General features: G+C 47.4%; 5 protein-coding genes and 1 long non-coding RNA gene across 17 annotated transcripts in view; 3 read left to right on the plus strand and 3 right to left on the minus strand.

Annotated features, from left to right (window-relative positions):
* The first annotated feature begins 7,994 nt into the window (after positions 1–7,994).
* Positions 7,995–44,924, plus strand: PIK3IP1 (phosphoinositide-3-kinase interacting protein 1). 4 transcript variants are annotated; one of them, XM_034638586.1, is made up of 6 exons: positions 7,995–8,249; positions 9,230–9,346; positions 9,442–9,561; positions 10,495–10,695; positions 10,794–10,872; positions 44,843–44,924. In XM_034638586.1, exons 1-6 carry the CDS (start codon positions 8,165–8,167, stop codon positions 44,844–44,846), a joined length of 606 nt encoding a protein of 201 aa, XP_034494477.1. In that variant the 5' UTR covers positions 7,995–8,164; the 3' UTR covers positions 44,847–44,924. The 4 variants fall into 4 exon arrangements, with proteins under 4 accessions (XP_034494477.1, XP_019651204.1, XP_019651203.1 ...); XM_019795644.2 differs by lacking the exon at positions 44,843–44,924 and adding an exon at positions 17,417–19,142 and having other exon boundaries at positions 7,997–8,249; positions 10,519–10,695; XM_002915552.4 differs by lacking the exon at positions 44,843–44,924 and adding an exon at positions 17,417–19,142 and having other exon boundaries at positions 7,999–8,249.
* Positions 18,040–74,752, minus strand: LIMK2 (LIM domain kinase 2). Of its 2 annotated transcripts, XM_011220152.2 has the most exons (16): positions 74,551–74,752; positions 63,151–63,250; positions 35,984–36,119; positions 35,210–35,319; positions 34,429–34,617; positions 33,122–33,227; positions 32,566–32,762; positions 30,693–30,879; positions 29,769–29,855; positions 28,957–29,088; positions 28,739–28,795; positions 26,592–26,657; positions 25,466–25,640; positions 24,669–24,724; positions 23,562–23,719; positions 18,040–22,113 (listed from the first exon to the last, which is right to left on the minus strand). In XM_011220152.2, the coding sequence occupies exons 1-16, from the start codon at positions 74,564–74,566 to the stop codon at positions 21,969–21,971; spliced, it is 1,917 nt and encodes a 638-aa protein (XP_011218454.1). In that variant the 5' UTR covers positions 74,567–74,752; the 3' UTR covers positions 18,040–21,968. The 2 variants fall into 2 exon arrangements, with proteins under 2 accessions (XP_011218454.1, XP_002915599.1); XM_002915553.4 differs by lacking the exons at positions 63,151–63,250; positions 74,551–74,752 and adding an exon at positions 44,774–44,909.
* On the plus strand, positions 51,676–63,909 carry LOC117795180. Its single transcript, XR_004619032.1, has 3 exons — positions 51,676–51,776; positions 55,995–56,125; positions 63,090–63,909. It is a non-coding gene; the product is annotated as an uncharacterized LOC117795180 (long non-coding RNA).
* A 4,276-nt stretch (positions 74,753–79,028) lies between the features above and the next one.
* On the minus strand, positions 79,029–114,170 carry RNF185 (ring finger protein 185). Of its 3 annotated transcripts, XM_019795646.2 has the most exons (8): positions 114,016–114,170; positions 113,344–113,486; positions 93,455–93,677; positions 90,824–90,842; positions 88,779–88,891; positions 87,300–87,354; positions 83,674–83,791; positions 79,029–81,511 (listed from the first exon to the last, which is right to left on the minus strand). In XM_019795646.2, the coding sequence occupies exons 3-8, from the start codon at positions 93,628–93,630 to the stop codon at positions 81,414–81,416; spliced, it is 579 nt and encodes a 192-aa protein (XP_019651205.1). In that variant the 5' UTR covers positions 93,631–93,677; positions 113,344–113,486; positions 114,016–114,170; the 3' UTR covers positions 79,029–81,413. The 3 variants fall into 3 exon arrangements, with proteins under 3 accessions (XP_019651205.1, XP_011218464.1, XP_002915600.1); XM_011220162.3 differs by lacking the exon at positions 113,344–113,486 and having other exon boundaries at positions 114,020–114,170; XM_002915554.4 differs by lacking the exon at positions 113,344–113,486.
* A 12,100-nt stretch (positions 114,171–126,270) lies between these two features.
* On the plus strand, positions 126,271–132,168 carry PLA2G3 (phospholipase A2 group III). Of its 2 annotated transcripts, none has more exons than XM_019795648.2 (7): positions 126,271–126,925; positions 127,944–128,076; positions 128,321–128,455; positions 128,747–129,054; positions 129,690–129,883; positions 129,992–130,108; positions 130,748–132,168. In XM_019795648.2, exons 1-7 carry the CDS (start codon positions 126,412–126,414, stop codon positions 130,841–130,843), a joined length of 1,497 nt encoding a protein of 498 aa, XP_019651207.1. In that variant the 5' UTR covers positions 126,271–126,411; the 3' UTR covers positions 130,844–132,168. The 2 variants fall into 2 exon arrangements, with proteins under 2 accessions (XP_019651207.1, XP_002915601.2); XM_002915555.4 differs by having other exon boundaries at positions 129,754–129,883.
* Positions 132,169–132,185: 17 nt separating this feature from the next.
* INPP5J (inositol polyphosphate-5-phosphatase J) overlaps positions 132,186–140,686 on the minus strand; it is a 10,486-nt gene continuing 1,985 nt past the window's right edge. The window contains exons 1-13 of one of the 5 annotated variants that reach the window (XM_034638658.1): positions 140,639–140,686; positions 137,844–139,009; positions 137,367–137,483; positions 137,126–137,234; positions 136,801–136,917; positions 136,289–136,464; positions 135,748–135,859; positions 135,498–135,607; positions 135,170–135,353; positions 133,394–133,531; positions 133,158–133,235; positions 132,929–133,033; positions 132,186–132,721 (exon numbers count right to left, since the gene is read on the minus strand). The exon at positions 140,639–140,686 is cut by the window's right edge and continues 63 nt beyond it. In XM_034638658.1, the coding sequence (XP_034494549.1) occupies positions 132,212–132,721; positions 132,929–133,033; positions 133,158–133,235; positions 133,394–133,531; positions 135,170–135,353; positions 135,498–135,607; positions 135,748–135,859; positions 136,289–136,464; positions 136,801–136,917; positions 137,126–137,234; positions 137,367–137,483; positions 137,844–139,009; positions 140,639–140,686 (2,970 nt within the window). In that variant the 3' untranslated portion in view covers positions 132,186–132,211. Of the gene's footprint in view, positions 132,722–132,877; positions 133,532–135,169; positions 135,354–135,497; positions 135,608–135,747; positions 135,860–136,288; positions 136,465–136,800; positions 136,918–137,125; positions 137,235–137,366; positions 137,484–137,843; positions 139,010–140,638 lie in introns of those variants that run through there. The other 4 variants (XM_019795647.2, XM_011220163.3, XM_034638660.1 and 1 more) reach the window with 4 other exon arrangements.

The raw sequence follows: 140,686 nt of genomic DNA on the forward strand, positions 1-140,686 counted from the left end.
ATTGCATCAGGCCCCCTGCTCAGTGGGGAGTCTGCTTCTCCCTCTTCCTCTGCCCCTCCCCCCCCCATGCTCTCTCTCTGGCTCACTCTCTCTGTCAAGTAAATAAATAAAATTTTAATAAAAAATGCTTAGAACAGTATCTGGCACATACTAAGTGCTCAATAAATTTTAGTTATGCTTTTATTACTGTCCCACGTTGAGCTACTGTTTGGTAAATACTGGATGACTGGATAAAATGTACATCATTTTAGGCAGAGATTGCTGGATTATCCAACTCACTGGCAAGTGAGTACTACAGTCTCTTAGGAATCCAGAGAGGAGGGGCGCCCTGGTGGCTCAGGCAGTTGGGTGTCCACCTTTGGCTCAGGTCGTGATCCTGGGGTCCTGGGATCAAGTCCCACATCGGGCCCTCTGCTCAGTGGCGAGCCTGCTTCTCCCTCTCACTCTTCCTCTGTGCTTTTCCTTTCTCTCTCTCTCTCTCAAATATATAGATAGGATCTTAAAAAAAAAAAAAAAAGGAACCCAGAGATGAGCTGTTAAAGCTCTAATAAATAAAAATACTAACGTGATAATACTTTGACCTTTTTAAGATTCTTTGAGCTGACAATGACTATAAAAAGGAGTAAACCAAATATTTTCAACTCCATTTCCAGATAATTTGGACTTGCTTAAACTATCCAGCATAACAGGAGCAAAATCAGAGGTTCAGCTAGGTTCTAGCTTCTGATCCTAGATGGTGGCAGTAACAACAACAACAACAGCAGCATGAATAATAGCAGAAGTTCTTAATATGTGAGGTACTCTTCTAAATGCTTTACATATATTAACAATTTAATGTTTATTGGAGCAGATTTCCCTACTATATCCAAAAGAGCAGACGCTCAGAGCAAAAAGCACGTTACTGGCCTGATGGCAGAGCTATTATAGGGATGGGAGGCTTTCTCATAAATCTCATGACTTATGAAGGGGACAAAAGGTTAGGCCACTCTGTTGGAGAGGACAAGATCCTAGAAAGTAGAAATGTTCCACCACTGCCTTGGTATCAACGGCCTGGCTGCAACTGGGCAGAATTTCTATTTTTAATGTGAGGATAATAAGGAAGTTGCTGCCAATACTTGCATAAAACTCAAGACACTTAGCAGTGATGGCTGACTTCCAACTGAGCCATTAAGGTAAATGTAAAAGAAAGCTCCAGGTAGAAATATCATTAGGAACTCAGAGAACACACTGAGTGTTTGAAACTGGTACTTAACCTTCTATTATTGAACTCAGGGTCTTGCCATGCTGGGGCCAATCTGAGTCCACTTATGACACTCTCTTGTGCCTATAATACTGCTCATTTCTGTTATCTGGGCTTCGCAGAGGTAATTAGGGCAGCAATCTCTTATGGCTGGACCACAGAGTACTAAGATGTTGATTTCTCCTGTCCTTGCATTTCCTTCCAGCCACAATCGTTCATTCTATGATCTTGTTTGGGATTCCTTTTTTCTTTTTTCCATTTCACTCTAAGAGAGTCTGAAGAATATATAACATATATTAGTATTACCTGACATACAAATCCTTTAAAGGATCTCTCTTTAGAGGATATAGGATGGAGCCAACCATGAGAAAAGATAGATGAAGAAAGTTTCGAAGACAGTAGTTCATGTGACAGTCCAAAATGATAGAGACACCCAGGAGGGAATGAGATAGATGATAAAAGGAAAAGCAGTGCCTGACACAGAAGATACTCAAGAGCTGTTTGGGGACTGAGAGAATAAATAGTAACAGGAGAATGAGATACCAGGATTCTAAAGGTGAACAGATGTATTTTCCCAGCTACCTTGTTATTCCCAGACCCAGCATATATTTAATAGATAAACATCTGATTTACATATTGTTTATGTAAATACAAACACTAACTACAACCCTGAATGATAAATTAAAAGTAATTCATGGCAAACACCACAGTCCAGGGCTTGGCACACCTGAAATACACAGATGAATGGTTTTGTTTGTTTGTTTGTTTGTTTACATTTTGAAGACAGAGCAAAGATTAGGACAAAAGTGTTACCTTCCTAAAGTTTACCCATACAGCCTATGCCACATAGGTCTAGCCAGACCTAGACTAGGCCTGGTATTCAGCCAAGGTCAATCACTCCAACTCCAGACTCAGGACTTTCCTTTCCTGCTCCCTCTCCCTGAGAGCTTAGAATTCCTGGGCTCCATCTCTGAGCAACTCTGTTTATTGCAAATGCTCTTGATAAGCAATGAAGTCTGGATATGAGGTTTGGTTTCTCACTTCCACTTTGAGACCCATTTCCCACCCACCAGCTCCTGCCTTCATGGAGTTCACACATTCTCATTATGCTCTTGAGTTCTAAGGCTAGATCCAGAGTTCCTTTGTGCCTTCTTCCCAGCCTACTTTTGTTCTGATACCTCCTTAGTTCATTCCCACTCACCTGCGTCTTATTCTGATTTTTCTCTCCATTAGTCCCATATCAAACTGCTTGCTGGGCATTTCTACATGCATATGTCAAATTCAAAACCACTGAGGACAAATCCATTATTTATCCCCGATCAGCTCCCCTTCTCAACCTTCCTGGCATGGCTATGGGTCAGTTTGAATGGATGCACAACCACTCAGAATCTACCTGCCAGTAGGCCAAATCAGTGTATTGGGTCGAATGTCAGCCTTGCCCATAATCCTTCCAGCCACTTCCAGTCCGACTCAGCTAAACTTCTTTAGACGACAGTTGTCCATTCTCACATTCTCCCTTCATCATCTCCTTTTCCTTCCATTATCTGTACATTTAGCTCCCCCAAACCACCCCACCAACCAAAATTCCTCCTGACAAAGTCACTACTGGCTTTCTTGTTGCTAAAACCAATGGATTCTTTTCAGCTTTCATCTTAAGTGACCCTCTAGAAGCATTTAACAATGTTGACCACTCCCTCCTTCGTGCAACACTTTCTTTAGCTTCTCTAACACCACACTCTCCTGATTGCAATCTACCATCTTTGCTTTCTCTCAGCCTCTCCCAAACATGCTTTTCCTCTAGTTCTTTATCTCAGTGAATGGCACCACCATCTCCTAAGCTTCTAAACCAGAAACCAATTTCCTTGGCTTCTCCTACTTGCTCCTGACATCCGTCAGTCATGGAGTCTTACTTATTCTTCTTCCTAGTTTGCCTCTCTTCAGCCTCATTACCTATATTTGTAGAGTACTTACTATGTGCCAGACAGGAGTGTTCTAAGTGCTTTAATCCTCACAGCAAGCCTCTAAGGTAAATTTTATTATCATCTCCAATTTTCAGATTAGGAAGAAACCTAGGATGGTTAAGTAACTTCCATAAGGTCACATAGCTATTAAGCAGCAGAGCGAGATTCAAACCCAGGTGGCCTGACTTAATTCTGGGTCCAAGTCCACCACATTTACCTATATTAGTCCGATGGCCTCCTTGCTGGTCTTCCAGCTTTTTGTCTTGGCTTCTTCTGATCCTCTACCCTGCAGCCTGAGTGATCTTGCTAAAACATGTCACTCTCTTGCTTAAAACTTTTACTAACTCCTCACTGCCTTCAGGATAAAGTCTACACTCAGGAACCTCAATAACCTGGTCAGCAAGTATTCACCTCTTTAGCTGCATGTTTTTTGGCCTCATTTTAATTGCCACCCTGAATGCCCCACTGGCATAGTGATAGCCTACATTTCCAGGCTTCTGCACATTGTCTGACCTGCCAAGAACACTAACTCCTTTCCCATTCAGATTTTACTTTTTCTGATAAGCCTTTTGTAACCTCCTAAAACTAGGCCATAAGCCCCCCTGTGCATTCCCACAACCCCCTGTACTAATCTCCACTGTAGCATTTATTTCACTGTTGTTTTGCCTACTAGTATCTGCCCTATCACAAAATTATGAGCTTCTTGAGAACAAGGACCTTGTAGAGTTCACTGTTGTATCCTTGGTACTCAGATTAGTGCCTGCCTGGTATGCAGCGGATCACTCAATTAATAAGCCTTTATTGTCTGTATCACACCCTTTAACACCTGCTTATAAATGCCGTAGAATATTTTCATTTTCATATGTGTTAGCCTGATCTTTATAACGAGATTCTAAGTTTCTGGAAGATAGTATATATTCTCAGTACTTCGAAGTTAGAGATTACTGACACAAAGACTGATACAGTATTTATTCAGGGCTGAATGAACATCAACAATCCAATGGTGTAGGTACTATTTTTATCTCTCTCAACCTCCATTTGAGGAAACTGAGTCAGAGAATTTAGTAGCTTCCCTAAGATGACATAGCTAGTAAGTGACAGAGCTGGGATTTGAATTCTGACATTGGTACCTGTACTCTTAACCACGATAAGAACAGGCTGAGGAAACTGAGAGTTACAGATGCTAAGTAATTTACCCAAGACCATACTGTAGTGCTGAGACTGGAACCCAGGTCTTTCCAAAGCCTAAACTTTTAATTATTTGGCATACTGCTTCTCTTGCTTTAAATGTCAGCACTAAATCTCATACTGGGTGTTGATAAATTTTAAAAGCTGCAGCTCTGGTTTACTGAGATTGAAGAATATTGCATTCCTTTCCAAAAGAGGCATCATTGTAGCTTATTGGGTTAATTTACCTTAAATATCCACAGCCTGATCTTTGAAGTCAGTTAAGTTTATATAGTCTCTAGTGTTATCCCTACAACACCGAAGACTGTGTTTTCCTCAATGTCAAAACCCATGTTTTCTAAGACTGGCCTCTAAGTAAAAATCTACTCTCATTCACAAATTTACTCTTCCCTTTATTTCTCAAAACCAGTTATGTGATATTCCCAAGTTCTCTGCTTTTGCGGCTCCTCAGTTCCTAGGTGTAGAAAGTCTTGTTTCTGAAAGTAACCTATGATCCACAAGCCCTCTTGGCTGTTTTATGGTTTACCCTGAAAAATTACTATTCTCTGAAGGCTTATTAAACTCTCTGTCTTTATGTGGTACTCTGCTTTTCCTCTTTATCTCAAACATTTATTGGACACTTAACTGTGTCTCAAAATGCAAATAACCTAACTCATTGAAGGCCCTACTTTCAAAGAAAACGGCCTTGGGGTTTAGATATTGGAATATTATTTCCTTAACAAGTTTCATAAAGTCATCCTCTGCTCAGTTTGCAATTATACACCCAAATATCTTTCAGCAAAATCTCAGTAGCTACTTCTACAGCACATTATACGAAGAGAATAGCTGGAGCCAACTCATTAGATCTTACTCCAAAGATTTTTACCAACGCGTTAGCCCTCTTTTGCTGACAAAAAAGATTCTTAAGTCTTTTAACAGCTTTATGGCTTCCTTATTAGAGCTCTTCCACTAACATTCCCTGTTATCAAAATGAACTGCTCATCTTTCTTGGGAAACGCTCTGGAGGTTATTTCCTGAGTTAACAGTATGGCTTTGTCTCTCTGGATCAGTAATGATTTAATATAAAACTGAGAGTCAAACATCCCTGAAATATTTTTAGTAAAACATGAGTATTATATTTCACAATGTTGTCTTCAGGGATATATACAATCCAAAATGAGTACATGAGTGGTGCTGTATCATAATATTATTGCAGTAATATTTCCAGAAGAAATATGGATTTGGAGTAACTATAGGCCGTGAAATATGGCCATATTGCACCAATACATGAAGCAAAGTTCAAAACTAGATCATAAGAAAAAGACATCATCAATGATGATGAAAGGCACATCTCTGAACTAAATCTGATATCCTTGAGGAAGGAAGGTACTGAACCTATTATAATAGAACACGCCTTTGAAGGACTGAGAAACAAGCCTGTCATTCTAGAAAAAAATCAAATCACGCAGATAAATGTCTTACAGGCAAGAAAAAGCAGAGATGACTAAGCTGAAAAAAAAAATCTCCTCTAGCCTGTCTTATATCTTTTCTAGGTAGTGCTGTTTCTGATACGACACATGGCACAAAATATGGTTTCTCTGTATATCAAGGTAAGTTACAGAAGATAGCAGTTTTCTGAATAGAAAACTTAGATAACAGCAACAGGTAATGAAGTTTGGGATTCTGAGGAAGAAATACCGGCACCCCTACATGGGCACAGTAGATAATCCGAAAATGGTACAAATGCTGGCCTGTGTATAGCCTGTATCTATTATAATCAGAGGGGAAAGTATTATAATCTGGCAGAAGTAGCCCTTCAGAGTCTGAGGAGTATTTCATCAGATAATAACCAAATACTCACTGCATACAAAGGCAATAGATTAATGATGAGGAATCAATCCAAAAGAACTCCCTGCTACTCTGAAATTAAAAACTGCATTCTCATTTTCTCAAGTCTATATATTTTAAGTAATGAAACAAAACGTACATCATATTTCTTTTGCAGTGGTGTAAGAGTATTTAGGGTCCTCAAGGAAAATTGTGCAAAGAACGCTTCCCCTTCAGCCTTCTGCCTATAGAAATACCCTATTGATTCCCTGCAAATAATGTAAGATTTCTTTAGCAAATGAAATACACCCCGTTGCTCTCTCCCTGACCATTTCACTTTTGTTTTTCATAACACTTGACACTTTACATATTTATCATTTATCTTTCCCAACTAGAATATAAGCTCCAAAAGGGCAGAGATTTCAAGTATTTTGTTCACAGATACATTCTCAGTATCTGGAACTGTATCTAGTATGTGGTAAGTTCTCAAAAATTGTAAAATTAATAAAAGTGTTTTTAAAAGACCCCTAAATACTATGATTATTAAATTATAAAATTTTGGTATATCTGCATATATGTATATGTGAGTAAATTTACGGATTCTGTGTAATATCCAGCATATGCCAAGTCAGGAGTCAGAGGATCAGAAGCTTGTGCGGGGAGACAGAAGCATGATTGCAAAAACAAAGCAATATGTTTTATTAAATGGACTGAAGGAATCAAAGACAGTCAGCAAACTTCTGTAAAAGTAAACTAAATGTATCTCTGTCCTTTCCATGTCTGAAATCTGACTGTAGTAAATTCAAATTCACTTCAGATTGGTTGGATTGACATTAGCTTTCTTCCTTGATAAAGCTTTTGAAACTTAGTGAAGTTTTTTTTCTTCTCCCTAAATTACTGCCTAAAGATACAAGCCCTCAGATCGAAAGTTTCCTATTTCTATTTTGAGATTTGCCTGAGTCACAAGGTAGTCTTGGAGAATCACTGCGCTCTCTCCCTCCATTTACTGAGGCTGCCTGGGAACTCAAACTGTCAGCCAAACAGGAAGAGGACCCTTCTGCCTAACTCCAAAAGGCCTAAGTCATATGAATGTGGTGAGGTTTAATGATGGATATAAATCACTGTGAATGGATTTCCCACAGGGTGGAGGAAAAAAAAAGCAAACATTTGGCTTAACTTCCTCTATATGAATTCACGGCTGGTAGAAAGGGTAGACTATTAAATATAGCTGAGCAAACGTCCCAATGTTAGCATAACATGTGTTTTCAACTAAAGAGACCCCTTCGTATTCCTACTATATATGACACCCCCAAAACCCAAATATAAACAAAGTAAAGTGACTGATCCGATCCTGGCAAAGTTATAGTTAAAAAAAAAAAAAAAAAAGTCAGTGTTCATAAAAGTGTAAAAACCACAAAGGCCCTTTTTCTTTTTCAGGAATGGATATAAAGTGTTCCTTCCACCTGGATACTCTTATTTGAGCCCCCTATGTGGTCGTGAGCTCCTCCTGCTTGTAGAGTTAGCATGTCCTAAGTTGTTCTGCCTTTGTGACTATAATTTCAAACCTTCCTCTTCACAATAATGCTTCTTGACAAGAGTTACTCTTTCTGTACTCACACAAAGTGAAACAGAAGAGATGAAAAGCCCTGGGGATGCAGTCAGTGTAGGTCTCAAACTGATCGCCTGCTAAGCACAACCTGAACTTCCCTGCCTCTCTCTTCTCTGGGCGGAGCTCCTCTCTCGGCTTAGTGATCTTGCATGGCATAGGAGGCTTAGGACCCAGGGGGCGCCTTTCAGCTGAAAAAACACCTCGCTGCAGCAAGCTAGCTGGGAAGCTCCCAGTTCTAAAGAGAGGCTGTTTACCAGAAGAGCATAACAAGGGCAGGTCTGACTGCAAGGGTGGGACTGGGAGGCAGAGCCCACACCAAGGGGACCCCGGTTGGATACTGGTTGGTCAATCACCTGCAAGATGAAGGAGGTGAGGATGCTCTTAGCCTGGGTGCAAACATTGCTCATCAGCAACATGCTCCTAGCAGAAGCCGATGGATCTGGAGGTGAGATTACAATCTTTCCTTCCTGCAGCAACTTAATGAAGTAGAAAGGGTAAAGCTCTCTATTTCCCAAGCGTGGCCAGGCTAGACAGGAAGATCATTGGAAATGAAGCTTTTAGCTGGTTTCTCTTGTCCCATGAAAGCTGCTGCTGCTTTTTTTTTTTTTTTTTTCCCCTTTCTTCTTCTTTCTCCTTTCCCTGTCAGGGGCTTGCAGCTCCATATTTGCCATTAAGAACAAAGGCAAGTAGCCACTTTCTCTGTTCTTTTCCTTGCCTGTGGCTCATGAGTGGCTGGAATTTGGGGTTCATCTCCCCTACTCCCTAAGGGCTGTTCTTTTCAGGGGCTTTGCATGGTGCGGTTAGGGCACAGGCCCTCCTTCCCCAGGCTTTCCTCCTGAGAGGAATGGGAGTTTGGAGTTACATCCAAACAGCGATGAGGCAGGTTCCCTCCGTTTGAGGCTCTCTTTTGCCTGACTGAATCAAGGCTTTTGTAGAATCCTCTTGGGAGGGAGTGTTGCCAGTGCAAGTGTGGCCATATCCGTGAAAGGAATATCCCAGTTTATGTAACATGAAATTACAACACAGGGATGAATTTCAGGTCTGGTCGCCCACCGACCCAAAACTTTCAACATCTCCAAAACGGTACTCGAACCCAGATTCCCCGACACGCTCCTCCAAAGTGGCCACAAGTTCCAGAGTAACAACCCCTTGCACTTGTGCAGAGCTTTCCAGCTTAGAAAAAGAAAAGCAAAGCTAACATTCTCTGAGCGTTGAGGGCCGGGCACCAGAGAAGGGCTTTAGACGCGTTCTTTCTCTTCCTTCTCTTTCCGGCCTCACAACAACCTTTCAAGGCAGCAGGGGTTTTCCACGTGAGGTCAGGGAGGACCAGCCGGGCCCAGGGTCGCCCAGGCGGGGTGGGCCCGGCTCCCCTGCCGGCCACTCAGTGTGTGTGTGTGTGGGGGGGGCGGCTCCTCTTCCTCACAGGCTGCTTCTGGGACAACGGCCACCTGTACCGGGCGGACCAGCCCTTCCCAGCACCGGGCCTGCGCTGCCTCAACTGGCTGGAGGCGCAGAGTGGCCTGGCGTCTGCCCTCGAGTCGGGTAAGTGTACGCCCCGGGCGGCGAGCGAGGGGCGGGCGACGGCCGCGGCCTGGGTCCTGGCCCCGTCCAATGGCGCCTTCTCTCTCCCCTCTCAGACGCCGGCAACCATAGCTACTGCCGGAACCCGGACCAGGACCCACGCGGGCCCTGGTGCTACGTCAGCAACGAGGCTGGCGATCCTGAAAAGCGGCCTTGCGAGGACCTGCGCTGCCCAGGTACCCGACCGGACTCCGAAGACCTGAGGACCCCCAAAACCCCCACGCCCAGGGCGGCCTGGGAGCGGCGGTTACACCCGCCGCGCACGTGTGACCGCGCGTCGCCGGCCGGCCCCGCCCCGCCCCGCGCCGTCCGATTGGCCAGGGCTGTCTCCAGGCCTCAGGGCCCAAAGCCCATTGGCCGCTGCCGCCTCTCGGAGTGAGCTCATCCTCCGCGAGCGCCTTGTAAACAACCGTGGGAGGCGAGGCCCCACCTCTTGGCCGCGCGCTCTGGGTCTGGTGCGCAGTCTCCCGGAGCTCACGGGGCTTGAGTTCCGGCCCCACGCCCTTAGCGAGTCCCTCAGCGTCTAGTGTGGTTGTTTGCGGAGCGTCTGTGTGTTAGGTACTCTACTCACAGCGCCCCTGGAAGGAAGCTGTTTGGGGGATCTCAGCCTCAGAGAAGTTCAGCGACATATTGAAGGCAATGGCAGGGTTCAAATTTGAATCTAAGTTTCTTGGACTCCAGAGCGAAGGCTAGTTGCTCCCGAGGCAGTGAGACCGTTCTCAGAGATTAAATGGGATGTGTAACGCATATAACATAGGGATTGGCAAACTGTGGATTCTTGGATTGTTTCCTAGCGCAGAGGAGGACCCCTTGGAGAAGAGGGCAACTGAGCCGGGCCTTGGAAGCTGGCAAGGATTTGGACAGAAAAAAGACATGGGAGGCAGGAGAGGCTCTTTCTTATGTCCTTCCTCTCACATTGGCCTTGTCACAATTGTAGTGTGCCCCCCTCAGACCTGGTCTTGCCCCTGGGGCAAGGATTGATTTCAGTGTGTATGTGCATGCTAGGGTGAACTCCTTTCCCCTTACCTCCCCCAACACTCCAGGCCAGTTTCAGCTGTGGAATTCACTCAGGCTACTCTAATGAGACATATTTTACACTTCACCTCCAGAGACCACTTCCCTGTCCCCTCCAGCCTCCACAGAGGAAACTGAGGAGGCGTCTGAAGTGCCAAGTGGAGATGAGGTGCAGGTGTTTGCTCCTGCCAACTCCCTGCCCGCCCGGAGTGAGGCAGCAGCCGTGCAGCCAGTGATTGGGATCAGCCAGCGGGTGCGGATGAACTCCAAGGAGAAAAAGGACCTGGGAACTCTGGGTATGATTGCCCCAACCCGTCCTTATGCAAGTCATCAAGAAGTATTTTCTGATCGTCTGGGGTGGGGCTAATGGGACGTTGTGTCCTGTCCTTGGCAGGCTATGTGCTGGGCATTACCATGATGGTGATCATCATCGCCATTGGAGCTGGCATCGTCTTGGGCTATACCTACAAGAGGTCAGTAGCTTCTCTTCTGGGCTGAGAGGAGGGGAAGAAGGTACATAAAGTCAAATCTGACTTCTTTGTGGCATACATACCCCAAAAGGAAGTCAAGTATTGAAAGAGGAAAATTAGCTTAAGATGTACAGAGTTGGTTCTCGTCTTTACCAGGTGACCTTGGACAAACCCTTTCCTTTAGGGTCTTTACTCCTCACCCAAAAGCCTTGTGAGGTAGGAGTTCTTGTCTCCCACTTTACAGGTGAGGAAGCTTTCATCAGAGAGGTGAAGTGACTTGTCCAAGGTCATAGTGCCTGGGAGTGGCAGAACCTAGATTCAAACCCAGCTCTTTTGATACCAGATTCTCTGCTGTCTAATCCAACATGCCTGGTATGGAAGTGAGTGGCACTGCAGAAATCAGGCTGCACACTCATTGCAGGGTCCCAGAGACTGAATTCTTTCTGTGAGTGATAAAATTCTAGAGGGGCACCTGGTGGCTCAGTCGGTTAAGCATCCAACTTGATTTCAGCTTGATCATGATCTCAGGGTTGTGAGATTGAGCCCCACATTGGGCTCTGCTGCACTGGGCATGGAGCCTGTTGAAGATTCTTTCTCTCCCTCCGTGCCTCCCCCTTATACATAAAAATAAAATCCTACCAGAAAAGGTTCCTAGCCACTCCTTTTGCAGTTGGGGCTTGAATTCCCTGGGGCCATAAGCAGTGGGATCTCCTTCAGAACAGGAGGGAAAAGTGAGTTGGAGGACATAGAACCTGTTTGCTACTCATCACCACATATGAGAAATCCGAAGAGGTTCCTAGGAAAATCAGGGACCTGACCTCTGGCTGGGACAACAGGAGGAGAAATGCTCATTTTGAGAGGCCTCCTGAAATATCATATGGAAAAGGCTCGCAAAGCCCACGATGGGTGCATGATGCCAGAGTTGCATTCATTTTTATTGCATTGGCTAGTTCTGGGAAAATTATCTGCCATTCTGGGCAACATCAGGGGATTTGACTTCTAGCCCTGGGTGCTTGTGATATTTCTCTTCTATGGTCTGAAAAGGCTTTCCGAAAGGAAAGTGACATGGCGGCCTGCATTTTCCGGTGGCAAGGGCTATGTCTGAGCTCACAGCCCGGGTGGGTCACTCAGCATTAAATAAACCTAGGGTGTCCTTAGAGACAGTGTAGTCAGCCTCCTCACTTTACACATGAAAAAGGGGAAGTGTTGGCTAAGAATAATAATAAGAACAATAGTAAAAGTGAACATTTACCATATGCCACACCCTGCTTCAAGCAATTTGCATGCTCTCAGTTGTTATAATCACCCTTGTGAGGTAAATGCTGTTATCATCCCCTGTTTACATGTTAGGAAACAGACAAGAGAGGATATGTACCTTGCTCGAGGTCACACACTAGCATTTGGTGAAGCCAAGTCTTAAATGTTGCCACAAACTAAGTACCTGTGTGATTTTGGGCAAGTTGCTTCTGTTCCCTACTGCAGAGCTTAGCTCAGTGTGTAGCACATAGTAAGTGGTCAGTAAATGCTAGCTGTTTTTTCTTTTCTGTAAAATATGAGTCCTGTACTAGCACTCTCTGAGCCCTTGTTCCTTCTCTGATTTTCTATAATTCAGGAAGCAGAGGTTCAGAGAGAGCCAAGTATTGACCTAAGAGAGTCTCCTGATTTCCATTCCGAGGCTGTTGCCCCCAGTGGGATGGTTAACATGGCAGGTCCAGGGACACCTGCTTGTTCATTTCAGCAAGGTAGAGGAAATGATGTGGTAGCCCTGGCCTACAGTTCATAATCAGACCCAAACCTGTTAGCTGAGTTGAGCCCTTGAAATATTTCCGCCTTCCTCAGCCACTGGATAGCAATTGGCTCTTCTCCAATCTTGTGACAGTTTCCAGGCCTCCAGGTGCTTGAACTGACTAAATGTTCCTAATTCTGAGTTCAGTTCTCATGCCCAATAAGGAATCCAGGCCTTTTTTTCTTCAAAATTTGCTTCTCTAGGCTGTCATAGGCCTAGAATTTATTGTCCTGTAAACTCAAGGCAAAGCACCCAGTCACCACACTCCCTGTCATTAACCACTGGACCACCCCTTTCCTCAGCAAAAGTGCTCTGAGAACAGATTATAACAGGAAACCGCATGTGGGCTAGAGGCAAGCTCTCAGCTCCCATCTCTCTCCGAAGTCAGAGAACAGAGTGTCCTGGAAAGAGCTTTTGAGTGTAGGTTCTGCCATTTCTCTGCACTTTGGTTTCCTGACTATTGTATGGGGATATATCCTCCTCCATATACCCATAACCACCTACCCAAGATTATCATAAGTATTAAATATAAGCAGTAGAACACCAATCAGGTTAGATAATCATAATAGCAGCCAACATTTATTGCATGCTTTTTAAATAAATAGGGCCTTACTGAATGCTCTTCCCTGATGATCTGGCCCAAGCCTCATGACCACACTTACAAGGTTCACTTTTTACACCATTTTACAGTAAATTGCTGAGACTTAGAAGAGTTAAGTGCCATGTCTAAGCTACACAGCCAGTAAGGTGTGTCCAGGGATTATCTGTATCTCCCAAAAGCCCAGCGAGGCTCAGCAGCATCATGCAAATTTGCTTTGAATTGCAAAGGACAGTAGGAAAAATGGAAACTTTGAAAATAAAATAGCTGGGTCTAGAAGTCAAAAGAACCAGGATGTAGTTTTGGAGCTGCTGCCAATTCTGGGTGCAACACTGGACAAGTAATTTACCTTCTCTGGTTTCCTCAGAGTTTGCTCATCTGTGAAAAGTGTAAAGGCAGGAGGTTAGATGTGATGATCCTCTCTTCACGTGTTTCCTAAAAAGGCTATTACTTTGCTGGTGGCTGTAGATGGTACTGGGTTCAAATCCCAGCTCTGCTATTTGCTTAAATAAATGGTTTAACCTCTCTGCATCTGCCTTCCCATCTCTGAAACAGGGATCCTAATAGATACCATATAGGTTTGTTGTGAGGATGAAATTAGACAGTGTAGCTGGGCATAGGGTTTGTGTTCATAGCCTTAGCTGCCTTGAGGAACTTTTCCTGAGCAGCAGTATGGCACAGCACTACTTCCAACTGGAAAATAGTGAAAGAATAATGGGAAGAAACCTGTGTTGCCTGAAGGAAGTCTGGGGTGTTTCCATCACCCCAAAGAGCATGTCAGAGGCAGGCAGCAGCTCCATTCACACCTGCTGACTCTGGCCAGCCCAGCTCCCAATCATGGCTCTGGAGCAGTCATGGATAAAATTACTGTAACCCTTGAACTCTGTAAAGGACCGTGAGGCTAATGGGATGGAGCTTTCCCCTGGCTGGGAAGGGCAAGCAGGAACCAGGCTTCCTCTCAGGGGAGTAAGGGCCGCAGGTGGGGGTGGGTGAGGGCTTAGCCTGTCGGGTCTTTGTCATGGTTGTCTAGGCTACTGGGTTCAGCCAGCCAGTCTGCAGCTCCCTGTCCCTGCCCCAAGCGCAGTGTCTGTGCTATCCGGAGGGAGCGTTTATTTTCTGATAAAAAGGCAAGGGAAAAACTGTAAATCAACACTACTCCACCCCCTTAGGAGAGGAGCTGAGTTAGTGAATAAGCCTTTTGTTCTTTCTTGGCTGCCAGACAACAGCCTGGCCACCCCCCCCCCCACCCACCCAAAGGCAGTAGGAAGGGGCTGAGCTGCTTGATGGTCAATGCAGCAGGCTTGGTGGCCACTCAGATCTGGGAGCTGGGGACAGCCTCTGCATCTCCAGCACTCCTAGGCACCATTAACAGGAGGCCTGTAGGGTTGGGTGTGCTTTGAGGCTTCTAAATGGATGAGACTATAATTCAGATGAATCCCAGCACCTCCTTCTTTACCCTTGGCTGTTCTTCCAGTCTTGTTCTGCTCCATTAATGTGAATTGATTTTTTTCCCCCTAAAGACTTGTTTATGATGCAGCTTGACCATTATCAACAGCTGGCCACAGCCAGATGCTTGGTAAAGGTAGCTGAGGAAAGCAGGACAACTCCAAAGCCTCAGTTTCTTTATAAAATGTGGATAATATTATCTTGCAAAATTGGTGAAGTGGTAGATATATAAAGTGTGTGGCATCCAGTAGGTGCATAGGTAGCTCTTTTCATCCTGGATAATGGGAAGGTCATTTCCTGGCACCTTGGTAGATACTCAGGATGTGTGAGTTCTCACTTTCCCTCTTCCTCCAGCCCCTTGGATTTTGAAATTCAGGCCTTGGCAAAGGACACTTGCATACTCCACCTCTTTTGTTAATTACCTTTTGGCTTTCTGCTGGCTTGGGGCTCCCTTAATAAAATTAAATCCAGACCTTCCAAGTTTTTCCTTACATGGGCAACCTTGAAGAATCTGGCTTTTTGTTTTATTATGGGAGGAGGTGTTTCCTTCTGTGGTGACAGCTGTAACTGATGAGCAGTGCCCAAGGGCAAAGTGAATCTTAGGCTGAGTGGGGATATACTTGGGCCAGACAACCATCTTCCCATGTCTCTCCATTTCCTTTTGGGGTGCTCTGGGAGTTATTCTGCTGCAGGAGTTGGTGGTATCCAGTACAGAGGTTAATGATAAGGATGGGGCAGGCGCCTCAGGCTTGCACATGCAGAAACTCAGTCACCCAGGGTGACTCAGGGAGATGAGCTCACAAATTTGCCTTCTGTGACCTTACAATGAAAAATAGGGAATCAGAGGGGCGCCTGGGTGGCACAGCGGTTAAGCGTCTGCCTTCAGCTCAGGGTGTGATCCCGGCGTTATGGGATCGAGCCCCACGTCAGGCTCCTCTGCTATGAGCCTGCCTCTTCCTCCCCCACTCCCCCTGCTTGTGTTCCCTCTCTCGCTGGCTGTCTCTATCTCTGTCGAATAAATAATAAAATCTTTACAAAAAAAAAAGAAAAAAGAAAAAAAAAAAGAAAAATAGGGAATCAGAGCACATCTCATGTGAGGAATCTCACAGCATGTCAGGGGCCCTGGAGGTTATCAAGCCCAAGTCCTTGTTTTACAAATGATAAAATTAAGGTCCAGAAAGAATGGGAGCTGCTGAGGTCACATAAACAATAATTGCCTTGGCTGGTCAGTAGAGTTTCCTTGGGAAACCAGATTAAGATAACATTGCTTGGTGAGTCAAGTCATATTCAGGGCAAATCATAATAACCTCCTCTGTGAGTTTTATAGCAGTTCCGCTGTTTTCAAAATGCATTCACATTCATTATCTTATTTTGAGGCACATGTTATCCCCATTTCACAGATGAGGAAACCAAGGCTCAGCAAGGCTGTTTTGCCAGGTGTCACTCAGCCAAGGCTGAGCTGGTACTAGAATGCAATAGAACTGGTTGCTTTAAAGCTAGTTCTGAGGTACCTGTGCAGACTCCGCCCCCTCTAGGCCGTGCTGTTTTCTCAATATCCTTCAGTCTCTGGAAACTTGTCATTGTACCTCATATGACAGATGTATAATCCATCTGATTTCAGCTATTTCCTTGAGGTCTGAAGTAGGCATGTGTTGTTTCATCAAGTCATCGATCAGCTGCCTGTTTCAAGTCCTTTTTGGGATGGGCTCCTTCTGGGAAGATTTCCTCTGACAGTTGAGCCCATGTGTCTAGTTGTGACTTCAGAGTATGCCGATTTGGGTCCTGGGTGTTGGTTCTGTGCAATGTGCTAGGCACTCACCAAACCCTTTGGCCTGCAGCGGTCGTGGTCCAGGTCAGTGGGAAGGGGCCCGACATGTGCAGCCAGAAGACTGGGTTTGAGTCCCTGTGCCACCATTTCTTTGGGATGACCCTGATCAGGTCAGAACTTTTCTGAGTATCAGCTGGAGTCCAACAGACTTGGGTTTGAGCCCATTATGTTACTGGAGAATTCATTCACTTCTCTGAGCTATTTCTTCATCTGTAAAATGAATTCCTAGGGTTCAGCCAAGATTGAAGTGAGATAATGTACAAAAGTTCTTAGCATGGACTGAACACTCCATTTGAGTAAAATGGGGCAACACCATGTCCTGATTGGGTCACTGAGCGCCATGAGAATTCAAAGGTGTGCAAACATGGAGGGATCTGATGGTCACTGGCTCATTGTTTCCCATTGACCTGAACAGCCCTTAGTCCCTTTTGCCCCCTGGATGGGCTGGGAACAGTCCTTGTTTCCAGCTAGTGTTCACACCTTCCAAGGACTTTAGAATAAGACAGGTGTCTTAGAATTGGTCAGTTTTCTGCACAACTTTAGAGGTTAGGACTGAAATGGTTCTCTGGGTCTCTTGGAGCCCTTGGCTGAAAGAACAAAACCATATCTTGCTTTCAGAGTCTCTCCCCTCTACACTGTCTTCACTGAGCCTGTTGCAGCTGTGTGAGGTTCATGCAGCTGTACACCGGTTTTACAGACGAGGAAGCAGAGACCAGAGATGTAGGAGCTTCTTGTTAAGGCATTTTGGCAGAATGGAAATCTCATATATCAGCCACTGATTCGCTCTGACCATGCTTAGCCCGTGCCCCTGCCTGGGTGCAGCAATGCTATTTAATGAGCAAAGCCATGCAGAAGGCACAGCCTGAATGCTTCCTTCTTTTCCTGCCAGGGGGAAGGACCTGAAAGAGCAGCATGACCAGCAAGTATGTGAGAGGGAGATGCAGCGAATAACCCTACCCTTATCTGCTTTCACCAACCCTACCTGTGAGATCGTGGATGAGAAGACTATTGTGGTCCACACCAACCAGACTCCAGTGGACCTTCAGGAGGGCAGTGCCCCCCTCATGGGTCAGGCAGGCACTCCTGGGGCCTGAGCCACCAATAATGGGCAGGAGCCCATGCAGACACTGGTGCGGAACAGCCTACCCTCCTACACTTGGGAGGGTCTACACTTTTTGTTGTGGTTGAAACCCTCCCTTGACTTTTTTTTTTTTTGGTGAATTCTAAAACAGAAGCAGGTGGTGTGCTGAGGGCGAGGCTGGGTAGGGTCCTACCTATGCTCCTCCTCCAACCCATAGAGCAGGATTTTGCCTGTGGATGGAGACAGCGGCAGCCCCCAAAGCAGTGCTGCTGACAAGGGCTTCCAAACATTGTCTGTGCCCCAGAACTGAACCAGGGACCGGCAAGGAGCTCCCCCAGGCTCCTCTGTGCTTTATCATCTAAGATGGCCTCAGTCTCCGCCCTTCTGTTTTTTTTCTTTGTGGGCTTGAGTGGCGCATACTGTTATCCATAGTTCAGGTCAAGCGGGTCAAGAGGCAGTATTTAAAAAAATATATTTAGTTTTTAAAATAGTTGGGATGGAACTCCCTACTGACCCCTGAGAACCAGAAATGAATTCATACAAAAGTCAAAACTGTGGGTTGAGAATGGGGTCTAGGCTGGGGCCTCCTGGGGGGTGCTCCGGCTTGCTGGTGTTGATGTGCCTTGATAACCATGGGCCAAGCCTGGGCCCAGGGACTCTTCCTGTTTCGAAAGGAAAGGAAGGGAAGAATCGCACTGAACATTCCACTTGGGAAGAGGGTAGAGAAGAATCCGTGGCTGCTGTAGGCCACAAGACCTGGGGTACCCTAGACAGTTTCTGTTCAGGGTAAACGATGACCTCTTTTCGTTTTTCAGGAGTAAGACAACAGCCAGCTAACCTACAGGAATTACACTGTGGGGCCTTGTGAGCTGCTTCTGAGAGGTTAACTCAGAAACTAAGCTCAGAGGCAAGGTAATAAAGTGCTTCAGGGCTCAAGTTTGCAGGTCGCTCTGTGGCCTCCAGGCCAGTGCATTCCTGTGGTGTAGTAGGGTTAGGGTCACAACCCCTAACTTGTAGAACAATCAGAACCATTGGAAGGGACCTTAGGGTTCCTCCAGCCTTTTGAACACAGGGGCCACAGAGGGAAAGTGATGCCCAAGGTCATAGAGCAAGCTACTGGCATGGCCAGGAGGAGAGTAACATTTCTCCACAGCACTGTGCTGCACTGAGCCAGTGGCTCAGCAGGGCCTCCAAGCCCTGATGGCACACTTGGAGGCCTTAGCAGTGCTCCCTATCCAGAGCTTCCATCCCAAAGCCCTTCCACTGCCCCATATGGAGAAGGGGGGGGTCAGTAGGGCCCATTCTCTTCAGCAGACTATTCCTGGGAGTGGTTTGCTGAGGGGACCTAGGCCTCATGGGTCCCTTGGTGTTAGTGATGCTGAAGAAAAGAACAGTATATTACTGGTTTCTACTTTTCTATAAAAGCATTTCTCTGTATACATGTTTTATATACCTCATTCTGATACCTGCATATTAAAGTGCAGGAAGTTGCTCTGCATTTGACTTGTATAAATTAAAAAAACAAAACAAAAAACAACTCCATATTGCCAAGTATTTATGGGGTGCCAGGACACTCCTCAAGTTGGTTAGTTTTTGGTTACCTTGTCCACACCTGTGTGGCAAGCGCTGGCTTTCCGTCATTAACTCTGGCCCTGTAACTGGGAGGTGGCAACAACTGAGTGGTGGGTAACTCATTCAGGTTGAAGCTGTAGGAAAGATGGGTATGCTGGCTTCCCCACAGGTGGTTTGGTCACTGCAAATCTCCCCGCTCAGTATTCTTCCCAAGGTGGAGGTAGTTAAAATGAACATCAAGGCAGCCCTTGGCAGGGGCTGGAGACAGAAGTGATGGGTGGTGGTGGTGCAGCAGCCAAAGGTGGGGCTGGGTCCATGGGCTGCAGGGAGCAGCTCTAGGTAGAGGAAGGCCCCTGTGGATGACTCCTAGGGCTCCAGAAGCTACCAATAGGAAGTTGTTGACTTTCAGCATGAGATTTCAGCAACAGGTTCTCTGCCTCTAGGTGATCTCTGCCCCATGCCTAAACATTGCTCTATAGTTCTATAAACAAGTGCGACCCTAGATTATCAGTTTTGCCAGGAACCAGAGTCTGTCCTTAAATTGAACTCCCCAAGGTTTGGGAGAAATCAACTTCAGGTATATGGAGTTATACTGTGCCCAGGATCCCACTAGCCAGATATCATCTTGCCCAATATGCTCCATTCACATCTCCCATGTGCAGAAGCAAGGCTAGGTCTTCTCTCAAGCACCTGAAGGAAAGCACAAGGGGTGGAGGTGACTTGCATTCATTTCTTCCCTTTATGGAGGTGGCACCCAGGCCTGCAGGAAGGATATCCAGGCTTACAGGAATGTATGTGCATCAGAGGCTGGAAGTGTATGGCCCCAAAGGAAGGACTGGGCACAAAGGTCAGAGTGAGACTGGCTTCAAGGACTTGGTAGCCCCAGGTGGGATGTGCTTGTTCCCTGGAGCAGACTGGTGTCTATAAAGAGGGAATGAAAGTTGGGTGGGGGGCAGGCATGAGAAGTCCCCTGTGGGGAGTTATGGAGCAGGGGCCTGGAAGTGGCCAGAAGACCCCCCCCCACCCTAGTGTGTATCCTCCTCCTGCTGAGTCAGGCCCCAAGTCAATTTTTCATTCTCAGTAACACCACTTATGTTAACTGCTTAATTTATTTGGTCTGCTCAACGGCCCACCATGGGCCCACCACTCCCATGCTTGCTGGGGACAGCTGAGGCACAACCAGCCACAAGATTCTGACTTAGGTTTGCTCAGAGCTAGGGCTCAATCCTATAGCAAGCTTGCACACTCCACATGTAAGTATGGTCTATATAGCAGGTGAACTCTGTCCAGAGAGGACATCTAATCCCACAGTTTATCAGGTCTATGTACAGTATTTCACATATCACCAAACAGATATAGCAACAAAATAGTATTAACATCAACCACTCTCCTGGATCACTCCCCGCCCCCCACTGTCTCCCCCCACCCTCCCAAAAAACACAACCACCACACATTGCAGTAATATCCCAAACCCATTCCCAATTTGTTAAATACGGTGCAAGCTCACAGACACATAGGAGACAAATTTTGTTGTGTTGAAGGGTCCCTGAAGTTCTGGGAGCCAATGTGGAGGGTGCCTCCAGGGCTTTTCAGTGTCCATAGCTGTGTCGGGAAGCTGCAGCTAGGAGCTACCAGGAGCTAGTGAGCTGGGCCAACCAACAAGGGAGGTAGAAGCCAGAAAGCCCAGCTCAGGATGCAGTCTCCCCCAGCATCCCAGCTCCAGCACTGACACCACTTCTTCCTGCCCAAGCTGCTGCCTGGACCAGGCATGCTGAAGGGTGAGCACTGGCTGCCACAGGAAAGGACCAAGAGACTGTTGAGATTCCCACTCCCCTGGTTCATAAGCTGGGCCTGGCAAGCCACACAATCCTCCAGAACCCATCTAGCACTAAGCTAAATGACTTGGGCTTCTGACTGAGGTGTCCACCAGGGTATGAATGACAGCAGCCAGGATATGGGCTTTCTAGAGGGCAGGGCCCCTTTCTTTCCAGGCCTCAGCCTCTTGTCGCATTTGTGGGTGAGTGCTTGTTGCAGGTAGCGAGGCCCAGGAGCTCTCAGTGAGCCTCTAGCAGTACAGTTTGAGAACATGAGGTGGAAGCTCCCCCGCACACTGATGTGGCCCCTAGGCCTGGGAGATGAGCACACTAGTCCTTCCTGACTCCTGGCCAGTTCCACCACAAACTGAGGGACTCTTCAAAACCTGCTCCCTCAACCCCTGTCCCAGAGGGTGGGACACAGAGCGGGGGGGGGGGGGGGGGCGGGTAGCACCACTGTCATTTCACATCCTTGGATAGCCACCTGGCCACCGGTCTTTCTCTCATCCACACTCCCACTTGAAGTCCTCTTGTACCCAGCTGGACTAGTGACTTCAGAGCCCACAGGCAGGTTCACCCTGGAATCCTGCCCAGCAGGTCCAGGTCATGCTGATTTAATATAAGCAAGAGCCTCCTGGAATCCCAATGCCAGAGAGGTTCCAAGTGGTCATGAGTAACAGATTCCTCCCGGCCCATGGGCCAGGCTTTTTTTTTTTTTCTTTTTTTCTTTCTTTCTTCACAGCTTTCAGGCGAGTGTTGGATCTACAGACAGTAACCAGGCCCCCAAACCTTGATGTGTTTCCCTGGTGCTGTGCCCGCTCGCCTCCTGGGGAGGTAGTAGGGATGGCTTATCGTGTTTATGAACAAGCTGCCAATCCACAGGAAGCCCGGACGGCCCTGCCCACAGCAGGGATGGGGCGCAGAGGGGGCAACGGTGGATGCAGAACGCCCCCCTGCAGGGGGCTGGGCCAGGGCTAGGGGGGTGAGTCCCGGGTCAGGCCGTACTGCATGCTCACAGTGTGGTCCAGCTCTTCCAGCTCTGCAGGCAGCGGGATGCCCAGCTCCCCCAGGTACAGGGAGAGAGCCTCAAAGGAGTCCTCCAGTTTTGAGAATGCTGGTCTAGGAAAAAAAAAAAAATGGGAGTGAATTGGAGGCAGGTGAGACAAGGGGAGGGCCATGGGGTGCTGTGTAAGGCACCCAGGCCTGTAGCTCAACCACTTCCTAGTTGTGCGACCTTGGGTAAATCCCTTAACCTCGTGCCTCTGCAGGAAATGGGGATGTTACCTAATGTTAGAGCTACTGAGTAGGGTTGCTGTGAAGATGATAGATAGCACTGTGACAAGGCTGGCCTTGCTCGAGGGGGTAGCTTAAAAAAAAGAAACTCCAGGGGGAAAAAGCTCGTCTCATGTCTTGGAGAAAATGCAGTCATCAAAGGTGGAATTGGACTAAGTGCCTTTTTAAAGATTCTTTCCAGTCCTCAAACTGTTTCCACATCAATGGATCTGCTCAGGAAGGGACATTTCATAGACTCAGCAGCTCTTCCCAAGGGGAAAACAAACAGCAGGCTCCCAGTGCCGTGGAAACAGCTTAGCTGCCCTGGAACCCTAAGCCAGCTCAGGCTTACTCCTCCACCTCCTCCATGTTTTTGTTTAACCATCTTGTCACATTCTCAGCAAGGCCCACTCTCACCACCATACTTAAAATTACAACTTGCACCGTACACATCCTCTCTCTTCAGCTCTGCTTTTTTTTCCATACCATTTGTCACTTCCTAATATTCAATGAAGGGTATTCTATCTATTGTTTATCAACTCTCCTTGTGAGAATGTGAGTTCCAGGAGGGCAGGCAGCTTTGCTTTCCTCAGCCAAGTGCTCAGGACAGTGTCGAGCACAAGGCACTCAAGTCAGTATTTTCTGAGTGAATTAAACACAGACATTTAAAATGACTAAGAAGGGGTAACACTGACAATAATGAAAACCATAATCTGAAATGAATAAAGGTCATTCAAAAATTTTTTCTTTCAAGGAGATAATTAGCTAAATGCATAAAGATGCTGACTGTAGTAATACCTTTTATAAGAAGAAACTGAAAAAACCTGAGTAACTACATCATGTATATTATAATATGTTTGGGCAGTCTCTTAATTGAATTTCACAGTCAACAAAAATGATAAATAGGACTGGGTAGTAACAGGGAGAATGAAGGGCAAAAGATAAAACTTCTTTATTTGAGGTTATAACTATAAGTGTTTGGACATAGGTAGGTGAACATGAAAAACACTTATTTTGTTAGAATGGCATAGGTTTCGGTGAAATTTCTTCTGTTACAATTTGTTTTCATGCCTGTGTCTGTGTTATATTCGGGTCACTCATGGCTATGCCTCTGTCCCCCCCAACACCCCACCAGGCATGTCAGAGTTGTTAGGATGGCTTCAGTGGTTGACAGCCGCATCCTTGAGCTCAAGGCTTTTGCCAACTCTGTACCTGGGGAAGGCTTGGAGATGGCGGAAGGCTGGGGCAAGTGTCCTAGGCCTGTGTAAGCTGGGGGAAAGGGGCTTGATATCAACCTGCTCTCGGGCTCCAGTTTGCAGCAGATGGCAGCCAGGGGGAAGAAGGCTGGGGGGCAGTCTGTGGGGACAAACTTCTCCCAGAAAAGCTTCACGTTGAGGCCAAAGTCCAGTGTTCGGGGCAGGCAGTCAGGATCTGCATATACCTGCCCGATGATCTGCAGATGAGAAGATGGCTGGTCAGGAATGGACTGTGGTGGGTGTAGTCACAGGAGAGTGGGATACTGGTGTATGGACAGGAAGGATGGGCAGAAGAGGGAGGTAAAAACCAAGGTTAGAGAGCTGTCCTCCATGCCCAAATCTCACTGATCCAGACTTGTCTCTCAACTGAGAATCTGGTTACTGGAGGGTTTAGAAGAGGCTTCACTGCAGCAAAAGCAAGATGTTCCAAATCTGGAGAGGCAGCTCCACACATCCCACCCTGCCCTGCCGTGTCCCCTCCTGTCTATGTCCCCTGTCACAGTTCAGGCTCTGTGAAGGGAGGTCCTGAGTCTGATTCATGTCTGAAATCTTTTGGTGCCAGCCTAGTGCTCTGCACACAGTAAATGCTCAACTGACTTCTGTTAAAGAAAACAATTTTTAAAAAACCGTCCTTCATTCTTCCAACTGTCCCTTGTCTTTCCTCTACCACTCACCATTTTGTAGGAATTACAGAAGGCTTTGAACGTATGTGTTTGACTGAGTGCTTCCAGACACACTGAGCGAAGCTCCTAACAGCAGAGACCTTTCCAAGACTCACTCTATCCACCCCACAGTGCTCAGCACGCTGGCACTTGTTACAGTGGCTACTTCCACTTGTGGGGCTGAGGGTTACAGCACTACTAGGGCCTGGGGAAGGGGGATAGAGGGAAAGGTTGCATCCGGACCAAGAGCAAGTCGCTACCCCTTTCTGAGCCTCAGTTTCCTCACCTGAAAAAATCCCTGCCCGATCCCTCTCACGGGACCAATGAGACTCAAACGTGTCAACAGATGTGGGATAGACTGCACAACCCTACACCACTCGTGATGATTTTATCATCACTAGGAGGAGCAGTCCTGGCTCTGAGGCAGGACAGAACTACCAGGCTCGCTGCCTAAGGCCTGGCCTCTGTACTGGCTGGAGCTCACCTCACAGAGAACGATCCCAAAAGAGAAGACATCCACCGTCTCATCGTAGCTCTTTCCTAGGGGAACACGGGAGAGCAGACTGTTAGGTTTGGTCTCTTATGTGCTCTGTACTGAGTCTGGGGCCAAACCAGGCCACAGCCAAGAACAGAGCTAGAACAGGCTCCGCAGGGATGCCGTAAAGGCTGCCCAGGACAGGCACCCTCTGAACATGATCTTTCCTTAGCCCTGGGTGGCCTGCCGTAGAGAGATCTTATAAACACACTGCCCAAAATGAAACTGCATGGGACAGTGAAAGATAACTTGATCAGGGTTCACCTGGACTCTCTCATTAGCTAGTTGTATGTTCCTGAGCAAACCACTGAACTTCTCTGGGCCTCAGACTCCAAAAAAGGGTTGAATCAGGCCATTTCTGAGGCCTCACAATGCTGTTCATTTCAAGAATCCCAGACAGTATATGTGGTTGGTTTGAGCATTATCCACGAGGGGGCACCATACTTCAGTTCTCAGCAGGGAGAAAGAAAAGGCTAAATCTCTGGCAATAAACAGCCTGAGTTCTCAGCTACCCTTGGGGCACAAAAGGCACAGTCAGATCTCACCCTAGGCCCAGGAGCTCAGGGAGGAAGGAATTTATGAGGTCCAGTCTGGCAAGGGATAAAAATCATCTAGCTGTCAGCTGTGGGTACCTGGTCTTACACTTCACAGGCCCCCTCTGGAACACCCAGGACTCTGCTGCAGATGTGGCCCCCAAACTCCCCTCTGGGGGCATGTCCCCTCCATTGTCCAGTGTCAGGACTCACCGTTCAGCATCTCAGGGGCCATCCAGTAGGGGTTTCCCACCACTGTATAGCGCTTCTTGCGGTCATTCTTACGCAAGGTGCGTTTCTTGGTGGTAGCCTTCTCCACTGGAGGCTTTTTCCTCTCCTCAACTATGAGCCGTGACAGCCCAAAGTCTGCCACCACCACAGTCTTGTCCTGGTAGGACAAGGGCCAGGTCAGGACTTGGTGAGGACATTCCCAAGAGAAGTCATTGAGAAGGGGAGAAAAGGTACATAGCAAAGGGGAGTCACAGCTAAAGCTCTTTCTGGCAGACAAGTCTTGGCTATTTGTTTTCTAACAGTCTGGGATCTGCTCAGCAGATTCCCCAGACCTGGGGGTGTTCACAGCAGAGCCCCTAGAGCCTGCAGGGGTAAGGCTTTGGACCTGGAGAGTGGAACTCAGGAGAAGAAAAAAGGGATTTCTTTTCTTTTCTACCCCATTCTGCCTTGTTCCCCAAAAGATTTAAGGCATGGCTAGAACAGGATAAGACAGGAAAAGATACGATGGAGGTAGTCAGTGGGGGGACCTGGAGGGAGATAAGCTCTTCAAATAGCTACAGGGCAGTCATGTGGAAAAGGGTTAAGATTATTTAGTATGGACCCAAAGGGAGGAGCCAGGGCCGATTAGTGGACACCCAAGGAGCTAGATTGCAAGTTAACAGAAGAAATGGCATGCTAACAAACCAGAGCTGATGGGTGGTGGGAAAAATGCTGGCCCCAAACTGGCCACTGTGTACATTTACTAGTTCTATGGCCTCAGAGTGAGGCTTCAAGGTGCCACACTTGTAGAACAGGGTCTGTAGTGAGCTGCATTACAGAACTACCATGGGGTGAAACCAGGAAAAACAACAGGGCTCTGTATACAGTTAAGGAACTTCTGGAGCTCCCTCTGACCAAAGGATTTCAAAGGCTGCTACTGGGAGGAGGTGTACCGTGTCTGCATTCGTTTGAGAGCCCCCAGAAGAGAGAGGAGGGCATCGGGTGCAGCAGGAAGGGCAAGACAGGAGCCCTAGGTGACAACTCAGGTCTAAAGTACAAGGGGACAGTCTCCTTTGTGACAAGGCAAGAGGGCTGGCCCAGCGAGACAACAGCGAGGTGGTGGACATACCAGCTTGATAAGGCAGTTGTGTGAGTTCAGATCCCGGTGGATGATGCACATGGAGTGCAAATAGGCCTGGAACAGAAGTACAAGCTGAGGCCAATGGCCAGTAATTTAAGCAGATGCAGACTCTGCAACTGGCAGCTGCTCTTCTCCCAGGCCATCCCTACTCAGCTTCAGAACCCAACCTGGACCCTGGGGTGAGGGCCTCCTGCTGGCTGTCATGCCTTTGTCCCAACACCAACAGAAAGCCGAAGGCTGCCTGAGCTTCCTCTCTCCCTGCTACCACCTTCTGACCGTCCTTTGTCCACTGGCCCCAACCCAGCAGCTGCTCTAGATCCTCACTGCTCCCTCCTAAAGTCCCCAACTCTATGGGCCCCGGCTCTTGCATGCCCCCAGCCCTTCTACCCATTTTACGTAGATCCAGGCCACCTGAAGTGGGCTCCCTTGATGCACTACTCCTAGCCACCCCTCAGCCATCCTCACCCCAATCTCTGGCTTCAGCCACCCTGGATCCTTCCTGCCTGACCTCCTCCTAGCCAGCGGGTTCTGTATTCCTGACAGTCTCCCTCCCTAAGACTTAGCACCCTCCTTGCTCTTCTGCTCTTCCCTGCCTACATTTTAACTTCTTCCTATCCCAATGTTTTCATGCAAGTCTCTTTTTACTATTCTGCTCCCCGCCCTCCCCCCTGCCCCACCCAGCCTCCACCTCTGGCTCTTGTCTCTCTGCAGCCCTTCCTTTTCTTTCTCTTCCCTTCCCCAGCAAATGTGGAAGGAGCTACCTATGCAATGCCCCCTCCAGTCCCTTACAATACTGCTTCCCTTCCCAAGGTTCCTGGCTCTGCTCACACATCCGGGGAGCTCTTCCTGAATGCCGTAGCTCTTGTGACCTGCCTGCCTGTCCTTTCTCCAAAGGCTGCCTGCACCTCTCCCATGCTACCTGCTCCTGAAACTCGTGTGTGCCCGCATTTTCCTTCCAGTCTCCTCAAAGCCACCTTCCCTACACATGCGACCCCCACTAACCCCACATCAGCCTCAGCCAACACTAGCTCTTCCCAAACCTGTTTCCCCAACATCGCTGCCCCTGAAAACATCTGGTAAATGAAACCACCATTCTTCTAGGTACCTCAAGCCACCACAACTCCTCCTCCCCCACCTCTGCTCCCTTGCTGCCAACCAGTCTCTCTACACCCTGCCTCCCATCTCCACAGCCATACCTTAATTCGGAAATGTTTCACTAGCCCCACCCCTGGTCTCCCTGCCTTCAGTTCTCCTAACTCGACCCCCACCTACTGACAGCACCGAACTCATCTACAAAAAAAACTGAGCTCTGCTCACAAAACCTTCTTGCTTAAATACCTTTTACACCTGTCTTTTTGGATTCCTAAATACAATCCAGACTCCTTAGTCTGAAACACAGGGATCTTAATGTACCTCCAGACTAACACAGTCTTCATGGACCCCACATGAAGAGCAGTGATTAAAATCTCAGGCTTGGGGGTCAGACTGACTAGCCTAAGCTCCCTGCTCTGTCTCTTTCTAGCATCAGCTTCTCATCTGGAAACTGGGGTTGTCATGAGGAACACATAATACATGTTAGTCCCTCAGCTCAGTGCCTGGCATACAGAAAGCACTCAGCAACTGTCACTGGTATTACTACTATAATTAGTCTCATTCTTTCCCAGGTGAAACAGACTATTTCCTCCTCTCTCCTCCCAGGTCTTTGCTGATATCATCACCTCAACCTTGGGGCCTCTCTGCCAAGAGGAACTTTTATCTAATTCTGACCCATCCTTCAGGCTTAACTAGAACACACTTCCCCTCTTCTCTGATTTCATAGGCAGTGAGGTTCTCTACTTGCTCCAAATTCCCGCAGCAGCTGGACACTACTAGTTTGCCTTACCCATGCCCTGTTTGCCCTTGGAGATTTAGAACTTGTTGAGAGTCGGTTGTGAGCTAAGAAAAGGCAACTGGGGGCAATTTTACAAGCACAGAGAGAAGCTCAATAAATAGCTGCTGACTGACCCAGCCCACACAAGCTGCCCAGGCTGGGGTCTCTGCCTTCCGGTGCCTGCCTGCAATCCCTGCACCTATCCTGACTCCCCATCCCCACCTTGCCACCACTCCCACCGCTGGCAGATGCTGGTAGAACTCACCATTCCAGAGGCGATGCCTTTGGCAAATCTGACCTTCTGCTGCCAGGGAAATGGGTCCTATGGGATGGGGGAATGCCATCAGAGGCTGTGAGGCCCTGTCCTATTTGGGATCCAGGCCCCACGGGTCAACACGGTCTCCCAGTGAACCCTCCCCGCCTGTGCCCAGTCCTGCTCAGCATGACCCTTTGTAGGCCAAGCAGTGAGGGTGGTATGCTCACCACACTGCGCAGAAAGTCCTTCAGTGTGCCCCCCTCAATGTATTCTGTCAGCAGGTTCAGCTTCTTGTCCTTGTACAGCACACCAATGAACTTGAGCACATTGGGGTGGTCCAGGCTGCGCATCACTTTCACCTGGGGGTGGGAGAGGCCAAGGAGGGCAGACGGTTACTTCCCACGACGTCTTCCTCACCCCCTCCCTCCACGGAGTTAGTCTGACAAGGGTTATCTGCATCTCCTACCTCCAGTCTTAGGTGATGGGGTAGAACACCTTCACTTGGATAGGGATGCCTCACAGGCCTCACCCTTTGGGATCCTGCCTTTCTAGGAATTTTACTGGGGGGAACTGGAATGGGAGGGTCCAAGAGTGAAACAAAGGTCGGGAGGGCAATACCCAGACCGCAGGAGTACCAACCGAAGGAACAACTTGGGAGGGGTGGTAAAAACCGTGTAAATGCTTCAGGGGTGGCAGTTCTGTGGGAGGCCCCACTCCAGGCTTCCTTAGCAGGGTGTTCCGGTGGTGAGTTTAACGCCTAGTTGTCCTAAACTGGTCAGCTTTCATGTCCATCACCCCCACCAGTAAGCTCCTCTGAACCACATCCCATTTGTTACTGTATCCCTTGCACCCAGATCATGCTGTCTTTAGTAAATGTTCATTGAACAGATAATTATGCATTCCTCTAGAGCTCTTTTCCGCTCAGCTTTTAAGAAAGCAATTCTAAAATAAGTTTCCTCCTGAAACTGTTATTTAGTAAGATCTTCCCTCTTTCAACAGTGACACCAAACTCCTAACTCCTACCACCCCATCTTCTTACCTCAGTCAGAAAAGTCTTCTGTGTTTCCTCATCACACCGAATTAACTCCTTCATGACCATCACTTTACCAGTGGCTTTGTGTGTTACCTAGTTACAAAGGAGGGCAACTATTACTGGTGCAGGGTTCTGGGGAAATGTGTGAAAATAACGCAACTGGCTATCCCATCCCCTGGAAGACACACTGAGCCAGATCAGACTGACAGAGTTCATGTGTAGAAGACATAGCATGAGGCAAGAGGGGCCTCAGAGAGGAGCATACCCTCTTCCTTGGAGAGCTGGGCATGCACAGAGGGGAGGCGAGAATGCAGAAAAGGGAAGTATAGGAGGCAGGAGGGGACACGGCCAAGCCAAGCAGGGGCTCTGGTCATCTGACGCAGGAGTGAGTCCCTTGGGTGAAGAGAAGTCTTGGGACAGGAGGGTCAGTGCCACAGACATGCACCAGGGAGCTGGGTGGGTCAGGGTGAGCTCTCCAGCCCCAATGCCCTGAAAGCTGAGACACACGGCTTACCTGACCCCCCCTCCCAGCTCTCAGCAGAGGAGGAGGAGGAGAGAAAGAGAGAGAGGTTAGTCCCCAAGACTGTTCATCAGGGAGGCAGGAGCCATTCCCCAGTGTGCTCCCTGCAATATGCCCAGCACTGAGGCCTCAGGGCACCTAAGAACACCCGCTGACTGGAGGTGGCAGGGCCATGGGCACAGCTCATCCCAACCTGGGTCTCCAGGTCCACCAAGCTCAGTGCGACAGCAATGCTGCCCTTAGGTGGCTTGGGAGGGCAGGAGTGTAGCCCTCACACCATCGCCTGCAGCCAGGAAGGGGGCTTGGTGTCCCGCAGGGTGTGGAGTGAGATCATGTGATGAGAACTCCCCAAAAGAAGGTGAGAGAGGGGGTGGGGGCAGAGAAGCAGAGCAGCTTCTGCCTGCGCTCACCTTGATGGCCTGCCCAAAGAAGCCCTTCCCCAGGACCTCCCCGTGGATCAGGTCACATGGCCGGAAGATCTGCTGTGAGTTGCTGCTGGAACAGCGGAGGGATTCTGAGCGGCTGATGTCGCGGCTAAAGAGCAGGGGCTCCTTGGGGGAGCTGGGGCCAGGGGACTTGGAGATGCTGTTACTGCGCCTGAAGATGAGGAAAGATGAGGGCAGGGCTAGGGTAGTCCTCAAAGACCTGCCAGTAAAACCCTGATGATAGAAACCTCAAGGCCACCATACTACCCTCCCATCCCAATGTCTGTAGTTCAGTGCTATGATGAGGGGAGGGACCTCTTATGTCAGACAGATGTGCCATTTTGGGGCTGCAAACATCGGTAGTTTATTTAAGTATCAAAGCAGGAACCTTGAGCACTCGCCTGGAATGACTGACTAGACTCTACTAGCTTACAGTGCTCGATATATGACAACACTCTAAGACGGTAATCCACCACTTTTCATCTGCTTGAGTCAAGGGCTAGAATGAGTAGCCTACCACCATCCCAAAAATGACCAAATGGGATTCTGGCTATTTTGCTCATCTTTCTACCTGTTTACATTTCCTGAATTTTAAAGTAATAAGCATGTATGATTTTTACAGCAATAAAGCCAGTGTATTTACATTTTTTAAAAGCAGCCAGTAATAGTAATGGTTGATAACTGTTACTGACTTCCTGAAGAAGGGACAAGAAGGCTGAAGTCCATAGCACTGCAGGTGAACTGCAACCCCGAAAACTCTCCGGCACATCCTACTTCACTTGGGCTACCCAGAAAGGACCGCCCACAGGCTTCTTAGCCCTTGCTCTTTTGCTTTGCCTCCCAACCGTGCCCACAGAAGCACACAAGGTGAGCTGCCTTCTCTCCTGCATGATGGCCCTCTAGGTATCTAAGCAGCTCTCTGGCCACCCCCCAACATTTTCAGGCCTTCTCTGTGCTCAGGTGCCCTACCTCTACCAGCTCACTTGTGCCGAGGCCAAGACGGCAGCCAGAAGTTCACGCCCAGCAACCTGTGGGGAAGGCCCTGTTTCCAACAGATGCCAGGCAAGGGCCCTGAGTGATTCAGTCTGCTTGATCAGGACGGCGGAAAGAGAACCGACTCCTGGTGATACTAACACCTCACTTAGTGCGGACCGTTTGCTGGCACTGTGCTACTTTGCAGCCCTTTCCACACTGAATCCTTACATAATTGGTAAGACAGCCTCCTTTGTCTTATAACCCCACCTCATAGATGCAAGAAACAGAAGCTCAGAGAGATGATGTGATTTGTGAAGGGAGGGAGCTCAGTTTCAAAGGCATGGTATGGGTGTTCTGTCTAGAGAGCCACTGTTCCAGACTCCTGTTCTTTCAGTCTCCTTACTTGGCACCTGTATCCAGGGCGACTGCTCCCTCCTGTTGGACCTGGATAACTCTGAGGTTTTGACTGTTGGTCCTTCAAATCTCAAACAGCTTGCGTTTATCTCTTGCTTTATAGCTTTCAGTGTTCTTATTTATACTTATTAATCATTTCTGTGCCCCCACTCCAGCCTCTGAGCCCCGTGCTTCCCTTTGCTGGTCCTTTAGGGGCCAGCATTGCTGCCCCCTGTCCAGCTCAGGAGTTCAGTGGACAGGGGCTGATTCTTCGGTTTCTAAGGAAACCTGGCAGATAGCTGGGTCAGATCACGCACAGGCCCTGGCTATGAACTGTGATTCCTATGGGGGAAGCTGGGTCAGCACAATCCTCATGGCCCGTCCCTGGCCGGCGGGTTTCCTTCCTAACTCTGCTGGCCTCCCAAAGCCAGCTCAACTTCATCTGAGGGATAGGCACGGGTCAGCAGGGAATCAGGATAGGAGGAAGCACCTCAGGGAGCGTCTCCTTAGGGTCCCTTCCAGATTCTCCTTGGTGTCCAGGGTGCTGAGGGTATGGGAGTGTTCGGCATTCTGCATGTGGGGAGAAAGTCGTGCATCCAGCCGCAGCTGGTCCAGGCGCTGGGAGACAGGATCATGTTCAATCAAGAGCTGGAGTGTCTGGCTCGTCTGGTTAATCGCATCTTCTACCTGTAGCCAAGAGCAGTGTAAGGCTGGCTCCCACAGGCTGTCCGAACCCAGGCCACCCACAGTCAGCCCAGATAATCCAAGCACAGTATGGCCAGTGTTCGACTTGGCTAATGGTGGCCTCCAGCTGCCAGCAGCCCCACAGTGCCCTCTCCCTGGCATCCTGTCAGATATCCCATCTGTCAAGCCATCCCTGCTGTCCTGGCAATATGCCAGTCTGACGCAGGAGGTCACCAGTGGTCAGAGGCTCAGTGGCAAGACAAAGAGATAGACTGGGGGTGGAGAAAGGCAAAGGCCATAGCCTGATGTCCCAGAGGGTCTGTTCCATGTCCCACCTCCACACGACTGGACACACATCGTACCTCTTCCACTCGGAGTGTGCGGACGGGGGTTCCATTGATCTCCAGAATCCGATCCCCGGGGTGGATGGCGTTGCGGTTGTTGGGACTGATGTGCATCCGGTTGACCCTGGGCCAGACAAGAGTTGAGGCAGGACGAAGACATCCTAAAAATGTCCTGACCAATTTCGCTTGTGCAGGAAGGCTTATCACGCCCCAGGCTCCTACCGGGCCCCCAAGACCCAGACCACTCACAGGGGAAACACAACGTCCTCTACAGGGTGCCCTGTCTCAGTGAAGGGCACCCCCACTCACCCAGTGGCCTAAGCCAGAGACGTGGATGGCATCTTCCCTATCTGGAGTTCTCTCACTGCCCCCCAAACCCCACTGGCTTTGAAAATCCTGCCTTCACTTCATCATCATAGTTACCAACACCTCTCCCCTGATCTTTCAACAGCCCCCTAAATGGTCTCTACACTACCAGGCTTGTTCCTCTCCCATCCAATGCCCACGCCAGCAATCCTTCTAGAACGCTAACCTGGTTGCATCACCTTGTTGCTTATCCCTCAAAAGACCTGCTGAGTCTTCATAATCCCTACATGACTTAATAGCCCCCTTTCTGGCTACTCCTAACCTCCCAATCTACCGCAGACACAACCACAGACTCCCACCTCTGCACTGAACACAATGCCGTCCCCTCTTCATCTAATGAGATTTTAGTGCAGGTCTCACCTCCTGCTGACTTCCCCAACCCTCGTACCTCTCACCTATACTGCAAGCACCTCGTGCTCAGCACACAGTCACTATTTACGGGGTTGGCAGCCACAGGTGCCTCATTAATGGTATTAGACAAACACAGACTCTTTGCCCATCTGGTCTCTGGCCTGGACCTAGGATGAAGTCTTAACTTCTTTCTCTTTCTTCCTGCATTCATTTACTCAACCAACAAAACAATAATCAATGAACACGTACCATATGCCAGGCACCGTTCTCGGCCCCGGGCATGCAGTACTGAACAAGACTAAGTTCCAGAAGGAACTCGTCAGGAGGAAAGATGATAAACTAATACACATAACCAAGCCAGATAATTTCAAAGAATAAACATGATCTGAAATTTGACACGTGAAAGGTGAGCAGTTCTGGCATTAAGTGTCTGGTGGGAAGCAACCTAGGCAGAGGGAAGAGCATGTGCCAAGGCCCAGGTGGGGTTACAGCATAGTGAGCTCCAGGAGAAAGACATGAGATGTGGGTGAAGGGAGTCTGCACCCCTTGAGGCCCATCTATGGACTCTGTGTAACAACTCCTGCTCTAGGGGTTCTCAAAATACTCACTCTTTTACTTGCACAGTGGTGGCGTAGTTGGAACAGGCACTTTCCACGGACACCGAGAAGCCCCGTCTGCCCTCAGTGGTGGCCGGCATGGAGATGTGTGTGACGGAGTAGGGCAGCTGGTCCTGAACAGACTCCGTGGAGAGCCTCTCAAACATGGGTGCCAGCACCACCTCATTATGGCACTTCCCACTGGGAAGATGAACATAAAGGGGGCTAAGATCCTGAAGCCCCACCTGGAAGCCCCCAGCAACCACGGCACTATGTGGCTTCAAGCAATAGTACCCACATTCCCACTACTACCATCCTTGCCATGATTCCAGTCGGCTGCTCAGAATGAGGAGCCCAGGGTCCCTGGGGTAGGCTAGGAGTGCGGGTGTGATGGCCTGGGTTCTCTTCGCTCTGGTTTTGACTCAGTGAGAACTAAGCCCCCTTCCCCTCTTTGGGCTTCAGCCTGACTTCTTTGTCAACTGAGGCAACTGGACTGAGTGAGCTTTAAGGGGCTTTTGCCTTTAATTTTCTGGGATCCTTCTCTGCAAGTACCTTCCCAGCCATTCTCTCCCTCTGGGAGGACTGCAGGGCAGAGTGTCATTATCTTCGAAGTAGGTGAGGACAGACGGCAGAGAGATGTTAATTGTCTTGCTTACAGATCAGAGGTGGTTATGGGCATTGCGATGATAGGAATCCAGTGCTGATATGCTTGTACTGTTTCTGCCCAACTCACACTTACATCTGTTTCTCTCTCTCGGCCACTCTTGTAGGGGGAGGATGGACACCAACTTACCAGTAAAGGGTGGCGTGCTGCACCAGGGCGTATGCATCTCCATCCTCAATGATCACCTTACAGCTCATACAGGCAAAGCACTCTGGGTGGTACTTGAACTCCCCGGCCACCTGTGAGCAGACAGGGAGAAGGGCAGATAGATGACAGACAGAGGAAGTGAGCTGTCACTGCTGGAGGGTAGGGGTAGGTGAGTGACCTCCAATCAAGGATCTACAGGTCCCAGTCACAAGCCACCTTTGTACTCCCTGCCCTAGAGCTTCTGGAGGAGGAGTCAGATTGGTGCCTCCCTGTCATTTCTGAGATTACAAAAAACTGTTTTGGTCTCAGCCATGACAGCAAGTCGCCAGAAGTCACCATCCCCACTAGAAAGGCATAGTTCCTCCAGCACATGGTGGGCAATCTGTGACTAGGCTTAAAGCCCTTTTCTGGAACAGGTAGGGAAGGTGGAACCTCTCTCTAGCAGCCCCTTCTAGGGTCTCCTTTTCTGATTCTCTGCACACATCCTCCTCAACCTGTAATGCTCTGCTTTGAGGCCTTCATCCCATTGTCTCGTGTCTCCTCCCTGCCCACCCACCCACCCACTCCCAACATTGGACTGTTAAGTTTTTAAGGGAAAGATCTTACCTGCACTTAACTGGTACTCAAAAAACATCTGTTAAATGATTGAAGAAATAAAAGGGGAGGCCTTGGTTGATGGAAGACTAGAAGATGAAAGGCCATGGGGAACCAAAGGTGCTATCAATGGACTCTGATGACCAAGAGGGACTCACTCACCATGACAGGCCCTGTCATCAGCAGGGAACACCCATGGCAGAACTCCCCAAACTTCCCCCAGTAGTCCTTGTGGCAGTAAAGCTTCCCATCCTTCTCATAGTACCAGTTGGTGAGGGAATCCTGGCATTCTGAACACCTGAAAGGCAGGAGGCAGGAAATTCTTCTGGATCCTTGGAACCAGGCTACACAGGCTGTCTCTGGCTCCCAGGTTTAACAACAAAATGGACAGACCTCTTTTTGATCCAAAGCCAGGATGGGGGAAAGTTACAGTTTACTATATCCCCACAAAGGAAGTAGATTCAGAGTGAAGATGATCCCAGAAACCAGTTCTGTACTGCCTGCTTCACCTAGCAGACCAGTGTCTTTTAAACTTTATGGGTCTTGAAGCCCTTAGATAATCTAATAAGGGTCAAGAAGCCTCTGTCAGAAAAAGGCACATACAAGGAAAATGTGTATATTATTTAGATATGGGTGTGTGTGTGTGTGTGTGTGTGTGTGTGTGTGCGTCAAGGACTGAAACCTAGTCATGGCTCCAGTTAAGAACCTTTGGTCCAGATAGGTATCTTGATGAACCAAAGCAGCTCAATCACCTCTGTTCTTCAAAAACCTACCCATCACCAACACCATTGCTGACGTAACATTCTTGTGAAAAGACTGTGTTAAACATTAAGAAACAATCAGGCAAATCCAGAATGTGGGTCATTCTGTAAGACTACTAATCTTGGCTCTTCTGAAAAGTTAATGTCATGAGGGAAAAAAGGTATAGGGATTAAAAAAGCCTAGAGACACAGCAACCAAACGCAACACCTAAACCTAGGATTCGATTCTAGATTGAAAACCAGAACAGCCATGAGTGACATTTTTGAACAACTGAGGCAAATTTGAATTTGGGCTATACATTAGATAATACTGTGAAATTACTATCCATTTTCTTAGGTGCAATAATGATACTTTGGTAATATAGAGGACTTTTTAGAAGAAACGTATTAGAATAAGGGTGAAAGTCAAGATATCTACAACCTACTTTTTCATAGTTCAGCAAAAATAAAATACATCGTGTGTGTGTACATACTTAAAGAAAAACTGGCTTAAAGTTAACAAATCTAGGTGAAGGATACATGGGTATTCTTTGAATTATTCTTTCGACTCTTCTATATATTTGAAAATTTTCAAAATAAAATAATGGGGGGGGGACAAAATTCCATTAGCACCGTGTGAGATACACGTTAGACCCACAGCTCCTTTCTCCTCCAAGTTAACCTGGTTGTAAGGCTCCACCCCTCCGTCAGGTTGGGTGTGTTCTCAGGCCAAGTGTACACAAGATAAACTCATTTCTGAGCTTCCCAGCACCCAGAGCTAAGGGCTTCCGGGCCCCCTGAGCCCATGCCATCTTTCTTTCCAATGAAGACTCTATTCTTGTTGTCAAGAATTTGTACCACCCACCCTGGCCACATCCTTGTTTCTGAGAGGCAGGATGGAGTGGCCTCTTAGTGTGAATCCTGACTCTGTCAACTCATGTCATCTGGGGGAAGTTACCTTATTTCTTTGACCCAGTTTTCTCATCTGTAAAATGGACCACTGTGAAAATGAAATAACAAGTATCAAACTATACAGATGTTTATATAAAAGGCTAAGTACAGTAGGAACTCAGTAAGTGTTAACTGCTCTTAAAGATGATGATAATGCTAGCTGCTCACATTATTCACCACTTCCTCCACTAGCTGGGTAGCTTTGGACAACTTCTCTCGGTTGCTTTTCCTCCTTCACAAAATGTGAATAATAGCATCTTACGACAAAGAGCACTGTGAAGACTAAGTGAGCTAAAATATGAGGAAAGCCTTTTGCAAATTGTGAAGAGCAAAGCAAGTGTATTATTATAGTAGCCTGCTAGGCACTGCAGATAAAAAAGATAGATATACACATTTCCCTACTCCACTTTCCAAGAGCTTATATGAGTTGGGGAAGAGAAAGTCTAAACAAAACTTAATTAACAATGAAACATGAGAGGTCACTAGTACTTCTGGGCAGTGCAAGAGGTAGAGGAGGGAGACGGGAAGGAGCTGAAGCAGCTGTGGAAAGCAACTGAGCTAGGGAGGTCTAGAGAAGCAAGACTCTGAGAATCTCTCTTTATGGAGTGTCCAGTTCCCCCTGGGTGTCCAACACTGATGGCTTCTGCCATCAGTCATTCCCATCCTATAGCATTTCCTCCTCTTTGGATGCTGAACTTCAGGGACTTGAGAGCTGGGTACGGCATGAAGAGTATGGATATGAAGTACCTAGAATGGTGCAATTAGAACCATGAATTATAGGAGGTGGCCAGGAAGACCCTGTTCTGGGCATGCAGTTCAAATTTCTTTCAATGTAAAAGGCATGCTATTAGATAAGCTCTGAATTGGAAAGAAAGAGGCCTGGTTCAAGTTCTTGGGAGCTACATGCCCTTGGACAAGGTGCTTTCTCTCTCTGCATATGGTTTTCCCATCTATAAAATGAGGTAATTAAGATTATACTCCATATCCCCTTAATTCTGTGCATATCTAGGTCTTTTACTAAATGATCCAAGGTTTAAATCTCAGAATCACCACTTACCACCTAACTGACCTTGGGCTGGTCACCTACTTTCAGGATAGCAGTGAGGGCATTAAATCCAGTTCTGAATGACTGTGAGGAGCCTAGCAAAGGGCCAGCACTAGAAGCAGGGGCTTCATTCTTGACTCCCAGCTTCTGACTTGAAGCTCCTAGGTATGTCTTTCTCCTTCACTCGATTGTGAGCTCCTTGAGGACAGGAGCAGTGTCCCATTTACTGTTGGCAGATTCAGCACCTAACAAAGGGCCCAGCAGAGTAAACCCTTCGTAGATATGTCCAAACTGAAAATGGTGAGAGTGGCATGAACCAGCAGTCCAGATGGGGGCACAAGCGTTCTGTGGCTCACGGTCACCAGGTCCTGCCCTTTTGCTGTCAGCAGTGGAGAAAAGCTGGTGCTCATGTATTTGCACCTAACTGCAGGCCCGGGCCCTGTTACACCCTCTCATTGGTATGTGTGCTGCAGGGCACAGGAGTACCAGAACACGTCCTCCTTTCTACTGCCAATATTCTGCTTTTGTTTGTTGCAAGTAGCCCTGGCCAGGCCCAGGAGCGTGGGGAGAGAAACGAGTGCAGACATGCAGGAGAGAGCCACACCAGGCTTCTGGGAAGAACACCTGCCTGGAGAACAACATCACCAATGCACACATCTGTGTCAAGGAATGCCTTTGAAGAGTACAGCCAACTACACAGTCGAAGTCGGCTGCTGCACGTGTCTAAAGAACAGGAAGGTGAACAGCTGATAGGAGGGCTGGCTGTGGGTCCCTAAGCTGTTTTGTCACAGAACACAACTGGTTCTCACGCCACTGGAGTGGTAGACTTAGAGTCCTAGTTCAGATATTAAGGAGAGTTACTGTTATTTGTTACTTGAATGCCAACCATATTCTGGGCACTGTATGAGGTGACTTACTTCCATGATCTCTAATCTTGACTGCATCCTGCAAGGTGACAGGATTATCCCTGTTCTACAGACCAGAGACTGAAAAGCAGAGTCAAGTCACTTCTGCAAAGTTGCCCAACACATACACGATGGAGCTGGAGTTTTAATCTGTGTGTACCTGGCTATGAAGCCATTTCCACTAGACTGCATCACCTGAGTAATGCAGCACATTCACTAAGCTGGGCCTCAGGATTTGCATCTGTGAAAATAAGGAGGTTGGAGCCCTGAGAGCTCAAGTCCCTTTGAGTGTTAACACATAATAAGGTTTCTCCTTAAATCCAAGTACCTAATGTTAAATGGCACAATGATTCTCCTTCCTTTAGTCCACAGCGTTGTGTTCCCCAGCAGTCTCTGCCTTTTTAAGAATCCAAAACACATTCTGGAAATTTAAGGTTCTACCCCCCAAAATCCCCCCTCAGATTCTCGGGAGGCCATGGCCACAATATGTTTCTCCCAAAGCCAAGGCTTTTTTCCAGCTTTCAATTTTTTAAAGTTTCAAGTGAAAGTTAAAATCTGCACTAGCTGTAGGCTGCCCAAGGGTATCCAGCTTAGAAGTAGTGGAGCGGGTGGTGGAGCCATAAACCGAGGTCTGAGGCATCAGTCACCACCCTCTCCCAAGCAACCCGAGTGAATAGAGCTGAAAGCCTCCAGCCAGGAGAGATCACAGAGAAGTCCACATGCACGGAGGACAACCTCCAAAATTCCTCTCCAAAAGCACTATAGAGGGCCTGGTAGCTGCAAAGTGAAATGAAACTTGGTGGTCACTTCAGTGGGCAGCTCAGATCCAAACTAAGGACTTTCTTTCTTGTCTCGTCTTTCTTTTCTTTTCTTTTCTTTCTTTCTTTCTTTCTTTCTTTCTTTCTTTCTTTCTTTCTTTCTCTTTTCTTTCTTTTTTTTCTTTTTCTTTCTTTCTTTCCTTCCTTTTTTTTTTTAAGATTTTTATTTTTTTAAAAAGATTTTATTTACTTATTTTAAACAGAGGGATAGAGAGCAAGTATGTGAGCGGGTTGTGGGGTAGGGGGATGGAACAGAGGGAGAAGGAGAGAATCTGAAGCAGATTCCCCGCTGAGCATGGAGCCTGACTCGGGCCTCAAATCCCAGGACCTTGAGATTACCACCTGAGCCGGAAAAAAGTCTGACACTTAACCCACTGAGCCACCCAGGTGGCTAATGTCCCTAATGATTTTATTTTTAAATAATCTTTCCATTCAAGGTGGGGCTTGAACCCGCAACTTCAAGATCAAGAGTCACATGCTCCACTGACCAATCCAGCCAGGGACCCCAAACTCAGGACTTTTGAGTCAGCAGGGAACACAGAGTTTAAAAAACAAAACAAAACAAAACGATAATCAGGTTGAGGTTTTTACAAATAATTGTCTCAAGACCTGGGTCCACATTCCTTCTTTGCCATTTACTACCTGTGTCACCTCAAGCCAGTTACTTCAGGACTCTGGGCCTTAGTTTCCTCATTTGTGTGTTGGTGATGATAAAACCTCAAGAGTTTATGAAAATTATATACAAATGCCTAGAATGATCCCAGGCTCACATGAGATGCCTAGTAAATGTTCATTTCCTTCCCTTCCATCTTTAATTTGAGAACACCAAGGGCAAAAGCAGGTAGACTCCTTTCCCTCCATGCCTAAGAAATATGGGTCTGTATCTTGGCCCAGAACCAAACAGACTTCTGTGAGGAGAGAAGGTCCTAAAATGAATTACTTATCAAATCAATTAGAAACCAATTGATTATTATCAATTCCTATCAATTGGGAAATAGTAGTTACTGTGCACCTAGGATGCGCAAGACCAAACAGGCAAGGTGCTGTGCTGGGAGAAGTCAAGTGAGACAAGACATCGGTCCAGCCCTCACTCACATGCACATTCTTCAGACCAAATGTTACAGGTTAAGTTTTCAACCTTATGTGGTTGCAGTAGTCACTATTACAGTGTTTTTACAAAGGTTAAAGAACAAACCCTCCCATGTCCCGGTAAAGGCCTCGTTGGCTGCTCATCCTTAGCCTCCTGAACGAGTAGACAGACAGTTGGGGAGAAGCTGCTTCCAGCCCCTTGCCTCTGAGCTCTGACTGGGCTAAAAAGGGAAAATGGGCAGGTCTCTCTGCCACGGCCTGAGGGTACTGTGACCAGGGATGCCAACTCTCCCCCAGGCACAGAAGTACAGATATAACAGCGGCCTAGAGACACTGTCCCATCAGAACCCAGTCTCCTACCACTGAAAATCCCTTTATTACTCCTCTTTCTGCAGACCCAGTAGATTGAAACAGGCTGTCGATGGAGCTGTAATTATTATGGGCTATGTTGTTATCCTGTTTTTAAAAAATTAACCAAACACATAATAAGCCTCTCAACAGCAAGAAGTACGTGTTACCAGAGTGTGTTGACTCAGTTCAACCAAAAGCCAGGAAACCTGTAGATTCAAGTAATGTGTGCAGTCATACCGAAGTTAAGGTAAAGCCTTCATGATTAGGAAGAAATGGAAAAGAGCTTGTGTATCTCTGAGGAGCCACATGAGTTTCGGAGTTATAGGAATCACTCATCTGATCTGAGTCCTTCACTTTTCAGATAGAGTCCTAGAGGACCTAAGGTAGCTGCCAATGTTACTGCTAAGCTGGGCAGAGTTAAGAACAACTTTTCCCTTTAAACATGGGTTGCTTTAGAATACAAAGATGCACTTTTTTCTTCAAGAGACAATGTGTGAATCAAACCCATTAAGTCAATGTTGGACATTAAGGGAAATTCTATTTAAAAAAATCTTTTAAAGATGTTATTAGACAAAAGTCACTCCCTAATTTATCTCTTCTGTAAATTTCAATTTGAAGCGTTTTCTTACTTGGGAGCATAGCTATAATTGTATCTCCCCCCTTTCACTAGCGGCATTGGAGGAGAAGACCGTGCACTCTGCTGAGTGCAGTCTGTCAGGCAGGGGTGTACAGGTACAAAAATTACATTCTTCATTCCCTGCCCCCTCATCCCTCCCTTGTGCATTGTCACGCCTGATCATGTCCCCATGGAATTCGGTTGCGTCACTTTCCTGCAACCACAGCCCTAGAACTCCTGTGGACTCTGTACTCCCCCAGACACTTGGGGTCAAGGACTTAATTTGTTTCACAGAATCTGGTAAAGGTTGTGTTCAGGAGCCCAGAAAGTCCAACCCCTATGCTCTGCAGCGGAGGAAACCGAGGCCCAGGGAGAGGACTGGCACCTGGTCAGAGGAGCCCTTGAGGATGCCCTGTAATAAGGGAGGGGACTGATGGTGGGAGCAGTTTTCTGACCAGTGACAGTGGTGATTGATTAAGACTGGTACCTGGGAGAGCAGAAGGTCTGGGTGGTCCTTCTTGTGGGGCACAGAGCCCTGCATGCTGGCTATCTCTTCAGAAGTGGCTCCAGGAATGTGGTCTCTCATTTGGGGGAGGTGGGAGGGGCTAAGGTAAGTCAGTACCCCCCTGACTCCAGCTGGGCAAACAAGGACTGGGCAGAGAGAAGGTAGTCAGTTCCCCAGAGGCACTGAGACAGAGCAAGACAAGGAACAGGCAGGCCTGGGCGGCACTGGTGGCATGACCCTCAAAAGGTCCAGGTTGAGAGTTCATTATCTGCTCTAGCTCCTGAGTTGCGTCCTGTCCCCAGAGATTAAAAGGGGCACAGCATTCCTTGCTCCTAAGGGAACAACCCCTCCCCCAAACTGCCTTTCCAGGATTAAGAGTGAGAGGGATTAATGAGGCCCTGGTCTAAACTAGTGGCTACTTCAAACACTTGGCATCTTGATTCCACATGGCAAAACCTACTCCTAAACTCAAGATCAATTTCCACTGGCTCTTCAGAAAAGACTTTTTACCATCCCTTCAATGTGCCAGGCAAACTGTGGGGGCCCTTTCTGGACTCTCTCTGCTGGGAGAGAAAAGCAAACCTGAGACTTGCCCTTGGGGGAGGTGTGAGCAGAGGAAGGTGCAGCCTCCTGAAAGAGGAAACAAACTCAGAAAGACAGGAAAGGTGACCAGAGAGACTCCACAAGTTAATTCTGTTGAAAGTGATTGCCTCTTCCATAAAATGGGGATACATAATGCCATCAGGCTTTGAGAGAATCAAAAGATAAAAGTGCCTAACAGGATGCCTGGAAGAGTTAGCACTGAGGACCAGTCCGCTACCCCTCCCCCCAAATCCAAAGGCTTCCCACCACTCTACCAGGGTCCAGTAATTCCGGGAAACCACATGGTGTTCTGCTTTTCTGCTCAGGGCATGGCCACCTGACTAGTATCCTGGCAGCAAGGTCTGGGCATGGAGCTGGGTTGGGGAAGCCAAAAGGGAGAGGTCGACCAGGACCACTGGTGAGGGGGAGGCAGCCCTTGGAACAACAGGCTGCTTCCGAAGAATGAAAACAAGCCCCACCCTGGCCAGGAATGGCTCCATTCAGGAGGGACCCTGAGGGCCAGAAACCCCCTGGGGAGTTTCTGTTGGAGGTAGGGTGGGGCAGAGAGCAAAGAAAGGCAGGTCAGAAGTAGAAAGTTTCCACATCTCCCTCTGAGAAGCTGTACAGAGAAAGGTCCGCAGAGGTCTCAGGTCTGGGGAACTGGCCTGTGTGGGGTGGGAGTGGGGGAGTTGGCGGGGGCTGGGCGGGAAGCTCAGGACACTCCAAACCCAACTGCCCCAGTCTCGGAAGCACCTGCCCAGGCCTTTGCCTAGCAACTGTACTCACCTGGGAGCTCAGAAGCCCTTGGCGCCAGAGGCAAATGTGCCTGCCATTAATAGAAAAAATGCTTATAGAGCACCTACTGTGTACCAGGCTGCCCACACCCAGGCCTTGCCAGCTTCTTCCATGCTGTTTGACAAAACCTGCCCATCCTGCTTGTTGGGACAAATTCCTGGCAGACAGCATGGCCTGCAGGTAAGACATGTGAAAGCTGGAAGAAAGTACCCTATTTGTGCTCTTCCCCCGGAAGCAGTAACACCAAGAACAGGCAGGGTCACCGGCATCTTTTGGAGGCTCTGCCAGGTGTGCCTGGGAAGGAAGGAGAGCTGGAGTTCCCCAGGAGCTTCCGTCTGGGCATATCTCTCACCTCACCATTCCTAGAACATGGTGGAAGCCTTCCCCAGGCCTATTCTGCTTGGGAAGAGCTTCTGCTAGCTTCTGCCTGACAGTACCGATGGTCAACGGACAACTGAAATCTGAGACAGCAGGTTCAGGGAGGCCTCTGCCCGCCCCTAAGGACCAGGGGCCAGAAGAGGAGATGTGGAGAGGGGGACTCAGAGCCCAACTCACCGAAAGGGGTCTCTGGAGGTGAAGTAAGCCGGGACGGACAAGTAACTCCCCATCTTCTTCCCACACCAGATAAACAAGCTCAGCTGCAAACCCGTCTGGGAGTGCCTCAGGCTGGCTGCGGACGGCTACCATGACAGGCCCAGGGCTCCCGGCACCTCTGGCTGTGGGCGGGCTGCCCAGGGCTCACCTCTCCCTCCGGAGAAGCCGGAGGGGCGTGAGGACTCCGGGCCACTTGCCCCCCAGCAGATTCCCGCAGGGGGTCATGGCTGGGACGGCTCCTCCCCTGTTCTCGGAAGCTCCGGTGGACCCTCAGGACTCCGGGAGAAACACCTCTCTGCAGAGGGTACACACACACAGGGATTCTTGGGCTGGAGCCGGTGACTAGCTAAGAAAGAAGAGCTGCTGTCAAGTTAGCCTTCTTCTTCTTCAGTCCCTCCCCTGATGAGGGAGGGAGGGAGGAAGAGGAGGGGCTCCTCGCGGAACCGAGGTGTGTGGTTGGAGCAGCTATTAGGAAATAGACCTTGCAGGCAAGGGGTGGAGCTGGGCTGGAGGGAGGCTGCAGGCTAGCGTCACAGACAATAACCAGGACTGGTTGAGCGTCCATCCCTGAGCTCGGAAAGGGCAGGGCAGAGAGAGAGAAAGAGAGCCCATCTGCCCTCCAAGTGTCCCCAGCCTGAGGAGCTGCCCAAAGGATAGTTAACTCTGCAACTCTGCTCGGAGGTGAAGGAAAGCACAGGATAACAATTCCAGGCCAAGCCACGCCCCCNAGGGGGGTTGGGGGGGTGGGGGGTGCTGTCTCTTGGGCAGGGGAAGCAGGTCTAGAGACTAGAAACCCAGGTCCAGAAAGCTGCCCTCTAGGTTCTCTGCTCCGGACTGGTATCTACTGGGTCCTGGCGCTAGGCTCCCCATTCATCCCTTTCCTCTGCCTGGCCTGGGGACAGCCCCCAGAGCTAGCCAATGGGGGTTGCCACTCCACTTCTGGGCAGAGCTGTGCTGAGCAGGAGGAAACAAGGCCTAGAGTGTTAACTGACACCTGACATTTCTCCACGTAGCAAACCCTGTATAGCACTCTCTTATTTCTCCAAGATGGGAATTATCTCCAACAAGGAAAGCGAGGTTCTGAGAGATTAGCTAACTAACCCAAAGCCAAAATACTAGTCAGCGACAGGGCTGGGATTTAAATGTAGGCCTGTGTGAGAGCCCCACAGCCAGAGTTCTCAGCCCAGAGCTCATTCTGACTCTTTAAGGGGAAATATCTCCCTCAAAGCCTTTCTGCCAGTTGGAGACAGCACAGGAACTGGAGCCCAGGTCACCTGTTACCTCTCTTTCATTTTTTCTCTCATTGCCAGAACACCATCCATTGGCCTCAGTGGGCAGTGGTGCTGCTTCTGCTGTGTCCATGGCAACCAGGCTTCTCAAACTGAAAAATGGGGCACGATGGAGGACAAGGGGGGAAATGCCTGTGGGGATGATGGGCCTAAGTATCTGGAGTGGCGGCCTGGCTGAAGAGCACCCGCTGAGGGGATGACCAAACCAGAGCCCACCACTGGGAAAGCCCCTTATCCCTCTGCCTGCAGGGCTGTGAAGGGAAAAGCAAGGTTGCTGGAGTGGGACACATCCAGACCCCACTGTTGGACTTGAGGGAGTAACAGCCGCTCTCTCCCACCAGGCACACATTCCTCTCTACTGAAGTCACCCTGTCACCGTGACAGGAAAGTCTGTGGCAAAGGTGGTGGCTGGGTTACAAGGGAACCTTTTCCCATTCCTCTACTGATTGGGCACAAGGGTAACAATGAGTGTGATAAGAGAGATTGTGTTTGCACCCTGTTATAAGATACCATTTATTAAACACTTAGTATGTTCCACTGTATTAAGTGCCCTCCATTTGTTATCTATAATACTTAAATTGCCAATATATGGGGTAGATGTTATCATCCCCATTTAACAGATGAGGAAACTGAGGTTCAGAAGGGTTATGTCAATAACCTGAAGACAAACAGCTAGTAAGTGGTACAGATGGGTTTCAAACATACTCTGTGTGATTGTAGATCACAGGTCAGGACACTTTTTCCCTAAAGGGCCTGAGAACAAATATTTTAGGTTTTGCAGGCCTACACAAATACAGAATCTGTCACTGCAGTGCGAAAGTGGCCATATATAAAATATAAACAAATGGACATGGCTGCTTTCCAACAAGCCTTTATTTATGGGCAATGAAAATAGAATTTCATGTAATTTTCATGTGCCATGAAACATTCTTTTGCTTCCCCACCCCCACTCATTAAAAAATGTAAAAATCACAGGCCATACAAAAACAGGCAATGGGCTATAGTTCACCAACCTTTGGTCTGCAGCTAAGGCACTCAAGCACTCTGTTTACTGCCCCTAATAGTGAAGACCAGCTTTTGGCATGTGTGCAGAACTCGGCCACATCTATGTACTGGCACACAGACACCACACTCCAGCCCCAGAGGCAGCCAGCAGCGAGTAAGCTCTGGATGGGCACACACTGCACCAAGCACTGCTCACAGCACTCACACATACTACTCAGTAGTGCTATGCATTCTTCCTTTTTACAGAGGGAGGAATTGAAGTACAGGGTCTAAATTGCTTGTATGAGGTTACCCAGCTATATAAGTAAGAGGAGAAGCCAGGATTCGAACCCAGGCTTTTTATACTGAGCTCTAACATTGCTATGCTGGAACCCAGTCTGGGCCCGAAGCCAGACTGTCTGGGTTTGAATGTGACAATGTGCTGCGTGTAAGCCCTTGGCACAGAGTCTGGAACACATTAAGGGTTGATAAATGTTAGCTGCTAATACCATTAAGACTATTGTTACTACCACTATGGCTAGCTATGTGGCCTTCAGCAAGTCGCTGCCTCTGTCTGGGCCTTGGTTAGATCTCTAAATAGCTTCCAGCTTCAACATTTTCAACCCTAGGAGTTTGCGGAGGGCTCCCTGTTTTCCTTGGGTCTCAAACTGAATTTAAACTTCTTGAGCCAGCTCTGAGGTGACTGGATCCCAACCTGGGGACCACAAAGGAGCAACAGAGGAGGTCAGGCAGGGTAGAAAGGGGAAACAACACACAGGATACCAAAAGGCCTGTCCAGCTGGAAAGCTGGGAGCTCTTTCTCCCAGTGATAGAGCCAACTATTTCTCACCAAAAATCTATTATGTTCCCTTGTAACTCGATCAGGCAAGAAGGGGGCCCCAAATTAAGTCTGGAACTAGCAAATTATCTTCTAATTGCACCCTCTGATTTTCATCTGATGAACAGAGTGCAGATGGAAGAAAATGCAAGCCACAAAGAGACTAGGGCCAGGGAGCCCATGAGCATAACTCCTCTTGACATTTCACACAGCTCTGCTGTTCCAGCGGCGGCGGGCGCAGTGAGTCGGTGTCTAGGAATGCGAGCCGGAGGCTTCAGGCGTTCTCTATTCCCCCCCACTCTGCTTACATAGGACTCGGTGGGTGGGTGGGTGGGTGTGTGGGTGTGTGAGGAACTAGTGTGAGGGCTTCTCAATGCTATGAAAACTGCCTCCCCCTCAAAGAGGGGCAGCCGTCTCCTCATGTCATGAGCGGAAGCCCCTCCTAGGTGGAAGCCATCTGACCTCCATAAATCCAGACTTCAGGAGGAACCACTGAAGGACTGATCACCAGATGTGATATACTGTTGGCTGCTTAGACCCAAGTGTGTGGTTCTTCAAGGCCAACTTCAAAGGGCCTAAACCACCCAGAACTGGGAGGTGAAAGGTCACACTGGAGACTATACTTCCCCCTCCTGCCTTTGGATACCGGCCCTGGGTGGAAAGCTGCTCTTCTAGGTCCCTAGAGCAGCTGGCAGAGGATTCAGCAGTTATGGCTGCCAGAGGCAACTGCAAGGATCCTTGGACTGGCAGTTAGGGACAGGATAAGATGGCAGGAGAGGTACTAATCTCCTGCACATTACGCAAGTTGGAAACCTGATGAGGAGCCAAGCAAACTGATTCTTCAGAACCAGATGAGATGTGAGAGGCTGAAGGCAATAGCTTTCAAGGCTGGCAGCCCCAAGTGAGCACTCTGGTGAGGAGTGGTGGTGAATGAATGAATCACCTGAACCTCTCCTCAGAAGGCAGCTCTAGTCAGATAGCTGAAGCCCAAGGAACTGTGTTCCTGTGGGGCCCTCTATTGGCCAGGAGGACTCCAACCAAGGAAGGGAGTTCCTGGGGACTCCAATAGCTTCCGAACCTTGAAAGGTGAGCATTGCTATCCCCATCTACTGACCATTTCTCTAGCTTCTGCTCCTCCGTTCTTACAACATGACTATAGCAGTCATCTTTCTAAAACAGGAGTCCTGGATATTCCACTGACAGAAATTTTGCCCAGAGGGGGGCGCCTGGGTGGCTCAGTCAGTTAAGCACCTGCCTTTGGCTCAGGTCATGACCCCAGGGTCCTGGGACTGAGCCCCACATTGGGCTCCCTGCTCAGCAGGAAGCCTGCTTCTCCCTCTCCCGCTTCCCCTGCTTGTGCTCTCTCTCTCTGTGTGTGTCAAATAAATAAAGAAAATCTTAAAAAAAAAAAAAATAGGAGTGCACGAAATACAATTACACATGCATACTTCAGAATATTATGCTGCTGTTAAAAATAATGAGGTAAGGTGTTATATAAAAAAATCCAAGTGTCAGAAAGAGTGTACACTATAATTCCATTATTTAAAAACTCTACATACACAATCCTTAGAGAACATCTGGAAGACTCCACTACTTGGTTATCAGTTTCTCCTTTCAAGTAGTGAGACATCTGGAAGCAGGGATAAAAACAGCATTGATTTTTTAACATTTTGATACTGCTTGCATTTTTTTCTTACACTTAAGTGCTGGTTTGTAAAATGATAAATGGATAACAACAAAAAGAAGTCCGAAGATTTAGAACAAACACCTCCTTACACCTTTTTCCTAGTGCACTTGTCCAAAGACAAAGCCTGCCTGGGTGCACTGCACTCAAGACTCCTGGGGCTATTTCTTTTTTTTTTTTTTCTTTCTTTCTTTCTTTAAGATTTATGTATTTTTTTGAGAGAGAGAGGGGGACTGGGCGCATAAGAGTGGGGGGAGGGAGAGAGGGAGAAGGAGAGGAAGAGAAGCAGACTTCCCATTGATGTGAGGCTTGATCCCGCAACACTGGGATCATGACCTGAGCTGAAATCAACAGTCAGATGCTTAACTGACTGAGCCACCCAGATGCCCTTCCTGGGGCTCTTTCTTCAGCGTCCCACCAGGGTCATGGCTCTGGCCACCTCCTACCCCATTCCACTTCCTGCCCCAGCCACACAGGCTTTCCCAAGCATTTGCTGTCTTAGCTCCTCCTGCAGCCTCCTCCATCTTCAGGCTGGTGGCTGTCTCCTTTTTCCAGGTCCAACTCCAACAGAGCACTCAATCTCTTCTGGGAAGAGTTCCCTTGATGTATCCCTAAGCACCACACACAGGAAGGGCTCTGAGCCCGTATCTGTCTAGTGCCAGATCAAACTACATGAGGCCCATACCAGGCTCACCCTGCATCCAGAGATGCCCACTACATAAACAGATGACTCAAGAACCCCCTTATGAGCAACTATAGTACTAGACTGATGATGGTAACTAATGTTTATAAAGCATTTTCAGTTTCCAGAGGGCTATTATACTCATCATCTAGTTTAGTCCCTGTAACAACCTCATGAGGGATACCTATAGCACAGACTGGGCAAGGGAAGCCCAAAGATATTAGGTGATTCATCCAAGGTTACTGCTGGGAAGTAGAAGACGGAGATTAAAAGCCACCTCGCTGACCTCAAATCCCATGCCTTTTCCTCAACATGAGCCCTAGCAAGGTGTTTAGGAATCCCACCTCTCCATTATAGGGCCCCAAACTGCTGGGTGTGTTGAATTCCTGCATCTGATTTTTCTAGGTTTCCTGCCCACATTCTTACTGTCAGGATATCATGAAAGAGCTTACCAAATGCCTTGTGGAAATCAAGAGAGTGTCTCATGACTTGCAACCCAGTGAAAACATGAAGTCATGACTAATTCACTACTGCTGAATCCTAGTGATGGACTCTTTTCTAAGTGCTCATTGTCTACCTATTCTATCATCTGCAAAATTCCACAGAATTCCATTAGAATTTGATGAAGGAATCAAGTCAAAAGGATTATGAGTTTACTTTTTCCAGGATCTCTTTTTCCTCCTTTTTGAAAACTGAGCCAGTTAGCCATTTCCACCTTTATTTTGCTAATAAATCCCTGGTACAAGGCAGGTGTGGATCAAATAATCATTATACTTGGGGTACTGCCCGCATTCTATGAGGTTTCTCAAAAGTTACTAATAGTGGTTCTGCTACTATGCCACAAAGATTTTTCATTTTTTTTCTTTTTTCAGTATACTGGGAAATAATTTTCCATCTAAAAACTAAACACATTTCATGTGATTTGGTACCCTCATGATCTTGGGCTTCCCATCCTCCCTTCCTAGTATCAAGTTCATGAGCTGTAAATCAAAGGATTGGACTAAATCTCTAAGGTTCTATCCAGATTTCCATGACACTTAAGATGGATGCCAAGGATTATCTTTTGCTGGGTGTTTGTTAACATGACACCACATTCCAGAAGTCGTGGACACTTAGCTCTCACTCTGCAAAACACTAAGTTCCATGAGTTAGACACTGAGGTAGGCTTGCTCACATAGGCTCTCATTTAATTCTCAAAACTTTGTAAGGTTGAGGTTGCCATCTCCTTTTTACATATGAGGAACTAAGGTTCACAGAGAAGGCTGTGATTCGAGGTCATGGGTCCAGGAATTGGCAGAGCTGGAATTTAACCCAAGTCTTTGGATTCCAGATCCGAGACAGTAAAGCTGCCTCAAATAACTATTTTACACTTGCTATTTGATTTGCAGTGGTATTTCTGAAATGTGGTTGAGAGAACAGCAGCATCAGACTCCCGGGGGCAGCTTGTTGAAAATGAAGGCTCCAGGGCCTTACCCGAAGCCTACATGGTAAGAATTGCTTAGACTATGCCCAAGAATCCACATTTTAAACAAGCCCCAGTGTTTCTGATGTACACTGAAGACTGAATCCACTACTTTACTCTTTCCTATGGGCTCTTCCACTTGATTTCATTCTTCTCTCACACTAACCTTGAGAGGCAAGCAGGATAGGTCATTATTACCCCCTGGCTACAAATGAGGAAATGATTCAAAGATAGGTTGTTCACCTTCTCATTCTGGATTGAGCTTAAAAAATAAATGTTTGGTGGTTGACATTTTGTAAAGCCTTGGCTCACTGGGGACTTTCACCTTCCTGGTATTGTTCTTACTTATTTGTAACTCCACAGTAGCTCCCTCTCTTTTTAATTCTGTGATAATACAGTGGCACTCAGGGTATGGTGGGAAAAGATGACTCCAGCATATAGGGTCATCTCATGAAAAGGCCACATTTGGAACTGAAACAAAACACAAGGGCTGACATCAGCCAATTTCAGAAACAGCTGATGCCGCTGTAAGAGTCAGTACTATTGATGGGAGCCCAGCAGAGTGCCCTCTGATCTAAGCAGGATCACTACAGAGCAGCCTCAGGAAGGTATGACCAGAAGGTGACTGACAGAGAGAAGAAAACTATCATCAAATCTGGTTTGAGGTACTTGGGAGGTTTTTCGTGCTAATAGTGATGAATGTGGAGAAACAGAATTTGTTAGCACCCCTCCAGTACTGCCCAAAGGAAGGGGGAATTCTAGCCCTTGGGGGAAAAATACAAGGCAAATCAGCTGCCACAGTGCAGAAGGCATGCCATCCCTTGAGCTTTGATGGTTTTAGGCTTTGTAATGACATTTATAAATACAGGTCTTTCTCCATTCTCCCACTTCAGAAGGAAAGCTCTTGCTTGGGAGAAAACTGCAGAGCAAAGAGATGGTGTTGATGCATACTGAAAGGGCTTCATCCACATGTCCAAAAAGAAAGGTGGTCATTTGACAAAAACATCATTTGCCTAACAAACACTGAGCACCCGCTGCGCTCTGGGTTAGGGTTAAGCTCTGGATACAAAGATGAACTAGATATGGCTCCAGACTTGGAGAATTTCATAATCTAAGAGTGATGTTAGATGTGTAAACAGATACTGACAGAACTATAACTGAGGTATGAGAATAACAAAGACGAAGAAAGGCTCTGTTTGGTGGGGAAAGTTCAGGGTGGATCCGGCAGGTTCTGCCACAGGGAACAAGATGTATCAGTTGAATCTAAAGGCTGATTACCAGGCATACAAGAGGGATTCTAGCCTGAAGGAACAACATGTGCAAATGCACTGAGGCATAACAGAGTATGGTCTGTAAGCTGCAGAGCAGGGCACATGTGAAGGGTGATCAGAGAGGAGGCTGGGATGGTGGGAGAGGGCAAAGGCAGATCACCAAGAGGCAGGTCTGTGAGGTGAGTCACCCACAGGCAGTGAAGAGTTCTCAGAAGTGTTTAAGCAAGTGGAGGTCCCCAATGAACGGAACATAAAGCCAAAAACACCAAAGAGAGTGCTGGTCTTTAGTTGTCAAATTTGTCTCCTTAAGAGGGCATTTATGTCTCAAGTCTACACTGGCTGCAGATATGTCCACAGGAAGTTTGCTGGCCAACTAGTCCTTAAGCACTTAAGAATGAGGTTGTGAGGGGAGCCTGGGTGGCTCAGTCGGTTGTGTGTCTGCCCTCGGCTTGGGTTGTGATCCCAGGGTCCTGGGATCGAGTCCCGCATTGGGCTCCCTGCTCTGTGGGGAGCCTCCTTCTCTCCCTCTGCCTCTCTCTCTCTCTGTCTCTCATGAATAAATAAATAAATAAAATCTTAAAAAAAAAAGAATGAGATTGTGACCCCTTAGAGATAATCATCTACTGTTGCTCTATGATACAACTTAATGTCCAACATTCGGTGTCCAAAACTGTGTTTATATAGACATTCTTCTCCTGGCTGCAGCGGGAAAAAAAAAATGCTTTGGATACCTTAATAAATCTCCAGGTGATGCCAGGAAAATAACCCTGGCCTGAAAGAGAAGACCTGATAATTTGACCTGGCTAAAAACAGACTTGCTGTGTGATCTGAGGCAAGCCATTAAACCTTTCTGGGCTTCAATTTCTTCTTCTGTAAAAGGAAGGATTTAGGTAAAAAACGAAAACAAAAAAGCAAAACAAAACAAAAAAAACCCTTTCACACCAGTAGGTCAATACTGAAGAGAGACACAAGGAAGGGGTTGGGGTCAGAGAAAGGGTGACTGGCTGACCACAGAGACCTCTCCAAGGCTAGCACTACCTTGGTGAATGACCCTAATTCAGGCCTCATTTGTGGCCTCTGAAGTCCAGAAACAGGACTTCATGGTACCCAGAGACGTGAAGACATTCTAGGATGGCTCTAACCATTTATCAGTCCTATGGTCCATTTATGAATTCACAATTGAAATTAGAACACCTACATCGTCTATACAGGTAGAACCTTCAGACCCTTCCAGTTATCAAGGAGCCCAAGAAGCTGAATTACGCATCAGAAGGATTGTTCTGTGAGCATGGATTTAAAGGGAGATGAGCCATGGACAGAAATTTCATTCTGGCACTAGTGAGCCAGCCAAACCTGCCCTGTCTACACCAAAGAACTCCCTTCCGGTGACCAAATCCAGATTCGATATTTTTATCTGGGCATGCTACTAGTTTTCCCTCATGGACGTTTCACTTTCTGTTTCACTGCTGGCTACTCATTACTCCACTGGCTTTAAAACTGATTTTTAACTGAAAAAAAAGCATTACTTCTTCAGATATTTAACAATCACCGATTCACATATTATTCAGTTCTGAGACACATGTGGCTCCCTAGTAGCTCATAACAAATGGCTAACACTCATGAGTGCTCACACCATGTGAGGCCCTGTTCCTACCCAGTACTACACAGGACTTCCCTCATTTACCCCTCCATGATAACACTAGGAAGTAGGCAGAAGGTTAGTATCTCCATTTTAGAGATGAAGAAATGAAGCACAAAAAGGGTAAGTAACTTGCCCAATGTGCACAACTAATAGACGACAGAATCAGGATTTGAACCCAAGCAATCTGGTTCTAGAGTCTATGCTCTTAACGACCACATGATACTGCTCTTATTACATGTAGATCTGAGTAGTTTAACCCCCAGAGGACAAACTTCATTTCCAACTTCTTGGAGAATCACCAACCTACTCACTCCCTGCCAAAAATCACCCATAAGTAAAAGACATTATATAAGTATTTCATTTTTTCCACACTATACTTAATATATATCTTTAGCTAATGCTATCCTTCAAAGATTTCTAAAATATAAAAAACAGGGGTGCCTGAGTGGCTCAGTCAGTTAAGCAACCGCCTTTGGCTCAGGTCATGATCTTGGGGTCCTGGGATGAGCCCCACATCAGGCTCCCTGCTTGGCAGGGAGCCTACTTCTCCCTCTCCCTCTACTCCTACCCCCTGCTCGTGCTCTCTCTCTCTCAAATAAACAAAAAAATCTTAAAAATAAATAAGTAAAATATAAAAAACAAATAAAAAGGGGCACCTGGGTGGCGCAGTCAGTTAAGTGCCTGACTCTTGGTTTCGGCTCAGGTCACGGTCTCGGGGTCCTGAGATTGAGCCCCATGTTGAGCTCCATGCTCAGCATGGAGTCTGCTTAAGACTCCCTCTCCCTCTCCCTCTGTCCCTCCCCGCTGTGCACTTTTCTCACTCTCTCTCTCTCATAAATTAAAAGATAGGGGCACCTGGGTGGCTTAGGAGTTAAGTGTCTGACTCTTGATTTTGGCTCAGGTCACAATCTCAGGGTTGTGGGATTAAGCCCTGTGTAGGGATCCGTGATGGGTATAGAGGCTGCTTAAGATTTTCCCTCTATCCTTCTCTCCCCCTCTAAACAAACAAACAAACAAACTTATAATTAGAACTGAAATTTGGGGGTGCCTGGGTGGCTCAGTCATTAAGCGTCTGCCTTCGGCTCAGGGCGTGATCCCGGAGTCCTAGGATCGAGCCCCACATCGGGCTCCCTGCTCTGCTGGGAAGCCTGCTTCTTCCTCTCCCACTCTCCCTGCTGTGTTCCCTCTCTCGCTGGCTGTCTCTCTCTCTGTCAAATAAATAAATAAAATCATTAAAAAAAAAGAACTGAAATTTGTCAGATTTCAATTCATAATTAGTTTGGTCTAGAGTAGCTGGACTCATTCTTCCCTCTACTGCTTTTCTCTCCAGGGTTTCTTCCTGTCTGGCTGGTACCTACAGAGAAGTACAGCTCAAGACCTGGACAAGATTCCTGGGTCATCCTTTCTGTCTCCTTTGGGGCAAGAAGACAAAGCTTTAACTTCTTACCTTGACACTTGCAGGTAATTTTCTAAAACAACCCAATCTCTGGAACCTACTCCTTTCTGCCACTTATGGTAACTGCAGCCACAGTGGCTGCTAAGGGAAGGATATGGGGAAGGGCAGGGAAAGGCCTCACTTACATCATATCTCTTGGCCACCCTGGCAATTCATTCAACAAATATCTTCCCCACACCAATGATGTGCTCAGTGGTGACACAATGAGGGGCAAAATGTCCCATGGTCCATGACTAGGTTATATTTAACAGAATATTAGAGGTCTCAGGATGTCATTAAGGAGATAATCAAATGAATAAATGTATAGTTAAAACCACCAAAAAAGCTTCAAAGGGAAGGTCTGTGAAAGCATAAAACAGGGGCCATGACCTATTCTATAATTATTTCCCCCAGCAAGTAAAGATCTGAAGGATGAGCAGTAGTTAATTAGGCCAAAAGGGAGTGAGGGGGCATTCCAGGCAGAGAGAACAGCAGGAACAAGGGCCTGTCAGAAGAAAGCAAGGTGTGTTCTGGACCCAGTGAAGAAAAGCAGTGAGACTGAAAGAGAGAGAGCAGAAGGCTATGGGGAGAGGCGAGACCACAAGGGGCTTTGTAGGCCACATTAAGGACTGGTTTTTATCCAAGAGTGCTACAGAGTCGTGGAGGTAATGTAAGGATGGAGAGACAGCAGTGTGACGTGGTCAGATTTTTTTTTTAAAGGTCATTCACTCTGGCCACTTTGTGGAGAATGGATTGGGTGGTGTGAGTGACTACGCATAGTTAGAAGGCTACTGCAATTATCCAGGGGAGACACGATGGTAGCCTGAACAGGATGGTGGTAGGAGAAATGGAAAGACATGGACACATTCAAAATATAATCTGGAGATAAAACTGAGAGGTGTGGATATGGGATAAGAGAGAGGAGGTATCAAGAAGCACTTCCGGGTTCTGATTTAGGCAGCGGGGTGGATGGTCGTGCCAATCAACAGGATAGGTTATATTGAAGAGAAGCTAGTTTTGGGAGGAAGATTGAAAGTCCAGCTGGGTCTGAGATGCCTGGAAGACACTCAAATGGACAGGGGAAGTTGACAGCAAGATAGACAGGACTAGAGCCCAGTGGAAAGGTTTGGACTGTAGATATGAATTTTGGGGTCATCAATGTGTGGAGGACAACAGAAGCCATAGGTGTGGGTGAGATTGCCTAGGGAGAAAGAGAATGTGCTTGGAGAAATAGCGACATTCAGAGCCAGATAGAGGATAAGCAAATTAGAATGACCAGAAGAGTGGCAGGGAGGGAGTAGAAACCAGGACAGTATGGAACGTCATGGAAGCCAAGGGTTTCAAGAGTGACAAAGACACTAATAATAAATGTTAACATCTATTAAATCCTAATTATGGCCAGGTACTGTGTGAAGGGCTTTGAATACATGATCAAATTGAATCAGCACAACTTTTTGAGGTAGGAAGCATTTCACTTCCCCTTTTCTAGATGAGGAAACTGTGGCAAAGAAACCCAAGGTCGGCTGACTCAGGATAAACTGGGATGAAAACCCAAGCAGGCTGACTCCAAACTCATTCACTTGTCTCTACTACCTCTCGCGCAATCTGGGAGGTCATATAAGATGAAGCCTGAAGAGCGGCCAGTGGATGGACAGATGTGGCTGTCCCCTGGAAACTTACTAAGGGAACACTGTTTCAGGGGAATGAGAATGGAAGCCAGACTAGAGCCCATTATTAGAAATGCTCCACATTATTACCAGTTTTTCAGCTGTCTGAGGGAGCCAGTTAGGAGACCAGGGCACTATGTTAAATCTGTATGCCCAACATCATCTAATTTGGTGCCTTTAATACAGCAAATGATGCTCAAAATTATATGTGAACTGCTAATATAAGCAGCATTAATTTACCATGTGCTGCTTCCTGCTAACCCTTTACATCATACCGTCCTCAAGTTTTCAGAGTGCTTTCTTATCCATCACCTCTTTGATCCTCACAACTACTTCATGGGGTAGATTACATTTACATCTTTTTTTTTTTAACTTTTTAAAAAAGATTTTATTTATTTATTTGACAGAGACAGAGAAAGAACATAAGCAGAGGGAGTGGCAGAGGGAGAGGGAGAGGCAGGTTCCCGGCTGAGCAGAGAGCCCACCTTGGGGCTCAATCCCGGGACCCTGGGAGCATGACCTAAGCTGAAGGCAGATAACCGACTGAGCCACCCAGGCGCCCCTACTTTTGCTACCTTTTATAGATGAGAAACTGAGGCTCACGATGACAAAGGAACTTGCCCACAGTTACACAGCCAGCCTGGCTCAGCTAAGACTCAAATCCAGTTCTTCTGACTCCAAATGTACTATTCTTTCTGGGGAGTCCCAGTGGAAAGAGAACCCTCTCCAAAGCCAGGAAGACCTGAGTTCAAATGTGTGTGACCCTGAGCACGTTCTTCTACCTTTCTGGACCTTGCTATTTTCGTGTAAAATGGGGTTGTAGGGTTATTTTAAGGGTTGAATAAGATAATCGAAGTGAAACTACCGATACAATGCTTAATAAATATCTGCCGTCCATCGCTGCCTCCACCCTACCCCTCTTTATCTCTGCTCCAGACAGTAGCTGTGGGGCTTCTCTGGGATCTTCGTTCTCTCTTCCCAAGAAACAGCAGTATTAAGGCATGTTGAAGGGCACATACTGTAGCTATATACTAGGAGCCCCACTCTGTTCATGCTGGACTCCCTTGTGTGGGCAGAGGAAGGCCAGGTGTTTGTCCTCTGTCAGGCATGCCCCAGTACCCTGTTGAACTGCCAGCCTTAATGAGTTGCTGGCTGGCTGTTTCCTTAGAGATAAACTAGACAAATAAGCAAACTAAACTCAAAGGCCTGGGTCCATAAATGCGGCAGCAACACTAACATTGTAACAGCAGAGGGCAGGGTTGCTCCATGGACTTCCATGCTAGGAGCCAAAGACCCAAAAGAAACGTAACAGCACTTTTATTGACACTTGCGAGTTCATAAAGCCTTAGAAGCAATACCCTTCAATGTTATCTGACACCACCAGGGTATGGCAGGCAGGGTGAGTGTTTTTACTCTGAAGCTACAGAAGAGGAAACTGAGCTGTATGACCAGTACTACAGTTATTACACATTGTTATAAGAATTAAGGTAGATGGGGCACCTGGGTGGCTCAGTAGGTTAAGTATCTGACTCTTGGTTTTGGCTCAGGGCATGATCTCATGGGTTGTGAGATTGAGCCCCACATCAGGCTCCCCGCTGAGCTTCTCCCTCTCCCTCACCTTCTGCCCCCACCCCCGCCCTGCGCTGTCTCTCTCTCTGAAATAAATAAATCAATCTTTAAAAAAAAAAAGAATTAAGTTAGATGATACAAATGTGAAATGCTCAGGACAGAGTCTCTGGCTGCTTACGTGTACAATTTCTTCACTCACCTTTCCCAAAGTCACAAATTTAGTGGAAATGGTCTGTTGCCTGATAAGGTGACAACAGCTTTCTATTTGTAATATTCCTTTTCCAGAGCACAGGCATTAGAAATCACTTCTCTAACAGAGAAAGCTCAAAGAGTCTGTGTTTGTGATCCCGAGAAAAGAGGCCCTGAAGAGTTCTCAGGAGCCTTAAGTACAGTGATTTTTTTCCCCTCTGATAATGCATTTAGCAACCAGGTCAAGCAAGAGAGTCCCAGGTAAGGGCGATAAAGACGAATTAATAGAGGCAGTTTTCCCTCTTCCCACAACCCCTCCTCCTTGGCTAAGCACTTCTGATGAGGGTGAAAGGACCATCATCAGAAAACGTGTCAAGGTTCTTTGGTTTTCCAACATGCCAAGTTACCACAAAACATGCCAGCCCCATATTTCAACCTCAGCTACAAACAACATGCAGTCTTGCTGCTTTCCTGGCCTCCTCCATGGAGAGGAAAGCCAGTTCCAGACAGCTTCAGAGAGAATGGCCCCAATTCTAGAACCAGTGGCACCGCTCAGGGAAAGGGAAGGCCAGAGGTACTTAGAGTCCAAATAGGGAAGGCTGAGGAGAGGAAGCAGGAGGGCTACTCAGACAACTGTCCAGGATCAGAAGGATCCTGGCCAGGTGCCCAACTGCACCAGACTAAGCTACTTCCAGGAGGTTTGTCAGCTGGTGTCTGCCGTACAGTCCCAAGTTCCAGCCTTCAGTGACTTCCTATTGTCCCAGGCACCTGAGAAGCTGGCAGAAGGCTATCAGAGGCAGGATTACGGATGTAGCTGCAGATGGGGGGATGGGGTAATGTAAGGAGAAGGCAAAGGGAGGAGACTTTGGGCCAAACCCCAGCAATTTCTCCATTGAATATCCAGCTCCACCCTGTGACTAGGAAAACAAAGGTGTGGGGGAAGGGGAAAAGAAAAGTCATTTCCTTTATTATAAGTAACTCAACTGGGTAAGAGCAAGGCTGGAAGGGAGTCATGAAGAATGAATTTCTTTGGGTAGCATGGAGGGAGGGTCCTGCTTTCAGCAGGCCTATGCCCAGACACTCTGAACTCTGAATTCATCAGATAATTTAAAATACCATTCAGGGTGATGCCTCATGCTCATTATAACCAGGTTACTTCTGGGGTCAGATACAGTTGTTCCCAGCCCTGAATATCTTCCTCCAATCTGGGCAAAAGTCAGTTGGCTCCAAAGCAGCCAGTCTCCCCAGGGCAAATTAACAGGCTCCATCTGAGGACTTCATGTCATCCAGTTTTCGTGGGAAAGCTCAGGAGTCAGGAAATGTGCTCCTTCAATAGAGCTGGATTAGAGAGACTATGTCCTTGAGACAAAGCTGTAAATAGGAGACCTACCCCAGATGCTCTAGTTTCCTCACAGGCATGATCTTTGGTGTAACTGTGCCAGGTTAGTTCAAAGTTAACCTTAATCTCTGAGGTTCCACATTAGAAGACCAATGGGTGTGTATTAAGAGAAATAAATGCATGCTTGTAGGTGTATACAGACACAGTTATAATATAATATAAAGTGACAGCTCCTGATTATTATGGGTTTTCTATGTGTCAGATACTATGCTGAGCACTTTATATAGGTTATCACGTTTAATCCTCCCTGACAACCTGTGAGATGAGTACTTATCCCTGTTTCATAGATGAGGTGCCTAAAAAGCTCAGGGCAGTCTCCCAAGGACAGTTAATAAATTGCAAAGCCAGGATTTGAAACCAGACAATCTCATTCCAGAGCCTGCAGTCATCCACCATGATAATGTGCCACTTCTTTCTGAGCATGTATGTTTTTCTCTCTACCTCCCACTCTGACACACACACACACACACACACACACACACACACAAATATGTTCCCTAACCAGCTAGAATCTGATTGGACCCACAAATGACCTAAGACTTCAGTTCTAAGGTCAGCTCTGGTCATCCATGACCTATCTTTGTAACTCTTTTTTGTCCTTTTGGTTTAAGACCTCTCAACTGTGGGGGCGCCTGGGTAGCGCAGTCGTTAAGCGTCTGCCTTCAGCTCAGGGCGTGATCCCGGTGCTCTGGGATCGAGCCCCACATCAGGCTCCTCCACTGGGAGCCTGCTTCTTCCTCTCCCACTCCCCTGCTGTGTTCCCTCTCTCGCTGGCTGTCTCTCTGTCACATAAATAAATAAAATCTTTAAAAAAAAAAAAAAACAGACCTCTCAACTGTGATAATGAAGGGTTATATCACATAATAGGTGGCCTCTTTCGGTTCTGAATTTCTTTAGTGTTAGAAGAATCCAAAAATTCCAAAAATTAGCTTGTTCTACCCCGTCCTGATTATTCTGGATAGAAAATATTAACACAAATAGGAAAATAGCAGGAATAAATATGACCATATGGGTTAGGTGCCAAGGTAAGCCTTGGCCTAGCAACTCGTTAAGATTCACTTCGGCTCTAAATGAAAGGGCTAGCCAAAGGCTTTACCTGTAGGTCCCTTATAGCTCAGACACTCTGCTCTAATCCTTACTAAGAATCAACTTCCCTGAGGGTAAAAGGAAGAACTAAGGCAATCAGATCCGCAGAGAAGACTGCAGAGCTCTGAGTGAGAGCTGAAAGGGCAGAAAAAATGCTAGTTCCTCTCCAACTCTTCCAGAGACCGAGGCTCTCCAGGCCAAACCCCCACATGGTTCCCGGGTGGAGGCAAGGGCTTAAAGGTCAATTAAATTACTTGATATCAGCACGGGGGATGCTTTGCAACACGAGCTGTGTGTGGGAGCTGGAATCTACAGCACATGGTGCCTGTCTACAGTCTGTCTCATTCTCAAGATGTGAGCAACAGCCCTACCACTTCAGACCACGGGGGCACACATGCCCACCCACCCTCCAATGTGGAATGACTGCAGGCCAGGCACTGTTTTATGTTCTGGAGAATGCAGACAAGCTCCCACTCTTGAAGATTCCAATCTCACAGGGGAAAGAAATAACCATTCAGTGGGTGCCTACCATGAGCTGGGCCCTTGGCATATATGATTTCATTTGATCTTAACGAATCTATGAGATAAATTTTTAACATTCATGTTTTCCTGATGAGGAAACTGAGTCTCAGGCAACAGGAACAAATTCAACTTTAAAGTCTCTGTTGTTATTTTTAAAAAACTGAGCTGCCTTCAAACAATAACCTAAGAGCTAAAATAAAATTAAAAAACAAAAAGCAGGAAACTAGGGAGGCATCCTGTGGTGAAGGGCTGGCTCTGCCAACTGCACTAAAAACAACCCTTGAAGCACCTGCATCATCAGTAGTGTAGCTGTGGGAAAGTTACTCTTTCTGGGTCTCAGTTTCCCCATCTGTAAAGTGAGGGTGCTGGGACACCCTGGAAAGGGCTGCTCCCATCCCCTCACCCTACTTCTAGCTCTCCCTGGCCCATTGGTGGCTCTTTCACTTTCACACCAGACATTTGCTAATGTGCTCTTCCTTGGCACATCCCTCCCCCATCCCCTCAACCCACACCAAAATGGGAACTTTCAAGTCTGAAACTTGTTTTTGTATTTTCCAGAACACAAAGTCATGGCTGGCCTGTAGTACACTGGCAAAGACAGGAGGACAGAACCACTTACCGAAAGCAAGAGCTGTGCCAGGCTTCGTTGACAGTCCTGTACCGTCTCTGGCTTGGAGCGACATAGTCCCCACAGCCCCGACACTTCCAGGTATCTTCACCTGCATAAAAAACCACGGAGTTTAGAGGCCCAAAGTAGCAGGAGGTACAGGGACGGGATTCCTAACGTGCAGAATAAGACTGAGTTAACGGACTTACAATGAAAGAGCTGGCCAGTGCTCTGATAAACGCACAATTCCCTCCTCCACAAGATCTCTGGTAAGCATTTATCCAGCTTGCTCATCTCCCCAGGGACAGGGAATTCATGGCCTCAAAAGTTGAGTCTCACTGCATTTTTTAGAAATGGTTCTGATTGTTCCTTTTTCCACTGAAACAAAACCTGCCTTTTCCTAGAATTTCAGCCCTTGCTTATTATAGCTCTGAGTAGATGAAATGAACAAGATCCCTTTCTTTTCAGGGTCAGCGCTTCCTATGACTATTCCCAGACAGCACCCAGAAAAACTTCTCTGGGTTAAACATGTTATTGCCTTTTCCTTCTCCTCAAAAGCCCTGTTTGTACAGATATTCCATCACTGCGTCCAGGAGCTCATTCATTCAACCAACATCATGGGTCCTCTTATTGGACCCATGGGTCCTCTCCAAGCTCTATGTTGGAGACTGCTAGATAACATCATCTCTGCTCTTCAAGGAGCAAATCCACTGAAAAAGAATCCTTCTTCCACGTTGTTATTTTTCCCTTAGATATTATTTCAGAGTTAGAAGCAAAGTGCTACTTTAGTTCGTAGAAAGAAGTTATGGGTATAGAAGGGAGAGAACATTTAATGAACACCTCCTATACACCAAGGCTTATGGTAGGAGCTTTCAGAGACCCAATCTCATTTAATTCTCAAAACAATCCTGTGAAACAGGTATTAAATTCATTTAAGGGGGTGGGAGAATTGAAACCTAGGGCTTGGGGGTGTCAGGCCAAGCAGCAGATTCAGTATTCCAACGCAGGCCCAACTCATCCTGCAGCCCATGTTCTTTCCACTCACTCCGCCATGCTGATTCCTGCTCATTCCACTTAAGGAAGTCAGGAAAGTCTTTGTAAGGAAAGCTAATACTTGAGCTAAACCTCGAAGGATGGGGAAGATTTGCCAGAGGATGAGAAAGGATGGGGAAGGGCGGTGTATGCTCAAAGGTTAGCATGGGCAATAACAGAGTGAATCCATGTCCCTCCAAAAGGGACAAAACAATACTCCTGCTGTGGCTCAGATGCCAACTTCTTGAAATAAAGAAGGAAGCTGAGATCAAGCTGTGGTACCTGACTCAGCCCTAGAAAGCAGGACAAGGTTGTCACAAGCCTCCCTTGTACGCTCCGTGTATGCAGCTTTGTTCTCTCTGGTAACTCCAGACTGCCACAGGCACGGTGACAGTCACTGAACCCTGTTTCACAGGCACAGGGGTCATGAATAGACAATTCACAGCTTCAGACACTTCAAGATTGCTCAGCAGCATTCTGGGGCAGCCAGGACACAGGCAGCTGTCCTCATACCCCAGAGGAGAGTTAAACAAGCTGGCAGGAGGCTTTAAAACCTTGACCCAACTGCTCCTCTCCTCCCCCCCACAATAATAGGACAAATGCCCATCACCACATGAATCTAAAAATTCTTAGACTCTCAAAAGGGGCCTTTTTGGTTTTTTGGGTGGTAGTGAGCCAGAGAATGCACTATTATCCTCACAAACTCCAAGGCACAAAGTCTGAGAGACTTACTCAAATTGGGTTATGGATAGTGGGCAAGCAATGAATTAGTAAGGTTTTCTTTTCTTCTCTTTCTGAAGATTATTTATTTATTTGAGAGAGAGAGCAGAGCGAGAGAGAACATGAGTGGAATGGGGAAGGGTAGAGGGAGAGGGAGAAGCAGGCACCCTACTGAGCAGGGAGCCCGATATGCGGCTCAATGTGGGGCTCGATTCCAGGACCCTGGGATCATAACCTGAGCCAAAGGCAGACACTTAACTGACTGAGCCACCCAGGAGCCCCCGTAAGAAGGTTTTCAATGAAGACAGACATCCAAATGAATCTTCCAAGTTACAGAGCTACAGGTTTGAAACATTTTTGTAACTCTTAAAGGGAAGGGCTTTTAGGTCAGTTTGTGAACTGCTGTGTCCTACCCCCAGCAAATCTCATTATTTTAAGCCACATCTCATTTCTTATTTTTACTTTTTAACCCAAAGGAATGGTCTCTAACTTGACCACCCACTTACTCAACAATTCAGCATCTTGGCCCTGAATGACTTCTCGCTGTTTACAAAATTCAAAAATGATCAGGACTTTCCACTATGAGGCTATTCAAGATAACTTGTTACTGACACACCCTCCAGAGCCTGGTCTTTCTCCAGTCTTGAGAAACCCAAATCAACACTTATTTAGCACCTGCTCTGTGCTAGGCTCTAGGGGCACAAAATCAAGAGCCCTACTCTCTTCTCTCATATCCACCTGGTTCCACCTTCCAAATGTCTCTCCAATCCTTCCCTGTCCTTCACCACAGCCTGAGTTCAGGTCTTTGGCTTCTTTTCTCCGTCTTGGCACAATCTTAGCTGGCTCACCCAGACTCCCCAGTGTCTACAGAAGAAAGGCTCAACTGTTCAGCATGGCACACCTGTTCTAGATTCTATCCTATCCCACCTCAGAAGATGTGCACTTTCCGTTATTTCTACCACGACTCCCTTCTCCATTGGTTCCTTCCAATTATCATTTACATTAGTTCAAGTCTTTCCCATTAAAAAAAAAAATCTGGACGGTGTTTTCTGCTCCAGCTACCACCCTTCTCCCCTTCACAGCTACACATATTAAAAAGTTATCTACACATCACTGCCCTCATTTCCTCACTTCCCATTTACTGCAATCTGACTTCCACCCCCACCATTTCTCTGAAACTGTCTCACCGAGGGCCAAAGTGACCGCTTATTGCTAAATTCAATGGACACACTTTAGTCATTCTTTCAGCAAATATTTATTCCATGCCAACTATGCATCTAACATTGTTCTAGGGAAATAGCAGCAAATAAGAAAGAGATTTAACCTAGATTTTTTTTTTAATTTATTTACTTTTTTGACAGAGAGAAAGAGAGAACAACACAAGGAGGGGAAGTGGCAGGCAGAGGGAGAGGGAGAAGTAGGCTCCCCGCTGAACAGACAGACTGACATGGGGCTCAATTCCAGGACCCTGGGATCATGACCTGAGCTGAAGGCAGACGCTTAAACCGACTGAGCCACCCAGGCACCCCAGATTTAACACAGATATTAAACAATAATATAATTATAATTGGGGCAAGTGGTATGAAGGAGAAATCAAGTTCATAACTAGGAAAAAGGGGGTGGGGTAGGGCAAACAAGTATCCCTTAAGGAAATAATTTTCAAGCTGCGCTCTGAAGGACAAATACGAATTAACCAGGCAAAGAGGAGGAGGGAAGGATAACACTGGAGACTAGGATGGGGTGGGGGGAAGACATGTGCAAAGGTCCCGAGGTAGGAATGCAAACTCCTCACACATCATTAAAGTTGGCTATTGCCAGCTCCAAAGCACTAGGGGAACCAAGACGGGTCCCTTGTCTACTGTAGTCCTTCAACAAACATTTATTAAAGGAATGAATGGCCCTCTACAAGGTGGCCTCAAAGAACCTTTATTTCTCATCATCTGTTACAAAGGGATGCTCTAATCACATCTTGACCTATTTTCTGTTTCTGCTGCACACATTCATGTTCTTGCATCCTGAAATTCACATCTCAGGCTATTCTGTTTTTAAGATACTTTACCGCCTTTTTCCTTAATCAAACTTTTATCCTTCTTTGATGGTCCCCCAAAGGGGGACTTTTTCCACTTTGTCTATACCTGCTTTATATCATTTGTTTTGTAATTATAATTCATTATGTTTCTATTTCCTTCAGTCACTCCCTCTCTGTGTCTCCCATCCCCACTCCTAGATCTAAGGGACAAAAACTGCATCTTAATCATCTCCAGAACTCCAGAGCCTAGCATAACACCTGATGCAGAACGAACACTGAAATCCAACTGAAAAGCTGGATCCAACTGCCCACTACATAGGTAATTTCCAAAGATAAGCTCCAACGGCCAGCAGGAATGATTCCACTGAATAAGGATTCAGGCTCTCAGGATGACTACCTATGGGTAAAGTCACACGTAGATGCACAGGCCTCAGTTTATCTGTTGAGCATTCACACTGTTTTTCAGTTAAGTACCTGGTCAAGAATATTCACCCAAAGCCCTCAGCTTCTCAAGCCCAGATACTCTTCAAAAGAAAACTCTTGGCTTCTCCAGCTCCCTACAGCCCTGAAAGTTGATGATCTTAATTCTCTTACAACTTTTTTCTTTTTTTTAAAATAGGCTCTGCACCCAACGTGGGGCTCAAACTCATGACCCCAAGATCAAGGCTCACATGCTCCACCAACTGGGCCAGCCAGGCACCCCAACACTTTTACAACCTTTACTCTAAGGAATGCAAGAGAAATATAATAATACAAAGTCCTGGAGATTTCTGTGAGGCCCAATGAAAGACCAATCCGGAGTCCAGTCTGCCTGGGAAATATTTCATCTAGGAAAATACCTCATTGTACCAGGACCTTCACCCTCTACCTCTATAGTGTTTACTTCTCATATTTGCAGACTTATCAACAGTGCCTAGTCATTGTCAGAGGCCAGAAAGGGAGTTTGATTAAGTAAATATCCCCAGCAGCCTTAAAACAATAAGGGGCCCTTATTAGGTGTTTAATAATCAGAAAACTGCTTTCACAATTATTATTGGAATTTGTTGCTTTTAAGAAGTTGTAAATGTGCAATGCAAAGAGGGTGAGTATTACAACAAATGGCTCATTACAAAGGTTCTCACCTTCAGGATCTTTTGGATCCTGGCATAAAATATATTTAGTTAAAAAAATATATATGTATATATATTCAGTTTATACACATTTCTCTCTCCCAACTTAATAATTAGTGATGTGGCCCTCAAATAATCTCTGAATCCACTGAGGCAGGCAGTAGGATGACAGGATGGTAAGGCTGGAAGGGCCTTAAATTATCTACTCTAGTCCTGTCCTTTTCTTTTTCTGAATGAAAAATGGGCTTGAAGAAGGAGACTTGAGTTGCCTAACCATCAGAAAGCTGGTCTGGGAGGGGCTCAAACCCAAGTTCTGAAACTACCAGACCAGTTGCCTTTTTATTATCGTATGCAGCCTCAGACAAGTTAGGACTTGCTTAAGACTGCACAGTTATTCAGTGGAAGGGCTCAGCCTGGTACCCCAGCTCAGTGCCAGCGCATTTCTCACAAGACACTAACATCCACCTTAATCTTGGTGTAAGAGCTGGGTTTCTGCAAACTAGTCCTTTTCAGACTTCAAAGTGGTGAGAAATTTCCAGGCACTGAAAGCTCATGAGACCATAAAGCCTAGCTTGAACCAACATGCACAGATCCTATCCTTTCATTTGAGAAAAATCTTTGATGCTTCTCATGTTCCCCTAGACAATGAGAACCAGGAACAAAACCCAGCCAATTCAGTGCAGCACAAAACAACTAGTATGGTAACTGCTGTGCCCCCTGGGAACTGGCAGATCAGGTGTATAAATCCCACTTGTCCCAGGATAAAGCAGGAAGCAGAGGGGCAGGGCAGCAACTGGTAAGGAACAGCCAAGAGAGAAAAGATCACACCTTAATGAAGTGAGTACCAACAAGACTAACGGTATGAGTAACATTCCTCTAGATACTCTCCCTTATGTCCCAAAGGATTTTCCTCCTCACTAGCTTACCAAATATTACCAAGGGGAGTGTCTATGGAAAAAAAGATTAGATGATTTTTAAAGGAGCTTCTGGACTTCTCTGGACCTTATATTCTTCCTTTGTAAGAGGAGGGATCAAATTATTCCTTCTAGCTCTGAGTCAGTGACACCAAACCAGGGGCCTCCCATTTTCAGGTTAAGGCACATACACAGACATCTCAGAAGGTTTCATTCTTGCTGTTGTTCCCATCTGCCTTTTATTTTATTAGGAAAACTGTAAGGGTCAAGCAGAAGAGCTGGAGCTATACCTAGGTTTGAAACCTGGTTCTGTGTCCTTGGGCAAATTATTTAACCTCTTTGAACTTGTCCCTTAATCTTTAAAAAGAGGATAACCACCTACCTTACAGGATTACCAAGAAGATTAAGAGAAATAACTTAATGTATGTGAAAATACCTCTCGCAGTGCCTGGCACTTAGTTGGCAACTGAAAGCTTTTCTTCTTTCTTTCACGTATATCTAGAGGGTTGGCTAGGGAAAAGGTTGAGTTGAATTACACTAACCTCTAAAATTTGAAGGGAACGTTTTCAAAACAAATTCAGCAAATATATTCTATGTGCCCGTGTGCAAGACAAAGACTAGGTCATGAACTTCTGGGGCCCTTGGTGAGTAGTCATGCAGTGTAAGAGACAAGGATGTGTACAGAAATAGCACGTCAGAGAGGGACAAACCAGGTGCTGAAAGCAGGGCAAACTTGGTACAGTAATAAGATACTTGGTAGAGAAACAAATGAGACAGATGGTTCCTGTGGCTTTAGCTCAGGTTCGCCCTTCCAACCATAAGTCTACTTAACTGTGAATGAATAGGCATTTTCTTATCTGGGGGAAGGCATTTTCTTATCAGAGAACTGGTTAACCAATTCATACATTCCCAAACAGCAGTTCTCTACCCATTGTCAATGATATGGAAAAAAACCCCAACTACTTTGAGTCCTTATAATATGCCGGTAGTATCTTAAGCACCATGCAAGCAGGAACTAATAGAATATAAAGATCCTATGAGATGAAGACTCATACTGAAGGGCTATTACTGTTCCCATTTTATGCAGACAAAGCTGAAATGCTCAACTAACAAGTGATAGAGCTAGGTTTAGACCACAGTTCTGCCAACTCCAAAGTCTATGTCTTTAACTACATTTTAGATTTTCTTTCGTAGAAAAAAGAAATTACAGGCAGAAAGACTTGACAATAAAATGCCAGGATGGGTGCTCAAAGTATACTCCGACAGAACTAGGCAATGGTTTCATGTTCTAGATCCTGTTGGGTATAGATTAATAGGTAAAAGAGTCTTATTCTTGTTACTACATAAACAAAGGCCAAGAGTGAGAAGGGTGATAGGCTTGTAAAAGAATGCTTAGAGCTCCAGGTCCTCTCACTGAAATGCCAAAGTGACGCTGCATATGCCCCTGAACCCTAGCCTTTTCCAGGTTTGCACTGATCAGAAGCCAGCCCTGCAACGGGCATCAGCTCAGCCTCCAGAAGACATGGAAAACTCATCAGGAATGTGGAAAGCCTAATACAGCCGCTTGAACATGAGGGGTTTCTTTTCAGCTTTAAAACTTTGTGGTCCTCTTGGACCCTATGCTACTCCCTCCAAACCATACCCACGGCCATCCAAGTCACCCTGCCCTGCCCAACATGAGGTAATTCCTGTGGTCGGTGCCTTCTTCTCCATTCCTTTCACTAACACTTCAGCTCTGGGCCCACTGTACCCACCTCCAGATTAGTGCCTTCCTTACCCTTGTCCAATCCATCATGCCCACCAATGCCAGACTGATAGGCTAAAAATAACATATATCATGACTCTCCCTGACTCTAAACCTATAGTCTCTTCTGTAGACTGAAAAGTTCCACAAGCCTAGCATTAAACACTCCATGGTCTGGCTTTACCTACCCTCTCAGCTTTATCTTTCACTTCCTATAATTCCCCCATTTGTGCATTCTTGCCTCTACCACACATATTAATGCACTATCCCTTGTGAAAACCTTGAAACTTGCCCAGTTATGCATCCTACTTCCAGTTTCTTCCCTACCAGGATACCAAACCCTCCCCCCGCCCCCACTGCTTTTAATCTACCTAAGACTTCTCAAAAAAAAATTTTTTTTAAGATTTTATTTATTTATTTGACAGAGAGAGAGACAGCCAGCGAGAGAGGGAACACAAACAGGGAGAGTGGGAGAGGAAGAAGCAGGCTTCCAGCAGAGGAGCCCGATGTGGGGCTCGATCCCAGGACCCTGGGATCATGCCCTGAGATGAAGGCAGACGCTTAACGACTGAGCCACCCAGATGCCCCTAAGATTTCTCAAATTTTATCTCAAATTTTGGTCAGCATTTCCTGACCAAATCTGTTAGCCACCCTGGACATCTTGCTGTTCTTCAAACATGCCAAGCACATTCCTGGCTCAGGGCCTTTACTCATTCCCTTTTATTTCCTCTGCCTAAAATGTTTTTCCCCCAGATAACCAAATGGCTCACTCCCTTGCTTCATTTCTCAGCTTAGATGTTATTTTTTTTTTAAGATTTTATTTATTTATTTTGACAGAGAGAGACAGCCAGAGAAAGAGGGAACACAAGCAGGGGGAGTGGGAGAGGAAGAAGCAGGCTCATAGCGGAGGAGCCTGATGTGGGGCTCGATCCCAGAACGCCAGAAATCACGCCCTGAGCTGAAGGCAGAGGCTTAACGACTGTGCCACCCAGGCGCCCCTAAAGATTTTATTATATTTATTCGACAGAGATAGAGACAGCCAGCTAGAGAGGGAACACAAGCAGGGGGAGTGGGAGAGGAAGAAGCAGGCTCATAGCGGAGGAGCCTGATGTGGGGCTCGATCCCACAATGCCAGGATCACGCCCTGAGCCGAAGGCAGACACTTAACCACTGTGCCACCCAGGCGCCCCTCAGCTTAGATGTTATTAACCAGGGAGGCTTCCCTGACCTCCCACTGTCTCCATGACCTTATCCTACTTTATTTCTCTTCAGAGCATTGATCCCTGATGTTTGATATTCATATATTTACATATTGTCTATCTCTCCCACCAGAACATACACTCCATTAGGGAAGGGATTTGGTCTGTTTTGTTTCCTGCTGTATCTGCCAGGGCCTAGAAGTGCTTGGCATATAGTATGAACTCAATATATATTTGCTGAAATGGATGTATGAATAGAGTTCTCCCCCACCTTTGAAATTCTATAATGTTATCACATACAGGCCTTCTAATAGTTTGTCTTGATTTGCCCATTTTTTTTCTTAATTACTCTCAATAGACAGTGAATCTCTCAAAGGGACAAACCACGTATTATTCATTTCCACAAATATTTTTAAAGGACTTTTTGTGCGCCAGACTCTGTATCTCAAGCAGCCTGGAATATCAGAAAGAGCACTGGAGGAGAAATCCCAGGTTAGTTCTGGCTCTACCATTAGTTGAGTGACCCTTGACAAATCCATTTTTCTCGCTGGGTTTCTTCATATGTAAAACAAAGAGAGTTACATTATCTCAAGTCCCTCCTGGCTCTAGCATCTGTTAAAAATTATAAGAGGTAAAACTTGGCCCAGCCCAGTGCCTTAGACATCACAGGTACTCAGTAAATATTTGGTTTCTTTGTTGTTGATTCTCCCGTTACACAGGAATCTGAGTTGTCTTGAAGGGAACAGTTAGGACAGAACAAGTAAAAGTTTAAGCCCTACTCCCTTCTCTGACTCTATGGGACAACCTCATTCCGGTGTTTGTGATAATAAAGGATTCTGGTGTTTGTGAGAGGATAAAGCACTGAATCTGAAGTTGGAAAATACGAACTCTGACCACTGCCATTTACTTGGCTATAGAACCTTGAACAAGTCATTTCTGAGCCTGAGTTCTGAGCCCCCACACATAAAACAAGCCATATTGGCCTACTCTCAACTCTTCAAAGGCAACTTTTTATGCTGTTCCACCTACTTGGAATGTTCTTTGCTGAACTAATTTCTATTTATCCTCAAGGATCAGCAAAAATTTGCTTTTTTAAGGAAAAGTATCCTCTATTCACTCTCCCTCACCTACTCTTACGGCACTTACCTCCATTGTTTATCTCAATTATTATAGCATTTATCTCCATTGTTACCTCAATTATTTACTATCTGTCTCTAGAACTGCAACCACCACAAAGGCAAGTACTGTGTCCATTTTGTTCATCATTATACTACTCAGCGCTTGGTTAAGTGTGAGGCACAGAATTATCCAACAAATATTTTTATGGACAAATGTCTAAACTAATGCACCTAGACACTTGAATACCTCTAGAAAGCTTTTTGATTCACTCAGAGAACCTAACACTATTACATTCTAAGATCTTCTACAAATTTCTGTGAATCAAGGTTCAAAACAGGGAACTTATGTACACAGAGGTTAGAAAAAGTGACTGGAAATCATTTGAGCTGAAGAACTCTGGAAGCTAAAAAAAAAAAAAAATCAGAGAAAGGGACAGAGAACATTTATATGCCTAGTCCTCTTTCTCCAGAAGCCTATTATCAAGAATGAGGAGAAAAATCCCATGCTTTCACGGTGAGGAAGTGACCCATTGGTGGCCTGGTCCTTGTATTCAGGATGGAGGAAGTGACTGTCCACCGGCTGAAAGCCAGGAAGTGGGGGCAGATATCCAAGACAGCCTCCCTCCTCCACCATTCCCTCCTGCCACCTCTAGAAAGCTTCTGGACGCTGACCCTGGTCGACCTAGAGGCTGGGCCACCCACACAGGTGGCTGGGAAACATAGTCAACAGAATGTCCTGGTGCCGGGAGGACAGGCCAGGAGGGCAGGAAGCTGCAGCGTGGTGTGTGAGGTGACTGGGAAGGGACTGCAGGCCTGGCTAACCTAACTCTAAAGCTACCCTTCACCTCTGCACAACTCTTCCTTCCAAGAGGTGTTTGACCACATTTCTCTCTTGTCTCAGAGAGGCCAAGGGAGGCCCCAGCTCCCACGGAGGGCCCAGAACCCCACGGGGCCTACCTTCCCCAGGAATTATGCTCCAATCTCTCCCTAACCCCTAATCCGTGTCCTAAACCCCAAGGGAGCCCACACTCCAGGTTCCTGCAAAAAGCCCCAAGACTAGAGGATCACAGGCACCAAGATTCCCTCGAGAAGCCTTGGATCCGGTCAGAGAAGTCATACTATCCTCCACTTTCCACAGAAAACCCAGAACCCAGGGTAACTCTCTATCCCATTCTCCCCATAGTCCCCATATCCCTCACTCCACGGGTACCCAGGCCCCCAGCTTTCTTAGAGTTTTAATTTGAGCTCCACAGAAAAGGCTGGCCCCCTGACGGAGCCAGCATCGCTTCCTCCAGGGACCTCAACTCTCAGAGAGCCTCCTAACCCGCCTGCTCCTCGGAGCCTTCTGTCTCCGGTCCTCCAATTCCCGAAGCCCCACAACCTCCTCGCGGAGCGTTGTGCTCACTCCCCCCAGTTCTCCTGCTAAGAAGCGGGGACCCACGGGAGTCAACTCATCCCGAAAGCCCCGAGGCTGCCAGCCCCCTCAGGCATCCTGGGCCCGGGCTTCCGAGATAACGGCGGGACAGGACGGGGAGGCCCTTCCTTACCCGCCTGCGCGGCCATGGTCCTGGGGACGCGGAAATGGGGAGGTGGTGGGGACCGCAGCAGCTCCTCTCAGCTCCCGCGGCCAGCCGCCTCAGGCGCGGGAGGACCTCAGCCCCGGGCGCAAGCGGGATGTACCGCCTACGGCGCCCGGGGAGGACCAAACCGCACCTGGCACCGGTGCGCGCCCGCCCGTCGATTCCCCGCCGCCCCGCCCCGAGACCAGGCCCCGCCCCTGGCTCCAGGCCCCGCCCCCTGGCTCGGACTCTGTGGACGCCCTGGCGCCTCCTATTGGGAGAGACGCTGAGCTGGTAAAGGTGGTTGTCCGCGACCGTGAGGTGGCTTAACAGGAGAGTCCTCGGGACTCGCGGGTGGTCTCAACAGAGGACCCTCAGCCCATTTTACAGATGCGGGCAGCTGAGGACCTGAGGGAACAAATTTGACTACCTCGAAAATAGCTCAGCTCATTAGAAGCAGAGGTGAGATTGGAAACCAGGTCTCTCAACTCCCAGGCAAAAGCTCTTTCCAGTAGAGTGTTTGGGATCAAGAATATGAATCTAAAGGGGTGCCTGACTGGCTCAGTCAGTAGAGCATGTGACTCTTGACCTCAGGGTTGTAAATTCGAAACCCTATGTTGGGTGTACAGATTGTTTAAAAATAAAAATCTTGGGGCGCCTGGGTGGCACAGCGGTTAAGTGTCTGCCTTCGGCTCAGGGAGTGATCCCAGCGTTATGGGATCGAGCCCCACATCAGGCTCCTCTGCTATGAGCCTGCTTCTTCCTCTCCCACTCCCCCTGCTTGTGTTCCCTCTCGCTGGCTGTCTCTATCTCTGTCGAATAAATAAATAAAATCTTTAAAAAATAAATAAAAAATAAAAATCTTTAAAAAAAATGAATATGGAGAAGCTACCCCACAAAACTTTGGGGATTGAGAGTGGACTTTTTTTAGAAGCTTCCAGCTCAGAGAAGCCACTTATCTGCACCACTGAGTAAGCTGGCACTCAGTAGATAATCTCTAGGTCAAACGTGGTATGAAGGTGGTGCAACCAGCATTCCAGGGGCAGATCCTTCTTGAGGCCACGTAGGTATGTAAATGAATCCAGCCACCAGATCATCCAATTTTTCAAGACAAGCCAAAACTCCAGGTATTTAGGTGAATTTTCCCCACTTTGTAGATGTTGGTAACGTTTGGAAATTTTAAAAATGCCATGTAGACCAAAGGAAACACTTGTGGAATGAATTTGTCCTGCTGGCTCCTCTTTGTGAAGCAAAAAGCACTGGACAAGAACAGCAGACTGGTTCCTGGCAGCTGTTAGCTGGCTGAGAGACCTTGAGAACCCTTCCCTTCACTAGGTTTGGGAAGGAATTGGGGTCCTCCACATGACAAAGGGTGGGCTACATCAGCTGGACCTGCAGTCCCTCCCATCTGATTCTCTGGTGCTGGGTGTTTGGGAACTGTCATTTCCTTAGACTGGATTTAGGTCATGGGAAGTGTCTAAATGACCAGGAAGAGGTAGGGATGGGGCCCAAGGAAATGGATCATGACGCCCCCACTAAGGGCAAAGCTCAATCATGCTGTCTGGTTCCAGCACTCGAGTAAGCAAAAGTGAGCACAATTCGTTCTTCCTGCCCTCTGTAATCCAAACCGGATGCAGGTCAGTTGGTTCTTCTCTGGGTGTGGCAGGGGGCTTCTGAAGTCCTGAGTATGGAGAAAGTGCTGAGGGGGTGGGGGAGGGGATGTGTTTGACTTCCTTTAATTGCTGGGAACCCTCCAGCGACTGGTTTTACAGTTTGAGGAAATCTCTGGTCTGAATATAGTAACCACAGGATTGTATGTTGAATTAAAGTGACAGGGATCCAAAAGACTCTGACAAGCCACCTTGTGGCTAGCAAAAAGGGAGCAGGGATTTTATTCACCTTGTACATGCAAAAACGTTATGCTGTATTTTCCCAGGCACACAGGTACTGACAGCCTTGGAACCAAGACCCCTGTTTGTCTTCTCTTTCCTCTGCCCCACAGCAAGGCACCCGAGGCCTGTCTCTTCTCCCTCCTAACTCTCTCTCATTCCAGTTCCTTCCCACATCCAGCCTCCTGGTGTTCACTAGCAGTGAGTGGGGGGAAAACCAACGCCCCCAAGTTCCCTCCAGGGAAGTTTAGGTATTTCTAGAGAAACACAAATTGAAATGTAAAGAAAGAAAATAGCAATCTGGGGTGCCTGGGTAGTGCAGTCATTAAGTGTCTGCCTTCGGCTCAAGGCATGATTCCGGCGTTCTGGGATTGAGTCCCACGTCGGGCTCCTCCGCTGGGAGCCTGCTTCTTCCTCTCCCACTCCCCCTGCTGTGTTCCCTCTCTCGCTGACTGTCACATAAATAAATAAAATCTTTAAAAAAAATAGCAATCTGTAGAAATGGTATAACCAAGAGATATTGTTCCAATATAGACCCAAAGAATAGTCCAAGATCACCTGTGAACTCAAGGGGGGATTTCTGGAGGGCAGAAAAGTCCCGGGTAGGGAGAAGATACTGTTTTCTAGTGCCCAAATCACCTGTTCACAGTTTGACCTGACTATAGTTTAGTCAGTCTCTGACGCCAGATCCTGTTGACTAACTCACAATCAACTCTTTGAACCTATAGAAATAAGAACCTGACACTGAAAACCACCGTTAAGGTTCAGACTTTGCCTTCAACAGCTCCTTGTTGCCAACAAAATAAAGGCCAGATTAGGCCCTCATGAGCAAACTACATCTCACTTTGCAGCCTTCTCTCCCTCCTTCCTTCACTCCAGGACTCTTTTTTTCTGAATACTTTCTGCCCTTGTACCACTCTGCCATTCCTATAACCCCCCTTCATGTTCTCTGTAATTTTGTTGCCCTATTCTACCCAGAAATGCACTCGTTTCTAAATGTTTAACACATTATTTTCCATTATATCATTTTGCAAACCCTGTGAATTAATCGAAATCTGCACTGATAGGATAGCCATTAGCCACATGTGGCTATTTAAGTTAAAATGAAATAGAACTGAAAATTAAGTTCCTCAGTCTACTGGCCACGTTTCATGTGCTTGCCAGCTACATGTGCCTAGTGGTTACTGTGCTGGGACAGTGCAAATAGAGAACATCTCCATCAAGGCAGAAAACTCTGTTGGGCAGTGCTGTTTTAGACAATGATCAGTAAAGGCTGTTAACATCACAAAGAAGAACTACCAGGCATTATGTCCCTCCTGAAATGATGCAACAAGAAGTATACACTACCATTTATGACATAATTATACTAAAAAACCAAGCCTGAATCTGGTCAAGCTTCTGGATCTAATTTCCAATTTACAGGAAATACAAGAGTAGGAGGAGCTAATTAACACCAGAGTGATACATACAGCAAAATTGAAGCTGTGGGAAACTCAACAGGACAAATGAACTCATCTCTTTAACAAACTGCAAGAGAAAGAAAAGAGGAACCTATGGATGTAAGAGAGACTTAACAGAAATCCAATAGCAAGGTGTGGACCTGATTTGGATCTCAGTGCAAGCAAACTGAACAAAAAAGTTGAGACAACTAGGAAGATTTGAGCAATGACTAGATACATGATGACATTAAGGAATTACTGTTAATTTTTAAAGGTACATTAAATAGTATTTTGGTTATGTTTTAAAAAATCGTTACCATTGAGATGCATATTTAAAATACTTAATAGATGGCACAGGACTAGGATTTCCTTCAAAATAGTCCAGGCAGGAGAGACAGAGCAGTGTGAGGGTGGGGCTAAAACAAGATTGGACACAAGTTAATGATTATTGGGGTTGGGTCATTGGTACATAGAGGCTTTACTGTCCTATTCTACTCAGTGTATGTTTTGTTTGCCATTCCTTATTGGGCTCGGGAGTTCTTGGAAATCCCTCACCTTTGCATTTCCTACCAAATCTTGGTGCTATTCAACTTGGTAACTCTTAGGTCAAAGTGGAAGAGGGAGAAAAGGGACTTTTCAGAGGGGTGACCTGTAGCTCTGGTGTGCTGGGGAGTCTGAGGCTGGGCCAGGTTTGTAACCTCACTATCTTCCATCTCATACTGTGCTGAGGAACCTCAGGGAACTGCATAGCCACTGCTCCAGGTAGAGGGCTTGGCTGGGGTCCCACCAGCCCCACTGCAGAACACGTGGAGAGATGCAGACATTGAATAACCTGTCATTGTCCTCAAGGTTCTGACTGTCCACAAGCTAAGCTCCATCATGGTAGCCTGCAAGCTTAGGAATTCCATACACTTGTCGGGACCAGGGCTGTCACATGGGTCACACCTTGGGCAGGGCTGTGTATGAAGTGCTTCTCATCTCTAATCATTGATGGCTGCCTGAAGCCTTTGCTCCTTGATGTGACATTCTCATGTATGCAGAGGTGGTTCTCAGAGGCCAGACCAGTGTGACTACTCCCCAACCCATTCCTGCCCTGCCCCACCCCACCCCCTTATACAGACAAGTCCACAGCTCACAGTAATGTAAAACCATTTGTTTAATTCTAAATCAAATCACTTTCACAAAAGTGAAAATTTTAGTGACTGGTCAAGGTGTGCCACTGTACATGGTGTCATTTTCTGACTGTGGGTGGGACCTGGTCCTAATCCACAAAGGTGGCAGGAGGGGATGGAGGCCAAGAACATAGACAACACACAAAAGAAAGGAAAACTGCCTTGGCAGACAGGCAGGGTGGTGAACCTGCAGAGGGGTGGTGGGAAGGGGGCTTCCTGTTGGGGCTGGGCCAGCAGTCCCAAGTTGGCTATCCTGCCCCAGCTCCCAGTAGAAGGTGAGTGGGGACCTAGAAGGTTCGAAATCAAAGGGCACATGACCAACCTGGCTTTGTTTACAGGTTCCTGGGATGCCTTTGCTGGTGGAGTTCTCTTGGGCTTACTACTTTGTTAAAGAGTCCAAGTGATTTGTCTTCCTATCCACAACCCTTCTTTTTTAACCTTTCTTCTGGAAACCCGTTTCTGTTGGGCCCATCTGACTGAAGTCCTCTCTCTCACCACTAGGTGGGGCTACTACACTGAGAGATCCCACCAATTCACTTGTGCTGAGAATTCAGGACTCTCCCCGCCCCACCCCCTTCCCCGACTTTGGGGATTTCCAGGAGGTGATAAAAAGAGTACTCTTGAGTGGGTGTCCCAGGAATGTTTAAAATCCATCAGGGACATGGTAAAGCTGGTGGTGGCTTAGTCCTACCAAATGGATTCGGCAAACAAACCACCTATTCAATACTTAACATTTTGTCTGATTAAACACTGAACTCTGGCATTGACAGGTACAGAGGAGAAGGGGTGGGACTGTGGAAAGGAGAGGAGGACTTCCCTCATCTTCCTCAACGTCTTGGTTTCCACATGCTATGCAGAGCCACATGTGGAAAAAAGAACTAGGTGGGGCTTTCTACCACTTGTTGGCTATGGCTGGGGGTGAGCCAGGAGCAGTGTGGACTGGTAAAGTGACAGGCCCCTGGAGGAAGTCCATCTCCCTCAATCCCTGGAATCTTCTGGAAGAGGCTGGATTTCTAGGAAGAGGCCTGACCAGCACAGTGAGAACCACTCCACAAGTGAACTGTCCTGCTGCCTGGAATCACTCCCTCCATCAGATTCTGAGGAAAAAGTTTGTGAAGTGGAAAAACAAATCAAGGGCTTGGGAAGACCATTTCCCTTGGAAATTTCCTGGGGAAGACCACACCACATCATCATGCTGAGGGGTTCTCTAGGCCATGCTGCCTGGCTTAAAAAATCATCAGGAGTTGCCTGTTCCGCAGTTTCGTGCTTCTCTGGTTTTAACACACATACAAGGAGTTTTCAGGGGTATCCACCCAAGCCACACCAAAACCAGGGTAACGTGGGTCTCCCCACTCCCGCCTCTTCATAAAGGACAATTTGGCTTCTGGGGAAGATGGTCTTCAACATGCAGTTGAACTGACTTGACAAAGCCGCCAGTTTCCATTGGGTGGGTCTGAAAGGATGCACCAGAGCTTCTGTGGCCTTGGGGACAAGGGCTGCTTGTTCAGTTGTTCCTGCATGAGAGCTCCAAATCCCACCAGAGTCCCACTGACAGGTCTTTCCTAAAGAGCAGTAGTCAGTTCCAGCCTCAGCAGTAGTCTCCACTGTGCGTCCTCTGGCAGATGCGCATATTTTGGGATGGAAAGATGATGGGAAATCTGTGACTGAAGCTTCACGTCTCTGGGGATAATCTACTCCAGGAAACCAGGAGGTCTCTGGAGCCAGAGACTACGCACGGCCCAGAGCCAATAAAAGATCTTTGGATCTCTGGTGAATTCATGAAGTGACTCCAGCTTTAGCTGCTGCAATTGCAATCTTTATAGGACAGCAATTTCTTACATTTCTGCTGAGGAGGAGGAGCAAATAGGGCAGAGCAGCACTGGGATATGGAGGGGAACCTCTCTATATGAGGAGTCCACTGATTTTGGAGGCCACTTACCAAGGGGTAAAGAGATGAAAGAAAGTTTCTATTTGGTTCATCCCCTTGTTTTTGTAATATTAAACTCAGGTGAAATTGTACTGACAGTTTCTCTCTTCCTGCCTCTTCCTTGTGCAGAGTCAGGACATGCTGAGCTGGCTGGAACAGGACTTCATAGTCTAACTCATGAGAGATGACTCAATGCCAAGGACTGAGGTTATAGCAGGGTGTTTACAGCAGTGGCGACACTCCAAAGTCCTTGACAACTGGTCTTGAGTCTCTAAGCTCTGATGGAGAAGCAGAACTCCTTGATGTGTTACTGACCCCAGTGATTCCAAGGGTCAGGATTAGCCAGGAAGCCAAACATCAAGGGTGGGTGTGGCATGTCACCAGTCCAGAGGCCATGCCATGGATGTAGGCTAGGAGCCCAGCATTAGGCAATCAGGAGCCAGAACATGATCACTAGGGCCACAAACAGGAAGAGGCGTGACAGGAACTGCTCATCCACATACTGGGGTGTTCCAGGGACAGCTGGAGAGACAGGAGGGAGAAGAGAGGCTGTCAGAACACTGCAGCTGTGCACACTGCTACCCATTCGGGCCAGAAGTCGACAGCATCAATCTTCATCTCTTTACAGCACACTAAAAAGATTTCCAAACCCCAAATAACATTAGGCAAAACAAAACTGGAATTTTGTAAGATATGCAGAATAATAGAACAATGAGGACAAGGTCTCCAGTTTATCCTAAGAGAGTTTGGTCTTCAGGTGTAAATTGAACAGGAAACTCTTAGAGGAAATAATAAAAGAAAAGCTGTTGTTGAGCATCTTCTGTGTGCTGTTTTGTACATACATTACTGCTTGGTGGGTATTAGTATTCCCATTTTGTGTAAGAAGAAATTGATGTACAAGTATGAGGTGACCTGCCCAAAATCACAAGTTTCACTTGTTAGTGGCAGAGCCCCACAGTCATGCTCTCAGCCTCTCTGCACGCTCCCCTGTGAGTCATGGAGTCTCTAGATCCTGGCACTTTGAGGCGGGGTGGGGGGGGGATATGAGTGCCTTCCTTTTCCAGAGAGAAGAAGTAGAGCCCAGACAAGCACAGTGACTTGTCTCACCCATCACACAGCAAACTAGGGGCTGAGCTAGGCTTCCACTCCTCCCTGCTTTGAGAAAAGCTACTATGTAGAGTTCCCTGTCCAGACTCTGGGGGAAGGAGAGTAAGAAATCTATATCCAGGATGGGCAAATTTTATCAAATAAGACAAAGGNGGGGGGTGGGGGGAGGGGGGCGAGGTGCAGAGAGCCCCACATATGAGTGCCTTCCTTTTCCAGAGAGAAGAAGTAGAGCCCAGACAAGCACAGTGACTTGTCTCACCCATCACACAGCAAACTAGGGGCTGAGCTAGGCTTCCACTCCTCCCTGCTTTGAGAAAAGCTACTATGTAGAGTTCCCTGTCCAGACTCTGGGGGAAGGAGAGTAAGAAATCTATATCCAGGATGGGCAAATTTTATCAAATAAGACAAAGGAAAACTATGATTGTGGCAGGGGGATAAACTGATCCAGAGTCCAGCATGGCTGTAGAACTCTCTTTACCTAAGGAACCCAGAGTGAGCCTTGAACCAAGAAGAAGGGAAGCAAGCTGCCAAGTGGGTTCTTGCTGCTGGCATAATGCCCTGTCCCTTCTTCAGGGCAGAGCACACCTGTCCATGTGGGGTCTCGTTCCTTTGAGAAAATGCGTAAACAAAGGAGAAAACTTGAGGTGGAGGAGGTAAGGAAGGGCATTCCAAGACCTCTTGGGGCTGTACTATTCCCCAGGTAGGTGCTCTGATGATTCATGCAGGCACTCAGTCAACAAAGACTTACTGATTGCCTGCAATGTGCCAAGCACCAGGGTAGGGGCCGAGGAAAACTGGGATGCCCCAGGAGGAGGTTTCTGTCCCTAAGAGCATAAGCTCCTGGCCAGCAACCACACACTGTGCCCAGCACACACTCTGGGTTCCAATGAGTGCAAGCAGAGCTCAAATGACTTCAGCACCTCTGCACACTCCATGGTAAGGATCTTGGCCCAGGTGTCAGACTGGGATAAAGTACAGGGCACCCACCTTGCTGCCCTGCTCTACATGGAATGCAGCTGGCACCTTTAAGCTGGCTGGAGAGAGAAAGGTAGTGGCAGGTAACAGACCTAGAAAGAGAGAAAGGGCTCCCAAAGGGGTAGGACTTGGAACCAGCCCCACATGTATCCTGAGGGAAGCTGGACAGAGATGCTACAGAATAAAAAGACCCTGAATCCTGGTAGGTTGTCTCTCTCCTCTCTGCCCCTAAACGTTACGTGCATAGGTCTAGGCTTTTCTTCAGCTAGGTATCCTGGGTATCTTTTATTCTTTTTCATTTTATAGGCAGAGAGTAGGTGTTGGGAAACATACTGAGCATTTTCTGATTTGAAGATGGAGCTAAATGCACACCCATCCCACAGGCTTGTGTTGAGGATCCCCTGTGTTTGTGATGAAAGTACTTGGAACATGCCTAATATTTAGTAAGTGGGCAATATACATTATCATGACTACCAGTAATCCGAAAAGAGTTGACATTTTGAAAAGGCTGATTGACCAAGCAGTGATAGTTATCTGTAATCTGCATACTAATGAATTCCAAGGAGCCTTCAAGCAGAATTACCACGGAAGTAGGGTCTTACCTGGAGGAGGCCGCCCATCATTAATGTTAAATGCTGTGGCAAATATCCCAAAAGGAAATGCCCCAATTCCAAAAGACATCTGGAAGCCACCATCTCCAAATCCAAATCCTTGAAATCCCTGTATGGAAGAAATGCAATTCAGAAGAAGCAGCATGTTTTTCCTGCACCTGTCAAACACGTCACCTGCAGGTGGCATCTGCCTCTCCTCCCTACCCTTTGCCACCTGCTTCCAAAAGGGAACATTTTTTCCTCCCATTTAGACTACAAGGCAGAGGAAACCTGGTGGCCCCTCTGCCCTTTTGGCCTGCAACAGGTCCCAGCTAAGGAGTTGTGAATGCCAAAAAGGACTGGCTCTGGCCCAAAGTAAAACAATCTGCTGATGCAAGTCAGGGTTCTTAGATCACCAGGTTTTTTCCCAGAATCCCACCTTAGTCAGTAAAATTTTCTAAATGTTTTTTAACAGCAAAATTGGCAACAACCCCTACACCTAATTACAAGGGAACATTGGAACAAGTTGCACATTATTGGTAATAGCAAAAAAGTGGAACCCTAATTAACCAACAATGGATATCATGATCAAAATCTTGATACATACTTTCTAAAGACCATCATGCTGACTATGCAGCAACACAGAAAAACTCCTGTGACCAAGCTACCAGACAAAACTGAACATTATGGTAACAAGTACATGCGAACATGCAGGTATGGGAACAAGATCTAAACAGATAAGTATTTTCCCTCAAAGTTTTCATATTTTTACAAAGAATTTAAAAACCATAAAACACCAATTTTTTTCCGATTATTTATATATATATATATGCTTGTTATAAGAAACTTACACATTAGAGGAATAATTGACATGGTCAGAGGTCTCCTTATGCACCATTTCATGGCCATGCTCTCCCCAATAACCACTGTCAGCAGTTTGGTGTATCATCTTCAGCTTTCCCCTCCCAAAACATGTTCTATATTGCGTCATTTTTCATATGAAAAGACTCAGTAGGAATTGTAACACTGTGAATAAGTAACCCATTTTCTATCTTGACCAAGGTTGCAGAGCTAGTAGAAGGGATAGAGTTTAGATCAGAAACTAGGTCTATACGATCTGAAAACCCATACTCTTAATTATTGTGCACGTTTTACAAAAATTTTCTCTCCTCCCCCACATCCCTAGGTAGATCTTTTCTTTTAAAGATTTTACTTATTTATCTGACAGAGAGAGAGACAGCGAGAAAGGGAACACAAGCAAGGGGAGTGGGAGAGGGAGAAGCAGACTTCCTGCTGAGCAGGGAACCCTACATGGGGCTCAATCCCAGGACCCTGGGATCATGACCTGAACCGAAGGCAGGCACTTAACAACTGAGCCTCCCAGGTGCCCCCCTAGGTAGATCTTTAGAACAAATGATTAAAAAATAATAAGAAGAGGGGTGCCTGGGTGGCACAGCGGTTAAGCGTCTGCCTTCGGCTCAGGGCGTGATCCCGGCGTTATGGGATAGAGCCCCACATCAGGCTCCTCCGCTATGAGCCTGCTTCTTCCTCTCCCACTCCCCCTGCTTGTGTTCCCTCTCTCACTGGCTGTCTCTATCCCTGTCGAATAAATAAATAAAATCTTTTTAAAAAAAAAGAAGAAGAAGAAGAAGATGTATTGGGTCAATTGCTCTCCGCAGACTTCATTTGTGGGTCTTTTGCAAGTCATGAAAGTGACTATTCCCTATGCCATACCAAGCAGTCTGGCATCCAGCTCCAAATGTCTTGCTGGGCGGTACTACCTATAAAGCGTAACAGCAAATATAACAAGAGGGCAAGCCCACAGAGAAGAAAAAAAACCAGTTTTCCATCTCCTCAGTGCAGAAATGCCTCCTACTCAGACCCAGCATGGTTGAGTTTAAGGGCTCCTGGGACAGTGGCTGCCTTACCCAGGAACGTGCAACTGTTTCATCAGGAACTACCACTTCATTGAGGGCAATCCCAAGGACTGACCCCCTGGCCTCCCTTTTAGCAACCTCTACACAATTCCACAAGTCCTCACATTTGCTGGGTTTATGCTCCTGGGGCAATGTAGTTTTGCATCACTGGTCGCTGCAGGTAAGTCATTAAGGCCAGGGCCTCTGGCTTCCTGAGGTTAGGAGCCAATGGTCTCTGTTGAGAAACAGAGCCTGAGAAAGTTAAAGTGATGTCACCTGGTAGTCAAGGAGGGAGCGTTTAGATAAAAAAAACTAGGTCAATATGATCCAAAAACCCATGCTCTTAATTCTTGTGGGGAAATGACAAACTCTTGTGACCAAATTATCAGACAAAACTGAACACTATGGTCACAAGTCTGCTCAGGACAATATGCAGGGATGTGGACAAGACACAGGTATTTTCCCTCGAACTTTTTAATATTTTAATCTGGAGAAATGAAAATATACTTCTTTGGGGATTTTGGTAGTGTGCATAAATATTTTGCTTTTACAATTTCTTTAATATTTTAACAAGAAAATTTTAACATCAACATCTGATTTGAATGAGCAAATTTTTTGAGCTAGTAGTTTTTCCAAGAATTCATTCTAGTAAAATAACCATGAACCTGCTCAAAAATGTTCATCAAAGTATTTTTAAAATAAAAAAAAGGAAAGAGCTAAATGTCCAACAAAGGATCAAATAATGTTAAGTTCATACAACTGAACACTAAACAGCCTTTAAATAAAATACTACTGCATGCAAAATCTCAAGATACGGGGCACCTGGGTGGCTCAGTCATTAAGTGTCTGCCTTCGGCTCAGGGTGTGATCCCAGAGTCCTGGGATCGAGCCCCACATCAGGCTCATCCCCTGGGAGCCTGCTTCTTCCTCTCCCCCTCCCCCTGCCTGTGTTCCCTCTCTTGCTGGCTGTCTCTCTCTCTCTGTCAAATAAATAAATAAAATCTTTAAAAAAAAAAAAATCTCAAGATATGTCATTAAGGGGCGCCTGGGTGGCACAGCGGTTAAGCATCTGCCTTCGGCTCAGGGCGTGATCTTGGCGTTATGGGATCGAGCCCCACATCAGGCTCCTCCACTATGAGCCTGCTTCTTCCTCCTCCCACTCCCCCTGCTTGTGTCCCCTCTCTCGCTGGCTGTCTCTATCTCTGTCAAATAAATAAATAAAATCTTTAAAAAAAAAAAAAAAGATATGTCATTAAAAGTCTCCCTCTCTCTGATATAAACTTCCTAAGGGCAGGGAATCTCTGCTATATTCATTGATCTATCACCAGTGCCTAGAATAATGTCCAGCACATTGAAGGCACTTAATACAGAATTAATGAAATTTTAAAAAAGAGCTACAAAACAGGAGCCAAGTATTGTAAAAAATAAACAAAAACATATGCATACACAATACATCTATAAAATACATGCACATAAATAGATCTATAAAATTTATATATGTGTATATATAATTACAGAACAAGAGAAAAGAAAACAGACCAAAATATTTCCAGTAATCATCTCTGAATGGTGTGATTATAAGTGATTTCCCCCCCTCTTTTCCTTTGCGTATTTCACATTTTCCTTTACTTTTATAATCAAGGAGAAAACGTATAGGGCCAAGATGGAAACTTCTAAAGCCATAAGCTCATTTCTAGAAACTTCTCCTAGAATGTTCCTCACCCCTCTGTTCTCTGGCTCTGGCCTCTGTCCTTGAGGACGGGGAGGGGTCTTCTCTCTGAAACAGAAACATTGTAAAATAAATAATTATAAAATGCTTTCAGCTATTCCGAGTGGGGCGGGGGCCCTTCACCAACAGGGTAGGGTCCACCGTGCCCAGCACATGAACTTACACCAAATTAAACAAAATCTTAACCTTCATTCTACTTGCAACTGTTTTTTCAACTGTACAGAAAAGCAGGAAGAAAAATCTGCTTATTCTAAGATGTTCATCATGTTGCACTACAGCCTACTCCTTTTACAGGAGCCTGGCCCAAACTGGTTATGAATGCTAGCCGGACACCATCACTGGACCTGTGTAATATAGGGGTCATTAATGTTAAAAGTCCCAAATCCAAACTGAAACAGGAATGGCCTGTCAGCATAAAGAGCCAAGATTCAGGATCTCTCTGATTTGCCCTATTAATTTTAGCTTTACCTTCCACTAATACTTGGTAAGTACTCTACACTTTGCTTTTTGCCTCTGGGTCTTGGCCCCTTCTATCACTCATCCCCAAAATACTGGACTGAGAGCTTGTTAGCCATTAGGCACTAGGCAGGACACTACCAATACTAAGACTGTGATGGACCCTACTCTTGAGGTGTTTATAGTTTAAAGGGGGCTACAACCAATCACAATACAGCATGGGAAGAGACTTCTTGAATAGAGGTATCAACTACATAGGGTGGAAGCACGGGTGAGAGCAACTAATGTGGGGAAGAAGGGCCACTTCAAAGAGGAGGTAACTTCAGGGCTGCTCATTAAAGATGGACAGAAATTAGTGGAGGAAGGTGTTGAGTAGGACTGGGGGGGGAGAGGCAGAGGCAAAACAAATACAAAGGCTCATGAATGTGAAAGGACAAGCTCCTTTAAGAGAAGCCCAATATGTCCGGATACAGGGTATGCTGGGGCACGGTAAGAGAAGGTCTGAGACACTGCTGGGAAAGTCTGGGGTGTGTGTGAGCGTGTCCATGTGTGTGACTAGACCATGAAGGACTCTCAGAACTTGTGTTTGTAGAATGACAGACCCATCCACACCTCAAACTCCACTAAGCCTCCCAGACCTCCTGTCCCCTTCTCCCTCCGTACTTTATATTAATCACTGCTGCAGCAACCCCCCTCCTTGCAGACTCTCCTGCTAGACACCCTGCTTCCCAAGCTGCTCCTTCACAGCACTCTGCATACTTACAATTGTGATATCTTGCGCACTGCCTAGCACATTGCCTGCTCGCTGGCAGACGCTCAGTGGATATTCGTATTACGGCCCAGTGAGGAGCAATACGGCTTCCCTCCCTTCCTGATGAACTCCCATCTGGATCCCAATTGCCTCAAAATTGAGGGTCTGTAAGCACTAAGTAAAGGGTGGAGTGGGAAGGTGTTGAATGGAAGTGAATTCATGTCCAAAGGGAGGAGTGGGTGTGAGAGGTGCCCCAAGGCCTCACCTGGGGTCCTGCTGGCCAGTGCTGCCCCTGCCATAGAGCGGGATGACCTTATCTCGGCTGATGCCGGCTTTGCAAACTGGACACACTTGTCTGTTAGGTCTGGTCTCCAACCACTGCAAACAGGAGAGAAAAATGCATGAATGGTGCAAGCCCACTACAGAGCAATCATAGCCAGCCGAACAACACGGACCAGAGGCCTCAAATTAGAAACACCAGTACCAGCAGGAAATACTTCAAGGAACCCAAGTCTCTGATTCCTGGTCCTGGCACTGAATAAATATTTACTAGTGGTGAAATCAAACTTGCTTTTCAACACCTCATAATTAAACAGGCTTCCTCATGCTTCATTACTTTTAGGGTCTCCCTGCAACACAGCAGGAACGAACTGCAAGCCTGGAGCTGTGTCAAGGGGACTGACAGACCCAGCCGCAGTTTAGGCTGTGGGTGCTGGTACAATGAACTTTAAATCTCTGTCTTCCCCAACAGATTAACTGTATTATCCTGGCAGTCAAATTTTTCTTTCTGTGATTTCTCATTTTTACAGCATTTCCTCAACAACTTTGTATCCCAGACATCAGCATCTAGACATAACCTCACCATTTTCTGGTGATTTACTATGTCCTAAAAGATAAGACTTTGCTTATTATCTAAATTTGCTTAGTGTTTTTTTTTTTTTTTAAAGATTTTATTTATTTATTTATTGGACAGAGATAGAGACAGCCAGCAAGAGAGGGAACACAAGCAGGGGGAGTGGGATAGGAAGAAGCAGGCTCATAGCGGAGGAGCGATGTGGGGCTCGATCCCGTAACGCCGGGATCACGCCCTGAGCCGAAGGCAGAGGCTTAACCGCTGTGCCACCCAGGCGCCCCTGCTTAGTGTTTTTTATGTACTTTTACTGATTTTACATTCAACTGTTTCTTTCAATATTAAAAAAACCAGAATTCTGTTTTGGGCTTCCCAGGCTCTTTCACTGGTTAAAAAACATTCTGCTTAACTTTCTATAAAATAAAATAAAAATGATAAAAACATGTTATCTGTAGTGTCTTTGAATAATTTAATTCATATATATTTTAACAACATTTATCTCAGAACATAAATTGCCATCTTCAGATCAAATGATACGAAGTTTATTATATAAATGTAAATCTAGGACTTCAGGGCCAAGGAGAAAGCAGCATTTAATGATTTTATATCCCACTTCCTTTATCCAACTGTTGAAAGCTTCAAAACTTACTTTATGTGCTCTTTATAAATTTCAAGCAGATAAATTTATAAATTTACTAGGTTCCGCTGCAGTCAGAATGCACAGCCCTGAACGTAGTGGGAACCCCTCTCTTATTTCCCTTGCTTCTTTCTCCCACCTAGATTTTAAAGCTCTAGAGCTCTGGAACTTCTGTCCTCCCCCTACATTCCTAAGCCACCTACTAGTGTGGGGCTCTTTTGCCAACAACCGTGGAGACAGTCAGCTCAGTGATTATTCACAGCCAGTTGTGAATGCCAGGCCCTGCTCTGTCTCACCAAGCATGTGCCTGGGTTTGGTGAATACTTAACTGGCTGGTTTTCATCATAATCTAAAGCTGGGAAAACAGACTTTTTCCCCCTCTCACAAAAAAGCTCTCTGTTGAGACCAAAAAAATTTCTCCCTTCCTAACATTTTCAAGACCTTTATGGGTAGGGAGAACAGTTGATATGCTAGAAGGTTCTTTTTGTAGAGGCAGAATCTCAAAAATAAAAACCTAAAATACTACCAGATCCAACCTAATCTACAGATGCGGAACTATGAGCCAGAGAGGTGGTGGCCTGCTAAGGCTTTACTGTCGGTAACAGAGTCAGGACCATCCCAGGTACTACATGGACCCCTTGTTTTTAGCAAGTACCTGTCAGTGGGCAGGTGTATAAAGAGTGTTTGGGGGGGGGGGAGTAAAACAAGCAAATGAACCCACAAACAGGGGAGATTGCAGCTTCTGACAGTAGTCTCCTGAGACTAGGGGTGTCTTGTGCAACCATAGCTGATGAAAGACAAAGTAAAATGAAATGCATCTTACCTGATGTAAACACGGCCAACTGACAGAGTCCCCAGGGCAACCAGTCATCAAGGAGAAAGAGAATGGGGGTAAAGGAAGAAAAATGCTTTCATTAGCAGAAACACCGAGGGTGGGAGCAGAAAAATGAGAACACAGGGTGGAACTGTGGGGCACTGCAATGCCATGAGTGTCTGTGGGGAATCACTAGTATCAGAAATTAGAAAAGACTGGGCTAAAATCACAGGAAAAATTAGGTGATAGAGACAAGACCCAAGTCTCTACCCCTGGGATCCTACTTGTAAAGGATCCCCTGGTCCTAGACATCCCAGACCAGCTTCTCTACAAGTCAACCTTTGAGGGATTGTGACTTGTGAAGGAATCCAGTATAGGCTAAAGACCCTCTGTGCAAAAAATTCCTGGGGGCATTCTCACACACACATACACATACTATTTTAAACTCCATTTCAGTGGGTTCATAACCTCCTAAGGCTCACATTATGTGACTCTAGATCTGGTTTAAGAAAATCTTCAGGCTGTCCTCAACCTTGAGTGGTCTGCTGGTAGGAAGTAGTTTAAAAGTTCAAGTTTATTATTCAAAAAAGTCTTTAAATAATGAAAAGGATGGGGATGCTGCTTGGCAAAAAGGGCTACCTTCACAGCTTAACGAGTTGTACTACAATGAATTACTGCCCAGTCTCTCATTTTTCAAATGAGGAAACCAAACTCGGAAATAAGAAACAACTTCCCTGCGGCACCAGGACTAAAAAGTAAGTCTCCAGTTTATTGTCCCTTCTATTACCCAGCACTGGGTGCAAAAAAGGACTTTTACAGAATTGAAGGAAAAGTTACTCTAACCCCCGAGTTTTCACTTTTACTCGCTTGATTTATTCATCCAACTAAAAGAAATCCACTGCATAGCTCCTGAGTGCCAGGACAGTGGAAAACGTGGACATGGTTTCTGTCTCTCATTAAACATGACTCCTCTAGCTGAGTAGTATTTGCTGGACTCAGAGGCTAATTCCTTTTCCAGTTCCTGAACCACAGTTTAGCCCCACCATCCAGACATGCAATCTCCCTGGATGTAACAGACACACATGAATTTGACTCCTACGTTAACCTTGCAACGTCATTCCTAACTGAGCCCAAGGCACACCAAATCACAGCAGATCTGCAACGGCCTTCCCCTGAAGGCTGTAGGGGAGAGGTGGAGGTGACTTTCCTTTAGGGGAAAATTCAAAATTATAACAAAGATGGTGATCGCTTCAATTTATTAAGCAACTATTGTGTGCCAGGCCATGGCTGACCAGCTTTTCATTTGTTAATGTTACTGGAGGGCCATATGAACCTATGACAAAGTATAATTATTTCCATTTTACAGATGAGGAAACTGAGGTACAGACAGGCTTGAAGATTTGCCCAGGGACAAACGACTCTGATAGGAAGTATCTGTTTAATTTTAGAAACTGTTCTTTCTCATGGTACCTTGATTTATTCTTAATGTTGTCACTTGTTTCAAGTCCTGGTTTTATAATGGCCCAGAGAATCTCCAATTTCTAGTAAACAACGGTTTCTGCATAAAACTTAACGATTAGGACAAGAGCTACCAGAACAAAATCTACCCCATTCTATTTAGTCAATAAATTAATCTCTTTATCTTCAACTCCCTTAAATATACTACTTAAATGACCCTTTCCTTCACACCACTTCCCTGCTCAAAAATATCCTACAGCCTTATGTCCTACTCAATCAAATCTGGGTTTGATAATCTGGCCCAACCCTCCCTTAACCACTCTTGTTCCCTAATACTTCCCAGCCCCCTATCCAGGGCGCTATCTGAGGCACACAGCAGTTTCAGGGTCTCAAAGTCTCATAACCAAGACTGCATATGTCTATCCCTAGAAAATGTTTGCCTTGGGGGGCACATACTCTTTGCCTTATCTGCCATTCTTACCCCTCCACTTAGCCCAATTCACCCTTCAAGGTCCAGCTCAAAATCAAGGGAGAAGAATAAAATCTCAACATTTACCCAGATCCTCAGATCCAGGAGGGACTTCTATAATGATGGAGGCCAGAATGAAACTAACCCTGCCATTTCATTTTGATATACATAAAATATAGCAACAATTATTAGGATCATTGCTAACACATTCTATTCAGTGTGTGCTATGTGCTCTTCTAAGCTTTTTATGTATTTTAAGTCATTTGATTGCTCACAAACAACCCTGTAAAATGAAACAGACTGTGTGTAAGGACCTTGCCCAAGGTCATCCAGCAGGAAAGTGACAGAGTCAGGGTTCAGAACAAGGACGCCTGGCTCCACTGTCCTTGCTGTACAGTGTACCACAGTATAACCACTGCACATGCTGTCTCTTCGCTCAGCACAGCAAGTGGCACACAGTAATTGCTCACTAACTGGTGAGTATTTTCCCTTTAGAGGTGGGGGTACAGAGTCCAGAGTGGGGGCAGGATTTGCCCAAGGCCACTCAGCTCATCAGCAGAAGTGGGATAAGAACCCAGGGCTCCTGCTTCTTGGACCTGATTGTATCAGGAGACCCAAAGTGGGTGGGAAACCTCTTGTTCCAAAGCTGCCCAGGCCACAGGCTTTCTAAACTTGGAAGTTTATCTTTTGGGGGTGGTGGCAGGGGTACTCACCAGAAGAGGTGGCCACACAGGCTGATGACGGCGTCCTTGGCTGTGTCCAGGCAGATGTTGCACTCAAAGGTGCTGTCCTGCCCTCCACTCTCACCAGCACCATTGCTGCTACCGCTGGGCCCCCCTGCACTGGAGTTCTCAGGGGATGCAGAGGCCGAGGGCCCCTTGCTCGCCATCCCTGGCTGTCAGCAAACTCTGACTGAAGATTCTCCCAAGGAAAATCCTGAAAAGAAGAGAGCCCTTGATTGCCACTTTCTGCAGTCCACTCTCCCCAGCTTCCATGGCAATACCCCCATCTTCTCTCAGCTCCAGAAGTTCAGATTATGACTGAACCCTTAGACAGACTTTTCAGGAGCTGCAGAGGATGATACTTGCGGGGCACTACCCCAGAGAACAATGACTCAAAAACTTTCATGAACACAGCCTAAAAGGTACCACACAAACACACTGTATGAATACAGAACACCCTCCATCCAGATGGCTCTCCAAAAGAACTGAGACCCTTTCTCACGTCTTTACACTTTCCCAGGATAACCAATCTAGGTAATCTGTGCTCAATAAAACTAAATGTTCATAGGCTGTCCTCTAACTCTGGACTGCCTCTGTATTGGTGGGTGAATCTGCTTAGACCAGAAGGCTTATGTCACTGCTGTACACAGAAAACCAGTTACCATAAGTGAAAGATAAATACAAACATATAATGACAGGAAAGCTGTTTATCCTCATACGGAAATCATCTGGCACATTCATATAATGCTTTGGGCAAACCTGATCTGGTCCTATCTCTTTAGGAAATTGAAGCCCAAGACCTGTCCTCTAATGGACTAATGTGCAGCTGAAACCGGGACTCATGATTCCCAGTCTGAATTCAAACCACTGTACCACCACAGATCAAGCTGGCCACCAGGTGCTGGGAGAAACAGACAGTTGTTCAATATTGCCTCCAAATCAAAGAATCTGCCAGTGCTAAACAAGAAGGAGGATAAGATCAACAATACAAAGGATACCCCGAAATTCTGGGTGCAGATTAAGAATCTGTGAAGAGTTTGGTCTGGCCACTCCCCCCATCTTAGAAATTCCAAGTAGGAGATGCTGGCTGGTTATCACAGCCAGAGAACCAGCAGCTTGGATGCTGGCTTCAGTTGAGTCTCCAGCTTGCTAGGTATTCTGAAAACATGCCTCCTCCTCTGTGGGCCACAGTGTTCTTATCTATAAACTGAGGCACTGGACTATATGGTCTCCTAGTTGTCACCTTCCAGCTCTGAGACTGCTGCTCCAGGTCATCTCATCCACTCTTTCTGAAGCAGGCGGCCCTACCGTTAAGTGTGGGACTCACCACTGGAGCACCAAAAGACTGCTCTGATTCCAGATTCCAAAGTTTGAAGATGTTAAGGACCAAAAAGCCAGTCTTCTCAGACCAAGAATCCTTCCTACACACCAGCACCTTAGAACTCTGAACTCACAAGCATCCCTCACCACCACAGCAGCTCAGTGACTTGAGCAGGGAGAGGAGACCAGCTCATTGTCACTTTTTCACTCAGTTACATCATTTTACATAATGTCCCAGAAGGGCAGCTGGCTGCTGGCAGCACAAGTGCCTCACTGGCCTCAGCTCCAAGACTTTCCTCCTGACCCAGTGCTGCTTCTTCTCCACATACAACCGTTCTCTTCTTAGGATGGAGCCTGCCTCTGAGGGCCAGGTTATGGCCTTCACATGTCCTTTCAGCTCAAGTACCTGACCTGTATGAGCTTCTTCAAAATATGTTTCTTTTAAAATTGAGAACTGTGTTGGGCACCTGGGTGGCTTAGTCAGTTAAGCATTTGCCTTCATCACAGGTCCTGATCCCAGGGTTCCGGGATCAAGTTCTGCATCGGGCGGGGGGGGGGGGGGGGGGGGGTCCGTGCTCAGTGGGGAGTCTGCTTCTCCCTTTACCTTTCCCCTCCTGCTGGTGATCTCTGTTTCTCAAATAAATAAAATCTTCAACATTAAGGACAGTGTCTACAGAAGTGGAAAGACAATCATAAAGTCGGTTCACTGATCAATCTTAATGATAGTCTCCTGATGTGATGCAATAGGAAGTACATATCACCAACAATGAAGCACTCTTAAAACATAAGACTCTAATCATGTCTCCAAAATAAATTATGCATTTACAGAAAATATGGGGCATAGAAGCGTATGTTTAACAACTCCAGGAGGCAATCAGCAAATTCAGATTGTGGGATCTTTTACAGGACAAATAATCCAAGTTCTTAAAAAATAAATAGCGTAAGTGGGACATGGAGTTCTAAATTGAGACTTGAGACATACCAACCACTGAAAGTGTGTGGATCTCACTGGAAGCAGGTTCAAACAAACCACCGTAAAAAGACACTTGTGACATGACTGCCAAAAATTAGATTTAGCCTGGGTATTAGTTCATATTGAGGAATTACTGTCAATTTTACTGAGTATGATAATGGTATTGCATAATTTTAAAAATAGTCATCTGCTAGAAATAATTTTTTTAAAGATTTTATTTATTTGAGAGAGAGAGAGCACAAGCAAGGAGAAGAGGCAGAGGGAGAGAGAGAAGCAGGCTCCCTACTGAGCAGGGAGCCTGATGCAGGGCTCGATCCCAGGACCCCAGGATCATGATCTGAGCCAAAGGCAGATACTTAACCAACTGAGCCACCAGTCACCCCTAGAAATATAAACTTAAATATTTATGAAGGAATGATGCTTGGGATTTGCTTTAAAATACTCCAGGGGGAGAAGTGAAAATGGAGAGAAAAGACTAAGAACAGAGAAAGTGATGGTTGTTGGAGCTGGATGATGAATGGGGGTTTATTCCATTAGCTTATTTTTGTGCGTGCTTGTACATTTCCATAATAAAGGGAATTTTTTAAAAAGGTGAGGTTGCAGAAGAGTTATGTGCCTGAACTTATTTGGGTAAAAACAAAATATATAAAAGAATACACATATACACACACCCAGAAAATGTCTAGAAGGCACACACTAAAACTACCAACAATTATTTTTGGGATTAGGGGCTGTGGAACTTTGAATTTTATACTCTTATCCTGTTTTAATGTTTTATGACAAGCAGATATTACTTTTACAATAACATTTTAAAAAATTGCAAGATGTATGTATAATATTACATATGCTACAATAATGAAATATAAATATTAGAAAATGTCTTTTAAAATGTGGAAAAACATACCAAACTGTTAATAGTGACTATCGGTATTGGTGGGGGCTTAGAGGCAGTGACGTATTTTCTAAGTCCTCCCCATTTACAAAACTGACATTTTTACATGTATTAATTTTGAAATCACACAAAAGAGCAATAGTGCATCTAAAAAAAAAAGACTTCTGGGGCGCCTGGGTGGCTCAGCGGGGAGTCTGCTTCTCCCTCTCCTTCTGCCCCTCCCCCTTCTCATGTGCACACATACCTGTGTGCACACTCTTTCTCTCAAATAAAATCTTTAAAAAAAAAATACATAAAGTAAAAACAAAAAACAAAAAACAAAAAACTTCCCAGTGTTCCAGGTTTCCCCAAACCTGAAAAACTCTGAGTTCAAGTCCTAACTCCACCACTCCGAGCAGATACCTTGATGGCACAATAGTTCTTCACCTGAAAAGGGAGGGTGTCATGCCTCCTACAGGGCTGCAAAGGTAGCCCTACGAGTGACCTGGAGGGTCCACTAAGGTAGGAGGAGGCCACTGCTACTGGGGAGACATACACAGACACCCCTTATCCTGGTTCATTACCCTCTCTACTCCCTGGACCCAACAAGGCTCTGCATGGCTCATACTCCTAAGGGATAGAAGGCTTAAGGGAACAGTCAGGATCAAGGCAGGTGTTAGGGTGGGAATGGTCAGGCAACAGTAACAGGACAGCTCAGTTTGCAGACAGCAGCAGGCCTGCAGCAGGTTAGACACTGGGACAGGCCTGCACATTCCAACTCCAAGCAGACCACGTAACTCTCATTCTAATTCTTAGCAGACTGACCACATGGTCCCTACTCAGGCTCTAAAGCCTCCTCCTAGTAGGCACTCAAATATTTGCTGAGTGAGTGGGTGTGGGCACGTGCGACTGGTTTTGGTCAACAGGCCAGCTGCTCACAAACCTCTCTCTGCAACACATCCTGAGCCCCAGTCATGTACCTATCCCTGGAGCCTTCTCTCCTCATCTCCTCCCTACCCTCATGTACAGGAACCTCACCACACCAAGGCAGCACGGCAGAGATAAGCAACCTTCCCTGTGGACTGTCTACTGAATACCTGCAGAACAAGATAATGTGGCCACAGCCTCCTGGGCCCAGCAGAAATGGGACAGTGGTCAGAGGACAGAGGGCCCTGGTTGGCTCAGGAAGTGGACAGAATAAAAGGAAAGCAGACCCTGAGCATGCCTGAGCTACCATTCTACTAAAACTTTCTCCTGGTCCTGGTAGGGACTATGAATTTCAACCTGACCACACAGCAAACTTGTTGCAGCTGGTTCTCAGCCCCTGTCCCTACTCTGACAAGTCTTCACTCCTGATCTGAATCTACTTTCTGCTTTTCAAGCACATTCACATCTATTACCACTCTGATCCTCACTCCATTTTACAGATGAGGATATTAGGCCAGGAAGGTTAGAGGACCTGCCCAAGGCCAGGCCATCATACAGTGACAAATTCAGACTTTCCAACACAACGTTGGCACTCTTTTCACTCTTACATGTTACCCTTTAACATGCAGCTTTACAAAATTAAATACCTGGAACTGGTTTCCCTTAAGTTTATTGTGCAATGCTGTAACTTTTGTGTTCTTTGAAGTGAATGTGAAGCATGCATTTATGCATTCAATCAACAGATCTCTAGTACCAACTACATTTAAGGCTTGGGGCTACCAGCTGTGTGTGTGAATGGAAGTCACAAAGAGTATGGCCAAGTTGAGGCTCTGGAATCTCGAACAGGAGCCAAGGAAGACACATGGATAATTATAAGAATTCTTAACAAGGGGCTCCATCAAACTTGCCTGTTTTTCCTAAACAAGGCACCTTCCCAGAAATCTGGTTCCTAGACCCCCTCAGTGATTTAAACAGGATTTGGATCTAGACAGTGCCAAAGAATCTGTATTTTCAAATAAGTGCCCTTACCTTCCACACCAGGTGATTCTTTGATGAAGTTTTGGAAACCCAGCTCTCAAACAGAGAAGAACTCTACCAAAAGCACAAAGCAGTATGAAACAGCACAGAGTTAGGAAGGGACAGTGACCTCAGGGCCTGTCGTTTAGAATGCACAACCCCCAGCTACAGTACACAGGGACTATGAAAAGGTCAGATAAACTTAGGGGATGGGGGACAGGTCTGCTGAGATCGCAGACCAGCCAGCACCTGGTCCATCCAAGACAGAGCTGACCATTAAAGAAACAAATTCATACCTAGTTTCAAAAAACATTCCTAAATTTGAGATGTCCAGGTTGGCGCAAGTGGTGCTGGGACTAAAGCAGATTTGCAATACTTAATGATCCCTTAGGAAAGCAGAGCCTGGAAGGTGAAATTGAATAACCCAGCATCCTCACTACTATTACCTTCCCAGAGCTGGCCTGGTCTACCTCACAGGAACTAAGCAAGGAAGAGAATATAAAAGTTGCATATCTCTTTAGGAAACAACGGGGAACTTGACCTCATGAAGAAATCTCTTCATAGCATTCTTGTATTCAGTTCTTAGGTTCTAGAGAACTGCAGGTATTCAAAATCTGCCTTCTCTGTGCCTTTAAACTCTAAGAATTCCTGTACCAGGGTATGCAGAGGCATCTAAGAATGTTAATCCTAGTGATGGAGATTACGAATTTGGGTGATAAATGACTGGCACGATCCCAGAGGCTATCCAGCAGAGTTCTTGTTCCTGTGGGCAAATGCTTGTTCACATAGAAGCTTTCTGCCAGGAACTGTAGCTTGCCTGAGCCTGTCTGTGCTGCTCATTAGGCTGCTGCTGGATCACATGAAGGCAGGGATAAGAGCTGCATTCTGAAAATGTCTACATCACACTCACAGAAGGCTGGAGTAGGAAGAAATCTAAGTTAAGTTGATTGGAACTTGGAACACATAGAAACCAGGCTCTAAAATTTCAGAGTCTAAATGTTGTTTAGGTGGGTCCCTAGGCCAGCTCACAGAGGTCTGGCCCTCAAATATAGGACCATGGGCATGAATGACCTTCCAAGTCCAAAAGGAGAGAGGAGGCTGAGACCGGCCTCTTTTCTTTGGGGCAGCACTGGTCCTTTTCTATGGCATCCTTTAACCTCCCTATCTGTTCAATCAACCCCTCTCTTACCTTCAAAGATTTTTTTTTAAGATTTATTTATTTGAGAGAGAGAGTGAGAGAAAGCACAAACTGCAGAGAGAAGCAGAGGGAGAAGCAGGCTCCGACACGATCCTGAGATCATGACCTGAGCTGAAGGCAGACAGACACTTAACTGAATAAGCCACCCAGGCACACCATCTTCAAAGATTTATTAAAGATCTTATTTGTTAGGCATTCAGGATACAAAGATAAAGGGTTTCAGTCTACTAAAGGGGTACATAGACAAGTAAACAAGGCAGCCTAGCTCGCTGAGTGCTGATGGAAGTATGTATAGTGCATGACTGCAGGGCATGCTGGGGAGACACAGAACTTAAGACAAGTGGACAATTCACTGTGCTGGGTTCAGGATGGCTGGAGCCCAGGGCACATATGAGCGTGGTAAGGCAGCAAGGGCTGGGACTGAGGCAGGAAGAAAGGCCTTAGAGTCCTTGTGCCCTTCATATTTGAGTGGGGACTCTGGGATCAGCTGCTCCTACTTTTTCATCTTTTCTTCCAGTACTTTTGAATTGATTTCCTTTGTTTTGGTTTAAATTTCACTGCTTTTCTTTTCTTTTTAAGATTTTATTTGAGAGCGATAGAGAGCAGACGCAGCGCGGGGGGGGGGGGGGGGGGGGGGGAGTAGACTCCCTGCTGAGCAGGCCCCGCCCCTTCAATGCTTTTCCTTAAAGCTTACCAGGTTTCATAAGAAAAGGTAAAGCAAGATTTGGATGATCACTGGCACAAGTTTTTAAGGGTCACCCAAGAGCTGCCTTTTATCATCCTTTATATCACTGTCTTAAAATATTCTTTAACTTTTTATGGACTTTTGTCCTTAAAAACTATAATGGCAGGGGCACCTGGGTGGCGCAGTTGGTTAAGTGTTTGCCTTTGGCTCAGGTCAGATGATCCCAGGCCTGAGTCAGGCTCCTTGGCTCAGCAGGGAGTCTGCTTTTCCCTCCCCCTCGGCCCCTCTCTCCTGCTTCTGTGTGCGTGCTCTCTCTCTCTCAAATAAATAAATAAAATATTTAAGGAACAAAAACCAAAAACAAAACTAGCAGAGCATGGGGCGCCTGGGTGGCACAGCGGTTAAGCGTCTGCCTTCGGCTCAGGGCGTGATCCAGGGGTTATGGGATCGAGCCCCACATCAGGCTCTTTCGCTATGAGCCTGCTTCTTCCTCTCCCACTCCCCCTGCTTGTGTTCCCTCTCTCGCTGGCTGTCTCTATTTCTGTCAAATAAATAAATAAAATTAAAAAAAAAAAAAACAGCAGAGCAGAGGAATTTGATGGCTTTGGGTTCCAAACCTCAGCTCTGCCACTTACTCAGTAACTTTAGACATTATTTTCTCTCTGAGCCTTTGTTTTACTCCTATGTGTAAAAGGGGCTATTACCCTCCTCACAGGATAGTTTATAAGAATTAAAGAGATAAAACAATAAGGGGCTAGCATGGTGCCAACAGAGTTAAGTGCCTGAAAAATGTTAATCTCAGCTTCACTGTCAGGTGAAGTACACCTTCAGTGTACTGCTTTTTTATATTCCCCACAGAGCTATGTAAATCAGCAGTTAATCTGCTTTCTGAATGAGTCATAACCTCCCTTTCTGAATGACCATCATTCTCTGAAGGCATAGTAGGTGAAACATCAGAACCATATGAGAAAATCCAGAATGGGATACACTTAGTTTGATCCAGGCAAAATCAGATTTTCACCAAAAGTTTTAAAATCAGAAGCCATTTTTAATATTTATTATCACCATGAATAATGTCAGCAAACACTCAGCACCCTCTACGTGAATTACCTCATTTAAACTTCATAACCTGCCTTTGTGGTAAACACTACTATACCATTGTTAGCATCCCCTGAAGTGTTAGATTAAGGCTTAGAGTAGTTACGTCTTTGACCAGAGCCAGTCAGAGGCATAGCGTCCCAACTCCCAGGCCAATGTGCTTAACAGACAGCACATCAGTGATCTGTTTGTCTGTGTTTGTCCTTGGGCCCAGCTTCCAGGTGCCTTACTCAGCACAGGGCCAGGCACCTGAAGAACAACTCATAAATGTGCGTGGGTTGATAGATCTGATAGCCAGACTTAGAACTATACAACTCGATATGACTCAATTCAGCCAAATGAAGTTGTGGAAATCGGTATCCTAAAAGAACAAAATATTCTTTAGGGATGTTTTTCAGAACTGGAAATATCACATAACTAATTTTTTTTAAGTAAGTATTGCTCAGAACTCTGAAACAAATGAAAAAGAAAAATTTTTTAAAAGATCAGGGATCTGCAACCAGAAAAAGGTTTGGGTTTTCCCAAATTGGTACCACCGCTATTAGAGATAACTACTGACACAGAGTGTTAATTATTCATTTATCTGTTAGACACCTCCTACAGCCACAAGCACAGTGCCTGACACAAAGTAAATGTTTGATAAATGTATGTGAATGAACAATGGGGATCTACCAATTTCAATTCAAACCAATATAATTGCATAAAATACTGTTATTAAAGAAAACATCTTCAGATTGGACAGATCTCAGTTAAGGGCTGTGGATTTCTAGTACAATACAGTGAAAGGAAGATCTGGAACCAGAAGGCCTAGTCTGATACTCAGCTCTGCCACTCACTAAAAGCCAGGATCCTCACTTGCAAATGAAATAACTGCGTCTGCCCTTCCTTTGTTACCAGAAAAGTTTTCAAAATGAGAGTTTTGCTTTCATTTTCATGCAGTCAGTAAATCCTTATTAATACAGAATCTATGAAATCTCATTAATTCAGATTTTACCTGAGGTTGAGCTAAAGAGCTCTAAAATATTCTGAAGGTAGAGTATAAAAAGAAAATAAATGACAAAATTTAACTAAATAAAGAGTAAACTTTCTAAGAGTTTTAGAACACTCAGCTCATACTTGACAAAACCATGATCTCATCCTTTGAACAGGAGGTCCTAAGGAAGACCATCAGGGGAATATATATAAGATAAACCAACTATGGTTTAAAATAATAAAACCAAAATGACACTATTTTGAATAATATGTAATATTGACTTTTACAAATGAGGTTTGTGTCCTGAGCCACCTGACGTTAACTGTCAGAGCAGTTTGGGAAACATCTGGAGAATGCCAAGAACTATGCTCAATGATAAAAACAAATCAGACAAACTTCTGGTTCCTGCCCTCAAGAAGTCTATGGTCTAGTCATAATTTAACTGTCATTTTTTTAAAAAGAATCTCACTGAAAAATGCCTCTGCGGAGATGGTAGTGCTAAGAAAAGACAAGTAATTTTCCTAGGCTTTTGCCCAGGACCCACTCCCATATTCAGAGAGCTGTCCCTGTTTAAAAACTCCCCACATGCCTATACCACATGGCACTTCTGAGGAGCACCTGGGAGCATGGATATCAAATAATCAGGTGCTACGGAGACTACCAGGGGAGTCAACTTGGTGACTGATCCAAGAGTGGAATGGCCAGCCAGACCCTAGGTCATTTCCACAGAAACAGTCACAGCCTGCTGCTTCTAACCTCTGTGTGTCCTTAGACTACCATTTAGCCGTGCTTTGCTCCCACTGCTCAATGAGATGTACCCATGACACCCCAGCAGTTGTGAAGAGTAGAAAAGTAGGGGCCATGGTAGCTATGTGGCAATTCAGGCCACTTCTGAGACTCTGTTTTTTTTTTATTAAAGATTTTTATTTTTTATTTATTCGACAGAGATAGAGACAGCCAGCGAGAGAGGGAACACAAGCAGGGGGAGTGGGAGAGGAAGAAGCAGGCTCATAGCAGAAGAGCCTGATGTGGGGCTCGATCCCATAACGCCAGGATCACGCCCTGAGCTGAAGGCAGACACTTAACCGCTGTGCCACCCAGGCGCCCCCACTTCTGAGACTCTTAAGCCAGAACCCACTTGGTAGCTTCTTCCCTACTTTAAATATTACATTTCTGGCAATGATTTCTTAGATAAAACATCAAAGGCAAAGGCAACAAAAGAAAAAAACAGACAAATTAGGCTTCATGAAAATTTTAAAATTTTGTGCACCAAAAGACACTAAACAGAATAAAAAGGCAATTCATAGAATGGGAGAAAATATTTGCAAATCATGTATCTGAGGGGTCAATATCCAGAATATATGGAAAACTCCTAAAACTCGGGGCACCTGGGTGACTCAGTTAAGCGTCTGCCTTCAGCTTGGGACATGATCCCAGTATCCTGGGATCAAGCCCCACACTGGGCTCCCTGCTCAATGGGGAGCCTGCTTGTCCCTCTCCCTCTGCCCCTCCCCCCCCGCTTGTGCTCTGTCTCTCTCTCAAATAAATGAATAAATCTTAAAAAAAAAAAAAACAAAAAAAACCCAACCTCCTAAAACTCAACAACAATGAAACAACAATCCATTTAAAAAAATGGGCAAAGGAGGGGCGCCTGGGTGGCTCAGTCGGTTAAGCGTCTGCCTTGGGTCTTGAGATCGAGCCCCACGCTAGGCTCCCTGATTGAGGGAGAGCTTGCTTCTCCCTCTCCCTCTGTCTGCTGCTCCCCTTGCTTATGTTCTCCTTCTGTCAAATAAATCAATAAAATCTTTATTTTTTTAATGGGCAAAGGACTTGAATAAACATTTCTCCAAAGATATACAAGTGGCCAAAAACAACATGAAAAAATGCTCAACATCACTAATTACAAAAATCCCAATCCAAACTACAAAATACCACCTTATACCGATTAGGATGGCTACTATAAAAACAAAACAAACAAAAAACAGAAAATAACAAGTGTTATTGAGGAGGTGGAGAAATTGGTACCTTTGTGCACTTTTAGTAGGAAAGTAAAATGGCACAGCTGCTGTGGAAAACACTGGCAATTGCTCAAAAAATTAAAAACAGAATTACCATATGATCCAACAATTCTGCTTCCGGGCATATAGCCATAAGAACTGAAAGCAGGGTCTTAAAGAAGTATCCGTACACCCATGTTAATATCTGCATTATTCACAACAGCTAAAACATGGAAGCAAGTCAAGTGTCCATTCACACATAAATGGATAAACAAAATGTGATATATGCATACCATGGAGTATTGTTCAATCTTAAAAAGGAAGAAAATTCTGACACATACCACAACATGGATGAACCTTGAGAACATTATGCTAAGTGAAATAAACCAGTTACAAAAAAGACAAATACTGTAGGACTCCACTCATATGAGGTACTTAGAATAGTCAAAATCATGAAGACAGAAAGTAGAATTATGGTTGCCAGGGGTAGGGGAGAGGAGGGAACGGTGAGTTACTGTTTAATGGGTATAGAGCTTCAGTTTTGCAAAATGAAAAAGAGTTCTGGAGATGGATGGTGGTAATGGTTGCACAACAATATGAATGTACTTAATACCACTGAACTATACTCTTAAAAATGGTTAAGATGATAAATTTTATGTTACGTGTATTTTACTACAATAAAAAAAATTGGAAATAAAAAAACTGGATCCCTGTATTTCCACAAAATGTCATTCATTATATGATTCCCTTAACAGAAAATATCTACGACAGGGCTGCCTGGCTGCCTCAGCTGGTGGAGTGTGTGACTCTTGATCTCAGGGGTCATGAGTTCAAACCCCACGATGGGTGTGGAGCCTACTTAAAAATGAATAAAAATAAAATAAAAATGGGTGAATACTGTCTTAATAAAAAAAGAAAGAAAGAAAATATCTACAATAGACAAATTCGTAGAGACAGAAAGTGGATCAGAGGTTACCAGGAACTAGGATGAGGGCGGAATGAGAAGTTACTGTTTAAAGGGTATAGAGCTTCATTTGGGATAATGATAAAGCTTTGGAAACACAGAGTGGTGATGGCTGCAGAACACGGTGAATGTACTGAATGCCACTGAATTGTACACTTAAAAATGGTTAAAATGGTAAATTCTATTATGTATATTACAATAAAAGTTTTTAAAAAAGAATCTGTGCTCCTTATTAGAAAACCAGATTTCCACTCACTAAGAACATGCTGAGTTAACTGTTATATATATCTATACAATACTTACTAACTTAGTGAATGGTTAAGTAAATGTATCAGAAGTAATGCTTACAGAAAAGGCTGGCATAAGCATGGAGACATTAACATTAAATTGCTAACAGGAGGGGCTTCTGTCTGGCTCAGTACATAGTAGAGTGAGCGACTCCTGATCTCAGGGTTGGGGGCTCAAACCCCGCACTGGGTGTAGAGATTACTTAAAAATAAAAATCTTCAAAAAAATGCTATCAGAAAAAAGTAATTACGCTATAAAACTGTGCAGTGAATGGTTCTAACCATTAAAAATGTACACACTGGGGGAGAAACAAGGAGGAAATAAAGCAACTTAATAAAGGCTCTCTTCAGATAACTAGAGCTAGAAACAATTTGGGTGGGAAGAGAGGGAAGCTTTTGTGAAATGCACATATATTACTTTCACAATTAAAATTACTGTTTTGTGCCCCTCACCCAAAATAGTTTCAACCTAGAACATCCTGATTGCTCCGGAAGTTATGCATCCTTTTTAAGGTACTGTGATACCAATTAATAGGGGAAATAGGGCTTATTAAAAAACAAAAACTAATTATGGAAGATTTATTTAGGTTGAAAGAAACCTTTGTGTTTCATTTAGCCCTAATTCCTCGTTAAATAGCTCTGACTTCGTTGCAACATAGTTCCAACCCTAGGTTGATCAGTGAACAAAGAAAAATTTAATGATGGTCAGCCGACCCCCACTTACACCTGCAGAGATACCTCTCTACAACCTCCAAACACAACACTGCATAATTCACTGTACAGAGACAAAAAAGATCACTTCAAAGAAGAAAGTATTAAATAGAACTGATTATCAACAGATTATCAGTGTAGCTGATTACCAAACCTAATCTAATCAATGCATGTACTTCCTTTGGCTAAGCTGGTCATGTCCTTTAATTTCTCTATTTTAGCATCTCCCTAACTACGCTTCTCTCTACCACATTTCCAGTTATTTTTAAGAGTATGTTCAATATCTCCAGAGATAACCTGTCTGGTACCTGCTCCAGCCACTTGCTTCTTTAAGCTTTCCCTTAAGATCTTGTTTTCTACTCAACTTCACCAACCCACTTCTGCAGCCATGCTCTAAAATTTGTCATTAACGCTTACTGGTGTAAAACATGTATTTTAGTAGTCTCATCATCTGACTACCATTTCCTAAATTCTAGCAAGTTTCTTCTTAATACTACTCAGTTTGATAAGACTTCTAATAACTGGGATGGCTAGTTCACTAACTTTACTCCTTTTCTACTGCATATAAAGATTCTTGAAGTCCTTACTTTTTATCTTATTTAGATCTCATGGTCCATTCTTTTATCCATATGCATACCTCCATAATTTCCTTCCCCTCCCTTAGTTTCCATAAAGGACTTACTTTAAAAAATGTAAACCAGTAAAATAATGCCTTCCTATTTATTGATCTATTAAAAGAACTGAATACGTGGGGTGCCTGGGTGGCTCAGTCGTTAAGCATCTGCCTTCGGATCAGGTCATGATCCTAGAGTCCTGGGATTGAGCCCTGCACCAGGCTCCCTGCTCTGCTGGGAGCCTGCTTCTTCCTCTCCCACTCCCCCTGCTTGTGTTCCCTCTCTCACTGGCTCTGTCAAATAAATAAATAAAATCTTAACAAAAAAAAAAAAGAAGAAGAAGAAGAAGAAGTAAAAGGGAATAGTGTGCATTAGTCTTCCTGAATGATTCCTCTTAGTTGAATGTAAAGATTTTGCATTTTGGACTACATTTTTTTTTATAATGGACATGAATTCTACCAACAAATAAAATGCTGGAGGACAATGCTGACAATCCTTGCTTGGCACAGTAAAGCAGAACAATAAAAATGCAAGCTGATACTATGAAAAATGATCATAATCATCAATGGGAAAATCACAACTGTCTGTGAATTTTAAAAATGTTATCACATTAAAAACACTCTTACTATTGGTACACATGTTCAGTGACATGAAAAAGTAAAATACTCATTTAGTTTACCGTAAAACATTAGAAGCACTAAAAATTAAGTCTTCTTTCTTTGTAAAAACTTTTTAAAATTTTTTACTGTATTTTTAAAAAAGATTTTATTTGTTTATTTGTCAGAGAGAGAGAGAGAGAGAGAGAGAGTAAAGCAGGGCGAGCAGCAGGCAGAGGGAGAAGCAGGGTCCCCGCTGAGCAAGGAGCCCAATGTGGGACTCAATCCCAGAACCTTGAGATCATGACCTGACCTGAAGGCAGATGCTTAACCGACTGAACCACCCAGGAGTTCCTGTAAAAACTTTTTTTTAAAGAGAGGGGAGAGGGGCAGTAGGAGAGGGAGAGAGAGAATCTTTTTTTATTTTTTTATTTTTTAAAGATTTTATTTATTTATTTGACAGAGATAGAGACAGCCAGCGAGAGAGGGAACACAAGCAAGGGGAGTGGGAGAGGAAGAAGCAGGCTCACAGCAGAGGAGCCTGATGTGGGGCTCGATCCCATAACGCCGGGATCACGCCCTGAGCCGAAGGCAGACGCCTAACCGCTGTGCCACCCAGGTGCCCCGAGAATCTTTTTTTAAAAATATTTATTTATTTGGGAGAGCACTAGGGAGAGCAGAGAGCACAAGAGGGGAGAGGGATGGAGAGGGGCAGAGAGAGAGGGAGAAGTAGACTCCCTGCAGAACAGGGAGCGATGTGGGGCTTGATCCCAGGACCCTGAGATCATGACCTGAGCTGAAGGTATATGCTTACCCGACTAAGCCACCCAGGCGCCCCGAGAGAGAAAGAATCTTAAACAGGCTCCACATCCACTGCAGAGCCCGACGCAGTGCTTGATCTCACAACCCTGAGATCATGACTTGAGCCAAAATCAAGAGTTGGATGCTTACCCAACTGAGCCATCCAGGCGCCCGTTTTATTTTTTAATTATATGTTCAAGATGGTCTGGTTATAGCCAAATGCTCTGGGGTCAAAAGAGGCATGGTGCACTGGTAGCTCTGCCACCCCAAGCAGCTGCCCCATATCACAAGTACGGAGTATTCCAAACCACCACTGACTCCTCTACTCCTTGCCTGTGACCAAATCACCACCAGAGTAGCTCTCAGATGGCAGGATCTCCTAGTGGTCTTACCACATTTCCAATAATACTGTAGTACCCCTTTTACTTGACTATGGCCATCCCAGTTCTCCATGATCAGCAGTGGTTGGGGCTGAGAGAAGCTCTGAATGGTCAGCAGTTTCAAAGGGACAATTAACTCTGCACTTCAGCAAGTCCAAATCCAAGTCCATTCAGATCAGGGAGTTGCTGGGCACTGCCTCAGATTTTGCAGTGCAGCTCACTCTAAGTTACTTCAAGGGGCTTCAGGGAATCTGCAAACTCCGAATATTTACATGCAAAACTGTGCATAATAACAAATAATTCACTTACAAAACGGACAAAGGATCTGAATAGACATTTCTCCAAAGACACACAGATGGCCAATATGCACATGAAAAGATGTTCAAACAGCATCAGTCATTAGGGAAATGAAAATAAAAACTACAATTAGATGCCACTTTGCAACCACTAGGGTAGATATAATAATAACAACAAAAAGGGACAATAACAAGTGTTGAAGAGGATGTGGAGAAAATGGAACCCTCACATATTGCTAATGGGAATGTAAAATGGTACAGCTGCTGTGGAAAACAGTTTGGAAGTTCCTCCAAAAATTAAACATTGAGTTGCCATAGACCCAGCAATTCCACTCCTAGGGGGACACATCTAGGAGGACTGAAAATATGTTCAAACAAAAATGTGTACATGAATGTTCACAGCAGCATTAGTCATAATAACCAAAGGGCAGAAACAATTTAAATGTCAATCGATAACTGGATAAACAAAATGTGGTGTAACCACACAATGAAATATTATTCATCAACAAACATAATGAAGTACCGATATAGGCCACAACATGGAACCTTATGAAAACACATGCTTAATGAAAGAAGCCAGACACAAAAGGCCACATACTGTAAAAAGGGCACATACTATATGAATCCCTACTAGTGGTTGCCAGGGGATGGAAGGGGGAGAATAAGGAATGACTGCTAACATGCGCAGGTTTTCTTTTTGGGGGACATGAAAATGTTCTGGGATTAAAATAGTGGTGATGATTACACAACCTTGTGAACATACTAAAAACTACTGAATTGTACTCTTTAAAATGGTGAATTTTATGATACGTGAATACTATTTCAAAAAAAACTGACACTCTACAAAATAATCAGCCCGTCCTCTTCAAAAGTTTACAGTTGGTAATGAAGCATCGAACTTTGCATCGGAATCCGGGGATGTACTGTATGGTGACTAACATAATATAATAAAAAATCATTAAAAAAAAAAGGTCATAGTTGGGGCACCTGGGTGATTCAGTTGGTTAAGCCTCTGCCTTCGGCTCAGGTCATGATCCCAGCGTCCTGGGATTGATAATCCCCCCGCCCCCACAATGGGCTCCCTGGTCAGTGGGGAGCTTGCTTCTCCCTCTGCCCCTCCCCCTGCTCGTGCTTTCTCTCCCTCTCTCTCTCTCTCTCAAATAAATAAATAAAATCTTTAAAAAAGTTCATAGTCATGAAAGACAAAAAAGACTGAGGAACTGTCTCAGATCACTAGAGACTCAGGAGGCTTGATAACTAAATGCGATGTGGGAAACTGGGTTGGATCCTGAAACAGAAAAAGAGCATTGGTAGACAAATGGGTAAATTTGAACAAAGTCTATAGATTAGTTAGTAGTACTGTATTAATGTTAAATTTCTTATTTAGATAATTTTTTTAAAAGATTTTATTTATTTATTCAATAGAGATAGAGACAGCCAGCGAGAGAGGGAACACAAGCAGGGGTAGTGGGGGAGGAAGAAGCAGGCTCACAGCAGAGGAGCCTGATGTGGGGCTCGATCCCAGAACGCCGGGATCACGCCCTGGGCGTGAAGGCAGACGCTTAACCGCTGTGCCACCCAGGCGCCCCTTATTTAGATAATTTTAACATAGCTATGTAAAATGTTAACATTATGAAAAGTTGGGTGAAAAGTATACAGGAAGTTTGTGTATTATTTTTGCAAGACTAAAATTATTTCAAAATAAATTATATAAAAATTAAAAAGTTAAAAATGTAAAAAAAGTTAAAGAGTTAAAAAATGTACATGAAAAAACAAAAAAAAAGTACACGATGCAAGTCAGGTGCTGGTAAGTTCTTTCTGTAAAATGCCATATAGTAAATACTTTAGACTTTGTGAACCATATGGTCTTTGGGGCAACTACTCAACTCTTCTGCCAAAAACAGTATGTAAATTAATGGGTGTGGCTGTATTCCAATAAAATCTTATTTATAGTTTTAATTTTCCCATAATTTCCACATATCACAAAACATTATTCTTTTTTGGATTTATTCCCCACCATTTAAAAATGTAAAATCCATCCCTAGCTCACTTGCCATGCAAAAAAGGGCAATAGAGACAGATTTGGCCCACATACCATAGTGCAGACTCTCTAGATGAGAATTTGCCAATGTGAGGGGCACCAGGGTGGATAAGTCCAGAAGAGCATGCAACTCTTGATCTCAGGGTCAAGAGTTCAAGCCCCAGACTGGGTGTAGAGATTATTTAAATAAATTAAAAAAAAATTTTTTTTGTCAATGTGTGCTTCAGTTAAAAAGAAAAAGTGCTGCACGTCAATTAATTTTGGCAACACTAGATTAAACAAGCTTAGATATGTTTATTATAGAACATCTCAGTCTATTTAATGTGGTACTATACACTGAGAAGATCCAAAAAAAGATAATGATATACAGCATTTTCCAAACTTAATTTTACTGGAACACTTTTTTCAGAGGCGCCTCTTCAGAGTAGTGGCCTGAAGAACACACTCTGGAAATGCCAATTCAAGTACTTTTTTAAAAGGGAAATTTCAAGTTAAGTATTACAGACATCATCAAATTACAATCATTTTACCCAGCACCTGGATAATATCTGAATAAGCATTTCACAATGTGTGTTTTTTTTTTAATCCTCGGAAACACAAACAAAGCAGGAAAGTAAACAGAAGCAGGAAGTCTTGGCTCAAACACAATCTATTTTTCAGGAGGGGGATAGGATGTGAGCAGAATTGGGTCATAATATGGAATCTTTGCTCCATAGGGCAATGTAAGCATTCTTACAGATTTTGAAAAAGCGACCTGCTTTTAGGAACTTCAACATTTGATTAGAAAACTAAAGATAAGCTAGGGGTGCCTGGGTGGCTCAGGTCATGATCTCAGGGTCCTAGGATGAGCCCTGGGGCTCTGTGCTCAGCCGGGAGTCTGCTTGTCCCTCTGCCCGTCCCCCCAACCCTGCTCCTGCTCTCCCTCTCTCAAATAAATGAAATCTAAAAAAAAAAAAAGAAAGAAAGAAAGAAAGAAAGAAAGAGAAAAGAAAACTAAAAATATGCCAGAAGCACTCCTGTAGATTATACGTTAGGGAGGATGATGAACTGGCAGGCAAGTCAAGTCCCTAAGAGTACTGGTTTTAAATGCTGGATGAAACGTTAGCTGACAGATTCCAAAAATTCTCTCATTAGACACAAGAGCTATACAACACATTGCTTGAGAGAGGATTAAAGAGGGATTTATGTCCCGGGGAGGAAAGGCTGGCCTGAACAACCCTGAGGGGCCCTTCTGACCGAGGGTCCTCAATTCTGTGATCCAAAGGGTTCACTGGCTTCTCCTGATCAAACACAAAGTCTTTAGCAGCATTTCCAAGTTATTCTAAGAACATAAGCAACAAACCAATGGGGTGGGGTACCTCCTCATTCAACAAACGTTTAAGGAGCCCTTATCAGAGGAACCATTCCAAAGTCCCTGAAAAAAAGAATGGTGCACAGGACAACCAGGAACAGATTACATTAATTCATACCCACTGGCCTTACTTTTAAAAAATGTAGGCCAGGGGGGATGGAGGAGTCAAGAGGGCAGGAAAAAGAAAACAATCAGCACCAGAAAGACTGAAAATAGTTACTCAGAATCAGACATTTCAAGTTGGAAAGGGCTTCCATCTCATACCTATATACCTCCTTCAACAGGGAGCTCATTACTTTTGGAGGCAATCCATTCCATCACTGGTCATGTCTGACCAGCATTAAGTTCTTCTACTAAGTCAAGAGAATCTGCCTATTGATCCTAGTTCTGCCACTTTCAACCCGAAAGATAAAAGTGAAGCACTCTTGGGGCACCTGGGTGGCTTAGTCGTTAAGCGTCTGCCTTCAGCTCAGGTCGTGATCCTGGTGCTCTGGGATCAAGCCCCACATCAGGCTCCTCCGCTAGGAGCCTGCTTCTTCCTCTCCCACTCCCCCTGCTTGTGTTCCCTCTCTCGCTGGCTGTCTCTCTCTGTCAAGTAAATAAATAAAATCTTAAAAAAAAAAAAAAAAGTGAAGCACTCTTCACCATAACAATTTTCTTCCGTTTTTAAAGACAGTTTCTTCTACTGCTCTCTTTTCTGGGCTGAACATCCCAATTCTTCCAAAGATCCGGAACCGACTCCAGCTGCCTCAAAGCAAAGAATGGATATCTAGTACTCACAGGAGGAAAGCACTTCAAATCAGTGGGCTTCGAACATCAATATGTACAGGACCCCCGAGGTGTATGTTCAAAACGTTCCGAGGTTCCGACCCAGATCCTAAATCACAGGTCTTATTTGAGTCTTGCACTGTAAAGCATGAATCCTGGGACATTTCAAAACAGACCAGTGTAAGAACCATTTTTTGAGGAACAGTGCCCTGTTTTACAAACGAGGAAACTGAGGCTCAACAAAGGGAATGGACTGGGCCCATAACGCACAATTGGCTGTAAGCGGCCAAGTTTCTCGGCTCTCTCTCACTCCCAAGCCCAACTCTGTTGACCACGTTTTCCGGTCTCGGCCTCTCCACCCGAGGCAAAATCATTTAAAACACATCCACCTGAGAGAGGCGGTCCAAGCCGGGGACAAAAACAGAATTAGAGTGAGTCCCTGCCAGGAAAGGAGAGCTCGTGGGAGCCTTTTCCCTTCTCTACAGTTTCCCAAAACTGTAATCACAGGATGGAAGACCACAACGCCTCTCTTCTGGGGCGGAGGGTCCCGGGCAGAGCCAGGGTTGCTGTCTCCGCGCCGCTGGGCCAGGTGTCTCAGCCTGTGGGCCGGGTTAAGGCAGAAACCCTGCCCGCGTCCCTCAACCTCGACAGCCCCCTAAGCTACCACCCGAGCCCACCACGTACCTGCCTCTGCTCAGCTAACGCCGCTGAGGCCACCCCGGCTTGTCCGTCTGTCCGGCGCCCTGCCACTCCGTTCCTTCTGGCTGTCAGGTAGGACCTGCGAGCCCTCCTACGCAGACTCCGGTCACCTGACACAAAGCCTCCCCTCTCCGAGGACTTCCGGCCACAACCGGAAGAGGTTGGTCCGCTGCGCCGTTCTCCCGCCCAGGTCAGGGGCTCCAAGGTTCCGCCTGTGGGCAGGTAGCGGAGAAACAGGGGCTGTTCGGTAGTTTTTCGAAGGTCCTGGGTCCGGGCAGGGAAAGTACCAGATAAGTTTGGAACAGCTTGTTGCATCAGAGTGTAAGCATGATGGGAATCCGAATGGTGAGAGCATGTTAAAGGACACAGGAGCTAACTTGAAGGAGATACCACTGGCCAAATCGGGGCAATTTGAGCCTCAAAATACATAATGATAGTGACAGAATATAACTAGTGGAATAAAATGGTAACCCATGCAGTCTTTGCTGATATAAATAAGGAGGTAAATAAATAGATAGGGAAAACCCCTTCTTTTAGTAGAATGCCAACTGACAAAACTGATGGAGTTAGAAAATCAATAATGAATAGTAAAACTAGAGGAACAGGGTAATTACACATTAAAAGTGTCTCCCATAAATTACTTATTGATTACAAAAGGAAAATGGTAATTTTACAGAGGTATAATATACTCAAAGAACGAGTGAATCAAAGTGATCAAAGTTAACATTACGGATTATAGCTCAAGTAAAGATCATGTTCCTTCCAATAAGATGCACTGAAAAGGACATAACATCTCTTCTGTGATATTTCTGTCAAAAATGTATAAATCAAATCTCACGAGGAAGCATGAAATAAATCCAAGTCGAGGGCACTCTACAAAATAACTGTTGGTATTATGAAAGACAGAGAAAGGCTGAGGAACTATCCTGGTTTAAAAGAGATTAAAGAGGCATGACAACAAAATGTGGTGTGTGATTCTAAACTGGATTCTGGAAAGGACGGGTGGGAGGCAAAATAGGTGTAATGTACAATATTGGGACAAGTGACAAATTTGAATATGGATCGTGGACTACCTCTTAATGCCTATTGTATCAATGTTAAATTTTCTAAATTTGATCACTATATTGTGGCTATGTTAAGAGAATGTCCTTGTTCTTAGGAAATATTCACTGAAGTATTTAGGGGTGAAAAGGCACAACGTCTCCAACTTAATTTTGGATCATTCCGAGAAAAATGCACACACGCATTTGTAAGAGGGGGCATGATTAAGGAAATGAGGCAAAATATAAACAAGTAGTTAATATAGGTAAAGGGTACATGGGAGTTCCTTATATACTTTTTGCAACTTTTATTTAAGTTATTAAAATTTATCCCCCAAATGGAGGCAGTTCCTGGGTTTTAGCCAATTTACTTATTTATCTATCAAACATTTGTTTGTGCTAGGGACTGGGATAAAAGACAAGACAAGATCTTTATTTTCACACCTAGTGGGAAAAATATTGAACATGTGATCACAAAACTAACAGACTACTTATCCTGAAAATAATAATAGCTAACATTTGCTGAGCTTAACTAAGCACACTCCACACAACAGTTCATTTGACCCTCACAGCAGTCCTTTGAATGGTTTTGGTGGTTACCTCCATTTTAGAAACGGGTAAAGGAAAACTTTTTAAAGTTTACACAATTTTATCATTTAGTTAAATTTCCCAGGGACGCCTGGGCGGCTCATTTGGTTAAGCGTCTGCCTTCGGCTTGGGTGGTGATCCCAGGGTCCTGGGATTGAGTCCCGCATTAGGCTCCTTGCTCACTGGGGACCCTGCTTCTCCCTCTTCCTGCTGCTCCCCCTACTTGTGCTCTCTCTCCCTCTTTCTGACAAACAATAAAAAAAATCTTTTTAAAAAAAATTTCCAAATCACATACTGATAGGTGGTGGGGCTGCAATATATACCCAGGCAGTTATTCTCTGGAGTTTTTGACATCTTCTTTATTTCATTAATTCAACAAATATTTATTAACTGTCTACAATTATCCCAGGGACTGTAGCAGAGGTTGAGTCCAAGTAGGTGGTGAAGGCGATAGATGAAATAAACTCATAGATGAAATTCCTCCTCTGCTTGTCTTCTTTTCAGGTTTCTATGAACAGGGAGTAACACGGGAAATGTTTCCAGCCACACAAATCTGGATCTGGGTTCGGGCTCTGAGAAAAATAAAAGCTGTCCCTGGTATCCAGGAGCTGGCCTGGCACTCACAGGTAGGTCTTGGTGTTCTCCTGTTGAACAAAAGCCCTCCCCCAAATTATTTAACACAAGCCCAAATCCTAAATGTCCTTTCTAACCCTCTGTTACTGAGATGCCCCCAACATTCCTCATGGTTTGCATTCCCCGCTTTGTGATAGCAAGTAGTAAAACCAACCTGTCCAACCCCAGGTGTGTTCCTGGTGGTCTTTGACTGGAGGGCATTGAAAGTTCCCACGCTCACTAGCTATGTGAATGTAGATGAACAGTTTCACTTATAGAAGCCTCCATTTCCTCCTTTGTCTAATGGGGAAATTTATTTCTTCAGCAGATTATTGTGAGGATGTAGACAGGCTTAGCACTGAATGAGCTCTCAGTATACTTTAAAAAATTCCTGCTTCAGCTAACTCCTTTGAAAAAGTCACAGAATACCATTTTAGTGAAACAACATGGGAGCACAGCTTCAATTAAGATGAAGTTGTCAATTTTTTCTCCTTTGCTGTTTTGTTGCGTTCATCAGGCAGACTAAAGGTGGGTCAACTTTTCCTTTGTCAGAAATGAGGTCATTCTCATGGTTTCTTCTGGAAAGCAATAACCACATTCCTGAAACTTTAATGTTAGGGAACCAGCACTGTTTCTTTCTTCATGTTCTTGTTATTAAAGGCCTTCTCTAGAAATAACAGAATTGGAACTACCAAACTTGGAAGCACTTCTGCTTAAAAAAATACATCAAGTAATATCTTCTCTATTTTAACACACTTAGGCACTTATGGACCACAAAAGCACATTGTTGATGATGTTTGCATGTATCCTGCTATGACCCAGCCTGGATTTAATATTATTTAATGCTTTCAACAAATTATGATGAATAAAAAATATTCATTCCAGTCAGAAAGAATAAAATAAATAGAAATGTTCTGATTTCTTCCTCTGCTTGCTTTGAGCATCCCAAGGGCTCTAGTTTTAACAGCTTTAACCATCCTCCTGTCTCCTTTCTTCCTCTCCCCTTCCTCTTCTGATATTAATACTAATATTAATACTAATACTGGCAGCTAATATTTATTGAATGTTTATTAATGTGCTACACACTGTGCTAAGGGTTTTATGCAATTTAATCCTCACCCCTGAATCGTGAAGCAAGTATTACTACATAGGATGAGCTAGAGGCCCAGAGAAGTTAAGCAACATACTCGATGCCACACGGCTGGTAAAGCTTACACTCAAGACTGGAATCTGCCTACAAAACCAGCACCTGCAGAAATACTGCCTTACCACCCTGGGTAGGAGAGTAGGGGATGTGAAGGGTTGGAGGGAGGGATGGGGCTGGAAAGGAAGGAAAAGGCTGGCACAGTGGGTAGTGGGAATCCATACAGAGACATTCAGATCTTCTCCAGAATACAGAGGAGAGGGGTGGAGATTAGGAGCACAAGACAAGTAGGAGGGCACCGCAGAGCCTCAGAGGGAGCAGGAACATGAGGCAAGGAGTTTGAAGGGCCAGGAAGGTTGAATAGTGGGAAAAGGCAAGGAATTGGGTAGGAGAAAACTATGATTAAGGACTTGAGGCCTCAGATGTGTATCTGCCACGTGAGGAGAAGCAAGAAGTCTGGTAGACCTTCTGGCTTCTTGGATCTGTTGAGCCTCACAGGTCCTTGCCCTTCTCTGAGCCTCAGTTTTCTCTTCTGTTCAGTGCAGGGGAAAAAGATTCCAGGATCCTAGGAACAAGCCCAGCTCTGGTGGGTGGCATCACTTTTTCCTCCAGTCTCCTCACCTGACATGGGGGAGACTATTCCCTGGGCCTGGCCCATCCCCACCCTCATCGTAGGCTGTGGTCAGCCTCCCCTCATGGGTACAGGAAGCTAAGAGAGGAAGACCAAGTGTGCAGACAGAAGGGAGGAAAAACCAGAGAAACCATCCCCTAATCCTCCTCAGCACCAGCCCTTCCACAGAGGAGTTTGGCGGGTTAGGAACGTGTCCTCATTAGTTACCCAACCCAGGGCAAACGTGCAAATCATTGCTGCATGCCCTCAGGCATGTTACTAAACCCCTGGGACTTAGGCTCCTTTTGTTCTCTGTGCTGGGTCCTAAGGTTAAGATAAAACTCTATACCCCTGCCCTTAAGCCTTATGCTCCAGGACAGCTCATGGCCTGGTTCTTCTGCCTCCTGTTGGAACCTGGCCTAGGACTCTGCCCATATGGTGACCTGCTGGCTTCCTAGGTTCGGGTCTGAATAGTATTTGTTTAGGGACATGGCCACTAGGTGGTATCAGGGCCATATTCTGGAATCTTCTGGGATCTAGATCAGGTATACCTTATTTCTGGGTGATAGGCTCTTCCCAGAGGATACTGGGATGTTCCCAACACATGAGGTGTGAAAACCAAGTCTAGAAAACCAAGGAAGGGGGAAAACTAGTGAAGGAGAGGAAAATCTGGAAGGCACTAAGAAATCCTGGGGTCCAAGCCCTGGGCAGTGCAGGGAGGGAGGTGGGGAACTCATTGGGCAGCCCATCTCTGCCCTGCACCCCTGGAAGCCCAGGAAGGAAGGTTTGTATGTTCACTCAGGGCCTTCTATGGGCCAGGCTTTATGGGGAGTCCTTTTTTTTTTTTTTAAAGATTTTATTTATTTATTCAACAGAGATAGAGACAGCCAGTGAGAGAGGGAACACAAGCAGGGGGAGTGGGAGAGGAAGAAGCAGGCTCATAGCGGAGGAGCCTGATGTGGGGCTCGATCCCATAATGCTGGGATCACGCCCTGAGCCGAAGGCAGACGTTTAACCACTGTGCCACCCAGGCGGCCCTACGGGGAGTCCTTTTTTAAATATTTGTCTCAGTGAGTCCTCTTAATAGGTCATTAAGGAAAGAATTATTGACCATTTTACAGAAGAGAAAACTGAAGCTCAGGGAGGTGAAAAAATGTGGTCAGTCTCACAGAAGGAAGTAGACGCAGGTTGCATGTGTCAGAGTCCTGGAGGATGAGCTAGAAGTCCGGCCGCCAAATAAAATACATGACATCCAGGTAAATCTGAATTTCATAGAAACAACAAATTGGACGTACTTATACTAAAAATTTTTTTGTTGTTTATCATAAATTCAGATTTAACTTGGTGACTTTTATTTTTTGCTAATCTAGCAATCCTAGGTAGAGGAGATGCCCAAAGGCCCCAATATGAGAATGGGCAGAGCCTAAGACTGTGGAGTCCAGGAGAGAAGATTGAATGGCACCGTGATTCCCTCTCAAGTCTTAGGGACAAGTCCTAGGCACCAAGGCCACTTGCTCCCTGCCACCTGCTACCTGGACAGCTCCTGGTTAGGTGAATCTGGAAACTTTATCAGGGCCTGGGGGCAACAAAGACCTAAAGGGACAAAAACCCTCAGGCTCTCAGCTTTTTCTTACCTTGCACCCCATCTGTTTACCTTCAACCTCTCCCATTCCAGGAAATTGCCCCACCCTTTGTCCATCCATGTTCAGGCCAGAAACCTGGAATTACTCTTTTTTTCCCTCAAGACTAGATATAATTTGCATACAAAAAAGTCAAAGTCTTAAGTGTTCAGGTCCACAAATTTTTCCATATGTACACACTCATGTAATACCCCCACACAGACATGTGTGTGCAATGCAGTGGCCTTCAGCCTCATGAGGGCTTGAAATGTGGATTCCAAATTGAGACACACATTACATATAAAATACACACCAGATTTCAAAGACTTAGTATGAGGAAAAGAATGTAAAATAGGTCATTGATAATTCTAAAATATTGATTACATGTTAAAATAACATTTTATGCATGGATTATATAAAAATGGATCATGAAAGTTAATTTCTCCTGTTTCTTCTACTTTTTAAACTGTGGCTAGAAAATTCCAAATTATGTTTGTGGCTCACATTAGAGTTCTCTTGTTCAGCACTGGTGGACAGAGTGTGATTTATTCACCAGTAAGAAAGGAGCTTGGAGAGGTGGAGCTGATGTTCACACTGCCCAACTGTGGCAGAGTGGGATGGGCAATCAGCTTAGTTTGAATTCTGAGTCTGGGGTTGGGCTGAAGGGACTGAATGGACTGCTATTTGACCTCTTCCAGGGTCATATCTTCTTTGAGACCTAAATCAATCTTCTGTGGGGACCTAAAGTACACTTGCCCATCCTGGGTTGGGGGCATCAAGAAAGAGGGCTTCCTGGAGGGGGTAATTAAACTGACACTTGAAGGATGAGTAGGAACAAGCCAGGTAAAAGGGAGTTTTTTTTTTTTTAAGATTTTATTTATTTATTCGACAGAGAGACAGCCAATGAGAGAGGGAACACAAGCAGGGGGAGTGGGAGAAGAAGAAGCAGGCTCATAGCGGAGGAGCCTGATGTGGGGCTCGATCCCATAACGCCGGGATCACGCCCTGAGCCGAAGGCAGACGCTTAACCGCTGTGCCACCCAGGCGCCCCAAAAGGGAGTGTTTTAGGCAAAGAGAATGGCATATACAAAGGCCCTAAGAGGGACTGGTGATTAAGGAAATGAAAATAGCTCTATGTCACTAGAGCAGAGAAGTGGTAATCTGGTAGGTTCAGATCCTGCAGGGTATGACAGGCTTCAACCTAAAGGCCAGGGTGGATGAGGGTACAGACCTGGCCAGGGCTGTGTTTTAGAAAGATCAGGCTTGCTGCGATTTGGAGAATCCTTATTCCAAGAGAGAAAACTGAGAGCCAGAGAGGCAAAGGGCTTGTCAGGGTTCTACAGCGAGTCAGAGGGTCGAGCCCAGAGAAGAAGGACCAGGAAGGCGCAAAAACACCAGAAACTTGCAAAGACAGCCTTCCTTGTTCAGTTTCTCTAGGAGGTGCTGGTTTTGAGTGCCCACTAGATGGCAGCAGAGGCTGGACCAAACATTGTGGGCTCTGGAAGGGCCTACCCTGCTGTCCCCACAGGCCTTCCTGCTCCCATCTCCCTAGTCTGGGCATGAGGGGGCTCCTTCCTGGGACCTCTTGTCCAGACCCAAGAGCAGCAGGAAGAGCACCGGGTGTCAGGAGGCCCAAAGTCTGGTTCTAGCCTTAACTCCCATTTGCTATTGACTTTGGCCACATTCACAGATAAAACTGTGCTTGAGGGGTGCCTGGGTGGCTCAGTCGGTTAAGTGTCTGCCTTCAGCTCAGGTCATGATCCCAGGGTCCTGGGATCAAGCCCCATATCCGGCTCTCTGCTCACTGGGGAGCCTGCTTCTCCCTCTCCCTCTGCCTGCCGGTCTGCCTGCTTGTGTGTGTGTGTGTGTGTGTGTGTGCACGTGCACGCTCTCTCTCTCTCTGTCAAATAAATAAATAAAATCTTTAAAAAAAAAAAAACCAACAAAAAAAACCTGTGCTTAAGAACTTGAGTCCGTGGCTTAGAAATGGGAGATTTATTTAGTCTACTAGTGCCTGAGTTCTGCAGTCAGATCCCCCTCTGGCCTCCTGATCCTACTTTTATGCTCCCCACCCACCCTCTCAATCCTGTTGAGTGAGTTAGACTCCCAGGGCCTCTCAAGGGCCTCAAGGACTAGTCCAACCCCAGGAGGGAAGGGGGGGGGGTTGTGAGCTAAGGTCTCTGAGTTAGAGCCAACAAACAACCCAGGTTTCAATCCCAGCCAAAGAGCCCTGTGTAGATTGAAAAGGTGGATAAGCAGCAGAGCTTTGGGCAAGTCCTACCTCCTCCTTATGCCTCCGTGAAGAGTTGCTGCCCTGCTTTTCTTCATCTCGCAGCTGGGTAGGGTCATCAGATGTAGCAAATAAAAAATGCAAGACACCCAGTTAAGTTAGAATTTCAGATAATCAAAAAATAATTTCAATGTTGGGAACATACACTTCAACTAAAGATTATTCACTGAATTCTGAAATTGAAATGTAACTGGGCATCTCTATTTTATCTAGCAACCCTAACACTTGGGCTTGGTGAGAATATAAATGTCAAGTGTCATCTGAATAGGAGGGTTGTGATTCTTGCCCTCAGTGACATTCTGTCCCATGCCAGTTGTTTCTCAGTATTTATTCCCTCAGACCTGGGGCTGGGCTTCGTTTATGCCACATATGCTTGGGGCTGAACTCCTGCCTGGAAATCTTGTGAGGGATAGTCCTGTACTCAGATTCCTGCTCCTTAGCCCTGGGATCTCCTGGAAGAAGACTGCCTTCTGGACTTCCTCCCAGCTGTCAGACTCCATCTGCCATTGAGTTTCTTCTGACCTGCAGCGGGGCTGCCCCGGCCAAATGGGTGGAGAAATCCCCGGGGGCGGGGGCAGCATCAGCTGCGGTCCCTTTGGCATCTGCAGCACCACTGTCCTCGGGGGCAGTCCCCAACCAATGACTGGGCACAGCCAGGGCCCTGGTGTCTGCCTATTTCTGCCCAGCTTGGGCTCTTCTGTGGGCAAACTTTGCACCGAGCTCCCCACTGGCTGGCTGAGATCTGCTCAGAGTGGCACCGCCGTGTGATGCTTTTACCCAGCTCTCCTTCCCTTCTGCTCTCTCCCTGTACATGTCAGACTTGCAGCAGTCTGAAGGCTTTCCCTGCCCAATCCTGCTTCTTTCCCTCCCCTTTATCTTTCACAGGCGTTTCCCCACTACATCTCTTGCACTTCTAACTCCATCTTGGTGGTGGCTTCCTAGAGGACCCAACTGACACTCAGGCCCTGGCTTCCCTGGGCTGCCAAACTCTGTCCCAGCAGGGAATGCGTTCCTCGCCATCTCCTGACTTGAGCATGCTCTGTCCCTCCTCCCCTTCTCTCTCTGTTCTGGGCCTCCCCCTGTGCCTGGCAGTAGTAGAAACTCGATAACTATTTGTTTTCAAGTGAACGCAGTATGTTCTGGAGCTAGGCACTGCCCGCACCATTTTCCTGGCACAGAGAACAGCGGAGAGACCTCCAGATGGGGTAGGGAACACAAGTTCCAAGACTCCAGGCAGTGGGGAGGAAGTCCCTGAGATGGGGAGGTGGTAGGGGAGTCAAGAGTCTCCCAGGGTCACGGGAGGTCTTCCCCAAAGGCCAAGAAAAATCTGCCTGTCTTCTCCCCTGGTCTACTATGTATGTAACTCCTGGCAAGTTACTTCTCTTCTGGAACTTCACTCCATCCATCTTAACAATGGGATGAGAAGCCCTGCCCTGCCTGTCTCCCTAGGGAGGAGCAGAGGTTGTGAGCCTCAGATGAGGTCATGGGCTGGAAAGGGCAGGATACACTGGGTCCTGGGCCTGGGGTCAGGGTGTGGAGGAGGAGAACAGAGAGAAGGAAGGAAGGGAGAAGAATGAAGGGAGAGAAAGAGACAGAGACACACGCACAAACGAGGAAGCCATGAGACATAACGAGGGAAGGAATGAGAAAAAGAAGAGGATGGGAGCAGGGAAACAAGACAGTAAGAAACAAAAAGAGAGAAAAACAAAGAGGGGAAAAATTAAGAGAAAAACAGGAAAAAGAGGGGAAAAGTTTGGGGAGAGGATAGGGATACTCAGAGCCAGAAGAGCACAAGAAAAGAGATGGAGAGGGAGGGAGGGAGGGAGGGAGGGAAAGAGGCAGAGACAATAACGTGGGGCGGGGGGTGGCAAAAAGCCACACAGAGAGAGAAGAGAAAGAGAAAGGAAAGGAGAGAGAAAATAGGATGGAGAAGGAGGGATGGAGGAGAGAGAGAGAAAGAAATGAAGAGAATCAGAGCCAGAGAGGGAAAGAGACCAAGAGACAGAACGATGAGAGAGAAGCCCAAGGAGACAGTGCGATGAGGCCTGATGGACAGAGAGAGGGATAAATGATCAGATCCCATGGACCCCTGCCTCTCACCCTCCCTGGCACCCACTGTGCACCCTGTTCCACCCCAGATAGGTGGGGATCCAGAGGAAAGCCTCCGCTCCCCTTTTGTCTGCAGGGCCGGGCCTGTCTTGTCCTGCTGGTTTGGCTCCTGGGATCCTCTGTGCCAAGGCCTCTGAGGGGCACTCCAGTGAGTAACAGGGCTCCAAAGTCTATCCTGTAGGTTGACTGACGTGGTCACCGGGTGGAATCTGAAGGGAAGACCCAGTGACACCTTCCCTCAAGGCCTAGGCAGGCCCCAACCTGCCTTCCTTTGGGGCCCAGACAGGAAGAGACCTCAAAGGTCACTTCCATTGTTTTTTTCACTGTACAGAGAAGGAAACCAAGGCCCAGAGTGGGGCAGGGACTAGCCTGAAGTCATACAACCAGGTCATGGCCTAGCTGGGACTTGCTCTCGTGGATGCTATGGTCTGAAAATTTAGGGACTTGCTTTCTCCTGGCTAAATTGTTTCTTGCCCAGGGATGTCCTGAGGCTTTAGTGACAGTGTCTTGGATGCCAGCCACTGTGCAGAGTCTTCACCAACATCCCGTGAGTTGACTCCCGGGATTATGCCCATCATACAGATGAGGAGAGTGAGGCTCAGAGAAGTTAAGACTTCAAAGCCTGAGGTCACACAGTGCCGGGACCCAAGTTAGGGGTGTCTGAACTTGAAAGTTGGGTCCCCTGCTATAGGACCTCCCAGCCTTCCTGGGTGACTGGCTCTATAATATGGAAAAGAGGGCAGAGGTTGGTGGCCATTCCTACAACTGGGGAAAATTATCAGAACATGGTTTCCAAACAGTAGAGTTCTTTCCAGAGAGACACACCTTTGTTCAGTGGTGTCCCTACCTTTGGGAACCCCAGGTCTCCCTACCTCTCCTGCCACCACTCTCTCTACTCCACACCCCCTTTCCCAGCTTCTGGAAAGGAGTTTGGCTCCTGGGCTACTCCCACCCTCTTTCCCTTTTCATTGTCCCCAGCCATGACCTTCTGAGCCACAGGCCCAGGCTGGTTTTGAAGCACAGAGATGGGCCTGCATAGCTGGCCATCCCCCTTCTCCCTGCTGTGTACAGTGAGTTTCCCTTCCCCAGTTCTTCCTGTGGCTCCGCCTCACTTCGGCTCGCCCTCCTGGAAGAGACTAGGATGGAGATTGAGACGGATGTTGGGAGACCGGTAGGCTGACGAGCAGATGGACAGACAGACAGACAGATCACTGTCCCTGCCAGCCCTGACCTCCCAGCAAAGATTTCCAAGAGCTGTGCTGCCAGCCCCAAAGCCCTCCCTCACTGGAGCCTGTCACCTGAAGTTTCCTCACTCTCAATGATCCTCAGTTTCTTCATCTGCACTGCAGGTGTAAGCATCCCAGCTTCCCCGGGTGCTTGGTAGCTGGATGGTAGGTTAGCTTTGAGACACAGAAACACGTGCTGGTGCTAGACCTTCCCTGATGGAGGACCATTCCTGTTTCTTGGGGAACACATGATGCCTGCTGTGTCCCGCTGGTGGCTACAGTCCAAGGATGGAGATGGCTGCAGACTCAGCCCTCTGCCCAGCCCTCCATTCCTCTGGGGACTATAGTCCCTTCAAGTCCAGAGCCCTGCTCTCAAGGCCTGCTCGGGCTGCATCTCCACTATATATCAGACCAGGAGGGTTGCTGCTTGGCCAGGCCTGGGTCCTGGAATTCCAGGAAGTGGGGGGCTCTGGGGCGCTGTCCCCTGATTTATGCCGAGAGGCTTTCTTAGAACCAGCTCTCAGGTGGTGGCCAGGGGATGGATGCTCCCAGGTAGCCAGGGGATGGATGCTCCCTTTCCCAGAAGCCTCAGGAGCACCGGGGGGGGGGTGGCCACAGGGCCCTAGCCCTGCCCTCACCTCCTTCACCCAGGTCTGCCAGAGGCCATGGCCCGCTGCCAACTTTATGGAGGTGGGTGTGGCAGCCACCACTGGGGCAGGGGCCTGAGGACGAGTTCTGGGAGCTTCCTCTGAGCCCCTGAACCCTCTTCCCTCCCCAGGAAGATAGAGATCCCCTCCTGACCCCCTGCCCCAAAGCCCAAGGCTTTGGCTCCCACAGTCCCCATCCAGGCGGGGCTGGCAGCAGGTGACTGGATGAGAAAGGCATGGTGAATGTGGGCGTGGGCCCTGGCAAGTGCACTCCTTGGCCAATCAGCAGCCTGCCCAGCCGGTGGATTCAGTTACAAGCCCGAGATCACCCCATACTCCAGCCTCCTTCCTACTCCTCCCAAAGCTCCATTCATTGGCCCTGCTGCACCGGGTCTGCAGGGCACTGCTTCCGCTCAGTTGCTAAAACTGCTGCCTCGTGGGCTGCCAGGGGTAGGTGTCCTGGGGGCTTTGTCTGACTGGGCCGGCCTAGGACGGAATGGGGGTTCCGGCAGTGTTGTTAGGGATGCTGAGCCTCCTGGGAGTGGCTGTGGGGGGCTCCTCTGCCCTCCGCTGGGACAGCACCTCCTGCCACTTGGCCAGGCCCATCCCCGGCAGCCCCTTGGGGACCCTGAGCTTTCTGGGCAAGGATGCCCGAGGACTGGCCCTGTTCCACACCCACTGGGACGGGCACGGGAGGCTGCAAGCGTGTAGCTGGCAAGACGAGCCAGAGCTCATCGCAGCCTTCAGTGCCCTCTGTGCTGGTGAGGTCACCGGGAGCTCCTTCATCCACACCCCTGGACCCAAGCTGCAGAGAGCCCTGGCCACACTTCAGAGTCAGTGGGGGGCCTGCCGAGGGCCTGAAGAGGGTCCATTAGGGACCAGGGAGGAGCGAGCAGGACACCGTGGAGCACTCGGCAGCATAAGACACCAGCGGGTGAAGAGAGGCTGGACCATACCTGGCACGCTGTGGTGTGGAGTGGGGGATTCTGCTGGGAACTCCTCAGAGCTGGGTGAGCCATGGGATTGTGGACTGGGAGGGGGGTGGTGGTGAGGGACGTGCAGGCTTTTGCCCTAGCCCCCTACTCTCCTAGGCTGTGTGTTCTTGGGGGAGTGACTTAACCACTCTGGATTTCCATGTCCTTACCTGTAAAATGGGGGTGACCATAAGTCTTATCATGGGTTGCTTAATTTAGGTCATAGATGGGAAACATCCTAGTCAAACCTCAGAGTCCTCATTAATCACCATCCCTGGGAGGGGTTGGACTGGGGTAGGTCCAAGGTTGGCTGAGCCAAAAAGCCATTACCCAAGAGGAGGCTTTACGAGGCAGGGTGCCCAGGGGAGTGGATGCTGAGACCCAAAGGCCTGGGTTAGCAAATTCAGGCTGAACAAGTCACTTCGCATCTCTGAACCTTGGTTTCTTCACCGGTTCATGGAGGTGACATTTCCCTCACAGAGCTGCTGTGAACTGGGGTGTGGGACGTGCCAGGCAATTGGGAAATGCTCAGTGAAAGGCACTATTGCTCAGATGGTAACAGACTTGGATGACTTTTTTACACTCAGTACAGCTGCCTTTGTGCAGGCATGGCGGGCGGGGGGAAGGCTTCGGCACCTGAGTTGGAGCAGGTTGGCATCCTGGCAATGCTTCATCATGCCAGTGAGAAAGGTTGCACCCTGTCTGTTTGCCATTCCATTCCACACACATTCATAACTTTGGAGTTTTATTTGGGGCGTGAGCTTGGGAGCTCTGGAGGCTCACTTCACTTCCCCTGAGGAAGTCCCTTTCCTGGACAAGGGCTCCTGGGTGGGCTGCCTGGCATTTGGAGCTGCCCAATAAAAGCTGTGCCCAGTTGCTCTCTTCAAGCTTTGAAACTGAGAGTCCCACAGAGGGAGAGTGGCCTGAGGCCACCCAGGGCGTCTGTGTCAAGGCTGGGGCAAGAACAAGGTCCCTGCTCCCTGCACCAGGTAGGCACAGCCAGCATGTGGTGCCCGAGACCCTGCTCAGCTGGTGCCCCCTCTGCCTCCTGCAGGGGTCTTCCAAGGCCCTGATCTCTGCTGCCGGGAACACGACCGCTGCCCACAGACCATCACGCCCCTTCAGTACAACTATGGCATTCGAAACTACCGATTCCACACCATCTCCCACTGTGACTGTGATGCCAGGTTGGCAGTGGGCAGAGAGGGCTGGGGGCTCAGGGGCGGGGTAGTTCCTGGGTGCAGAGACTGGGATTCCAAAGAATGCTAAAGGATCTGCCAGCCAGACCCTACCGTGCAGGTGGGAAAGCTGAGCCCTTGGAGCACAGACTCTTGGATCCCAAGCACCTGCATGGTAGTGACTGGGTGGTCTTGGAGGAGGAGCCAGGTGGCCCTCTTTGGTCCAGGGACCTGAGTGCCAGCTCTCTGGCAGGTTCCAGCAATGCCTGCAGAACCAGCGGGACTCCATCTCGGACATCGTGGGCGTGGCCTTCTTCAATGTGCTGGAGATCCCCTGCTTCGTGCTGGAGAAGCAGAAGGCGTGTGTGGCGTGGTACTGGTGGGGAGGGTATGTGGCTGCCCCCTTCCATCCCCTTCCCAGCCAGAGGGGGGAGCCCAGGCTCCAAGCCCTGGGAGGGAGGCTTGTCTGTATGTCCGTCCTCCAGCAAATGTCTCATCCTCCCTGTGCCCTCCTCAGGACAGGGCCCAGGATGTAGACCTTCCCTGGGTGCTCCACACAGGCCAGTGGGACAAGGGATGGGACTGGCAGAGCCTTGGTCTCCATGGAGATGAACCTGGGGCTTCGGCGGGGGGTGGGGGGATTGTGAGTTACCAGTTGCCACCAATTGCTACCTTCCAGGTGTAGAACATATGGGTCCATACCCCTGGCCCGCCTCCAGTCCAGGACCCTCTACAATGCCTCCTGGAGCTCCCCGGCCACCCCCGTGACTCCCAGCCTCCACAGCCCAGCCCCCAGCAAGCCTCCACAGAAGCAGCGTCCTCAGAAGCGGCCGGCACAATGGGAAGGGTCTAAGCACCCCAACACAACCAACACCACAGCCCTCTGGGTCCCCATGGCCTCCACCAAACCTGATACGTCCCCCACAGCCTGGCTGGAGGTCACCCATCCAGGCCTCCAGGGGCCACAGAATGGCCTAAAACCTCACGGTGAGCTCAGAACCTAACTCTGGGGTTTCCTGATGTGGGAAGGAGTCCCTGCCTCTGTGCGGGGTTGAGGGGCCCTGTGTTGCTTCCTTTCCTGTTCCAAACTCCTCCTGGAGTGTCCCAACCTCTCCCATCAAGTCACGCTGCAGCTAGAAGGATTTTCATAAGCCCAAAACGTGACCATATCACTCCTCACTGAGACCCCACCATGGCTCCTCCTAACTCATGATGTCTGAACAGCCAGGGGCCCTCAGGTGCTGGTCCTGGAGACTCTACTCCCCAGTTGAAACTCCAGTCTTAGAAACCTCATTTGGTTCCTCAAAAGCAGCTGGCTCTCTCCCACCTCTGGGCCTTTGCGCATGCAGTGCCTTCTGCCCGGAGCACTCTTCCAGAGTCTTCTTCTCCTTGTCTCAGCTTAGGAGTCTCTTCCTCCAAAAAGACTTTCCTGACCATTCTGGGCTCTATGGTGGCTGTGTGTGTGTGTGTGTGTGTGTGTGTGTGAGAGAGAGAGAGAGAGAGAGAGAGAGAGAGAGAGAGAGAGAGACATGTGTAGCATTCTGAGGGCAGGAAGGATGTGAGACGGGGACACTGTGTGTGTGTGACTGAGCATGTGTGTCCATGTTTCCCCTAAATGGCAGTGGGCATCAGTGGGGCCTCGCTGGGGGACCGGGCTGCCCTCACCACCATGCGCCTCCAACCCAGATGCCCGCCGGGCTTGCCGCAGCTTCCGCCGCCTGGATCAATGCGAGCAGCAGATCGGGCCTCAGGAAACCAAGTTCCACCTGCTCAACAGCGCCCACGAGCCCCTCTTCCACTGCAACTGCACACGTCGGTGAGGCCTGCTTGGACCCTTGGGGGTGGGCAGCCTGCTGCCAGTCACTGAGAGGGGGTTCCTGGGTGGCCAGGCCCTGCCCTAGCCTGAGCCTGCCTCTGCCCTCAGTCTGGCACGCTTCCTGAGGCTCCACAGCCCACCCGTGGGCACCAACGTGCTTTGGGAGCTGCTGGGCATGACCTGCTTCAAGCTGGCCCCTCCACTGGACTGTGCTGGGGGCAAAGGGTAAGTGGCGGCAAGGCCAGGAGGGAGGGGGCATTTTCCCAAGGGGTGGGTTGCCTATTCTCCCTTTGTGTGCCAGGGCCAAGGGGCTGGGGAAAGGGGTTAAGGCACCTGAGTTCCATTGTCATCATCCCCCTACTCCTTGGTGCCCCAGATACAGCTCTGCAGTTGGCTCTTATGGGTCCATGTTGACTCTGTCACTTCCTATGTGACCTAGCAAGTTCAGTCACCTCTCCATGCCTCCATTTTCTTATTTGTAAAAAGCTTGTAGAAACCAAGGAAATGGTATGTGTGACAAACGTAGCCCAAGGCCTGCCTGGCACATAGGAAAATGTTTGCTTAACTCTTACTCCTAACCTAAAATCTCATTTCAGTTCTGATTCCCAGAGCAAGCCCCTTGTGACCTTCCCTATTTCAGGGGTGAGGAAACCGAGGCCAGATTGGCTCACGTCTCTGCAGCCGGCTGGTGGCAGAACTGGGGCCTCTGGGTGCCAACCCAGGTTTCTTCTGCCACCCTTCAAAGTGTACCCATCCCTCCCCGGCCCCACCCCTGCTTCTCTCTAGGCTCAGTTCCCCAGTCTGCAGAGTAGGGTGGGGTCCTTGGCAGCTGTGATCGCCTGCCCCACTCTTCTCTACCCACAGCTGTTCCAGAGACCCAAGGGCCATCAAGGTGGCAACCCGGCACTTGCGGCTACTTCAAAAGAGGCGACGCCAGCTCTGGGGTGTGGGCACAGGTGAGGGGCAGGTGTGGCCTTCGGATCACCCAAGAGCCCCCACGTCATTCTATGACCGCTGCCTGCAGCTCACCCAGGCAGCCCAGAGACCCAATGGGCGACAGAAATCCTAGAACCAATGATCTCAGTTCCAGCTTTCCTGGGCACCAGACTGGACCCTGCCCCTAGCTCTGCTAGGCCCCGGGAGGTCTTGTCTTCCTCTCCGTGTGTTAGACTGAAGCATGGCTCAGGCCCCTGCGGACAGCCAGGATGAGGCTGAAATGCTGGACCACGTCTGCTGCTGTGCTGAGTGATCATGAGCTGGTGACACAACCCCTCTGTGCTTGGATGTGGTGGTCGGGAGGCTCATTCTGATACCCTGGCCTTGGGCCTTGTCAGGTGGGAATAGGGAAAGGGTAATTTATTATAGCAGTCTCAGGAGGTACTCGGAGAAGGTACGTGTATCTCCAAGTTGCAAAATTAACACATATTTCAAAAACCTGTCCAGAGGAGCCCCACACACCTATTTGCTGAGGCCTGAGGCAGCAGGTGGGGAACGGAATGTCACAGAAGAGTGTGTCTGAATCCAGGCAAGGGGAGGGTGGCTAGCGGGGGCTTCCCAACTCTTTTCCCTGGCGGATCCCTTCTCAACAGCTGCTGTTCCCTTCCTCACCCAGCCTGGCCCACTAAACCTAAATTCAAATCTCCTCTGTGTCCTTGAATGAGGGACCTCCCCCACCCTGAGCCTTAGTAACTCTTCTGAAAAAGGGGCAGTGTAATCAGGACCTACCTCCTAGGATTGTTGAGGATTAAGTAAACCAATATATGGACAGTGCTCAGCACCTAGTAGATGTTCCCTCCCTGTAGCATATAGCCAAACTGTGGTTAGGTGTCTGATTCTGAGAGGGTCACCTCCTAGAGGCCTCAGTTTGCCCACCTGTGAAATAGGTCTAAGAATTGCACTGAACTCAACACCACAACTCAGGGTTGCGGTGCAGATTAAAAGAGATGGCATGCGTAATGTATACAGCTGGTGCCTGGTAATTGTCAGATCTATCATCCTCTTGCCTCTTTAGTCCCTTCCTCTGAATACCCCCACTCCAGGCTGTTAACAAGTTAGGAAGGAGTCAGGAGTGATGCTGGAGAATTTAATTTCTAATGCATGACCTCCAGGATTGCACTCCCCCCCCATCTCAGATGGGGGCCGATAGGGCTTTGCTGATTGTCACAGTTGAGGTGCTAGGACTGAGTTTGGGGGACCCCAGTTGGCCACCCCTGGCCGACAGAGTGGCAGGCGCAGATAAAGCTGGAGCTGCAGCAAGAGGGACACAGGTGGGTTTGCAGGAGATTGGAGCACAGTGGGGGCCACCTGGGCCCATCTGCCCACCCACCCTCAGGGCCCCAGACCCCCTTCCTCCAGCCCCTGCCGGCCCTGGGGACTGGTGGACAGGCTACTGGGGGCAGGGGCCTCCCGATTAGGTCCCCAGGAACCCCCACCACCAGGGTCAACGGTCTCCAGGCGCAAGGCAGGCAGCAAGCCGAGGCTTCGAGGCACAGATGGTGGGAAGGCCCAGGGACCAGGCAGCCCAGAGGGCCCCTCCTCACTACTCCCCCGGCTGCCACCATCACTGCTCCTGTCAGGGGCCACCCGGGGCAGGCGTCGGCTCTGGGGTGAGGGGCTGCGGCTGGTACCACGGCGTTCACGGGATGAAGGCCGCAGGGCAAGGCCAGGGAAGCGGGCCAGGCCTGGGCTGCGGCTACGGTGTCTCTTGGACTTGCCAGGACTGGGGCTACGGGACTTGGGTGCGAGCAGCTCCAGGGTACTGTCATCCTCCTCCTCCGAGCTGGTACTTGAGCGATCGCTGCTGCTGCTGCTGGCCAACTCCGAGGTAGGCAGCGAGATCTGGGGGGGGGGGGGGGGGGGCTTGCTTACTGGGGTGCCCCACTCCCCAACCAGCCACCGAAGGCATCCTGGAACCACTCCCGCCCTGCCCATTAGCAGACCCAGGAAGGTCAGGTTACTTGCAGGAGATCATGGAGCAGAATGTGGAGGCTGTGGTATTTGAGCAGGGCCTTTAAGTACTCTGGTCCCGCAGTCTGACCTACTCACCTGGAAGGGCTCAGTGACACCGACGAGGATGCTGTGCGTGTGGCTGTAATAGCCCAGTATGAAATCTCCATGGCCCTTGGGCAGTGACTCCTCACTGAAGGTCACCTGGTGGGCCCAGGGCATAGGCCCAGGTCAGGGTCAGAGAGGCAGCCTCCAGGACTGCCCAAGGCAAGTCCCGAGCCCAAGGGCAACGGGGACTTCCTCCCACTCTCCCCCTTCCTTTCAGTACCTGGTAGATGTTCCCATCTACATCCTCGTGTTTGGCCCAGACGTAAGCCATGTAGTCCTTGCAGTGGCGGAAACCCACCTGGGGGGAGAGGATTCAGGGTGGTGTCTCCTATTGCCTGACTCCAGCAGCCTACCGGCGTGGCAACAAACTCTGGACAAGCCAGTGATCCCCCTGGGCCCCGGCCGCTTCTCCAGGCCCTCCCTTCCCTGAGGTACCCACCATCCCGCCCTTCTCACCCGGTACAAGCCGATCCAGTCCCAGGAGCTGCGGGCGAACACCGTTTCGATGCGGTACCTCACCACAGCCTGCTCTGGCCGCACCCACTCATCGGCCACTTCCAGCCGCACTAGCGGCACGTCATCCCTGTAGGCAAACTGCCCGGGGCGGGGGGCAACATCAGGGAGGACCCTGCAAGGGTCCTCGGGACTGAGTCAGCACAAATCAGCTGAGATAAAGGGCCTTTGAAACCACCTTACAGATTGGGAAACCGAGGCAGAACAGGTCTAGAATAAACGCCAGGCTTCCCACCTCCCAGTCCAGGGCTCTTCATGCTCATAGCCTCTTTTAGGGAGCAAGAATACGGCTTTGAAGTGAATAGGGTAGCCCTGGTTCTGCCATCGCTCCACCTCTGTCCTTCAGGGAAAGACTCAGATGGTGTGTCAGCCTCAGGCTTTTGTCTGCTCCCCCACCATTTATCAGGTTTCGGGTTTCCCTCCCTCCTCAGCTTTTGAGCCAGGCAGTTCCAGAAGAAACCAGAACATCCTCTCCCTGCCCCTAGGTTCCTAACAGCAGGTTTGCCTGGTGTGGTCTCTTGGAAATGCTCTCCAGGGCCCTGCAAGGTCAAAACTCCCACTAAGTCCCATTCTGATTGTGTTGCTTTGGTTAAGTGACTTAAGTTCTCTGAGCCTCAGTTTCCATCACCAGTAAAACTGGGAGGAGAATTTGGATATCTCAGGGCCTACAAAGGCATTCAAAGGGATGACAGAGCCCCAGAGCCTGGCATGCAATAGGTGCTCAAGGGTCAGAGTCCTTGGTGAGGAGGGAAGGTCAGGGCAGGGCACCCAAAAGGAGTGGTTCTCAAGGTGAGGCCCCTTACTGAGGGTGAAACCTCACACCCAAGTCTTTTACCAAAGGTCATGGCAGGCCAGACTTGGGCAGATTTCCATTCCCAGCTGAGGATACTGGCCAATGTCCCAGTGACTGACCACATGACAAAGTTACCAGGGAAAACATTCTCTGGCCTGCAGGGCTCCCTCTTATTAGATCAAGGAAGGGAATCGGAGAGCCCAGAGTTGGGTTTCAGGACTGGAAAGATGGGATCTACCTTCCTCTGCTGCTTAGCCGATGTGCGGCTTGGGGTACGTGCCTACCCTACTGGGAGCCTCAGTTTCCTCATAGGAAAACACAGTGTTGGACTACATGGTCTTTCGGGTCCGGTTCTGACATCTAGCATTTCTCCTTTTTACTTTGGGAACCAGAGACCTCAACCCTAAACACAATACTAAATTATAGTAACTATTTAGAATTTAGCTTTGTATTTTTCATCTCTCTACTCCTCCTCCCCATTACCACCTCACTCATGGTGCCTGATACATGGTAAAATGGTAAAAAAATAATGAATAAATATGAATGAATACTATATAGAGTTTGAATAAACATTTTGATTTTGCTGGTCTTATTATATGACTATATAATGTGAATTTTAACAAAAGTGGTCCTAATCCTTTCTCAGAAGAACAGAGTTAGGGATTAGTGGAGAAGGCATGGGCTCTGAAGACAGACTAGCTTGGGTTCAAATCCTAATTCTTCTGTTTACCAGCTGTGTGACTGATGTGATGCCGTGTCTTTGAGCCTCAGTTTCCTCCTCTGAAAATGGAGATCATAACCCACTCCCACTCTGCTACAGTGAATGGATACTGCTGGGGGCAGGTGTATAAGGGGTTACGGGTGGGCCATGGGATACTGAGCTGGACCTGGGGATGCCGTGACAGGTGGATGAGGCCGGGACTCACCTGCAGGACGAACTGGGCAGCCACGGGCTTGTGGTCACTGACTGTGTACTCCATGTGGCTGCGGTAGCTGTGCTGGGTCACCTGGAGTCGGTGGCTTTCCCGGCCTGAGGGGCTGGGACCCACACCTGGAGCCTTGACCTTCCACAGGATACGGTCTGTCCAGGCTGGCTTCCGCTTCTTGGCACTGAAGTGGCAGGGGTGACCCAAGTTTCAGGGGCTGAGGTTTGAGGCACAGCCCCAGGCTTGCTTTTTGCCAATCCTCTTCCCTTTCTTCCCTAACCAGAAGACCTCAGCCCGTGTCTCCACCTCATCCCAGTGCTTAGCTCACCTGGTATCATATTTATTAGTACCCACGTCAAATTTGAAGGTGGGCGCAAAGTTGAGGGGCCCCTCCTGGAAGCCTTTCAGGATGGGCCAAGTGTTCTTGGCCATGTTGAGCTGTGAAGGTCCAAAAGGGCAGAATTGGACAACAGCTTGGACAGGACAGGTGAAGGCAGGAGCCAGAACCTGGTATACAAAAGTGTGCTGGGTCATGCTCTGTGTGTTTGTTGTTAAGGGGGCGGGCTGGGATTCTGCACCTGGTCCTTCTCCCAGAGCTGGTGAAGCTGGTCGCTGTCAATGGCAAACTTGACGAAGTGCAGGTCATAGCTCTCGATGCGGAAGTTGAGGTCCCCAAACCAGAACACGAGGCTGTTCGGGGGTGGGGGTCAGCAGGGTCCATGGGGTGAAAGAGCCCAACCCAGATCCTTCTCCACCCCCATGCAGCCCACAGCACTGGATGCCCCTAAGGATGACGCAGTGGGTGGGGCACCGCCAAGGAACAGCAGGGGGTCGCAGATCTAGAGCAAAGTTTGACTGGACCCTCAGCAAGGCCCTGCCCCTCAGCAAAGCTCCACCCTGCAGTTTCTGTCCCCCATCAAATTTACCAGCATTCGTGTTCCTAAATGTAGTTTGGGGGGCCACCGCCCTCCCCCCGTAGGCTCTGCCTCTCCCGACAACGCCCACCCACGCTGGTACTCAAGCTCCCGTAGCCGAGTTTTTGAGCCTCTAGCCTCTGAGGCCCACCCCTCCTCTACTAACCCCGCCCAAGCTCCATCTGGCCCCGCCCAGAGCCCATACTCGTGATCCAGGATGCCATGCGCCCCGGGTCCCGGGAACTGCTGGAGGCTCAGGATGGTCTGGAAGTTGTCCTTGCGCTGCTCTGCCTTGTCCATGTGCGCTGGCAAGTGGCAATTCAAGAAGCAGAGCATGTGCCCGAAGGCCGCCAGTCGCACGCTCACTCCACCCTTATTGCCCTTGGGAGACATGGTTGGTCGAGTCATGGGCGGGGCCTAGGCAAGTAGGTGAGGCACTGGGCGGGGCATAGAGAGGGGCGAGGCCAGCCAGCGGGTGGAAAAGGCTTAGAGGGGTGGCTTCTAGGGAAAGGAGGGGAACCCTGGGATGGGGCAGGGACAGGAAGGGGGCTGGGTCTAGAAAATGGTGTGGGGTGTTGGGCGGGGTAGGGGAGAGGCAGGCGTCAGAGTAAGGGGTGGAGCATGGGGAGGGGGCCTTGCCAGTGCGTGGAGGGCCCGGAGGACTAATCTATAGACCCCTTAGGGCCCTGTCCCCTCCCGGGCTGCTCCCATGCTCACCCAATAGCCGCCCAGGCCAGTGCGCGTGCAATCAGTCTGCACGTCCCTCAGGAAGGGCAGGTGGTAGTACTTGGCGAACAGCAGCAGGATGACGCCCTGCATCCGCACGGTACTCACCTGGGGCGGGAGGCAGGCGACGCGCTTGAGGGACCGGACACAATCCCACCCCGCTGTGCGCTTCCCCCCAGTCTTTCAGATCTGCTCCTCCAGTCTCCTATTTCGGGACCCAGCAACAGAGGTCCAGCAGGCCCCACAGTGAATCAACGCCGAGCTAGGGCCAGGAATCCGGGGACTCCAGCCTTCCAGGGGCTGAGGAAGACGTTACCAGCACGAAGTTGAAGGGTGCCAGAGCGTCCATGAAGAGCTCGCTCCACTGGTCTGTGAAGAGCGCGTCCTTGAGCCGTTTGTTGATCATGGAGTTCACTTCCTGCAACCTGGGGGGTGGGGGTGGGGGTGGGGGTGAGGCGGCTGCCGGGTTGGGGGTGCCCTAGAAGCCCTTCCCATGGGCAAGGGTCTGGGAGGCACAAGGGATCCAGGAGCAGGGTCCACACGCCCGGCCCCCTCACCCTATGGCAATCATGTCGGCCCCATCACTGTCGTCGCTGCCGCTGCCCAGGTGGAGGAGGGATGTGACGTCGTCAGGGGGCATGGCAGTGCCCACGTTCCACGTGACCACAGTGATCCTGGGGGTGGGGGTATAGGAGGGGTTACCACTGGGCACCACTCCCTCCTCCCCAACCTCCCTCCCACAGAGCTCTTTCTGGGGAAATAAACTGAGGCAGGTGTGGGTGTAAGCTCTCAGAAGGACAGTGGGTCCAGTATCCCTCCTACCAGACTCTCCCAGAGGAGACCGATTGAGGCAGGGGTGGGCAAGTCCCTTAGGAGGAGATGCTGTTTCCTGAAGGTCCCATAGTGGGTCCAGTACCCCCAAAGAACCTTCCTCAGGGAAGTAAACTGGGGTAGTGTAGGGTAAGCCACCCTAGAAGGATGGCCACTTTCAGAGCTCAAGCCCCACCAATCTTTCTAGGGAGAAGGCCCCTCACCAGAAGCCAGGGTCGCTCTTGCAGGTAGGCTGAGCTGACCAAGAGGGTGATGAGGTGGAGGTAGAAGGGGGAGTGGTGACCGGAGCTGGAGTTTCTCGGGGCTGAAGACTGGGACTCAAGTGCCCGCTAGGCCCTGTGCCCTGGGTGCCAGGCCTGGGGAGGGCCATCTCAGGGGCTGGGGGGACACAGGGGGAGCGGTTGGGGGAGCGGCTGGGGGAACGGCTGGGAGACCGGGGTGGCTTGGGCAGAGGTGGGGGCACAGTCTGGGCCGAGGAGGCCCCTGGCCGGAAGGTGGGGGACAGAAGTCCTGGGGAACGGGTGGCGGGCTCTGGAGGGCCCTGGCCCACATCCAGGGGCAGGGTCTGGGGTGGCCGGGGCAGGACAGGATCCTCAGGGCTGCTGCGGGGGGCCTCAGGCCGGGCTCTGAAGGAGGGGGAGATCCGGGGGTCTGGGGGGGTTTGGATCAAGGATGTGGAGCCCGCAGGACCAGATGCCTGAGCTGAAGGCTGGAGATGCACTTCAGAAGAGGGGAGAGGTTTCAGGGCTGGGGCATCCCTCTGTTTAGCTGGTGTCCATCCCACAGAGGCCGAGGCTGACGTCACAGAAGCTGCAGCCAGAGCCTGGTCCTGAGAGGACGACAAAACTGGACTGGACACTGGGGAAGAGTTGGAGGGGGGCTGTGGGGGCTGCTCCTCAGATGCCAGGGCCAGGCTCAGGCCTGAGGCAGCCAGTGCTGGCTTGGGTCCCATGGAGGCAGGTGGCACCTGCTTCTGGTCCCTGGACGTTGGAGACAGCTTGGGCCGCAGGGTGGCTGGGGGAGGCCTCGGCCCTGCCGAGGCAGACATCACCAGCTGCCCCAGGGATGTTGGAGCCAGGGCTGAGCCTGAGGTCACCGGGGGAGGCTTCGGCCCAGCTGAGGCAGACATGACTAACTGGCCCACAGATGTTGGAGCTAGGCTGGAACCGCGGCGGGCAGGAGCTGTCTTCTGGCCTCCAGGGGTAGACAGTGGAGCCAGGATGGGTCGGGGAGATGCCAGAGCCAACCTTGGCCCCTCTGTGGAAGATGGCACAGCTGCTTGTGGCCCCACAGGTGCTAGAGCCAGTCTTGGTTCCGAGGGTACCGGGGCCGCATTCTCCTTCACTGGGAGCTGAAAAAATGAGTCCACCTTGCAGAAGACAAGTCAAAGACTCAGGGTAACCCTAACCAGGGGCTTGGGCCCCAACTTCCATAGAGACCCCAGCAGACTCCATCTAGCTAAGAAAGGCATATCTTTGCAAGGCCGTTCTTCCTCATTTCTCACCTCAATCCATGCTGTTGCAAATCAGTTTCTCTTTGGGAGGAACCAGGATGCACAGCCTATCCCCTCCCTCAAGTCTGACCCCTCTCATAGATGGGGGCCTAAGACCCCGACTCAAATGAGGCAGCGTGTGAGCCTGAACCCGAGAGTTCTCTCCTTGCCTTCTTGGCTGACACCCTTCCTGGCCATGCTGGAGGGTTGGGTGTCTGGAATCAGCTTCCCTGGGCAGCCCTCCTTGCATTTCCTCCTGCTCCCCTGGCTAAGGGCTACTGACCTAGCACTCCAGATCTGCTCTCTCCGGACACCCTGGGTCTAGCCTATTTATTCCTCTCCTTTCCTCCACAGTTCCTCCAGGAACCCTCAGCTTCGTCCCTGCCAAGCATCCCAAACTCCTTGGTCACAGTCCTCTCTGTCTTCCTCACCCATTCCCAGAGTTCCACATAGGCACAAGAGCCCAGGGTAAGACTAGCCATGGCAAGTCCAGCTCCATGTCACCTTAGGCAAGCACCTCTCTCCCCAGGGCCTCGGTTTTTGTCTGTAAAATGAAGAAATCTGGTGAAGGGTCCCTGGCCACACCTTGCTCCTGAGAAGTCTTGGCCTCATATTCTCTGCATTTATGAGCCGAACATTTACTAGGATTCCATTCGAGCCCCATGGGATAGTCCGTCCTCATCAAGTGTGATTCTAACATTCAGAGCAAGTCCAGGACTCTGTTGATCCTGGCATTCGCTTCTCTGTGCCCAATTGTACCCTCTCCCCTGTCTTCCCCACCTTGGAGGAGAGGCAAACAGGTATCCTCCTTTTGTCTGGCAGGTGGAGTGGGGGACGTGAGGCCCTGCAGGGACCTCCTCTCTCTTTCCCATCTGTCCTCTGTGTCTGATGCCCCTGTCTCCAGAAGACGAAGGATAAAACGTCCTTTGCCAGGGAGGGCAGAAGAAGGTTTACACCCGCCCTGAGGTGGCCCCATCCCTGCCTCCAGACATACAGCTCTGTCTGTGTCCCGTGTCCTTCTCGGTTCAGAGAACCTGAAACTCTGCCTCCACCTTCCTCCTCAAACTTAGCTCTTTGAGACTGCTTTTTGGGCATCCTCCTTGGCTCCAAGTGTCCCCCCAACCACCACACCGCCTCCAGCCCTAACAACTTAGGCATCCCAGATGTCACCATTTTAGTCTTCAGGGACAAGCCTCCTCATTTTGCATTGGTTCAGAGAGGACAAGCAACTTGCCCAAGGTCACACAGCAAAGCTGGAGCACAGCTGGCTCCCCTGACACCCAGTCTAGCGTTCTCCTGGGGGCTCCTGCAGATGGCTAACTCCATCTCTCTCTGGGTGTCCCATCACTGCCCCCTCAGCCCCCAGAGTGCCCTGTGTACCTAGCCCCTGCTAGTGGGAAGAGGAGAGTACCCGCCCCTCAGCCAGGGGCACCAGAGTGCCTGCGGTGCGTGGGGGTGTGTGGGACCAAGGATCAGGGATGAGGGTCTAGGTTTCAGGGGTCTTACCTTGGAGGGTGCCCCAGTTTGGGAAACCCCATGGGGCACGAGCACAGG

The sequence above is a fragment of the Ailuropoda melanoleuca genome, chromosome 12, assembly GCF_002007445.2.
Source record: "Ailuropoda melanoleuca isolate Jingjing chromosome 12, ASM200744v2, whole genome shotgun sequence".
Lineage (NCBI taxonomy): Eukaryota > Metazoa > Chordata > Mammalia > Carnivora > Ursidae > Ailuropoda > Ailuropoda melanoleuca.

Coding starts and splice junctions, on each gene's coding strand:
- PIK3IP1 (XM_002915552.4), top strand. CDS start 8,165: ATGAAGGAGGTGAGGATGCTCTTAGCCTGGGTGCAAACATTGCTCATC. Junction 9,562..10,494: donor CGAGGACCTGCGCTGCCCAG/GTACCCGACCGG, acceptor CTTCACCTCCAG/AGACCACTTCCCTGTCCCCT. Junction 10,696..10,793: donor AAAGGACCTGGGAACTCTGG/GTATGATTGCCC, acceptor TGTCCTTGGCAG/GCTATGTGCTGGGCATTACC.
- LIMK2 (XM_011220152.2), bottom strand. Junction 28,796..28,956: donor AGGACTTTCTGCGCAGTGTG/GTGAGCATACCA, acceptor CCCATCCCATAG/GACCCATTTCCCTGGCAGCA. Junction 26,658..28,738: donor AAGGCATCGCCTCTGGAATG/GTGAGTTCTACC, acceptor CTTCTGTTCCAG/GCCTATTTGCACTCCATGTG.
- RNF185 (XM_011220162.3), bottom strand. CDS start 93,630: ATGGCGAGCAAGGGGCCCTCGGCCTCTGCATCCCCTGAGAACTCCAGT. Junction 83,792..87,299: donor CAGAGCCAGAGAACAGAGGG/GTGAGGAACATT, acceptor TCTTCCATACAG/GGATTTCAAGGATTTGGATT. Junction 81,512..83,673: donor TGATGGGCGGCCTCCTCCAG/GTAAGACCCTAC, acceptor CTGTCTCTCCAG/CTGTCCCTGGAACACCCCAG.
- PLA2G3 (XM_002915555.4), top strand. CDS start 126,412: ATGGGGGTTCCGGCAGTGTTGTTAGGGATGCTGAGCCTCCTGGGAGTG. Junction 128,456..128,746: donor GCGTGGTACTGGTGGGGAGG/GTATGTGGCTGC, acceptor GCTACCTTCCAG/GTGTAGAACATATGGGTCCA. Junction 129,055..129,753: donor GAATGGCCTAAAACCTCACG/GTGAGCTCAGAA, acceptor CCTCCAACCCAG/ATGCCCGCCGGGCTTGCCGC.